Source organism: Pezoporus wallicus, unplaced genomic scaffold, assembly GCF_028554395.1.
Source record: "Pezoporus wallicus isolate ANWC-B61680 ecotype Strahan unplaced genomic scaffold, APGP_CSIRO_Pwel_v1 contig_5441, whole genome shotgun sequence".
Taxonomy (NCBI): Eukaryota; Metazoa; Chordata; class Aves; order Psittaciformes; family Psittacidae; genus Pezoporus; species Pezoporus wallicus.
The window spans coordinates 70,993-215,171 of NW_026640767.1; the positions used below are offsets into that span (position 1 = coordinate 70,993).

Consider the following 144,179-nt stretch of genomic DNA (forward strand, 5'->3'; position numbering starts at 1 on the left):
CAACAAGTTTTTTTTAAGGACTAGAAGCAGGATTTCCGCTTTTAAAACCTGGCCTCTGGAGGAGGTGCTGGTTGCAAACGGTCACCTTACTATTTGGCAGTTTACTGTTGAAGCCAGATCACTGTACAAAAAGAACACAATGGGGCTGGAATATACAACCAGGGGCAGCTTTTGGATTGCACAAGGGTCCAGTGCTGGTCCCAGAAAACTCAACCAAAAACCAACCTAACCTCACCCATTCCCATGCCTCAGGTGTTTGCAGTCCTGTGTGTGCCCCCTCATGTCTAACAGTCCTTATTCAGCATTCCATTTTTCTCTTTTCTCTTCATTAAAAACAATCTGAAGAATAGAAAAACAGTCCATTCTAACAAGCTTTTAAACAACAAATCACGCCTAAGATTTAGTTAAAAACTTTCCCTCTAAACAGTGTGACCTACTTCTGTATGTTTTCCTTTACTCTGAGCAAGACTTTCCTCCCATTTGCACTCTGGAGTCAGGCGTGGTAAGGGTGGCATGCTACGGAAACGTACATGAGCTCTGTCTGATCAGTATACTCCTGATCAGTGTCCTTGCTTCTGCTTTTGTGCATCTCTTCTGTTGTCTCTAGATGCCCGGCTTTGCAGAGCAGGACGTTTCCAGCATCTATTGTTTTATTCAATACAGCACTTTTTGCATACAAAAGGGAAAGATGAAATCCAACTTTTCCACAACTGAATACATCTTGCAAGGGCTAGAGTCAGATGGTGCTATTCAAAGGAGTGATGTTTGAGAAAAAGGTTTTTTTTTGGTTGAGTGTGTTTTCATTCATGGATTATGCCTACTATAAATAAAGTCACAGGATTCACTAACTCATCCTTTCTATTTTCTAGCTACTGGTGGGTGCAACTTACTCCAGCAGCTGTGGGTTCATAAGAAACTGCACATGTTGTCTGGCTTCTCTGTTGAAACTTGGTAAATGCTGTACCTTACCACCAAATGTATTGTTGTACTGCTGAGTTCTTAGATACTGTTCTTGCTGCAGCTTTTGAAAGCAATAAGAGATTTTCCACATACATAGCTGCCATATGTTAAACAATTATTTTAAGCAGTTCCTTTTATATACGAATTGTGGATTTGATGGTTTTGTTGTATGAACCAGAACTGTATAAAAGCTTATGAGAATGTTTGGGAGGTTGATCCACAAGAGGTGATGAGCTCCTTCAGTGCCACACCTTGGAGATTGCTGGTATCCCTGAGAATCAGGCAGTCTTGTATTTATGTTAACAGTATTTTACTCACTCCAGGACTGGAAATACATACCACATGTATGAGGTATTGCATAAGCAAAGCTGCTAAATGCTGAATTTGTTGTTTGTTTTGATAGGGCATTAGTGATTTCAGAATGAAGAAAGGTATCTCGTGTTAGAATTATCACTGACTTCCAGATTTTTGAGAAAACTTTCTGTAGTCAGGATTGTTCCTGGTTTCTGCTTTTACTCCAAAAACCTGTAACAATGTTGGAGCACCTTGGTGCACAAGTTGATTTATTATTTTTGTCTCTGTAACCAATTTAGTTGGATGTTAATAAACCATACTTGCAAAAGGTCATAGAGCACCCTGACTTTTTCCCAAGGGTTGTAAGCATCTTCATCTTTTAAGTCTAGCTGCTGTAGTGATCTGTGCGTTTTACACTTTCCAAAATGGCAGGTATGAAAGAGCTTCCATCTGCCAGAAGCCTTGTTCATCACTCTCACAGTCTGTCCTATAGTTGTGCAATGTTCCAGTTGTTTACCTGCACTCACTATACAGCACTGTCGCATGGCTGTTATACCTGACACTGGGGCAGGGCCAAGGGATAAGCTAATGAAATTCATTTACAGCTAGAAGTTGGTTTTTAAAAGCAGTTTTTAGTAGACAGATGTGCAGCATAAATGTTATGCTTTTATCATGAATGTGGAAACCACAAACCACATGTTCATAAAACAACTTTAAAAAACGTGAAAACAGAGTATTTACTGAATCAATAACTGGAAGGAAATGGTATTCATGTGGTGTTTTCTCCCTTAGAGATGGTGATTCAGGACAACTCTGCCAGTCAGATCTCAACTACGTCGCACCATGTCACCATATGTATGTAAGATGCAATACAGGTGGATTAGGATCTTGAAAAACATGAGAGTACAGTGAGTGTAATTCCTGACCAACCTATAATTCCTGACTGCAGTTCTGCAGCAGTTCCTAAGCTTAGCGTGTACAAAGATTTGGTGTGAGGGAGCATGGAAGTTCCAGGAAGAGCTGGGAAAATTGGATCAATAAATCTGTTACCACACAAAATATATTCAGCTGTTGTACATGGAGGAATAAGGATAGAGACAGAAAGAAAACCAGTTTTTATAGCAGGCAAGAATCAGCTTCTGGTTTTTGAAATCCAGCCATTTTGGTTCTATATTGGGTGAAGAAGTTTGGAACTCGTTCATCATGTCAGTGGGAATCACTTCATTGCTGTTTAATTTCATAGAGATCTAATGTGCTTAAAATGGCACCTGAAATAACCAGTGTTTAGTTCAAGTTCCTGGGAAAACAGCAGTTTACAGAAGCAGTAATATTTTTGTCATACTCATAAAAGGGAGAGGAAGATGGCACAGTGTGTTCCTCATTGATGCTCTAATCACGAGCACCTAGGGCAGCAGGAACTCCTCTCAACAGAGAAATGGGTATGGAGACAATTTCTCTGGATGGGCCCTTGAACTAATGACATGCCAAGTACCAACAATGTGGTCAGTGCTACTGAGACAAAACAGGCTGTTCTGCCCTATAGAAGGGTCAGGTAAGCTTTGCTGGTATAGACCTTGCATTCAATTTGTGTTTAAGGTCAATTGTCTATTCATTTACAGTAACCTTTATTTTAAAGTCATTTTGTTTACTGCAGTGATTCAGACCATCACAGCATGAGGAAAACCACTGACAGCTGAGCAAAGCTTACTCTGCATCGTAACTGACACCTCTTGCCTTCTTTTTCTTCTTTTTCATGCCTGTTACATTCTTTCCTCTTGCAAACATTGCTCCCCGTGCTCAATTTGTTAACTTTTAACTTAGATAGCCTCTTGTGCAGGGGATGCATAAGCATATGTAGGGTTATGCTGAGTTTTATGCTGGCCAGCTACCCAATTCTGCTGTATACTTATGCATTTGTATCTTTGCTTGCTCTGTACCAAAGGAAATATTTGAAATTGCTGTGTGCAAACCCTCATTTGAGGTAAATCAGCATTGCTCTACTGAGCTGAGTATAATGGAGTCTTAAGTTAACTCTGAATTTGACTCTGTGGGCTCATTTATGGAAGTTTTTACAGGATCTTGAAACAATAATAAATTCCTGGGAGACAAAATGTTGTGTAAGAACATCAGCTGATTTTTCTGTCTGTAGTTTCACAGACCTCGGGAATCACTGTCTTTCTCTAAGTGTTAGGCACTATTTGAGGATTTTCTGAGTTGATGTTTCACTTGCTATTTTACTGAGACCAGAGAACCTGAAAATAAGATTATTTTTTTTGCATAGTTAACATTGGTTTTCTTTATTAGAACTTCTTCAATAAAAACTGCTTTCCTAAATTACAGATTTCTTACTTTCTAACTTGTGATGGAAAAAAAAACAGGAAGCCATGATAAAAGGCTGCAGTAAATCTAGTTTGAATTACTGCAGTACATGCCTTGAAAAATCCTTCCCTCCTTCGGTTTTATGAGGGTATGTGTGCAATGTCTAGATTGCTGCCTAGAGCAAGGAAGATTATGTAGATCTATCAATAGATGAGAACCTGTCTAATAGCTGAGAAAGATTTACTGTTTTGTTTACTCGTAGGTTTGTTATTATTTCAGTCACTGACAGACTGAAGATGGAGTGAACTCAAGAGATACTTGTATTCAGTGTTACTTGCACTTCAGCCAATGAAACCAATCTTGTGAAAGCAACTAGAGCTATGTAATAGCTATACAGGTATTTTGGATGAGACAATCAATTTTCTTATGAAGTTCAAAAACACTGCACTAAATTTTTAAGTCCTTTCATGGCAGAAACTTCTACTGAGGAATTTGCTTGAGAAAAAGCACCACAAGCAGGTCAGTTAGAGCAAACTGAGTTCTCTAGTTACCAGAGGATGCCTATTCTTAACTTGTTCCCTTTCATTTTGAAGAGAGAGTAAAACTTCAGCCAAAGTTGATGGAGGATAGGGAACTCACAGATATTATAGTCTCATCTTTTGTGAATAACAGAAACCGGCAAGAGACCTGCAATAGACATTGCAAGAAAGGCTGTAGTAGGAGCTTCACTGTATTTTATCTAGCTGCAGAGCTCCCTAAGCTGATGCTCATGTGAATGCTTTGGTCTTGATACCAGTGGGGATTGTCTGAAATGATGGGGAAGGGAAAGAGAGCAAAGAGTATATGTTGTTGAAATAAGATTCTCAGTATTGAAATGTGCTGTCACAAGGTCCTCGCTAAAAGAATGACTGCAGTTCATGCTTTCCCAGTAGTGGTTGCTCAGTTTTCTTTCATACAAACAGTTCCTTTCCAGACACAGCTGGTCTTCCTTCTCTCTTAGAAACTGCACTCTCACACTGTGGTGTATTGGCAGTGGTGAGGCCTGATGGTAAGAACCAAATAAGCCCCAGCTCAAGCTGACTGCGACCAGTTCTGGAGAAGGAAGCACATTCCTGTGTCCTGGTTGCAAAGAGAGTAGTCCACACAAGGTTACTTGCATCACCCATTATAGATGCTACTCGCTCAAATCAGTGTGTTGTTCAGACAAACACAGGCAGTGTAAGCAGCAAGAATGCCAGTTTCAGCCTACGATAGAGGAAAATAAAACACATTTTTGTCAGAGAACAGGACTGTCTGTCAAGAGACAGAGAACTGACCTTGCTGTCTTCTGGGGCAACACTTGCATATAATAAAAGAAACTCCCATGCAATGAGGAGCCCACACAGTTTTCAGCCACTTGACAGCCCTTGCTCATTGTTTCAAAAAGAACTGTGTTTTCATCCTGCTTCCCATTAGTGGGGAAAAACCAGGTATGCTCTTACCCCAGTGTCTGTAAGACATTGCAAAGAAAACCCTTCAAGCGCTGAAACAGGAGAGCAGCAATAGCAAGCTGAAAATTTAAATGGCTTTAAGAAGAAACCTGGGTCGGAGCAATCCCATGCACAGCTACAGGTTGGGCAGAGAAGAGATTCAGAGCAGCCCTGTGGAGAAGGACTTGGGGGTGTTGGTTGATGAGAAAATGAACATGAGCTGGCAGTGTGTGCTCGCAGCCCAGAAAGCCAACCGTATCCTGGGCTGCATCAAAAGGAGCGTGACCAGCAGGTTGAAGGAGGTGATCCTGCCCCTCTGCTCTGCTCTTGTGAGACCTCACCTGGAGTATTGTGTGCAGTTCTGGTGTCCTCAACATAAAAAGGACATGGAAATGTTGGAACAAGTACAGAGGAGGCCACGAGGATGATCAGGGGACTGGAGCACCTCCTGTATAAAGATAGGTTGAGAAAGTTGGAGCTGTTCAGCCTGGAGAAGAGAAGGCTGCGTGGAGACCTCATAGCAGCCTTCCAGTATCTGAAGGGGGCCTATAAGGATGCTGGCAGGGGGACTCTTCATTAGGGACTGTAGTGACAGGACAAGGGATAACGTGTTAAAACTTAAACAGGGGAAGTTTAGATTGGATATAAGAAGGAAATTCTTTCCTGTTAGGGTGGTGAGGCACTGGAATGGGTTGCCCAGGGAGGTTGTGAATGCTCCATCCCTGGCAGTGTTCAAGACTAGGTTGGATGAGGCTTTGGGTGATACAGTTTAGTGTGAGGTGTCCCTGCCCATGGCAGGGGGGTTGGAACTAGATGATCTTAAGGTCCTTTCCAACCTTAGCGATTCTATGATTCTATTCTATGATTCTATGAAACATGGAGCCTGAACTGTCAGCCCTGTGAGAAATAGGGTGGGTTTTCCCTTTTGTCCTCCCTTGCAGTACGCGTTTCCACAGCAGAATGTGTAGAGAGCCCCTGGAAGCTCCTGCTGCAGAGACCTTGGAAAGCTGCCCAGACTCACCTTGTAGTAGTAATGCAGCCTCGCAGGTTCCTTGGGACCCTCTGGGGCCTCTGGCTTCTTCGCCACTTGTGGTCTTCTCCTCAGTGCATGTGCTACTTTCGTAGGCTGTAGCCTGCTTCAAAGGTCTCTAGACAAAATTCTCAGTCCCTTTGTGGGTACTTAAAAATGCGTTTACTTTGTTCTCCTGGAGAAAGTCCTTTCAAATTGCCCTGGAACAGGAATTGCAGTTGTTCAGTTCTGAAAGAGCCAGAGCTGACAGCAGGTAATGAGAATGGGGGCTGAGGAGTTGCAAATGTACTGGGAAATAAAACAAAGGAGGCACAAAAAACAAAAGGGAGAGACAAAATTTGTTTTATAACATGACAAAGCTATTGCTACAAATGTAGTAGATGAAAATGTGTCTGTCGTTATCCAATGAAATAATAATGTTAACTTCAGAACATGTTGTGAGGTTTGATTACAGCCGTGCTCCAGTTCTGTGTCAGTGTAACACAAACACCATCCAGCTGTCTGCCTCGTGAGGAACAGCAATCACACGCTGCAGGTTCTTTGGAAACTTCTGCCCAAACCATTTGTGCCTGCACTTGGATAGTGAGTGCTTTTGAGGGCATACACACCCATTCCAGAGATGCTAGAGGAATTGTGTGAACCACAATAAACATGGGGAGCTGATTGAAGAAAACTCTTCCGAGAGTCAGCTTTCCTCTCTCCAGGCACCTTCAGTCACAGGCTCTTGCCTGAAGGCCATTTAACTCCTCTTGTTTTGCCAGCTTTGTCCTACACTCTACGTATTCTTTAGATATGCTTTTCTTAGTTCTTCCATTCTCTGTAACTTTAAGGATGTCTGTAAATAAAAAATCAATATGAACTGCACTAACTTTAGGATCATGTTTTTTACTGACCTAAAAATGTGACAGTAGAACAACTATGAGTGGAAGTATCATTTATTAAATCAATATGTATTGTGTAATCATTTACAATCAGTTGTACCTAGCTGCCTGTAGTACTAGGCACTGTGCAATTACACTTTAAACAGTGCCATGTGCTGTATAGTCATATTTTAAAGAACCCTGCTACAGTGCTTACACTCCGAAAGGTATATGTGTGCAGAGACACAGAGGTGAAGTCTCATTTTTTGGAGGCTCAGTGACAGGTATCCTCTGTTTGTAATGTTCCACTGAAAAAAATCCTAATATTTGTTATTTTAATACAGTTTGACTCTGTAGGTCCTGTTCTGATCACCTGCTAATGGTCAGTTCCATCTCTCTTTCAGAAGTGAACAACTGGAATTCCTGTTCCATTCCTTTTGGCTAATTAATGAAGAAGGCCTGCTACTGAATAGCTTGAACAATACAGCAGCCAGCTGGTTTTTGATAAAACATTGATGAGCCCAGATGGTTCATAATAAGCTATTATGGAAAAAGACTTTTGAGACACACAAGAAACGTTATCTATTCCTAAGTCTTTGTTTATCATTACTGTAAAAGAAATAAGTTCTGTGGCTGCCATCTAATCTACAGTTTAAAGTTAGAAGCACTTAGTTCATGCAGCTTCATGCAAACTGTCCTCGGTGCTACTGTTGGAGAAATCACAAGATGACTCTTTAGGGGGCCACAATCGATGAAACATGATCCCAGCCTACCGTTTCTGACTATTTTCTTAAAATCATGGTGAAATCATCAAATAATCACAAGGTTTTCGTAAATGTTTAGAAAGTTATAGTCACCCTACCCTAAACCACATCCATTAGCGGTGAGAGCTTTCACAGTGACAGAAGGGAGCCCTGTGCCACAACATACATGCTACAGGAAGGCAGTTAGGACACTATTTCTCCCCATCAGTACTTAAAGCACCAAGATCTGGCTGAGTTACAGCAAAAAGGCTATGCTGAGTTATACTGAACACATCTGCCTCCTTCTGCATCTCAGTGTGGGATGCTCCAACTGTCCTTCAAAGGGATTAAAAGATCCAGACGTAAACCATTTTTTCCTCATACTGGTCCCTAGAGGTAGCAGAGATGAACCTGACACTATCAGACAGCCTCTAAATAGTGACCAAACTCATCTCACTAGCAAAATCTTCAAGTGGTTAAAGATGTCCCCTTCTTATCACTGCTGCCAAGGGCCGAATGGCTTGGCCCACGTAAACAGATATAGAAATGCAACAGAACAGTGCTCTGGCTGCTATGAACTCACAGGGTCCCCCCTTGCTTCCTGAACCCTCTCTCTGGTCTCCCCTGAGCAGGACACAGCCACTCTTTTCTAAGCCTGTCCCTAGCTGCTGGAAGCGTGGCAGGGCTGATGACAGCCACAGCAGCAGGAGAGTCAGAAAGCTATTGTGTGCAACAGGAAATGTTTTGGAGGACTGAAGGCTACAGGCAAAAACTACAGATCATCCCACCAAAACAGCTGATGAATTTTAATGTGAAACACAAATGAGGCTGGAGAGTTGATCTGAAACAAACAAAAACTGCTGCTCAGATCTTTTGTTCTTGCAGAAAGAAATGGGGCGGGGGGGGAAAGAAGTTCATTCTTTGGCTGGTGATTTGGCTTATGCTGCTGGACACCTTCAAAAAGATTCGCTACCCAAGTATTCTTTTTTTTATAAATAGAAGCCCAAAACAATTTCACACTTTCTTCCCATTTCCTCCACAGAACTGAAGCCAGCAGACCCTTCTCCAGCCAGTGTGAGGATTTAAAAAAGCCTAGCATGCAGCAGCAGGGAGCACTGGACAACCTCCTGACACACCAATATGCAGGCAGAATTTCAGTGAGCACTTTCCAGCCAGGCTGAATGCAGCCCCAAACAACTCAGTGACAGCTACAAGGCATTATGTACCATTAGTACTGCTGTTAATACTTGCCCTGTGAATGCACTTAGAGAAGCTTTTTAGGATAGAGGATGAGACAAAAAAATATTGCCATTAAGAACCCCTCCTTTGCAGCCAATTTTGGACTTACAGCCCTGTGCCAACGGCTAAAAAGATAAGGCCATATTATGCCACGATACAAAACAAAAAAGTACTGCTGATAGGATGAAAGTAACGCTGATAGGATGCAAACCCCTTTTCTGTACCTGGCAGAAATAACCATTCTGCAATGCTGACATCTTGTGGTGGCTCGCTCAATGTTTTCTTACCTTAGTATTACACCTGGGGAACTTCACACATAACTATCGTGCTGTTTTGGGGTTGTTTCTTTTCCATTCAGACTACCATCTTCTGTGTTACTACCCACTTTTGTGCATTACTGATTTCTTAAGTTGTGGCTGTGAAGTTGTCATGTCAATTGTCTCACTTATTTACTTAAATGAAGTAGCCAAATCTTGTCCTATACCAAAAGCAAGTTGTCCAAGAAGTAAAAAGTTTCTGTTTTTCTCCTTCTGCTCGTTCTTCTGCAAGATGGTCTTCTCATGCAACAGTAATGCAGAGAATCTTCTGATGCAGAAGCGACACACTTCATGCTCAGGAGATGGAGTGTGCGGCAGACAGATCCCAACACTCAAATGTGTACTTCTCCAATACGATGTTCTCCCTGCTGTCATCCCATGAAGGCATGAGTTGTGACTGCAATACACCTGAAGGGCATTTCCACAAAGACTGAAGGCTCAAGGTGGGTGTTCAATCCCAAATGTCTCCTATTTGCAGTCACTATTGATAATAGTCTTCAAAGCCTCCAAGTTAATTGCTGCATAGCCCCAAAATTGTTTTCTAACACCCAGACACCTGTGTTCCTGTCTCTTCTAATTAGAGAAGCATCTGAAAACTCTCCTGTATTGGCTTGTATCTCTCAAGTGGATATATTCCTGCCCAAAGCTTTTTCTTGAAAAGATGGAAATATTCCTGGTGTGGGCACCCTTTATTTGGTGTGCATGCAACAGATGGTAACATCCTTAAAATGACTAGCAAGTTTCACTGGTTTTATTTGTGTCCTCCTTCCCCAGTGAATATTTCCATGGCAATGTGGTTCAGTGCAACTTCCTGCCTCGACTTCTCAAAATATGCTTTAGCAGACACTCGCATTTGAAATGAATCACACGTTGCCACTCCCTGGAAAAACACATGACAGCTGATGAAATATGTGCTATTACTGGCCACTGTGGGAGATTATTGCTGGAGCTAGAGATTCTGAAGCTTGGCGCTGCTTCTAAAAAGAGTTCTCTTGAGGATGTGTGGGTGCTTTTCCTCAGGATGAGGCTCCAAGAGTGGAATTTTATATATATAAATATATATATTAGTCAATGAAAGTAAATTATCACAAATGCAGATCTTACTTAGTTCCATTTAGGCTATCTGCAAGCAGGTGCAACCCCAGAAGGGAAATCTACTTATCATTAGTTCACTAAGAATGTCATCTGTGGGAGTCAGAAAGGGGTGATGGATTAAAATCTGCTGAGATTAATTGGAAGTTTTGGATAATGAATATAGTTAAACAGAAGGGAAGAAATGGGTGCTTTTTTGCTGTATTACCTGCTGCCTCTCACCCAGGACTGTTCATTTAAGGACATGCAAATTTCAACATCCATTTGCTCCAAAGCTCAGGTGTTACTCTATTAAGAGGTGGTGATGCGACACTCATGACTGTACTCTGCAGCTTTAAATGCTCTCTTCAAACCATAAGGGAAGTACCTGGCCTCCAGCACAGTTTGCTTGAACAAGATTTCTTTGAGGTCTATTATCTTGATAAACTACTCCTTGGGTTTCTGCAGACTCATCTGTTTTTCACTGGCTCAGTCCTTTCCCATCACAAACAAACAAGTTGTTTCATTCTCATGTTGCATTGCTTTCAGAGGGCTGTGATACAGTGAGGCAGGTCAGTACTTCATGCTGTGGCTCATGAACCTGACCCCATGCTTAACTGATCATATTGCTCATTTTCTGCAGTGCTCCTGTTCAGGGACTCTGGACTGGGGATTTTGGCTTTGAGTCACAAAATCATAGAATGATTTGGGTTGAAAGGGAGCTTAAAGCTCATCCAGTTCCAACCCTCTGCCATGGCAGGGACACCTTCCACTAGAGCAGGTTGCTCCAAGCCCCATTCACAGCCTTGAACACTGCCAGGGATGGGGCAGCCACAGCTTCTCTGGGCACTCTGTGCCAGTGCCTCAGCACCCTCACAGGGAAGAACTTCTGCCTAAGAGCTCATCTCAGTCCCCCCTCTGTCAGTTTAAACCCATTATCCCTTGGCCTACCTCTAAATGCCTGTGTGAAAAGTCCCTCTTCAATTTTCTTTAGGCCCCCTGGAGGCACTGGAAGCTGCTCCAGGCTGAACAAGCCCAGCTCTCTCAGCCTGTCTCCATAGTAGAGGTGCTCCCGTCCTCCGAGTACCTTCATAGCCCTTCTCTGCACTCACTCAAGTAGGTGCATGTTCCTCTTGTGTTGGGGTCCCCAGAGCCTCATGCAGCACTGCCGGTGGGGGGTCTCATGAAAGCTAAGCAGAAGGGGATAACCACCTCCTTTGACCTGCTGGTCACACTGCTGATGGTGCAGCTCAGAATGCAGTGGGCTTTCTGGGCTGCAAGCTCACACTGCCACTGGGAAGCTCCTGTTTGAACCAGGCCAACTTCGCAAAGCCAAGAGTACCAACCCTGAAGCTGCACACCTGCAGCCAGTGCTGTTGCTTCCAGCAGATTCTGCACACAGGCCACTGACCCTCTGCACCTATGCCCATGGGAGAAGTGAGCTAGGTTTGAGAGGACGTCACAAAAATTTCCTTTAGAATTGTGTCACAGAACACGTCAGTCAATTGTAACTAAAGAGAAGCAATTGCCTGTGTTATTTGACGGGAAGCAGCCACGCAAACCCAGCTTTCCATCGCCTTGGGGAGCTGATGGGCATAACCGAGCCCTCCACCTCAGCCCCTGGCAGACCACACCGCCACACCGGGCGGCCCCAGACGGAGACCTCCAGCGGGATGCCCTGCGTGCAGCCACCTCACGGCAGCACATTCAGCCCGCCGAGATGGTAAGGCACACCCGGTGCAGGGATGTAGAAACAGCCACGGGGCCGGACAGCGGCAGCTCTCCTGCCCCGCACCATGTGCTGGGGCGGCGGCCCGGCGCCGCAACATGGCGGCCACGCCTCGGCCAGTGTCCCGGGCGCCGCCACCGCGCCCTCCCGCGCGGCCTGAGCACAGGCGGGGCTCGCACGCCTCACGCCTCCCGCCTCACCGCGCCGCAGCACAGCGCCGGCCGGAGCCTCCTCCGGTGTGCCGCTACACCCGGAGCTTCGCCCCCCGCACCTCGCGTCGCCTCGGGGCGCGGCGCGGTTAGCCTCGGTCGGACTGGGCACGCCCCGCGGGAGGAGCTCGCCGCATCCTCGGGGCCCGGCGGCGGGGATCGCCTGGAGAGCTGTGAGTACGGACCGGGCCCAGCGGTGCGGTGTAGGCCAGCGGGGCTTCGGTCTGCTGTGTGCCCCAGCTGCAACCGAGCAGTTGGGTACTCGGGAGGAGCCGCCGCGGCCGCCTCCCTGCGTGCCGAAGCTCTGCTCTTCTTCCCCGCCAGCTCCTGCGTGCCCTCTGGCAGAACGAGGCGGAACGGCCGCAGTTCTCGCGTGGGGGTTTTGTGTGGGGTTTAAGCATTAAGGGAGTGGTGAGGGGTCCTCACCATAGGACCTGAGCTGCCTCAGCATAGGCCTGGACGAGGTGGTCAGTGCTTTGCTCACAAGGGACAGGGGCAGCTTTGGGCCGAGCCGAAGGTGTGCAGCTCCTGCCACAGGCCTCGCACCTCCACCTCGCAGTAGGCACCCGGGTAAGGCTGCTGCGTCGCCCTTGAGTGCCATGAGCTGCTGTGGGTCTGTGCAGCGTCGAGCGTCTGGAGGCACATGCTGTGAAGCCATCAAGACACAAAAGAGGGCTACCTCCAGCGCTAAAGTGCACTGGATGTGTTCGTAAGGCACCACACGCACTCCAGGACTGAAATTTCTTGTGTGAACGTCCCTGCTACACTTTGTGTATTGGGTTTTGTGGCTGCTTTTTAATTTAAAATCTGTAGAAAGAGGAGGTGAAAATAACCATGAGGTTTTGTAATAAGATACATGTCCTGCTTGTCATCACTTCCATGCTTTAGTTGCCTTTTGGTGTAAACTCTTGAGTTCAGTGGGATTCAAAGGCTGTCACTGTTGCTGCGCAGCAGAGTTAACCCCCAGCAGCTCTTCTGGCACTGTAGCTCCTGCGTGGTCACCTTTGGCTTTCAGGGGCTGTGTATCCTTACTCCTAGGATTGGCAAGGTATGTTTTGGCATTTGGTAGCCTAGTTGTCACCTTCTTCCCAAATTCCCCATGTACAGTACCTGGTGTGCTGGGTAGTGTTACGCTGGGGGGGGGAGGGGGGAGCTTTGTTGTATTTTTTTAAAGGTCAGTGTATGTATACACAGAATGTAAGAAATGTCAGGCAACTGTTGAGAACTTGCTTTTGTGCTGGCAAAGGTAGACACTGATTATTCATAAAATGTTTCTTTGGCTCTCATGTCTCACTATATTGAGTTAGGGAGCTCTGATAAAGAAAAGAAAAGGGATATGATTTGTTTATAAGTAGACAATGAAACTGCTGTAAATATCTTCACTTGATCTCATCCCTTTCATTGACTACCCTCCCTGTAGCCCAGGTCCAGGCTAATTTTAAATTCCTTGGTAGCAAGGAAGGTGCTCCTCCTTCCTCTTCTACTTTCATGCCTAGCTGTCAATCTGCAAGAGTGAAATCACTCTGACAGGCTCTTTCTACCGGCTTTGATACCTTCCTTTTAATTTTACCAGGCCAAGCACAGCTCTAGCAAAATTTCCAGAGGAAGAAGCACCAAAGGCAGAGTTTTCTTAATGCTGTGTCCATAACTGCTCCATGTCCGTTCAGTCGGGACTCCTTACATCCTGGTAGCTGTATTAACTCCCTGATGTCAGCTAATGCACATTCAGTTGCCCTGTGACCTTGTGTTGTGAACTAGTGAAACAAGGTGTTTGGGTGCATTTTAGAGTTTGTGTTAAAGGCACTGTATCCAAGGAGACATAAACAGGAATTTGGATAGAATATTCTTGCTTTGCAGGTATGGCTGCACCAGCAATTATGCTTCCTGCAAAGACATTCCCAGTACAGCAAAGTGTGGGAGACACCAACACTATCATTGTGAGGCAGAAGACAGTCCCATCTCTCCTGCCTGGTGAGTCTCAGCAGTCCTCATAAGCACTGTGGTGTTTCCATGGTCTCCTTTTTGCTAATCAGAAGCACAGTGACTGGGAATGAAGACAAAAAAACATCATGAAACAGAGGTTTGTGGAATGGTGCTAATGGTTCTTCTCATGAGATTTAGTGAGTGTGTACCTCACAGGAACTGGTTTTTGCAATCTGTCTTATCATAAACTCAGAAATTGGTGGGCTTTTTTCTTTTCAGAGGCTATGCCTGTGTGAATCAGGTATGTAGGAGTGGGATCAGAATGAATGAACCATCATGTAAAGAACAGAAATGTTAGAAGAAGGTTCTGCTAGGGAAGAGCAGCTAATACAGGCCATGAGAATTTTCTTAATGGTCCCTTCCATTGCACATTGGTCATCTGGCTGGTGGTGAAATACCATTTCATGCAAAAGAAGTCCCAGGAAAAAAGAAAACTAGTTTCTGGGTCTACTGGGGGATTGATTTGTTTGTGTGGGTTTTTTTTTCTGCTGCAGTGGAGCTGCATTGCTTATTCTGTTAAAGTGTTCTCACTGAGGTTAGTGCCAGGGAAATTCAGGAGGATTAATTTAAGAATGAAAAAAATCAATCTCAGTTCAGAGTTTAGGAAAAGGTCAGAGAGAAGACTGCTGGGAATTTCTTTTCCACAAGAAAGCCAGTGGGAATATTCTCAGTATATATAGCTGGGCCTGTGCTGCATGTTTGTGGCAGCCACAATTACAGTGGAAGTCCCAGAAGACTCTTCAGTGAAATGTTATTTGGCTTTGACATTGTTGAAATCCTTTCCATGCAGGTGTTGTTGAGAAATATCCTTTACTTGCTTATATAGAAAACTAAGTGTAGGCCACAGGGGTTTCATGAGGAGGTAGTTACCTCAACACGAACTGGTAAATACTGTGTGCAGTGCTACCTGAAATGGGATTTGGGAAAAGCTAATGGAAAGTAAATTTCCATCTGCAAAAAGGCTTTTTTTTTTCTCTGTCCTCCCACTGATACTGCAACATGGAGCCTGTGGACCAACCACTAACAGTCTTTATTCAGTGTTCCATTTTCTCTCAATAATCCTGAAATACCAGTTTTTGCTCAAACTCTGTTCTAATTATTCTGGCTTGTGTTTGTAAATGACAAATCTAACATTTCTGTGAAGCAGGTAATTAACTGCAAATGTGTGGATACCCAGCTGAGACATCTTGTGATCTTAGTTAAACTTTCTAGTCAGTGTCAGGTGGGGGATTCGAAGAAATGCTGCCAACTTTAAAACAAAATATTTAATTATGGAAATATGATTAGCTCAAATAACACAGAGTTGAAATTATAAAAAAAGATCAGATTTTTTCAAAAAAAGATAAAAAATTATATTATTAGAATTGTGTGTTTAGCACTTGTGAATAGCGGTTTTTACCATTTCTCCTGCTTGTTTAGCCAGTGTCCCTTATTGAAAAGGTTCCTTGTAGATACAGCAAAGTGCATTGCTTGGGATAAAGAAACCCTTGCACAATAAGAGGTGCAATCATTTCTTAATTCAAGGCATTTAAAAGCTAGAATGAGATAATGTATGTAGCAGTTTAGCAGACACAAATAACAGTTGCAAGTGCCATATGTTCAATTTAGCTGTAGTTATGCTAATGGAAAGCAGAAAATTGGGAAACGCCGAATGTAGAAAGGTTCAGAAAGAACAAAACTAATTGGGACTTTTCAGGAGCAGAGTTCAGAAACAAAACTTAGGTACAAAGATGCCAGCACAAATATTTTTATAGAGAATTGTTATTATCCCACCATGTGTTTACTTGCTGTTAAAAGGATCAAGGTAATTTGTGTGAGTAATACCCCCCAATTATCATATACAGTAAGATAACTTTATGTTAGGTAACAAAAGAAGGATTGTACGGGGAGGCAGAAATCCTCTGCCACTGGCCTGGTGCTCTCCTCATCCCAGCCGGTCTCTGCAGGGTGCTCATTAGCAGATGTGTTTTCTTGGAATTTCAGGTAACCTGTGTAAGTTTTTTTCCTCCCCACCTGATTAATTAATTACATGTGAGTATTTCTTGAAGGAACTTTTCAGGTGTATGATGGAATATTTATGTTCTCACCCATTTGTTTCTTTTTCCTTTGTTGTCTGCATGACCATAAATTTAATGCATTATTATTGTAATGTTTAAGCCTCGCGTTTTGTGTCTGTAGTGCATTATTCTTTGCTTACTCGCTGTTCCTTATTTCAAATTTTAATTCTTTCATCTGTTCCTATGAAGACCTTTTTACTTTGGGATAAGTGGTTTGAACTGTTATGATCCCCAGTTCTAAGTAGAGAAGATGGGGTGAAAATATCAGCTGTTCCTGTATTATTATCTATACTATGAAGAAAATATTAAAGTGATAATATGCATATTTATACCTTCCAGCTGCAGTTATTGAAAAGCAGATGTATTCTTTCAGGCTTCAATTGATTCCCCAAGATGTTTGCAAAAGCAACAAAGAATTTTGTGAGAGAAACTGACAGTGGAGGTGACTTAATCCCTGTCTCCCATTTGAACGCCTCAGACAAGCTGCAACTTATGAGCTTAGTTACGAAGAGAAAGAAGTTCTGGTGCTGGCAGAAGCCTAAGTATCATTTCTTGACAGTCACCCTGAGTGATGTGCTTACTGAAGACAAACCGATCAAACCAGGTAAAGCCATACATGGGCATCAGTACTATTGCAGATAAAAAGAATGCAAAGCCTGATCTTTTTTGTCGGTATTCTCAACCGTGTTACTAGGGGCTCCTTTCAGAGGAATGCTCTGAACTATTCTCCATCCATGGAAATGAGATGACTGAATCTTTTATCACTTGATTAGTCATTTAACTAAACCCAATAATAATAACTGTTAAGAAAAATGGTAATGTTTTGCCTAGATAGACTACTGAAATTATGTGCCAAAGGTTGTAAAGGTGTGCAGTTCCACTGTTTAACAACAGTGCTATCTGTAGGCACAGGAACTAGAATACTGCTGGGGAATTCTAGTCTGTGATGATAGTGTGAAATTATACTGTGCTCCTGATCAAAAAGCACTGGATAAACAGCGTCTTGGTGGTGACAGTAGCCCAGGGAATGTTTGTACAGGCAAGGCCAAGGAAGTTTTATCTGTACTTCCTTTCTTCTTGTACATACTCTTAAAAGCGATTGACCCTTGTACTTCATTCTTCATCCAGCTGCAGTGGTCCTAACCAGGTTTTAGGATTAACAATCTGGAATTCCATACTTCTAGGTGTGGCACAATTCCACACAAGAAAATAGGTAAGTCCCTAAATTGAGATGTAAATTGTAGCTGGCTTGGAAGATTAGCTGGTGCTGAGTCAGTTATAGGTGCCTAAGATTCAGAGTTGTTTTAAGCCAGTTGGATGCTTCTGTTGGTTTTCAGTGAGCTTTGGACAGCCCTGTAATGACATATATCAAGATAATGGTAAGATACTAACCCTGCTATACAAGCAGGTCTGCTTTGCAGTTTTTCTTTGTAGCTGAAATAAGTTTCAGTCATTCTTTATGATTTTCTGTAGTGTCTGAAGTTAGCATTTCGATCACCTTATGTTTTCCTAAAATGTCAAAATATAAAAAGTAGCAGAGTGAAGATGAGGAAAATGTAGAGGAAGCAGGAGTTGCAGAGCTGTAAATTTCATTATTTACCTGCTCAGTAAAGTTTGCCTTCACTAACTTGTCATATTTTCTGTAAGTTGCTGTTTTTCCAATCAATTCGGGACTATTTCAGTATTTCTCTTCACAAGCAGAAATCACTTTTATTGCTTTCCTAGTAATCGTGGAGTCTGACTTTGCAAAATATATGGGGAAGTTTGAAGATTCTGTTCAAGGAAGCATTGAAACTTCATTTGGAAAGATCAGCCTGGGAGCTGGAGGAAGGGGCTATGTGGAAAACCAGTCCTCATTTGGAAACCTAAGGAAGCAGGAGATTGACTTGCAGCAGCTTATGAAAGACGTCAAGGATAGGTATGTTTTTAATATAGGTGCTGTAATGACTGGGAAGTATTACTGAGCTGAAAAAGCTTGGGCTAGCTGTGATCACCAAACAATTGATTCTGCAGTGTTGCCATAGCTTGAGAATTATTTTTAATGTAACCTCTCATTTTTAGGTGATAAATCATACATACAAAAATGAACATTTCCAGATTTGGAAAGCTTCGTGGTCAGAACTTTCCCTTTCTTTTTAAAAACATCTCTCTGCAATTTCGTCTTGTGTATTTGCATGAATTGCCTTGTGGAACAAAAGCCAAATCCTCACTTTGTTGGGGGACTGTACTGAGGTAACAATCTAGGAAAAAAATGGATTGTTTTTTCTATGTTAGTGGGGAAAATGCTATGGAAACTGAATTCAGTACTACTTATGTTGTTGTAGCAGGTTTTATAATTGTGTATGTGTGTGTGAGCCACGGTGCTAGAAAATTGGATTATTTGAAGTTGAGGGAATAGCAAAGGTCATGCAATAGCAAAGGTCAAATAGCCAGCATGGTCCACACATGTTCTACTAGTTGAACAAAATGTAGTTTATAGATCTACATAAGAATTAGAATGAAGAACCAGCCACTGTAGGAGAATATCAAGTTCAAGACCATCTACACAACCTGAAGGTGCACAAGTTCAACGTGCAGAAGACCTGATGAGGTGTGTCTGTGGGTCCTGGTGAATGTAGTTGCTAAGCCATTATCCGTAATATCTGAGAAGTTACGGCAGTCTGGTGAAGCTCCTACTGACTGGCAATGGTTTTGAACTGAAAGAGAGATTTAGATTAGAAGTTAAGAAGAAATTCTTTGCTGTGAGGGTGGTGAGGCTGTGGCACAGGGTGCCCAGAGAAGCTGTGGCTGCCCCATCCCTGGCAGTGTTCAAGGCCAGGTTGGACAGGACTTCGAGCAACCCGATTAGTGGAAGGTGTCCCTGCCCATGGCAGGGGGCTGGAACTGGATGAGTTTCGAGGTCTCTTCCAACCCAAACCATTCTATGATTCTGTGATCTATTGCTCATTGTTATACAGTAGTACAGCTACAGTAGTAGCTGAGGGGAACTATAATCTTAAATTTACAAGACATGCAACACTTTCTCTCTGACTCTGAAATCATATTTATTTAATCCTGCAATAAGACAGTCATGGACCAAAGCCTACTTGGCAATCAGATGACAAGTCAGGGATCTACTCTGTATTGCAGGTCTTGGCTTGTGGGAGATGAGAGTGGTTTGTTTGTTACAGCATTGTACCTTACATCTGTAGCAGGTGCTGTAATGCATTTTAATAGCCTTTGCTGATGCTTTGAAGATAAAGTTGATAGGTTTTTGTTATCAGTGCAGAAGTTGTTAGGAGCATTGTAAATTTGCTTTAGATACACTGATGTTCTAGAAATAATCAATTTTCACAGGAACAAGTGGCTGCTGTTCTTTGTATTGTGAGCATTCACAAGTCAACAGACTTATTCTAATAAGGCACCCTGCTATCTCTGCACTAAATGCTTTATTAAAAGCAGAAAATATTGGGCTGAATGTGCATACCAGGTGTGTAAAATTAGTATGTATCTAGTACCAGAAGAATAGTGTCAGGATTTAGGTAGAGTCCTATAAAAGAACAAATCAGAATAACTTTGATTTAGATCAGTAAGCTTTTATTTAGCTTCCTGCACTGAGTTACCTTTCTGTTCAAACAAATAATCCTCCCATAGCAAATCAGATTTACTTCATCACATTTTGGGGTTATAATCCTGCATGTAACTACATACTTAGAAATAGAGTGTCTTTTTGCATATGTGTAAAATCAGTAGCCCTGCACCGATCTGAACGTAACGGTAGATGAGGTTAATCTGTGTGCCTCCTAGCTGCAAGGAACTAGTTCTTAGTTCATAGAAAGATGCTCATAGCTTATTAAAGCTTATTATGCAAAGTGTATAATTGATACCCAGTCAGTTTGGCTTCTGCCAGGTCACTGGAAATGATGAGGATAGCAGAATGTAAATTTCTTTTCTTCAGCATAATGCCGGAGCTCACTGGAAATTGTGTTAATGCCTTGCAAATGAAATCCCAGATACTCATTCATAAATATTCTGTGATTTATGGTGGATTCTGTCCAAACTTCTGGTTTTTGTATTGTTTATGGAGCTTTGTGTGGCATACAGGAATTCAGCATTCTGGAGTGCTGGTGCCTACAAATTAGTGATTTTTGGATGCAAGGCATCCAAAGATAGATGTTTGCCCATCAGTACTTGTGAGAGGAGAGTCAAGTAGGTATTTTTGTTGTCATCGATTGACAAACATTCCTTATGCTTGTTTGATCAGTTACTGTTCTGTTGATTATTCCTACACATGTAGCGTAATTAAGTTGCATTTCAAATGTTATTCTTGTATTAGGCTGTTTGAATGGAAGTTGCAGATAAATAGCAGAAAATTCTAAACCAATGCAGCTGTGCCTTCTAAACTAAGTCATGTGAGTGTTCAAGGTAGCAAGCTGGAAGTCCTCAGTGGCAGCAAATCTTGCTCCTGTCACTTCTTAGGTGAACCTTCTGAAGGAGAGTCCTACTGATCTTTTAATTAGATTCCAATGCCGCATTGCCTCCTGTTCTGAAAAGGAATAACAGCTGAAGGGTGCAGGATGAAATCCTGCCTGGTTTGCAGAAGCAATGACATTGTAAATGCAGAACACACTTGTTAAAATAATACACAATTTTAAAAATCAAGTTAAATGGTACTTCTAGCTATATAAACTCAGCATATTTTATTTTACATTATTTTTCATACTACAGTGTGGTTGCTAAATTACAGAGTACTGTAATGTACTGATTTCAGGTCAGAGTTGTGTGCCTTTAACTTGGTGAGATTGCTCTCGATTTAAGAGTATATTCCATCTTCTTTTTTAAGGCTTTCATTATTCCCTGCCATAAAATTCTCATAGAGAAGCTGATAAAGTACGGGCTGGATGAGAAAACAGCTGGATTGAAAACTGGCTGAATGGCTGGGCCCAGAGCATGTCGAGCAGTACTACAGTCTAGGTGGAGGCCAGTGACTAATGGTGTACTCCAGGAGACAATACTGGGTCCAGTCCTGTCTTCATTAGTCATCTGGGTGATGGGATTGATGAGTGTACCCTCAGCAAGTTTGCTGGTGGCAAAAAACTGGGAGTCCTTTGTGGACAGTCCAGTCAGAAATTCTGCATCTGAAAGACCCTCAGTCTCTGCTGTAGAGTTTAGAGCAGGCTCCTGCTCTGTCTTCTGACTGTGAGAACCTGCTCTGTTGCCAGATGTTGTCTGTTTTCTCTTGCCTTCCATGGTGTTTCTGCCTTTCTTCCTACATTTCTTCTTCCAGCCTGCAGCAAATTGCATTTGTGCCTGTCTATTTTCCATTGCTTTCCTCATGGTAGAACTAAAAAGTTGAATAAAGGTGAAGAAAGCCTTTGCATTAGAGGAGAGTGGAAGTGTTCAGTCCAATAACATGTGGAGAGACTGTGGTCAAAACTCAAAGAAATTCTTTTCTGTTCATGTTTGACCTGCAGAGCTTCCCATACAGTAAATCACTGACATCAGGAAGGTTATTTAAGCAGAACAAACAGTAAAAAAAAATAATCTTTTAAATGGTCTATATTTACACAAGCTCATATGCTGTGTGTTGATAATGGGACTTAGCAAGCAAGTATCTCATTGTATTTTATATAGTAACTTTTTATGTAGTAACTTTTGAGTACTTCAGCGCAACTCCTCAAGGTGGGAAGGAGTATGGTGATGTAGTACAGGTCATGCAAGATCTGTGAGGGCTTCTGTACAATAAATGGTGAAAGAGATGATGAGAGTGATGATTGTAGAACAGATACAAAAGCTCTGAAAGGTGACCTGTGAAATAAAAAATATGCCATGCAGTTTGTGTGCCTGCATGCATGTATTCTCAGGGATTTAACTGAGCCACCTCTTGTTATTCAGATATGTTCTTGATATTCAGGGTGTAATGCTGGCAAATGAGTTCAGCTCTTGCAACAATGCACTCAGAGATGCAGTGGCTGTTACCCTGCAATACTTTAAGCCCTGCTCAGATTGTCAAACTTTAACCCTGTTGCATTTTGCTCTTGATGACTGTTTTCAGTGATAATTTAGGTAAGCTGGGTATTTGTTTACCTCATGTTGTCTCTAGTTTGAGTTGCTGAGAAGAGCAGAATGTTTTACCTTCCACAGGCTGTGCTGCAGTATAACTTACGATGTGTCCAAACACAATCCTGGAGTCCAAGGGGTTTTATGATAGAAAGTTCAGTGCCAGAAGACTAGAGGAGAGTGTTTAAGTGTGCTGTCCTAAAATAAAAGATATCTGTAGCTGTGCTAGGGGTATGTGTTTTAAAACTCTGAATCTGGTACTCACTAAACCTAGTGGGAAGAGGAGAGCATTTCTGTTGGCTTTACAGTTAAATATATCCCACTGAAGTAATTTGAATCTTGATGCTGAGGCAGTGGCTGTGTCTCTGACACACAGTGCAGCTGGGTAGAGGACTCCAAAGTTACCTGTGATACATAGTGCCTGTGGGAGTGCTACATCAGGGACAGAAGCAGGTAGCTCTGTCCCCTTGTTTTAGTGTCTCTGAGTAGCCTCCAGTGCTGTGACAACTTATGCAGCATTGCCTCAGAAATCTCTGCAGCAGGCCTGTTTACCTGTCTGTGCCTTCTGACTCCTTCACTCTGCCACTCTGCTGTTAGTTCTGCATCTGAATCTCAAAGTCAGGGGCATGAGGGGGTTTGAGCCAGTCCTACCAAGGACATAATAATCTTAGAATGAGCTAGGTAGGAAAAGACCTTTGGGATCGTCAAGTCCAACCATTACCTCAGGGCTGGCAAGTCCACCACTTAATCATATCATTGAGGTTTTTATCTACGCAGTTTTTGAACACTTCCAGGGATAGTGATTTCACCACCTCCCTGGGCAGCCTGTTCCCATACCTGACTACCCTTTCACTGGAGACATTTTCCCTAATATCCAGTCTGAACCTCCCCTGGCGCAGCTTGAGGCCATTTCCTGTTGTCCTACCATTTGTTACGTGGGAGAAGAGACCAGCCACCTTCTCTCTCCCCTCTCCTTTCATGTAGTTGTAGAGAGCAATAAGGTCCCCCCTGAGCCTTCTCTTTTCCAGACTAAAGACCTCAGTTCCCTGATGTAAGAAAAAGTCTCTTGAATTATTTTGGTACTTCATTTTGATGTATAGAATATGATTTCAATCTGCTTCTTATATTAATGCTCCATCAAACCCAGCAAATCTCAATTTAATCTGCATTTTTCAACTTTTGATTATTTTGTTTCTTTTGCTGGAACTTTCAGGAATATCTGGTGAGTTTGTCTTCCTTTAAAGCAGGCAAAAAAATATATGAAAGCAAATGACAAATTGCTTTTGTGCTTCTTCATTGCATTTCTTATCCTGTGGTTTCTTAGGTCAAATGTTAAAATTGCAAGTTCTTACTGCATTAGTTTGTATTTTCAAGATGCTTAGCACACCTCTTCAGAATCATAAGTAATTACTGTGAAGTGTATGATAGGCTTGATGGTCTGTTACGGTGATAACTAATAGCTCTGGGTTGTCAGACACTTTTAAGAGCAGCGGTGTTTGTGATTGCTTGACATTTCTTACTTTTTGCTTAATCCAAAGATGCATTGCCTTCCAAGCTTAAAGCATGGCTCAGCACCAAAAGAGAAAGCATCATATTAATAAGCTCAGGAATGTTTGGGGGGGGGGAGGTTCTGGTGGCTGTTGCATCGCTTCAGAGGTATTTTCTTTCCCTTGGTTAAACAATCAACTTTAACGTTTCCAGACAGTTCATTCCAACTGATTGAACTTTCATATAAGCATTAAGTCTCCAAAGATCAAAAATTGCCTCAGGATATTTTTAATTTAATAAAGACCCAAGCTGACTTCAGACTTATGCAGACTGCATAAATCCAAACCTCTAGAATCTAATAAATCTAAAACTTTTTAATTAAATATGAAGATATCTCTATTTTAGAGCAGTTGATGTCATTTAGAGCAGTTGATGTCATCTACCTGGACTTGTGCAAAGCGTTCGACACTGTCCCACACAACATCCTTGTCTCTAAATTGGAGAGACATCAATTTGATGGATGGACCACTTGGTGGGTAAAGAACTGGCTGGATGGCTGCACACAAAGTTGTGGTCAGTGGCTCAATGTCCAGCTGGAGACCAGTAACGAGTGGTGTCCCTCATGGATCGGTGTTGGGACCGGTCTTGTTCAACATCTTTGTCAGTGACATGGACAGTGGGATTGAGTACGCCCTCAGCAAGTTTGCCGATGACACCAAGCTGTGTGGTTCTGGAATGCCATCCAGAGGGACCTTGACACGCTTGTAAGGTGGGCTGATGCCAACCTCATGAAGTTTAACCATGCCAAGTGCAAGGTGCTACACCTGGGTCGGAGCAATGCCAGGCACAGCTACAGGTTGGGCAGAGAAGAGATTCAGAGCAGCCCTGCAGAAGAAGGACTTGGGGGTGTTGGTTGATGAGAAAATGAACATGAGCCAGCTTCAGTGTGCACTTGCAGCCCAGAAAGCCAACCGTGTCCTGGGCTGCATCAAAAGGAGCGTGACCAGCAGGTCGAAGGAGGTGATCCTGCCCCTCTGCTCTGCTCTTGTGAGACCTCACTTGGAGTACTGTGTACAATTCTGGTGTCCTCAACATAAAAAGGACATGGAACTGTTGGAACAAGTGCAGAGGAGGGCCACGAGGATGATCAGGGGACTGGAGCACCTCCTGTATGAAGATAGGCTGAGAAAGTTGGAGCTGTTCAGCCTGGAGAAGAGAAGGCTGCGTGGAGACCTCACAGCAGCCTTCCAGTATCTGAAGGGGGCCTATAGGGATGCTGGGGAGGGACTCTTCGTTAGGGACTGTAGTGGTAGGACAAGGGGTAACGGGTTAAAACTTAAAACAGGGGAAGTTTAGGCTGGATGTAAGAAGGAAATTCTTTCCTGTTAGGGTGGTGAGGCACTGGAATGGGTTGCCCAAGGAAGTTGTGAATGCTCCATCCCTGGCAGTGTTCAAAGCCAGGTTGGACGAGGCCTTGGGTGATATGATTTAGCGTAAGGTGTCCCTGCCCATGGCAGGGGGGTTGGAACTAGATGATCTTCAGGTCCTTTCCAACCCTAATTATTCTCTGATTCTGTGATTTAAACAAGGCCGAGTCAGACATGGCTTCATCACTTTTTTGGTTAATTGCCCTTTAGTTCCATGAATAAATGCCATTTACAGTAATAGGGAGGTGAAAAGGCTGAATAACTTGAGCCAGGGGTAGCAATCTTTCAATCTTTCAACTGTCTTGCTCAAATTACCTGTTTGTAGAAAATCTGACATCTCATCTGAGGACCTCCACTGGATATTTTGTAGAAGTATACTGTAAGTGACACATTTTAGTCAGTTAGATACAGTTAAGAAGTTGCTTTGACTGTTACCAGAGAGCCTTTTAACACCCAGAAGCCAAGGTAGTGAATTTTGTCATTTTTGCTTAGAAAATAATCCTTTCTCATTGTTTCTGGGAGTTCACTTTCTCAAATGGAGCAGAAGAACCTTACTTAGGAAGATCCCCTGCAGCATCTAAACGCACACGGAATTATGATGTGTGGTAGGGTTGACATGTTAAGTTGGAGGCAAGAGCTAAAAAGTTGAGGTCCCTCCAAGAGCTAATTTTTCTTTTGACTGTGACAGTCCCAGTCATTAACTGCAAATTGTGATGTTACACTGGGGAATAACACAGAAGTTTATAGCAGGTGGGTTTGGGGTTTCTTTTTCCAGTCATCTTTTCCAGTTACAAAATCCATGAAATCTCTTCTGGTTTCTCGTCCAGCTCTCTGAAGTACTTGGTCAGTGCTGATCCCACTCAGCCAGCTCAGGGTCTAAGTCAACATTGAAACAGATCCATGGCAAGGTGTGAGCGTTGGCACTGAGGTAATTAGTCTCTTAGTGTGCTGTTCATCCCTCAAGGGGGAATTCTGGCGACTTGGAATTTGGTGGCAGCGTGTCAGGACACTCCTTTGCCTGTGCAAGGGCCTTTAGATGCCAAACCAGCAGTTCCTAGTGGTGGGCACCCCAAGCTGTCCTAGTCCAGGTGAGTCTGGACATCAGCTCTTGGACGTGAAGGAGCCCATGTCACCTCCCCTGCTGAGGAGCACTTGATGGCACACCTGTGACAGGTAGAAGGATGTACAAAGACAGGGGTGATGGGACTGACTGGTGACAAGGACATAAATGAGACTGAGTTTGGCCACATGGCTGGGAAGTGGTAATAATAAACTGTGAGAAGGAGGGGCGATGAAGGCTGGGAGCCATGAACAGCTGGTGTCATCTGAGGATAAAAGAAGAGAAATTACACGAGGTGGGGCTGGTGAGCTGGCTGCGACACAAAGCTGAGATGAATGAGGGGTGAGGAATGGGACTCAGCCTGGTCAGGTAAGAGAGGGAAAACCGAGAACTATTGTAAAGGAAAATAGGGCTTGATTACAAAAACTAATTGGACTGGGAGATTGCTTGCTCTTTATCTCCCAACTTCAAGTAGCTTGACTGCAACTTCGCTCTTTCTAAGCAGAGCTTTGTGGTGTGTGGGTAATACTATTATATTGTGTGCTTATGTATTACACTATTGTAAGTATTTTCATTATGTGTGTGCATGCATAATGAATCCAGTAGTGTGCTAGGCTGCAGGGAGTTCATAATACAGACCATGGGCACAGGTCTTTTGTTTGTGTTCCCCAGTAGCCTTTTTTGGTAGAAATAATTCTTTGGAGTAAAGACTGCAGGGTGGGAGCCATTGACTTACTGATGCTGTTTGTGCTAACGTGAGACTGAAGGGAATGGTTAGCCAGCATACCCTGCCATGACATTGTTAATGTCAGTGTGAGTTCACTATACCAGAGGATTCAGTCCAGTGTTTATGAGCCTGGCTGGTTGTTTTCATAGCACACAGGAAGCTTAAACTTACCAGACTTACTGTAGTTCTCCCTTTCTTTTTTTGCTTAAAAAGTAGCCAGGCAGCTGCCATTTTTGTTCAGAGTGAGGAATCAAGAATTCAGTACATGTGTTAGGACTTCCTGAGGAATACAGATATCTACCGCTACCGAATAACAAAGGAGGACATAACTGATTTTGAGGAGGCTGCTCATACAGCAACCATTGTTATTTTTACAATAAAAGCTTCTTCAAGCAATTAAGCAAATGTTTTGTTCTCAGTTCAGTATTTGTGTTGTTAATGGCATCTTTTCATTTTCAGAACAATAAATCTAAACAGTAGTTTACTGCAACAAGTAATGGAAAGGAAACGTGAAGTGCTGTGCATCTTGAGAGAAAAGATAATAACAACTCAGAAGTGTACAATAACTGAACACATCCAGACAGAAGAAAAAATCAGTGGTGTGGTAGGATGCAGCACAAAAATAGTAAAGGTAAGATTCTGCCAGGAACAGAACATTTGCTGGTTATCTGAGATGAAATTATGCTTTCTCCAAATAGACTCCAGAGTATTTTTCATGCTTCCATAATATCTTGAACTCAGTGCACTGCTTATTTGTGATACTTCAGAAAAGTAGCATGTTTTCCCATTGCAGTGGCCAAAGATGAGCCTGGAATGTGGTTTCCGTCAATACCGTCAAATTGTGATTCAGTTTCTATGTAGATTCCTGCCTAGAGCAGAACATGAACCAAACATACAACAGTTCAGTGAAAGCTGAAGAGTAAAAAGCAGTACTGAAGCAAATTTATTTGCTAACCCAAGTAATCATTCATCAAAAATGTTTGCTGTGTCTACTGAGTTTTAATATTTATAGAGAAGCTATTCATTTTTGATATGGAAACAGAGATTAACTGGATTATAAGGGTATCTGAAAAATTGCCTATGAACTGAAAAGGAATTACCAAAATCAAAACATATGCTCATTCGTAGTAAGTTTAAGTTGCAGATTAATCACTTCTGTATACAGGGTGTCTCTAGTAGCAGAGATCTGGGAGCTGCAGTTCAACAACCCTCTGTGCAAGTGCCATCTTCCTGGTACCAGCCTCCAGTGGGGCAAAAGGGGTGCCAGGATAAAAGAGGGCAGGGTGGGATACTGAAGTCCATTTTCTAGTGACAGTGTGGCAAAAACTGCACCTGGAACTCAACTTTGTAATAGGAGAGGATAGCTAAGAGTTTGAGAGCTGCTCTTGGCATTGTGCTTCTTTCGCTGCTCATGTAGTTCCTTTCACAGATGTCAAATCTAACATGTGCTTTAGTTAGACATCATGGAGAGTGGCACACATTCTTTCCCTGTATTTTTTTTTCCCTTTATTAATTCTGTGTTTAAGCTACATAATAACTGGCAAGATAAACAGTGAATAAATTTGTCCTCTAGGTTTCAGTGAGTGAAAGTGGAAGTATGATGAAAGATTCTAGTGTGATCCTTGAAATTCCTCCTGCAACCACTATTGCCTACGGTGTAATTGAACTGTTTATAAAGCACAGTGGCCAGTTTGGTAAGTATAAAGCTCATTTTCTAGGTACACAGTTCAACAGAGCTGTCTGTTGGGCAATGATTTCTACATTTCCCTGTGCCTGAAGGTGATGATGTTGTGTGGCCTCCATTGCCTTGACAGATATTTGTGCTGTGAAATGCTGCTTTCTAAGTTAGCAATGCCTTTTCACCTGTTTGAATAAATCATAAACTTGGAATAACTTAGGTTTCAGGGGACCACAGGAGGTCACCATCTAGCTCAAGCCCCAGCTCAAGGCGGAGCCAACTTCTGAAGTGTGATCTAAGTTCAGAGTTAGATCAGATCTCGTATCCTTGTCTATTCAAGTTTTGATTATCTCTAGAGACAGAGATTCCACCACCCCTCTGGGCAGCCTGTTCTCATGTTTGACACCATCATAGCAAACTTTTTCCCCCCCTTAATACTGATGAGACTTTCTCTTGCTTTAATTTGTGTCTGTTGCCTTTTGTCCTATCATCGTGCAGCAGTCTGTCCTCTTTTCATGCTTCCATCGGGTAGTAGTAGATAGCAGTAAGGTTCTCCCTTAGCAGTATTTTCTCCAGGCTGGACAAATCCTGTCTGTCAGCCTCTTTTCACACATGATGGTCTCCAGCACCTTGGTAGCTGTTTGCTGCATTGCTCCAGTATGTTAATGTCTTGTACTGGGGAGTCAAAAACTGAATGCTACACTCTGAATGCAGTCTCCCAAATTGAAACATCACTGTCATCGATCCTCTGGCTATGCTCTTGCCAGCACAGCCCAGTATGCAGCAAACTTCAATAGCTACAAGGGCACACTGCTCAACCTCTTGAATTTGCTGTCCATGTCTTCTTCTGCAGTTCTGCTTCTAGCTACCTGGCCCTCAGCCCATGCTGTTGCCTTCCCCTGTTGGCAGGGAGAGTGAACTGAATATAAATCAATGGTCAGCCAGGAATGTTGAGACGACAGCCATGCTAAGAAAAGAATTATTCATAAACTGTAGGACTGGAATTTAATCTTTTCTATTTTACACTTTCATATATATTCATATATATTCTCAGAATGGTTACAGAAATGTCCTTGTCGTGTTTTCTGATCACACTTCACTTATTTCAGTAAGTAATGGAATTTACTTACTTACTTATTTCAGTAAGTAATTCTCAGGTGTCAAGTCAAAACAATGTTAAAGTTGGCTTTAGGGGGAGTAGTAACTCTGCTTTGTAGAATCGCTTGGGGTTTTCTTTCTTGTCTGTCCTCAGTTAAACTCCCTGACCTAAAGAAGGTTTCAGGGGATGTTATGCAAGAAGGAAGGAAATCAGATGGACTGTGTAAAGATGGAAGTTGAAAAGGACTGATGTGGAGAGAAACAAGAGATATGTTGAAGAAATACTTGAATTGCAGTTGAAATTTCAATCCAGGATGCACTTTATTTGCATAAGGAATGTAGAAGGTACTCTCCATCATTCTCCTTCAACTGACTTCTGATATTAAGGAGTCTGTAGGTTCCAGAATATAAGTAAATACCATGTAACCTCTAAAAAAATTCTCTGAAATGTGGAATTGCTCAAACATAGACTGAGCACAGAGACAGAGCAGAGGGCATTGACTTCATGGTCATAATAAGAGTGTAATTCAGAGTAATCAGGTGCAATTAAGGCTATCTGACTACACAGGTGTGTAGCTGATAACCTGTTTATGTCATTCCTAGGTAGAAATCTAGAATCCTTCTTTTTCCTTTTTCATGTTTAATGTATGTCTTTTAAGCTTCAAAACCAGCCCAGCATTGTTTTATGTCAAGCAACCTGTGGCTTTTAAAGATTAAAAAAGATTTAATGTGCTGTCTTCTCTTGCCTGGGCATCATTGAGAACTTGGAGGAACTAACAACGAAATTAGGGATTTTAAGTACGGTGGGGCTAAACTTTCAACTTCTTAATGTCTGAGCAGTGATCAGCATCTGTTTATGGACATAAAAATAGCCTTTGAAGTTGAATCCAGAGACTAATGTAGTCCTTTCACATGAGACTGAAAGTGACCAGTTGCACGTCGTAGCATAATGTGATTCTCTTCTCAGATAATTACAGAATAAGGTGTATTAAGGTGTTTTTCTGCTTCCTTTCCTTTGCCACTGACAGCATGTGGGTTATCCTGTAAGAAAAAGTGGTATATAAAAATTTAAGGCTAATGTGAGTGGACATTTTTCTAAAGACATGAAAAAGAAATAAAAAGAGGTCTAATCCTTTTCTGACCCCTTTATGGTAATTTTTTCCTGTAATCATTCTGTTTGATTTCTACAGCTAATTTTCCACTACATGTAAAAGTCGTTCCTGTTACAGGCTTTGCAGTTTTATGTCTCTAAAGTCTTCCTAGAAGTCCTTTTTTTCTTGCTTTACAAAACAGAAGGTACGGCGGTACCCCCTGATTTGCTTTGTTCTGTTCATCGCTATAAATGCAACTTGCTTCCTCTTAAATGACTACAAATTAAACAGTCCTAATCTTTTCAGCTTCTCCAAGCAAAGGAGTCTCTTTGCCTTTGATTGTTTTCATTGATCATCTCTGGTTTTCATCCATTTTTGTTAATGTTTCTGAATAACTAACAAGATCTAACCGTGCTGCTGGAGGTTGGTCATCAAGGGGTATAATAGAATTCAAGAGAGAAGACATCACAGTAGTGTGTATATTTTTTTTTGTCTGCTTATTTTCCATTCTCTTTTTTCTAAGAGTATGACAAAATTAATGAGCTAGAAAATTAATTAACAGCCCTACTAGTACAAAACATTCACATTTTCTTCTGAATTGAGTCCTATCAGAGATTTAACAGGGTCTGTATCTTCTAAAACTTTTCATGATGCTGTGTATTGATTTCCCTTACTAGCATCAATCTGCCTTAGGAGGGCAGGTAGTTTATTAGCACTATCTCCTCCCTTCAGGGGTCGTGTGAAAGCCTTGTTATTATCAATGGAAGTAACATGAGTTTGTTCACCATACAGTGCCTTAGCTGCTGTCTGGGGTCTCATTGCTTTGGGAAGTTGTTTAAGTTGTGTTAATTGCTTTCTGCTCCTCTAGCTCACTCTTCTCTGTGAATGGTTATGCAGACTAAAGGCCTCTGTCATCTTTCTTTCTCTGTGGTGGAGATTTCTTTGTGTACTCTCCCTTTGAAAAGCTTTTTGCTGATGGAGTGCTCTCCATGCTTTCTCTTCTGCTTTGAATGTCCTTAATTTGGTGAGACAGACTCTTGCAACTGCAGGAAGGTTATATTTAGGTTTTGTGCCTGCTACGTGTGAGCACTGTGTTTGATTAGTTACTTTTTTCCCTCACCAGCGCTGTCAGGTGTTACTCTAAAATTGTTTCTCTTGTTAACCTCTCTGCAATTTCCTCAGACCTGCTACAGAGGAACAGGGGAACAGTTACAGGTCTTGCATTTGAGATGATAAAAGGTGATCAAAATATGTGTAGGGCTTTGGTTGTATTCTGCGTCTTTGTGGCACAATGTTGAACACATGAGCACAGAACTCAATATTCCAGATTTCTCAGCATAACTTTCACAAAGGCTTCCTGTGTACCTGAGTTGTCCCTTGGCCTCATCAGGTTGGCATTGGGGTGGAAGGAAATGGGGAGTCCTGTTTGGGTCAGGTAGGCCAGGATGACATGAAGACAAGGCAGGAAGGGTAATCCAGCCGGGTGAAGCTCCTGCAAAGCAACAGTATATTTCAGAGTGAACGTGCCTGGGGGAAGTCTTTTAAAATCTCCGTAAAGCCCCCTATTTTCCACTCATCTGGAGAATTTGAGGGTGGACCTGTAGCTTGGCTGAGAAAGGGGAATCTGTAAGCCTCATGACCAGAAGCAGCTCTGTGAGGGACTCTCAGAGTTCATATAAAACTCAGAAAGTGCTTTCACATCTCCATCATGAGTGGCCCCTTTAGCCAGCATTACAGCACATCTCTTACTTGGCAGAAACATGAATACCTGAATCCCTTGTATGCAACATTCAGGTTTACAGTGTCAGTGAGAAGTTTTCATGTTACTTGCTGTCTGCAGTACCTTAATTCCCATGAGCTGGAGTCACATTTTGGAGCTGCATCACAAGATCTGTCTGTGCACACTATACCAAACATCGGGCCTGCAGTAATGCTCAGTAATTCACGTTCATAGCAGCCACTGGCATTTTTTCCATCTAGAAGAGATGAGCCATGGAGAAATCATGTACAGGAACACTAGATAATGCAAGCTAGCACCTCACTCGGGAATTACTTATGCATTTTATTAATTTTATTGTTTCAATTGAATTTCTAATTACAGAATTCTGTCTGCTGGATGAACAGCAAGGAGGTTTTGAAAAAGAAAGCACAGAAGGGTCAACTTGTCCCCATTCAGCGCTATTCAGAGATGCTTTGTTTCTCTATCAGCCAGATGCTGTTGATAATGAGATGTACTCTGGGGCAAAAAACCTCATTCCCAGTGATGCTTCTTTAAGTGTCTTGAAACAAGGTATTACCAGAAATGCTTTACGTTATTATATCACAGTGAGTTAAGCGACATGATAGGAGGAAATAATCTGGTACAATAGTGGGTAAGAAATTGTGTTAGTTCGTTTCAATAGCCCTTATCGAGAACTCTTAAGGGAATACACTGAAAGAATGGAAGAATTTACTGCTGCAGTAGGTATATGGAGTGGACTGTTCCCTAGGAACATCCTGAATCCCTTTGTCATAAATATGATCTTACCAAATCAGGTGTTAATGGCAGTTCTCGTACATTCCAGATGAACTCTGTAAGATCAGTGATGATTTATGATTTCATTCAGAAAGGGCCACTGAAAATACTCCATCATTTGGAAAATGCTCTCAGTTAAAGGTTATTTTAAGTCTCAAAAATCACAAAGGCATCTCCCCCCTTCACTTCGCCTCATTGTTTTCTGAGATGCTTTATAGAGATCTTTGGTATGAACTACAGCTGATGAAATGAAAATGTGATTTAAATGGCAATTGGCAAACTGGTATAATGGGACAGGCACAACTTGTTTATTGTAGGCATGAGGGAGGAAGGGGCAAGTTTGTCACCAGAGGACTGACAAAAGGGGAAACAAATCAAGGCCTCAGCACACTTTACTGTTCTTCAGTTCTTGGCAGAGTTCTTACAGCTGGTTTTAACGACAAACATCACTTCTGTTATCTCTGCATTTCACCCTTTGGCTGTTTAGTGGACCAGCTGTGACCAAAATAGGTATTTGTTGTCCTGAAATAAACTCTCTCATTCTCTCATGGAGAATGGAAAGGAATAACTGTGTCTGCATGTGTATATAAAAAACAGTTATCTGTGAAAGAATGCACTGTTTGGTTTGGTTTAGCTTTGACATATGCTTGCACCTTTCCTGCTTACAAGGCTTGGAGGTTTCTTTTCATTCATTAACCTGAGCTGTCTCCTGGAAAAAAACCCTAAAAATATTGTTTCTACTCAAGGTATTTAAAGTAGGTTTCCTCTTCTGTTCTTTGTATGTACGATTGCATCAGGTCCAGCAAATATCTGCCTAAGGCTGGGTTGGTTTTTCCAGTAAAGTAATTTTTGGATACAAAAGGCATCTTTAAAGAGTGCGTGTTTCTTGACCGGAGTGGCACGAAGGGAGGTTTCTTTGAAACAAGGTTAACAATGCCTGTGTGTCCATGTTTTTAGAATGCAGAAAAACACATCCCAGCCTTCTAGTGGGCATTATGCACTTGAAAACTTATTTTTTTTCAGCAAAGCGGTAATTTGATGTCACAGAACATTTTCAGTGTCATAGTTGAGCTGTGGGGAAAGAAGTGAATTCTTTTGTGCTGCTGTTGTATCTATTGTCATGGATTCAGTATTGCAATCAACAAGAGATTTTTGTCCTGATTTTTGTAATAATGACAGGGTCAGGAGTGAAGAGTTGTAATTCTTTGATGTACCTGATGAAATACAAGGACAGTAACAACTGAGGATTGCAATAGGAACTTTTAGTTCTGTGGGTGAACTTGTACCTTTGACTTTTAAATTCATATTAACCCACAGATTTAAGAAGTGAAGAGCAGAAGTTTTCATTCTGCCTTATAAATAGACTTTACTGGAGACGAACTTTCAAGTGAAAAACTTAATATATGGTTAGTTCAGTTAACATTAAGATACTGAATTCTAAAATCTTGATCCTTCGTAGCTGTTCTTCTTTCTTGATGCTTCCTTGGCTTGGTTGGGAAATAGAATTGGCTGTGTTCCAGCCTTGCCTTATAACTTGTGCTGATGGAAATCAGGATGTCAGGATGTGGTGATAAATGAGCTTATGAAACACACAGCAGAAATGCTAACTGTTTTCACTGGCACTTGTGCAGAAGTACTTAGTTTTACTTTTTTACTTCTTTCTTGGGAAAGATCTGTCACGGCTGAAGGCTCAGTTCCAGCCCTTTGTGAAGCTGCCGGAAGACAAGCGAAGAGCTTTATATAAAACCCTTTGTGAGCTCTTGCTCTGTGAAGAAATGGTGACTGCCCTGGAGGACGTGGTAAGACAAAGAAGCTTCCACTTGTTCCCTAAAAGCAGTTTCCGAATAGAGCTGGCATTCTCCTTTGCTGGAACTTTTCCCTCTAGAAGTTTACTTACTCTTTTGCTTCCAGGTAGATGATATCTGCATGGGAGACAAGCCAGACCTGAAGGAGTTAATACCTGCACAACAACGAGACCTCCTGGACTTGTTAGAGCTCATAGGGTGCAGGTTGCAGAAGGAGCTGTTGTTGCAGAAGTGCCAGCCTCAGGATGAAGAACTCTTCTCAGCTGCTCACCTTCTCATCAGTGCTGTCTCTGGTATGTTGTGAATGAAGAGAAGGGCCATTTTTTAATCATAGCTTCCTTTTAGAAGCTCCCTCTGTGTTAAAGCATTTATGGCTTCTTTCGAACAGCTGATGAGCTGAGTGGCTGTCATTTGTTCCCTTTGCTTTTTATGAGTTTGGTGTACCATGCTTAGCATTCTCGGCTGGCACTTAAATTCAGCCCTCAATCATTGACAGATTTTGCTTGTAAAATACACATTCCTCCAGGATGGCTTAACTCTGTTTTCCTCTGAGTGCGGGCACTTCCAGTTTGGCAGCTAATTCCTGTTCCTACAGCGTACGGAGCTGTTCCCACCTAAATGCTGAGAAACACAAATCAGGAGTTGTCTTCTGTGTCACAGCGTATATTGGTGAGGTGCAAACTGTATTTAGCAGAAGTGCATTTAACGTGAGACACTGCAATTAGAGGGTTGTTTTGCAGCTCCTGGAACAGGAGATTAAACACAAATGTCAAACAAATGCCATCCTCACAAGCTCATTGGCACCACAGTGTTAATTAAAAGCTACCTGCAAAGTCCAGGACAGACTTTCCTGGCTTTTTCTCCTCTCTCTCATATATAAAGAATTTCCTGACATTAAGATAACGAAGGGAAGTCCAGTGTGGTATTAGTTAGACGTGGTAGTGTGCAGCAAAATGTCAGTGTGCATCCATTTATGCACTGAACCCGGGTAGAAAAGCTTAACTCATTTGTGGAGACAGAAAAGAAATAGAAAACAGAAACCTGCTGATGTGGTAACGCTTGTCAGATGCTATTAACAGAAGGGGGCAGTTAATTGAGCGTGTTGCATTATCACCTGGCTTTGGACATAATGTCTGATGCTGAAGTCCAGGCATTGTTAATGTGGCTGGATCAAGAACCAAAGCTAGTTTATGCCTGTTGCTCCTAGTAGGATTTACAGCCTCTGAGTTGAAGGGCACCGCAGGGATCATTTAGTCTGTCTCCCTGCCCCAGCACAGTGTCAGCTGTGTAATTCCTTCTCAGATGTGTTTTTGCTGAAGTCAGCATCTCGTACAGGTTTTGAGAGCAGAGGTTCTTGTTTTATTCAAGGCCTAAATAATTCATCCAGCCTGCAGGCTCAGAGTGAACACTGGGAGATGCTTATGGATGAGACAAGAATGATGGGGAGGAAATCCCCTTTCCTACAAGCTGCCCTTTCTCAAGGGCAGAGATAGTCAGTGTGGGCTTGTACCTACCCATCCCCCATCCCCCATCCCATGTTATTCCGCAGTCTCGGAAGCTGGCAGGAAAGGGCTGGATCAGCTTTTTCCAAGCATCCAGCAGAGCAGTTATGACAACTGTCCTCAGCACTGAATCGCTTTGCTCTCCAGCATCCATTTCACAAGGTGCTGTATGTGCAGATGGGCCCCAAAAACACAACTCACCTGTCTTTGCTCAGCAGGAAAACTCCATCTCGGAGCTCAGTGTTAAGAAAACCCTTTCCAGCAGCCAGCCTGGTGCAGTGTTCGCTGGAGACAGTCCTCCTCTTGTATTGTTTCCTCCACAGAGCTGCCTGGTTGTACTCTTGTCCTGCTGCGTGCCTGCTGTGATCTTCAGGTGGTTCCAGCGTTGTGTTGTTTGGTGAGTAATCAAACTGTGACTCTGTAGCATGTGGGCCCCAGCAGCAGTAATGACTCTGTCCTCTGCCTTTATCATGTTTGTAGCCCAATAAAGAAGATGTTAAGCTCCAGTGCAGATTTCGGCTGTAAGCATTGCTTTGGCAAGGCCAGTCTGACAGTGGCAAGCGATGCAGGTTTTTTTACTGCAGATGGAATCCCAAACCTCTGAAACATTTCTGTATTTGGGAGATTTCATGGGCTGTGAGCAAAAGAAAATTGTAACTTAAGCTCAGCTTTCAATATACTAATAGTCTCACTAGCCTGCTTTAAAGTCTTGGTGACAGTAATCACCTGCCCTTGGAAATCAGTTTTCCTTCTGTAGCACCAGTGCTTGGCCATGGCAAATTCTGACGTTCCTAAATTCTGAGGCCATTCATTGCAACTGCTGAAAGAACAGCACAGGGGTTTTCTTTAGGCTTTTTAAGCTCACTAACAAAAATAATAGTAAACACCAGTAAATATGCAAGTGCAGGAGTGCTGCTGTTTGCTCAGAGCGAGAGCTCAGTGTGATCTTCAGTGATGGGGGGGGGGGGGGGAAATGTTTGCGTCTTTAAGGAAATCAAGGCCAGGTTGGACAGGGCTTGGGGCAACCTGGTCCAGTGGAAGGTGTCCCTGCCCATGGCAAGTGTTTGGAACTGCATGAGCTTTAAGGTCCCTTCCAGACCATTCTGTGATTTCTGGGACTTGCAGTGAGGTTGAACTGTAGAAATGGCACTGTAGAAGAGATGTTTCTCCTTAAAGGGTGCCATAGAGCTTTGGTTCCGGATGAGTACATTGTACTTGTCAAGGCTAACACTAAAGGGAATCTTGCCCTTTTCCTGCTGCCTTGTAAGCTCTCCGGTGAGCTGTGTAATGGCAGGAGCGGCCCTGCTTGGAAAACGTTTTTGACATCTCTGTGTTTTGCTCTCTCTCATAAACACAGCCAAACATCGCTGCAGCTGATGGCACTGTGGTGCTGAGCAGTCCTTTGGTGGCGACTCTCACGGACAGAGGAAGATTTGATGTGGTGCAAAGGCTGTTTACTTCATCAAACATTCATTTGGAAATGACAGAGTCTTCTGTGAAAGCTGTAACTATGAAAGAACCTAGATTCTTCCCACTGGTTCTTTATGTTGCATTGTATGGGTTTTCTGCTTTAGGTGGGAATATGTAGGAGTTTCGCTGCATTATTGCTCCAGCCTGTTCTTCTGTAGCTCTGCAGTGTAGTGTTGGTGTGTTTGAGCTAGGAGTAGAGCCACTGGGTTGAGTGCATAGGACAATCTGGGCAGGGGTTATGGTGGCCAGGCTGGGCTCTGCAGGCCCGGGGTGAGCACTCTGCACTGCCTCAGGCGCGCTGCTGCTGCTCCGCAGCTTCACTGAGACCTGTGGCTGCAGTGGGAAATGCAGAAATAAGGGGTGGAGGATCAGAAAAGACAAGCCTGGAACAGGAATTGAATGTAGCTGTTCTGGTCGAGTCACATCTGTGGGGCTTTAGAACCTGATTGTTTGCGTTTATATGCATGGGAGAAGACTGTGCGGTACAAACTGCTTTGTGTAAGCAAGCAAACCAGCAGGCTGTGGAAGGCTGGGGTCTGCAATGCAGCAGCTGCTTTGCTCACTTAGGACTTGATGTAGGGAATGCCTTTACTCCGGAGCAAGCAGAGTGGAGGGCTCTCAAAGAGGTACTTGATTAAGGTTTCGGTAATTCGGTGTAGTTTGGCTTTACGGATGTGAATTGCACTGCAGGAAATAAACCTTTTTCCAAAAGGAAGAGCACTTTGGGGCTTTGTGCCTCTGTTCAGCATTTTGGTTTTCCAGGAAGTTTTTACTCACCTCAGCAAGTTTCTGCTGTTTAAGTTGTCTCCTGAACGTTCTCTTTGAGGCACCGCGGTGCCTTTCAGTGTGCGCAAATGCCACAGAAATGATCATTTTACCCGTGTGACGTTTTAAGTGCAGATGTTTTGATTGTTTGACTAAAAGCAAAGTGTTGGTACAGCCGCCCAGAGCTGTTGGGCTTGGAGCTGTTTTGCCCTTTTTTCACTGTAATTTTTTTGTAATGATGTGGATGGGACAAATGCAGTTGAGACCACTGTAAATATTGGCTTGGGAAGGTGATGTTCCAGGTAAGTGGAATGTCAGTGCTTCCAGGCAAGACTGAGACAGCTGACAGACAAGCAGGCAGCTGTGCGTGCGTGGAGGTGACCAGTAACCAACCCCTGCAGCTGAGCTGGAGGCTTAAGTCCTGCCGTCAGCTTTCTGCTCGATTCCCACATGCTCTGGAGCAGATTGTCTAAGCCTGACCCATCAGTTCAGCTTTCCCTGGGGAAGTGACTTTGCAAAAAAGCCCTACAGTCCCTTTCCATACCCTGAGAGTGCCTCATCCCTGGCATGCTGGGCTGCTGCACGTCCTGTGTCTCATCTGGTCAGTGGAGCTGATGGTGTTGCCCAAACCTTGCACTGGTGTCTCTATCTGGAAGCAGCTTTCAGGAGCATGGAAGCACATTACTCTGCTTCCAGGAGGATGTGTTTGTGTGAATGTCTTTTGCTAATCACTGTTCAAAAGTTGCCTCTGTAACTAATTTATCAACATATTATGTCAAAACAATAGAATAACTTACAACCTCATGCACGTAATTTTGTTGTTCTTTTGGGGATTTCAGTCATGCCTTTGGCCTTGAATGGAGGTGGCAGATGCATCTGTGGGCATCCACGTAGTGCTTTGATCTTCCTTAAAGAGCTTGATGTCCACTGTACAACATAACTGCTTTCAGGGTGTGCATGCTGTGGTGTGTGGGTAACAGAGGGGACTTGTGTGAAGATAAAAAAAAGAAACCCAAACCCAAACACTAGGTATTCTATAGAAACTTCATTGAAAGAGGTTGTGTTTGTTTCCTGCTGCTTTGCTTTCAGATGCAGATTAGTCTCTTGCTTCAGCTAAATCCATGGAACAGGTTGAGGCTGAGGGGTACAAAGGTTGCTGACAAAGCAGAGGTGAGAGGGGCTGGTGTTGGTTCTGGGGCTGGGGAGTCCTCACAGCTGCAGCCAAGGAGGCTGCTGTGGTCTGTCACAGGGTAGTAGAGCTGCTGCAGCCCTCAGATAGACGGGAGCTTGGGGAGATGTTGTATGAGCCAGTTTTCATCAGTAAAGGAGGAGATGCAGATAAAAGGCAGATGTGTGCAGGCTGCCTCTTGATGGCTTATTTGGCTGTAATTCAGGTTACGACAAAAACCAGTCATCAGAAAAAAGCCAATTATGGGATTTTTTTTCAATATTAAATCTTTATTATATACAAAAATATTTGTTGGGAGTTAACAGACTCTCATCATTTGTACATTAACATTTTTATGTTTGGCTGTGTTACTTGTGAAAATATTAGCTGTGAAAAAGACGGGGGGGTTAGAAAATAAATCCCAATTTAAAAATGCCCTATGCAGTAGCTGTCTCTGGCACATGAGGTCAGAATGCAAACGCGTGCCCATGGCCTGCTCCACACTGTGGACTCAAAACACACCTAGGTGCTACATCAGTGTCAGGTTTACATTAGAAAGTTTAGCTAATAGCTAAGGGTTTATTTTCTGTAGGATGTTTTCTATCCAGCAAAGCAGTTTTTAAAGTTTAACAAGTGTCTAATCCAGTTTAATGTCCTGCAGAAAGAGAACACAACACAAGAGCTTCCACCAGGCAAAGCCAGGTGGGAGAAGAGGCATGGTAAGGAAAAGCTTGGTGACAGACTGCTAATAGCCATGGAAATCCAAGCACTTCACTGGGATTTTACAGCTGTTGGCCCAGTATGGAGCAGGAGAGATGTCCTTGGACCACAGGGCACAAATGCGACACACAGGCAAGCTGTGGCGTGGCAGAAGGGAGGGGAAGGAATGCCAACTGGCATTTTCAAAGGGGGAAGAGTACATTTCAGCAGTTATTTCCATCTGTAGTTGTGTACAGAACCTAAACCACAGCAATCAGCCCAAACACAATCCATTTTTTTGCAGGCTGCAATGCAACTGTGCACTTCTGCACCCCCGCCCACCCCAGCACTGCATGAAGCATTTTGCTCTATGCTCAGTATCATATAAGAGGTCAAATAATGGAGAAGTAATTTGGGTTTCTGGAAGTAATTTTACTGTATTCCAAGTAAATGTTGGCTACTTATGGAGTAAAAATTGGATGAGGTCAAAGCTGGACAAGCTCATGATACTACAAGGACAAGGCTAAATGGGAGGATGTGTTGCCAAGACACCGTTAGCCTGGCATGTCTGTCAGTAACCACAGCCAACCACTGCCCTAGCAGCAGTGGGATCTCCATACCAAGTAGCATGATAAAAGGGTTCCGAGACCAAAATTCACCTATGCTTCAAGCGTAATTTATTCTGTAAAATAAGAACATTGCTGCAAACGTGCTGGGAAAAAAAAAAACAAATTACATGTGGATGTGAAACTGCTGAACAGCCTTCACTGGGCTGGAGTTTGTTTCTAAGCCCCTACAGGTAAATTCCAGCTGTGGCACCAACTGCAAATGAGTTGAGAGGTCAGCAGCTTAGAATGTGATAGTCTGAGGAGAAGCACCCCACCGTGGAGGATTAAGGTTAATTTGCAGATGCTCCCTGAAGTACTGGTGGTACTTACCCCTACATTTTATGTACGTATGTTTTTGTGCACGTGCATATAAACACAGCTGCAATGTTTGGAAACCAAAGCTGCCTCTGAAAATTGGTTTAGCTGTGCTTTCACTCTACTTATTACTTAACTTACTGTTAATTCTTAACTTACTTAATAGAGTAAGTTACTTAGCAATAAGTTATACCAGTCTTACATATCGGTGTTCGTTTTGACTATTTCCTCTACAAGACACACATTGAGAATCCCAGACTGTTCCCAGCAGTGAGCTGTTAAATACACAGAAAAGCAAGAAGACTAGGCCTGTAAGAGAAACCTAGGAAGAAAATCAGTTGGTGACTGTCAGCTGGAGGGGTATTTAAGGCAAGAGGCTGAGCAAGCTACCAGCCCCTCGCTCTAACAACCACTACCTCAGCATCAACGACTGCCTCAGCACAGGTGGTATCATAAGTTTGGCAATAACAATAACTGCACTACCTCTTGGGAATCTGGGTGAGGCAAGAAACCCTGCATGAAACAAAGGGCCTGTACATCTCTACATGGTAGGTGCAGACAACCTCCGCCTGTAGTTGGGCTGAGAGCTGCACCTAAAGGCGCAGCGAGCGGCAGGGAGTCTGCCGTGGTAGGCATGATGGATGTACCAAGAAACAGCAGCTGCCTCAAAGCTTGTCTCAGTGAAGCTGCAAGCTCCTGCATAAGAACAGACAGTAACCCACATCTCCCCCTTTCTGGAGTGGTGCTTTCTATGTGATCACTCTCCACTGGTCCTTAAGCACAGTGGAGAGGCAAGCTTGGCTCTAAGGGGAACCTAGCCAGGAGTGGTCTGCATTTCAAAGAGAAAAAAAACTTACTCTGAATCACCTGCCTCAAAATAAAACCAAACCAAACCCAGATGACTTCCTGAATACTGAGGCAATCTATACAGCAAGTATTTAGGTAAGATTTCAAAAGATGCAATGAATTAGAATTGTAACAGAAGCTCAAGAACAAAGGGTCATATTTTGAGCCTATCCAAGATGTGACAGTTTAATATAAATACAGGTTCAGAAGTGATGAGCTGATCTGCCATCCTGCCTCACAAAGCTTTTGTACATCCAAGTACACAGAGCTGCCCCGATGGGAGAACATGGCACAAATTAAGGATACTGCATGGGTTACAAATCTGATTTCCCTTGCCTCTGTTGGGGTCTGTGGTTCTGCTCCGATTTTACCTTCGTTTGCTGTTTGCAGAACTTCTCCAAAGACAAGACCCTTAGAAATCTGTGCAAGATGCCACATGCCATTATAGCTATCCCACTAAACTTCAACTGCATCTTGCCACATGATGTAGAACCTAAAGCAGACCTGTAAGTGTAACTTTTAGAGACGGCAAGGAAATCACTTGGGTACACATGCACCGAAGTATTTACATCGAAGCTGGGACTGGTGCACACTTGAGGGAATTTTTGATGCATTTAAGGAAATAACTTACGGGTCTTGGCATACCAACTGTACTTTTATGTGAAACTCTTCGTTTACAGGGCAACTACAGCATTTCTTCTATCAGTCTATATGTACAGAATTTTACAGCACCTCATGCACTGTCCAAAACAGATAGAAATTACAGGTAAATATAGAATTTTTAGATTGAAATATCTGTATATTTAGAAAAATATACATTAGTAAACACAATAAACCAGGTAGAGAAGTGTACCTGTTCTAAAGTCTCACATGCAGGTAACATTTCTGGGTTAAGTCGTGGTAGCTTTGTAATGTGGTAACAGACATGAGCATTTTTTGTTTTACCATCCACATACATACATATACACAGACAACTATTTGATAATTTACTTCTCTAAACTACTGAAATATTTATCTTGTGATACATACCACATATCTTAAATGTTTCGCAGCATCTTCACCTCGCTCAGACACACCTATTGTTATCATTAACAGTCAACCTAAAAAGGTCTCCTGCTTCGCATCTGGAAAATGAATGCTTAGTGCGGAATGATATACATGAAATTATTTTAACTCCTCCAAAACACTTCAGACAGCTCTTACATGAAATAATTGTCCTTTGCTCAAAGTCAGCCTTTCAGTATCTTTCTCTCCTAACTGCACAATGCACAGATCTCTAACACCTGCTCTAGCGTACCCTGACTGTTGTGTAGATGCCTGAAACGGCACCAGCATTCTAAGAACCTCCAAGAATGCTCTGTTTTAAATTAATTCTCATTCTAGTCATCCCACCAGGTAGTGACAAAGGAAGCAGAATACCTGATGAAAATCTGATCTTGCTGAAAACCAAACCAAACCACAACCTACCACCACAAAAAAACCAACCCTTTCCCCCCCCCAACATTATAAACTGCCAATGTGAACTCCCACTTTTCAAGGTTTAATGGATACATGCAAGGAATGTGATGTTTAGGTGAGGATTTTCCCCTTACAACCTGCATGTGGACATCCAGTTAAAACCTGCAGACACTTTGATATGATCTTTGCCTGCAACCTAAGCAAGCCATCTTCTCCTATTGCTTCAGAATGGTACTTCCCAATAGCATCTACACTACCACCACCAAATGGTCAGCCACTAGGCTCCGCTCTGCTAACTGCTGGATTTTGAAACACTGGGAACCTGCAGCAAAAGCTAAAGCTTTAGTTTTTAACAAATACATGGCTGGTTGGAGATGGCTGACTAGGGAGGCTCTTGTGACAATATTCTCCCTGGGATGGAAACAGAAGGAGCAGAGGGGTTTTCCTAACTAAACCTTGGTGCCCATGTTTCATGTGTTTCATCTGGTTAAGTAAATTTATGGAAAAAAGGGATGAAAATAAGTGATAGTTGCAATACAAAGTACTACGGTGTGGAAACAGAGGAATCTTATCATTCTGTTCATTAGGGAAGAGTGAGCTCAGCCCACTTTTGGCATCACATATAGAGTATTTTCTAACTCGTAACGTAAAAGGCATCGTATCTGTCCAGACAGCACATCCTATTTACAGCATACGTAGCTCTCCTATTCCACAGTAAATAAACACAGTTTAGTCACGTCTAGCATATAGTGCCAAGAGCAAATCATTAGTCATGCAATGGCTTTGCTATCGTTGCTGCTACATACAACACTCAATCCATTTCTCAAAGCAGCCTCTGAGTGATAGGATCACAGAACATGTCTCCTGGGAAAGGAAAAGTCTCATGCTGGTGCCACATTTAAAAGCTTTGCCAAACTTAAACAAAACCAGAGGAAAACACATCCTGAAAAATGTAACAATAAAACAAAGTTTTCCTCAGAGAATTTCATCCCCTCTGAAAGACCAAGATCTCAGTACCAGGAGCCACAAGGATTACCTGTGCTATAAACAGCTTCAACTAATGTTTTCCACACACACAGATCTCAAGCCCTCCTTGCCCTTTTTACCCCGCAGCAACCAACTTCATAGGCTTTGCAAAAATCACCTGTAGTATACGGGTGTTTGTCTGGAGGGGTGTTTGAGATTGACACTTTTCCAATACTGCATCTACTCCATTTTTCTTTTCCTTGTGCACATAAGTCTTTAAAAGCCCCAGGAAGCAACACTGGTTTACAATGTCTAAGCCTCTTTTCCTTCAGAAATAGTTCTGATGAAGTTGCCTTTCAATAGCATTCCATGTCACACTTTGGTGTTGAGAAAGAAGTCAGAAGCCAGGTGCCTGTCACCAGATGGAAGAGAAATTAAAACAGATAGATGACTTCAGTTCAGACACCTAATCTGGTAAGTGATGGTGAATGTTACTATATACAACAGCTGACATTACAATATAAAACAGGGTCACAAAAAGAGCTAGTCTTAGCAATGAGCTACATTTTCATTTTGTTCTTATTAAGCAGAAATTTACATCAGCGTAAGTTTTGATCAATGAACTTGAGCCTAATGTGAATTGTATCAATGAGCCTACTAAGGGAAGAACTGTCATTAACAAAAGGAAGTATGTTGTAAAACAAAAAGGTACAAACAACATCATTGCTTTTTAGCAGTAAGCTTCCAATTCACAAACTAGCTCGTTAAAAATGCAATTAAAACCAATGCAACAAAAAGCACAGAAACTCTACTACATCACGCTCCTAAAAATACAGCAGTTCATCACATACAAATATTCCAAAATATAGAACCCAGCTGGCTAGCACAGAAAATTAAGCCAAAGATCACCATACAAATATCAAACAATGTCCTAAGAAAAGAAAATGCCCCCCTTTTTTTTAAGCAGTGTGTTTTCACAATGTGAATAAATACTCCTAAATGTTAAGCTTCACTCTACAAGGCTCCACATTACCAGGTTCTCTCCCAGGCTACTTCCCCATTATTCCAATTGCATGGAGTTACCCTGTGTACCAGCTTTCTAGTATCAGTCCTTCAGCCACAACAGGCTAACAGGCTGGCTCTCCAAAACGGCCTCATAAGCAGCATGCAAGGTATTGCTTTACGTTATTTGAAGAGACGCGTGTAAGGGAACCTACACAACAGTTGTCAAAATCAAGAGACAGAAAGAATTTGTGAAACATCAAGAATGCACCAACATTAAGCGGAAAGAAGCTGGAGCAATGGAGCTGTGTGTTTGTCGCTGCTTTTAATACTTAAAATTCTGCTCCCATGAAGTTATTATTTTATAAGAAAAAAAAAAACCAAAGAAATTATAGAGTTCTTTCCTAATAAGAGCTATAGACTTTTGACTGGTTGAACACTGACGTTAACAAGGTTTACAAAATATTATTTCAAGTATCCTTTTTTTAATCACAGTGAAAATGTAAGACCAAGATGTAAGTGTTGAAGTGAACGACTGAAAGTTTCTTAGATGAAAAAGGCAAAGGTACGAAATCAAAACATAGAAAAAATGCTTAAACGCATTTCCTTCATGTGATATGAATAGAAAGGTTACCTGTAAAAAGTTAGAAAAATTAAAATAAATTACATATTTAAGTACACTTTCCCTTCAGCATTTCTATAAAAATTCAGAACAGTGTACTTTGGAATATACACAGAGTAAAAATGCACAGGTGCCGTAGTCATCGCCGGTATCTACACATCGCATCAGCGTCTTGCTGCAGCTGAATTTGTTACTTGAGCTCCTCCTGGGAAACCTCAATATACCCAACTAATTGGGACCCACTGCGGTTCCAGCCTCAGCCTCTCGATAGCAGTCTGCAGCTTCTCGAAGGCTTTGTCTAGGTTGTCATTTACAATGGTCAGATCAAAATAGTGGTTGTATGCTCTCTGGATCCGTGCACTTTCATCCACTGTTTTCTTCAAATCAGTGTCCTGGTGAAGAGATCAGAGAATTCAACCAGGTTGGAAAAGACCTCCATGATCATCAAGCAGGTTTTACAGGTTACTGAGAACATAAACCTTGGTGAATCCTTATAAACATGCAAGAAGTATCCTTTCATTACCTACAACTGACTACTTAAAGAATATATTTAAAAATAGTTAAGTAAGTCTTCATTTACAGTAAATCCACACAGAACTTCAGCTAAAACATATTGAAAGGGTTGAAAAAGTTACGAGCTGTGCCAATAATGTTAAATATGACAACCAAATGTTTGCAAATCTGGCAATTCTTAAGCACGTCAACAGACACACATGAATGATGCACATCAGTTTGTATCTGCAACTGACATTCAATCAGAATGAAAGTGATGCTTTAGGAATGACTGAGTCCATCAGTTATGTAGATATATTTGTGCATTTTATTTCCAAGGAAAGCACAAAAAAAGTCAAAAATTTAAATTAGTGGGAAGTTAAAAGACATTGAAAGATACATTTCTAGTAGAAAAAAACTCTAGAATACCTACAGCTTTTAGAGGCTACATTTCAGCCTTGCTCACCTGATGTCAGATCCTGATTTGTGAACTACTGCTGCATTGTTTAAGTTCTGACATGAGCTACACACGGACTTTATATCCCTACATTACAAAGCCTTCATGAAGTACTGTCACTGAGCACTTTTTTATGTTCCATTAGTCCTACATTAGAAAATTCCTCTGCACTTCTGCACAAAAGCCATTTTTTTCCTAAGCTGTTCTGAGATTTGTCCCCTTGACAGTATTTCTTTTAAAATGTTCATGTCCTGATACAGTTGTAAACAGAAAAGGCAAAATGAAAAAGTAAGCTTCTGAACAGCCTCTCCTTCCCAGTAAATGAAGGAGATGAGCAAACGTATCACCGCAACAGCCACAATTTTTGCAATAGAATGGTTTAGGATGCTAGAAATAATGTAGACAGACCCACTAGCAAGCAGAACATAATACTTAATATAATAACATAAACTTAACATAATAATACAAATGACATTTGTTTTTCACTTGTTCAGGAAGCACACAAAGATGAAATGGAAAATCCTACTCTTTATCTACATGAGTACAGATACAATCTAGAATGCATAAAGATACATAAATGTACATTTAAAATGTAACTATACTCTTTATTCATAAGGACAAGAGAGGCAAGTATGTGCCTTAGGGAATCAAATATTAGAAAGTGTAGGGAATTATTTTTATACTTGTCTGGACAGTTTTAACCTTGCCTTCTTAACACAGAATCACAGGATGGTTTGGGTTGGAAGAGACCTTCAAGCTCATCCAGTTCTAACCCCCTGCCACAGGCAGGGACACCTTCCACTACAGCAGGTTGCTCCAAGCCCCATCCAACCTGGCCTCAAACACTGTCAGGGACGGGGCAGCCACAGCTTCTCTGGGCACCCTGTGCCAGCGTCTCATCACCCTCACAGTAAAGAGCTTCTTCTTAATGTCTAATTTAAACCTATCCTCTGTCAGTTTAAAACCATTCCCCCTTGTCCTGTCGCTACACGCCCTCTCCAGATCTCTTGTAGGCCCCTTTTAGGTACTAGAAGCTGCTCTAAGGTCTCCCCAGAGCCTTCTCTTCTCCAGACTGAACCATGCCAACTCTCTCAGCCTGTCTCCATAGCAGAGGTGCTCCAGCCCTCTATCATCATCCTTGTAGATGCATTGCAAAATTCAGGGTTCACATGGAGCAGGGAGGAAAGGCAGAGCATCCACATAGATACTAGAATCTGTAATAGCCAGAATTCACAACTAGGAGTGACAATCTCTGATGTGGTTAAGAGAATGTGATCTCACAGGTTTGAAAAGAAGGAAAGAAGAAATTAAGGGGAAAAAAAAAAAAAAGGAAGTAAGACTAAAAATCCCATATTCATTTAGTGGAAATTAAACCACCAGCCTGTTTTTTATTGCTCTGAATGCCTTGTCAGCATTATACAAGATATTGTTACTAAGCTGCAGCAGTATTGTGAGCTGCCAGCTAACCATGGCTTTTCTCAGTTCAGGAAGCGGTACTCCTCCTTAACTGCTCAGTCTGGCTTTTTTGCTTTGGTCCTGCAGCTGGTAAATTCATGTCCATATAGAGTATTTATAATTTGCTGCACCAAGGAAGCATGTCTCATTTCTCTCCACTACACACAGTGTCTCAGAAAAGGAGAGAAGATCTAAGGAATAAAATGTGCCAGTTCACTTTACATAACAAATCCAAGGAACTCAAAGGGAAGAGAAGCTGTTCAACAGTTCCTGTTCCAGCAGCTCCCAGGCATTCTCAGTGCAGCATGTGCTGCTGCAGCAGTGGAAACAAGGCCTAGTTGCATTCTGTTGTTTGTTGGTTTTTTTTGTGGGTGTTTGTTTTCTTTACGTAGGCTGCAGTATCTTTCCTAAGGATTACAGACTGCATTTTTAAAGCACACCTACATTACAAGACAAACCCAAAGAAAACTTCTTTTGGGAGAAAGATGTGGAAAGTAAAGGAAAGTCATTTACATAAAAGAACAACTCCCACCATCAAATATCTCCCATTTGCTGCAAATAATCAAAGGTGACACTTCACAAAGAACACATTATGAGTAATTTTTGTAATCAACGCTTTTCTGTAAGGGGTCTATTTTTAAGAAATAAGCAATCTGCCTTACACATAGTACTTGATTAACTTCTACTAAGTAATCAGCAAAAGCCTTGCCTTACTTTTCTTAAAGACATTCATTGCAGAACAAATTCTACCTAAAATGAAAGGTAAAATCCAAAAATAATAATATCAGAACATCTTGTTCAGAGCAAACTAAATGTGAAGTAATCTGCTTACAGTGAGAAGTTTGGTTGTAATTCCAGCATCTACCACAGCCTTGTGCATAGCACGCAGAGTCTCCAACTCCGGAGCAGCAATAAACACCACATAGGGCATGAATTCAGAAGTCCTCAGTATTTTCAGGGCCTAGAAGCAAAGAAGAATTAAAAAAAACCCCGAAGTTTGAGAATGACTCACCACACATCACCGTTACTTAAGGGGCACTGCAGAACTAGTCTGTTACAATAGGCAGAAACACATAAGTGAAGATTCCTATTTCTATTTCAGAAACTCCTACACTGCTTTTTGAAACGCTCAACATCATTCTTTCCTTGGCTAAAAAGATTATTTATGACTCTGTAAGCCTCCCATTCTAAGCAGAATCCTTGTTGGCTTTTTTCCACCTAACTCATTCCAACTAAGTGCCACAAACGCAAGAATCCAGTTGATACTGTAATCTTCAAACCACATAAGAAGACTTCAAATTTAAAGGCACACCACTTCAACACTACAATCCTACACTTGCAGTGTAGCGTTATGAATGATATACCTGTGGATTCACGTCCAAGATGCAGGTCCTTCCTGTCTGAACAACTTCAAGGATGGAATCAATTTTTGTGCCATAAAGATTTCCTTCATATTCTCCATGCTCTAAATATCTGCCAGCTTTAATATCCATCTCCATTTCAGCTCGTGACACGAATCTGTACGCTTGCCCATCTTTTTCATCATCCCTGGGCTTTCGTGAGGTAACTAAACAACAAATTTAAAATACAAATTGAATGTTTTATTTTTGCATTTGGAATACAAATATGAGGCTGGATTGCCTGTTAGGGAAAGTAAAATACATATTAACATACAACTATAATTGTTCCATATACAATTAATTATTCTGATGTAAGTTTCAAAACAGCACAGCCCCTCCTGTTCCCTTTATTTCTATTTTTTTCCTATATGTTGCTTACCATTTGCCTATTTCCTTTGTATTACTCCTTCACACCATATACAATACTCATTAATGTCATCTTCTGAATTATTCACTTAATATAATATTAAAGTGACTCAGAATCAGATGAAAGTTTAACTGTCAAATGCCAAATATACTTCTGAAAATAACTGAGCACACATCAAAATCTGCACTGTCCTGCCCCTCCAAGCCTCAGCACATAACTTCGCTCACTGTATTTGCCCTGTTACTCAGGGCAGAATTACCTGAGCTAGCTATAAAGAAAATTAACTTAAATATCAGAAGAAACACAGCCACTGCAGCAGAAAATGAATGGAGACGAGCTAATGTTGCTTTCTGGGACAACTTACCCTTTGAAGGAAGGTGAATTCACTGCAGAGATTAAAGCCAATTTTTAAGTAAAACATTAGCAGCTCTCTTGGGTATTGGCCATACTGTGCAGTGCACGTGTTATTTAAGCAAGAAAGTGAAAAGAAAGTAAATAAAATAGAAGTATCAGGTTATTACCAACTTCACTGTCCTAACACCATGTTATTTATCCGTTCTTTGCATTTAATCAGACTTGAACTCTAAAATATATTAAGTGCTCCAGTGAGTGGTTCCCTTTGTAATACTTGTATCACCACTGGGTGACAACCATCACTTGGTGCAACTTGGTGATACAAGTGGAAAGCATTCGCCCCCTTCCAGTAATTCCTATCAGCTTTGTTATTATTGAAAACTTGGTTGAAATGATCTTCTGAAGCTGCTAGTAGTAAAGCAATAAACAAATTACTAGAACATCTAGGCTTTAGCCAATATTCTACACAAAGATTAATACTGGAATGGTTAATACAATTAAAAAATAATAGCAGTATGAGACAAATTTTGAAGAATGAGCTTTACCAGTTTATAGCATACAACAGTATATGTATGTTTAGATGTAACACATATATATGGGGGGAGGAAGACAGAGAGAGGAGATACATACAGTGAAGACTCCATATACAATAAACTGTGTACTGCATGTGCATGATTAGATTGTCAGATTGCTAAATTGGAATTTAATGCCCTTAAAGGGTGCTCAAGAGCTCCAAGTAAAAGCATTTTAACACTGTGTTGCATTACTTATATATATTTAAATATCTATATAGTATTTTAGGGAAAACAATAATTCTGAAGGCTTTTTAAAAAGGGAATAAGGAATTTTATAGGTAGTAAAAAGTTTCTTCCTATTTTGCCAGTATGAAATAGTAAGATTCCCAGAGGAGGATTTCTTATACAAAATTAACACTTAGAAGTCAAACTTCTTGTCAGTTACACATAGCAATTCTAAGTGCCAGTTTTGGCATTAGAGAGATTCAGTAAACAAGACAGACCAGCTCTCTCATGTTCCACAATATATCTTTCAGACCTCTCCCTCCTCCCCGTTATCAGATCTACTTGTTGCCCACTGAGAACTGAAGGGAAAAGAGTGGGTTTGAAATGCTGAAAAGCAGCTGGAAGGAGAATAATAATGAGGCTTGGGTGGATGTCTCTGGACAGCAAACAGGAGGGGGCATTAAAGAAATAAAGATCTTGCGGATCAGCAAAGTAACCTTCTGGAAAGAAGGCAAGAAAACAATGCTTCAGGAAGAGAGGAGGGGTTTTTCTGAAGTTGATAGGGACAGAAAGAAAATAAGAAAGACCATGTGCTTGAGGCTAGATGTATTAAGACATAACAGTATCATACAAATCTTGGAGACCACACACACTTCAGTTTTATTGGAAGTGTTGCTTTTCCCTACATTTCTGATACTAAAGAAACAATTTATAATGCCAAGGATGCTTCTACAGATGGAAAACTCCATGGCACACCTGAGAAACTCCACTGGCTGTTCATTACAGAAGAGTGTTAGGAACTTCTAGAATCCTCTCAGTAACTGATGGTGACCAGCACTGAAGAAACCTAGCAGACTGAAACACTGCACATACAAAGTTGTTTTATTGCACCATCAGTAACATTTAACTGGTAGTGACAAATATTTTCACTGTCATCATATGTTAGCTCTGTTGCCTGAGAAGATGAAGAACCTTTTGTTTTCCCATGCTACATAACTTTCATATTCTGACAAAATTCCTCCTACCCTGAATCACTGGGATAAACATCAGGTATTTTCCAGATAATCAGACTCATAGTACAATACTACAATAGGAGTGCTGGCAACTTACATGGCACTGTGGTTCCAAACCTAGTAGGATTCAGTACTATAAACCTGTTCTTCAAACTTCTTCGTCCCACTCCTTGGGCCCCAATTAAGACCAACGTTTTCCTCTGAAAAGGAGGCATTTTGGCTACTTCTTCATAGATCTGGATTTCATGACGATCAAATTCTACATTGAGAAATGTACAAAACCAATTAACACCCAGACAGTACTGTAAGAAAAAAAATTAAGCAGTCATGCTATATATAAACAAACCATATGTGAATATAAATAGTACTCCAAGGGCATTAATTCTGACGCAAGCTTTCTTACTTTAAATTGGCATGGGAATAAAATAGTTACCCCTTCATGGACAGCGTAAGTCACATTATTACCTTTACTTCCAGTGAGAAAATCTGAGATTGAGCACAGTGGGAAAACTGATCAACAATTGGTGAGCCTTCAGAGCATCACAGAATTCTTAAGGTTGGAAGGTATCTCTGGATGGCATCTGGTCCAACCCTCTCCTCAAGCAGGGCTACCTGGAAATCATGCTCAGGACCATGTCCAGGCAAGCTGTCCGTTATCATCAAAGAGGGAGACACAACAACCTCTCTGGGAAAACGCAGTCATAATCCCAGTGGAAAAAGTGTTTCTTGATGTTCACAGGGAACATCCTGTGTTCCTGGTTGTTGCCTCTGGTCTTGTCACTGGACTTCTCTGAAAAGAGCCTAGCTATGTGCTCTTTGCACCCTCACTTCAGGTATTTATACCCACTGATGAGATCCCTCTGAGCCTTCTCCAGGCTGAACAGACTCAGCTCTTCCAGCATCTCATAGGAAAGATGCTCCAGTCCCCTCATCATCTTCGTACATCCATATTTCTCTTGCACTGAGGAGGAGCCCAGTTCACGTGAGGTGTGGCCTCATCAATGTTGGGTAGAGGGGAAGGATCACATCCCTCAACCTACTGGCAGCAAAGCTTTCACTTCTTTTCCTCTTTGTAAAAAACATTTCTTCTCTGACCCTCACCTACCAAAAGGTATACTCAGCACCATCATATCCTCACTGATCATTACTGCTTTTAAACCATAAAAACTATCTATCAAACAAATTTATAATCAATTCCTTTACTGCAATTCTTTCAGCTTTGGATCTTCTAGACTCCGCAAGTTCAGAAGGCTAAAGTACTCTGATGTATATGTAATATTAAGAGATACCTGCATTTCTTGTAGTGAGATACATCATCTTTTTCTTTTTTTTGCTGCTTATTGTTCCACAGAAAGGCCCTAAAAATAAAAAAATGAGACAAACTTATAATTCTAGCTGAGTGTCTTCTTCCAACACTTATTTACATGAACATATGCAGGATTAGATTAATTAAATGTACAAGGACTAGTTTAGATTTTTATATATTCTAGGGCAGAAGATCACATATATTTTCATTCACATCAAATGGTATCGTAAGAACTGAAGACAGAAGACATTTTCTTAGAAAGCTTTGTAAAAAACAGCAGAAAAATCCATTAAACATGTTTAATTTATTAACTTTCAGTTTATGCTACAAAAACACAATAAAGAGCTTTTAAAAAAAAAAAATAATAAAATGGCCTTTCCCACCTAACTTAGCATTTCATCAGCAGGTGGCAAAATTGGTTCGTGTGCCTATGAAGACTAAGCATAGGCTTCAGCCTTTGTCTTTCAGTCAAAGCCAAAATACAATAATTTTGCAACATTCTGTGTATTCTCACACAGCAGTTTTCTAGTCTCTATGAAAGCAGGAGAAGCATAACAGATGGAGCAAAATCTACCCCTGAAATTCATTAAATCTTACCTGAATTATCCCAGTCCCTCCTCACAAAGGCCTTTCTCTTCTCTTCCAGGAACTGGCTGGGAATAAGCCCTGCACTTCCTCCTTCTTTGACATGACTAGCCTGGGGGAAAACAAGAAAAAACACAGGTAAGCTGGGAGAAGCATTTTTCTCATTGACATAATGATGTCTGACTTTCACACTGCCAATGTTTCCCAAAGATGGTATCGATACATTTACTACTGACACTTCGAAATTCAAACTCAGATTTGGGTATTCTGTCTTACAGTAACAGTGTCCTCCCATTGAGTATTAAAATTCAGTAAACAAATAAAACAGATACATTTCATTACTGGTTCCCATTAAGTTAGTAAGCTCCTATAGCCGTAAACCTTTGGCATCAAAATGGAATTCTCCAGATATTGAACTCTCAAGTGACAAACCCCAAGACTTTCTAGTACACTGCAGACTTATTTTGTACTCGAGCTGCTCCAAACAGGAGCAGTGCAGCTTATTAACAGTCATTTCACAAACAGTCAATGTCATTAATACATACCTAATCATGCCTTAAGCTTTTTGCACTAACTAGAGATTTAAAATCTTAGTAACTGAAGTATTCCTAGTAATGAATGTTTGGCTAAGATTCTGTACAAAGTAATTTCATGGCTAGCTCAATTCTCAGCAAGCTTAACACGTACAAACACACAATTATGAAATGTACACTTTTCTTCTCCATAACTGGTCAGCCTGTCTCTTGCTATCAGGAACCATTTCCTTTTACCTATGACTGACTGGTATTTTACAGTTAGCAAGTTTTCAGTAACAGTCTGGCATTTCTAGAAAACACAAGGAAAAACTGTTTTTTTCTCTCCAATGGCACGATCTGCATAGCAGGACTTGCAACACACTATACTGGTTTAACGCATTTCATGTTTGCTACCCATAGAGTATTTATTTCTCATCGGCACCCACCAGTTACAACTGGAGGACTTGAAAAGCAATACAGAACACAGCATGTAAGCTAAATGTCAAACTACTACAGAGTTAATTGAAACTAATGAACTTGGCAGTAAGAAATTTTTTGTCTTCCCTCACACTTCTTAGTCTTTCTGTTGTTACCGTCACTGACAAGCAACAGAATTCAGCAACAGTTGTTGATGTATATTCAGATATTTTTGTGGCTCTTAAAGAAGTCATACATCTCTTGCTCTCAAGTAATGTTTGGCTTGTTATCTAGCAAAGGGTGAGCAATTAAGGGGCAGAAAGGGAAATGAGTAACGCTAAACTTTTTGCCTAGACTGCCACTGCCACTTGCAATTTTGAGTATCTTGGTTGAGAAGAGTGTCCTAAAGGTTCACTAATCCCACTTTCAATGGCACTGATGATGTTCAATTGTATGTATAGTGTTTTGGAAAAATGAAAACCAGCATAAATACTGGATTACATGTCTACTGAAGGACTGAATGAGGAAATACAACCTTAAAGCAGGATGAACTGTTAATATTTGAAATAGTGCCAAACATTTTGATTATGAACATGCATGTTACAGCTCACATACAAGGACCACCACTGCAGAAATAAAAGACAGAGCTTCTTCAAACAGCTATTCTCACCCCTCTTCAAATCCGCAGGGTTAACTTCCCTCTCTCTCCTCAACTCTGAGCACTCAGGAAGGGGTTCACTTCTTCCATAGTCGCTGTCAGGGAAGGCTTACTACAATTAACATAGTCAACCTAAGACTTTCAGCTAGAAATTATCCACTTAAAACCGACTGTGGAATGTCTAGGTTTATGATACAAGAACAAAGACAAATAAATAGCAGTAATAGCAAAATGAGTGTTACAATTTATACCATTCAATTTTCTCTAGTGTTTCAACTGTTAATATCTTGGTATTAGCTTGAAATTAGATTGCAATGTAAATATTTTTTCTTATATCTAGTTTTAAAGGGAAGCAAATCACCATTTAAAGAGTTTACTATTACAGCAACTACTGAAGCTTTTAGGGGGTTCTTATTTTACTTTTTAATCTTTTTACCAACCTGCCACCAATTTGGATCTTCCCGGTTTACAATCTGAAGAATTTCTCCTTTAGAAAATTTCAAACCTGCTTCTTTGCATGGGATGAGGTTGTCATTATATGGATTATAATCAAAATGACACTTCACAAAAACCTGAAATGGGGAAAAATTTACAAAGCTTAAACATTATAAAATGCATTCTTATTTGTTAAACTGAAATAATGTCTTTACCTACAGTTAGACATGATCAAAGTTGCATTTGGCAAGTAAAATACAATCTGTGGAAAAAAAAGGCATATACCAGCTGAGAGAGTACAATAATCAGCAGTGCAAGCCTTGGATGAAAGAGCTTCATGATAAAAATAAAACCCCCAACTGCTCTATTTGGACAGTGTATTATGAAACACTCATTTCTGCGTCTCAGTATATGCAATTCAATTAGTACTCTGACTTTAAATTACTTAAAAATATTTTAAAAACTCTCAGAATGTGAGCATTGCATTCAAGGTTCGTGGAATCTTAAGAATTAATTTGGCCATTAAATCAGTGTTTTAAATCAAGCAAGATATGTGACTGCTTAAGACTCAAATTTGATGCAGATGAAGAAATAATCAAGATGCACCAATAGACTGGAAACATCTTTTGACTTTTTTCTACCAGGCTGGGGAACAAAGGAAGCAGCGCACCTGCCTCAAATACAGCACATTCCCTCAGCATCTACTCAGCGCTGGCATAGTCTGTTACAGTCACAAGCATTAGACCCACTACTTGAAGGAGTGTCTTATATGGTATTTCAGAGGCTTAGAGGACTTGTTTTAGAGGTACAAGTTACCTCTGCAGTGGAGAAATCAACACCCTACAGCAACAACAGCAGGATAAGGAATTGCCACCATCCAAACTCCTACTTAAGTTGGGGAGTTCAAACTCAGCTGTTGGATTCCATATGTTCCTGAATACTACGAAAGAGATTACTTGAACACTGATCATGTTATAAACACATGCAGTTCACTGCATGTTTAGTGTGAGTGTGGACTGGATGATCAGGTAGTGAGGTGGACTGCGAACTGGCTGAAGGAGAGAAGCCAGAGAGTTGTAGTCTATGGGGCTGAGTCTAGTTGGAGGCCTGTAACTAGTGGAGTGCCTCAAGGGTCAGTACTGGGACCGGTATTATTTAATATATTCATCAATGATTTAGATGAGGGAATTGAGTGTACTATCAGCAAGTTTGCTGATGACACTAAGCTGGGAGGAGTGGCTGACACGCCAGAAGGCTGTGCTGCCATCCAGCAAGACCTGGATAGGCTGGAGAGTTGGGCAGGGAGTAACTTGATGAAATATAACAAGGGAAAGTGTAGAGTCCTGCATCTGGGCAGGAACAACCCCAGGTTCCAGTATAGGTTGGGGAATGACCTGTTAGAGAGCAGTGTAGGGGAGAGGGACCTGGGGGTCCTAGTGGACGACAGGATGACCATGAGCCAACACTGTGCCCTTGTGGCTAAGAAGGCCAATGGCATCCTGGGGTGTATTAGAAGGGCAGTGGTTAGTAGGTCAAGAGAGGTCCTCCTTCCCCTCTACTCTGCCCTGGTGAGACCGCATCTGGAGTATTGTGTCCAGTTCTGGGCCCCTCAGTTCAAGAAGGACAGGGAGCTGCTGGAGAGAGTCCAGCGCAGGGCAACTAAGATGATTAAGGGAGTGGAGCATCTCCCTTATGAGGAAAGACTGAGGGAGCTGGGTCTCTATAGTTTGGAGAAGAGGAGACTGAGGGGTGACCTTATCAGTGTCTATAAATATATAAAGGGGGAGTGTCACGAGGACGGAGCCAGGCTCTACTCAGTGGCAAACAATGATAGGACAAGGGGTAATGGGTACAAACTGGAACACAAGAGGTTCCACTTAAACTTGAGAAGAAACTTCTTCTCAGTGAGGGTGACGGAACACTGGAACAGGCTGCCCAGGGAGGTTGTGGAGTCTCCTTCCCTGGAGACATTCAAAACCCGCCTGGACGCATTCCTGTGTAACATTATCTAGGTGTTCCTGCTCCGGCAGGGGGATTGGACTAGATGATCTTTCGAGGTCCCTTCCAATCTCTAACATACTGTGATACTGTGATACTGTGGCTAGATCAGCAGAGGTCACTGGATGTCAAAGAAACACGATTTATATGTCGTATATAAATGCTTATCAATTTTAGATACTAATAAAGTTTTTTTATGCAGGGATATTAGGTGTGGTATCAGTCTACAGAGTAAACCCACTTCCACAATGTGTGTGTGTGTGTGTGTGTGTGTGTGTGTGTGTGTGTGTGTGTGTGTGTGTGTGTGTGTGTGTGTGTGTGTGTGTGTGTGTGTGTGTGTGTGTGTGTGTGTGTGTGTGTGTGTGTGTGTGTGTGTGTGTGTGTGTGTGTGTGTGTGTGTGTGTGTGTGTGTGTGTGTGTGTGTGTGTGTGTGTGTGTGTGTGTGTGTGTGTGTGTGTGTGTGTGTGTGTGTGTGTGTGTGTGTGTGTGTGTGTGTGTGTGTGTGTGTAATTAAAGGTGAATACAGGTATATATAGTTTAGACTTCTTGCCAGCATTAAATACATAAAATAATTAAAAGATCTTAAAATAATCTTTTGACAGGAACTTAGAAATGTGCTACTGACCTGTTGAGGAATAACAGTGTCTCTGTAGCTGGGGAGAATCTTCAGAGTGACACTGCCACTAATATTTTTCAGCAGTTCCTGCAATTCTTTTGGATTGTTTCCAACCTCATGGCCATTCACCTCTTTAATAATGTCACCTACATGCAGAAGACCTTGTCGATCTATCATTCCACCATGTAGAATTCGTGCTATTACCAGATCATTGTTCTCAACTCTAAATGTAACACCCTGAAAGAGGTATGTGACAGCTAGTTTACCACCATTTAAATTTCATTTCATTTTACCATTATCTCAAGCAAAACCATGTGATTTTTCTATCTACCTCAATACAACCAGACAGTAATAGTTACTACAGTGTAAGAGTTCCTAATACACAGATAAGCATCAGGTGACACAAAAGGGCTTTCAGACAAGCTTTTCATATGACTGAACTTTTATTTATTATGTGCAATCCTGTCATTTTGTACCAGGACCAAAAGGGACATTGTGTTAGTCAGTCATCCTAGCAAGTCATTCAGCCTTGTGACTGCTTGTTCGCCATCCCATAATTTCTTTAAAAGAACGAATATAGTCTTGTATCAACTTCTCGATAATGATCTTATCACCCACTAAATTACATAACATAATAATGGAAACAATTAAAACATAATGCAAGAAATCAGGCACATGAAAACATTTTCACTCAGACTTTCAAGACACACATATCTTCAGTGACTTACCAATGGTTCTCCTGCTCTTTTGTGAATTCCAAGGATACGAATAGCATCTACTGGAACAATCTGGTTGTTCACTGAAGAATTATTGACTTCTGGGCTAGAAGGAGGGGAATCGTAACATTTTGAAGCCACAATATCATGTGCTTCTAAGAGTGACTGCAAAGGAACAGAAAAAAAAAAACTTTTTTTCAAACCATGATATAACCATTTCCAAAAGGGTTTAGTGCTGAATAACCACTGAATCTGCGCTTTTGGGATCAGACCATAAAACTCTCAGTTCACATGGAATGGAGCAAAAATTGACGTACAAGTACTCACACAGACTGATAAGCCTATTATCTTGGTAAATATGCTCTCTTTTGGAAATGCAAATGCTTCTTAAGGAAGCATAGAAGAAATGCCATGAATCTGTGAGGAATATGTGATCTTGCAGAGAAGATTGAAAAAGGAGTACCTAAAATAGCTTTCCACCTAATGAGACAGTATCTGAGCAAATGGTTAAAGTAAACAAACAACCCTCTGCAAAAAAAAAAATGAAGATAACTCATCATTAGATACTTGTACTTAATGTAATAAAATTTTCCTCCACAGTAATTTGGATAATTACAGGTATGCAAGGATTTCTAGCAATCTGCAGAATGAGTGATTTCTGCTTGCATAAAGCCAAGGCAGAATTCTAGCACCAAATGAATCCAAGTTGACAGAATTCACTTTCTGGAAGACAAGAACTCAGACCATGTAGTTAATGGTGTTTTCCCCAGTCCCTGTACATAAATACAAAGCAAAAGGAGGAGATCCAAATAAAAATAATCATCTTTGGAAGACAAAGCAATTTATACTTAATTTTTTCATAAGAGATACTTTAAAATTTAAAGAAAAGATTTATAAGACAATACATACAAATAAAGCAATATCAGACAGTTCCTGTCTAGAAGAGGAAAAGAGATTCCTATAGCCACCATCTATGATAGTTGTAGATAGATTTCTATAGCGCAGAACTCTCACTGACAGATGCAGAAAGAGGAAAAGAAGCAAGTGGAAGAGATGTCTACTAGGCTTCAAACAACATAGTTTTGTCTCAGACAGTGACCTGATAAGATACAGTCTTAAGTCGTATCACTGACTGGTATGAAATAAGTAGCTAAAATGAGAAGACACGATTAGGGACTATCACAGATAGTGACATGCACATGCCAGGGGAAGACAGCAAACTACTAGAAAGCAGAGCAGGTGAGCAGGCAAAATTTAGGCAAATTAATAACTTTGCTATGCAGTCTGCTCTATCCTTCTGTAAGCCACTTCCAACTTAAAAGTTGTGCAACCATATTAGTTTAGTGCTAACCTCAACATGCAAGTCCTCAAAACATCACAAACCTGAACAGTCATTGTCATCTGCCCATCACACAATGACCCTGCTGATACTTGAACTTGAGGTTAGAAGGAGAATTCACTGATTCTGCCCCTGCCATTAAGACTGTAAAGACAGCTGCTTATTGTGGCAGCTCTGATACTGTGGACAAACCAAATCAAATTAAACACGAAAAACAATCATTTATTTAAATCAAGCAGCTGTCAGATGGTAGCAATTTCTAATTCTTCATTATCCAAGACACATCCAATCCAGAAACCGTTAAGAACAGATCTCTATTTGCCAATGTTTGCAATAAGCATTTTTTATCTTTCTACATTCCCAACATGAAACCAACTAACATCAAGCACACATTTTAACACAGTGCCACTGACAAAAACAGGTAGATACACCAGTATGATACTACCAGTATTCTCTTTTAATCACATGCTAGAACAAGTTGTTCCCAAACTTTCTGGCCACAAACCAATAGATTTCTTGTGGAACCTTACACCTAACCATGCCTGTACAGCTCCCTGCCCTAGTGGTCATATAATTTATGGATTATAATCTGATCCACAGTCAAAACAGGCTACTAAACTAACAGTCTCTGTCATCCTGTTAAAATTAACATGCTCTGTAAGATTCTTCAGTTCTTAAATCTAATCCTATTCCATATGCTGATCCAACTGATTCACTCAGTTTTATGGACAAGCATGAATTCCTTCAATTACTACTTAACAATCTCTCAACCACAAAATCTTTACCCTGCTCTTTACACGATGGCTGAGTCACAGAAAGACTATCAAGGACCCTACACTGCTGCCCACGATTATAAAATGGTTTAAGTAAAATAGTTCATTGGTTTCCTTAAAGCAAGACATAGGTAAATTTTTACCATCCCATACCTAACTCTCAGTTCTGAAACTCAAGGATACCATACCAGTTTTACGAGACTTATTTCTAGCCTACCAGGTCACAGCATAGAGTCCTGAAGGACACTGAAACAAAGCCACCTGGCAACAAGGGCTATGCGTTTCTAGCTGCTGCTGGACTGCCCTCCAATGTTTTACGTCACTCAGTACTTATTTCAGGAATACGGCTGAGTGATCTGAGAAATGCAGTTGCATAAGCTTCACTTGTTTCTTTCTTATGGTATTGGTAAAAGTGATATCCTGTGCTCCTGCAGCTCCAGAGCTCCTCTGGAATCTGACCTTTCTCATACTGGTGCTGGAACGCTTATAAAACCACTGCTGAAGTCTGCAAAACAACATGGACTGAATAATGAACAACCATAAAACAGTTCAAAGTTTCTTCCATGCTGCACATGTAAACAGGATCAGCTGACTATCCAAAACTGAGTAACTGCAGAAAGATTGTCATGGACAAAATAGCAATATTGCCAGGACAGGACATTTAGAAGAACTCTCTGCATATCACAAGGCACACTGCACAACAGACATACAGTCCTGTGGCAGACAGCATGGCTCCTTTGTGCAAGATACTGTCAGAAAGTCATTTATAAACTTAAAACCTGTCAACTTCTTTACAATAGTTTTCTGTTGCTGTACTTATTTGACAGGTAAAAAAATAATTAAGAAGTAACAATTCTATGATTCTGTGAATTCAAATTCAGTAAAGAAAGAACCATTAAACATCCAAAGCTCTCTACAGCGCTGAAGCCAAGCTCAAATTCAGAATCTGTTTTCCCTAAAAAGATTCTCAGCTCCATCTCTACATGATCTGAAGCACTGTCTGTCTATATCATAATTATTTCCCCAACAGAAATTGTTCTGTGATCCATCAGAACAAATAAATTACAAATTGGGGGCTGGGGTGGGGGGAATACACAAGAGCAGAACAACTCTATGGTCTTGAACTCAGGACTCCTTTCCTAACACTTCCTGCCTCAGAGGTACTTAAAATATTTCTATTCCTCCTTTATGCACTAAACATGGGCTTGTCTTATTTGATAACACTGTTTAAATATCAGAATTTACTAAATAAACTGGAGGCCCCTAATGTACATGTGAAAAGATGACATTTTTAAAGGTTTTTCTGAAAAAGTGAGGAAATCATTTAAGATCTTAAGAGAAACCTGGGGGACTGGTAAGGAGGCATGAATATGTGCAGAAAATAACCCTGTAAATTAAGATCTGTCCAGGAGGCAACTTAAAATCACTTTGCTAAATGGAACTTTTTAAAAGGTATGATTAGCCATTATAAAGCTTACTATTAGCAGAAAATATTGGCTTCTTTTTCAGATGAAGTAGATACAGCAGCCTCTACTGTTCAGGATGAATGGCTTGTATAATTCTTGGGAAGGTGAAAGTAACTGAACAAGTTCTTTCATAAGCAGCAGAAATTACTCCTCTGCAGGTTTAACCGCTCAAACAGTGCTCCTCCCTCTTCTCTCAAGGCAATGGCTTTTGCCACTCTTCTCTCCTGCTCTCCAGCTACTGGCTGGTAAGACTTGCTATACCCCTTCTATGCACTGCATGTGTCAGTGGGCTCTTAATACATATTGGCATGAAGACCAGACATAAATACTGTGAAACTCATAAGAACTTATCATCTTCCAACATTTTGACCTCTGAGAAGTTCAGTTAAAACTAAAAAGGATAAGAAGTGGAAGGGAAGAAAAAGGAATGAAACGAGAAATGAGTCATGGGAGGAGCAGTCAGTCAAACACAACAGTATAACCATACATGCCCTGCACTCCAGAAGCCAGTCCCTCTCCAACGTTCCATGATTCAGTATTTTCAGCACTAAATTATATCTTCAGATAAGCTGTTGCACTCATTACTTGTATACCACATTTCATACATGTATGCTGAGGTGTGTTACAACTGTTAAGGTGACACTGTGATAAAGTGGTACCATTCATTTGGAAAATACAGAATTAGCCTCTAAACCAGTTACACAATAGTGTCTGTGAAATTTCAAAAGACGTCAAGGTGGCTTCTTTATACAGTTACTGAACTGGAGAAAGGATGCAAGCTACACTTTCTATAATTACAAGTGACACTGTATTTTTTCTTTCTTCCTTACAGCTCCCTCTTGCAGAATTTGGAACATGCCTCCTTGCACCAAATGAGGCAGAAAGGATTAATTCTTGACTATTTAGTTCATTTTCTATTTCCTTTTCCGAGACAGACATACAGCCTCCTCAAGCCTTAGAAAGAATATTGTATCCACATTTTGGTCTGCAAATTGTCCTAGAAGCTCTTCCAGAGTGGTCATAACTATGGTATCAGTTAAATAAAAACACTTCATCACAACACTGCTACTTCGACCTGAGTTATCTTTGCTGCCTGCCTCCAGGTGGAGAACAAAAGCACAAAAGTACATCCTAACTTTAGGCTTCAGAACTGAATCACCTAAGATCTAGTTTCAAAAAGCAAGCAGATAGCTGCTTTTTGCCTGTACACAGTGGCCAAAACTGCTCACTGTTTCTGCAAGTGAGACTAAAGGCCTCACAACAGGCACTTAGAAAATAATAATTAAAAAGAACCCCAAAACCAAAGTTAAAGCTGCTTCAGACCTTTTTTTAATGAATTCTAATTCTGACAGAGTGGTTACATTAGTTCTCCAGGGCAGCATATAACCATCAAATAGGCTTTTTCTTTTGCAACCAATTCTTTCTGTTCCATCCAGATTTTGCAGCAAATTAAGTAGGAAGCTCTAGAAATAGCTTATTTTTCTTACATATCCATGACTTACCCAACAGGATACTGAAAGAAGCAGCATGCAATCTTGTTAATAGCATGCAATAATCATGACATGAATTTTTAAACTGGTTTCCAAGGAAGAGTCAACAAACTGTGAACCAGGAAGTCTGATGTTGATACTAAACAAATGAGAAGTTGTTTCATAAAAACAGAATGATTGTACAAAAGGTATCATGGGGAAGCACCAACATGCTTTAAAAAGGAAAGTCATGCTTCTCACATCTAGTTAAGTTCCTTGAAAGAGTCACCAAGCATAGCAACAAGGCAGTTATGGTTGATAATACAGATCAATTTCCAAAAGGCCTTTGATAGACTCCTTTATCAAAGTCTTAAGGAAGCAAAGCTACTACTGGATAAGCAGTAAGGCTCTCAAGTGGGTAAAAGACAGAAAAATTAGGGCCAGGAACAGAGTATTATCAGTTTTCAAAATTCATGTCACCAGGGGATTTCCCACAGGCATTTGGGCTCAGTTCTACACCTGCCAATTCACTGACATGTCAGGTAAGTGATCTAGGAAATGAGGATGAGAAGTGAAATGACAGGGTTTGCTAAGGCTGCTAAACTATTCAAGGAGTGAAACAACTGACTGTAACCTGCAGGAGCACTTCATGAACAACAGAGTGAGAACAAGGCAAATGAAATTCAACACAGGCTGCAAGGGAAAACACCATCCTAATTTAACCTATTAAATGACAGACTCAGAAGTGGCATCTCAGAGGCGTAAACAGTACAAAACAAAACCAAAAAAGCAATACATCTCTATGCTTACTGAGCCTAAAGGTACCTCTGCTTTCCTGAGAGGGTGGTCAAACACTGGAAAAGGCTTCCCAGACAGGTGGTTGATGCCCCATACCTGTCAGTGTTTAACATGCATCTAGACAGTGCCCTTAATAATATCCTTTAATTTTTGGTCAGCCCTGAAATGGTCAGGCAGTCGGATAATCATTGTAGGTCACTTCCAACTTGAACTACGCTATTCTATTCACTAGCTGTTAAAGGGCAAACAAACTACTAGGAATTTTTAGGCAATGAGTAGGATATGCAATGGAAATTACTATACCACTTCATAAATCCATGCTGCTGTAAATGACTTCGGAAAACTTTATACAGCTTTGCTTCCCTTCTTTTTATTTACTTGAGACAGGCACACATATACAACAAGGCCTCTGAAATCACGAATAACACAAAAAAGCTGATTAGGAAAAACATCATTTACTTTCTACACAGGAACAAGGGGCTATGAAATAAAACTGAGAGTAAACAGTCTCAAAAACAAAGCAGCCGCTCAGATGGGTGATGTTGTGAATACCAGATTTTCACAGAGGTTAAAAAAACAACTGAACAAGCTGATGGAATAGACGCCACAGGTAGATAATGCTATTCCTCACTCAGAAGTCTGAGCAACAAATCACTAAACTCTCACAAAACATTTTGGAAGGTATCACTGCTGGCTTATCCTAGATGCTCACTAGATGCCTACGGCTGGGGACAAAGATGGAAAACAGAAGAGAGATTTGTTAAATGGGCCTTTAAGATGCAATTAGGAAACACTATCAAAAGATCAGAACAGAATTGTAAAGCTAATGCAGCATGTATGCAATTCCAAGTATGCTCTTTATAAATCAAGCAACAAAAAACATGCAAGAAACAGCAGAAATACTGGGACTTCTGCTCACCAGCTACTTTGTAACTTTCAAATTAAATGTATAAGTAGCTTAAGCCTGAAGTAATGGAGCAACCGACACCAGCAGCATGTTGTGCATTTCATATTGTGCCTCCTTGTTAATACAACCACTGAACAGGAATGAATGCTGGGTTTGCCTCAGTATTGACCACTCAGCCTAATTAAAATTCTTATTTGATCTCAGTCTCCAGTCTCCACCACAAAGATTCTTTGCACAGTTGGTTTCTGGTCTTTGCCATCTCTCTCCAGAGATCATTGTTACAGTGTCCTTCAAAGTCAGTCTACTCCAGCAAGTTCTTTTTCAATTTACCCTCTGACTTGTCAGCTTTAGTTCATTTAGTGCTATGATTCTATCTAACACAATGAATCTTTGTCAGATCTGTCAGTGCACCAGTTGGCCCTCAATTGCAATCTTTTTGCATTGTAACTATGAATTTCTTCAGACTCATCCTCCCCCTTTCCAGTGCCAATTTCTGCTAAGGATCAAAGACTTGATTAGCAGGATTATTCACCAGTTAGTCTCCAAAGGGTCTTTGAACCACTAGCTATGATGCCCTTCTGGGCAAATATGAGCACAAGGGAGACCAAGGCACTGCTCTTCAAAACAGGTAAAGGAACTATCAGCACTCAGAAGAGCTATCACCTCAGAAGCTGAGCTCTTAAAAATATTCTCTCTTCCAACAGGCCACAACACAGCTTGACAGTATTTTCAGTGTCTATGTTAAACAGTAGTGCATCTCACTGTTATGTTTGTATAATGCATAACTAAAAATTTAGGAAAAAAATGTGTATTTAAACCCATATACAAATAAATGAATAAATCTATGATTCTATACCTGTTTGCCAGAAGAAGCACATTTATACCCTGGCAAAAGGTCTGCTTATGTTCTTCTGCAGTATACCTACAGCTAAATACTAAAGTCAGCTGAAGCCTGCCTAGAAAGTCCAGAATCTACCAAGGATTTACAAACCCTGATCTTCAAGGGACAGTATGGAAGCTGGTAGCTATGGCAGCTATGGAGAAACATCTGCTTCTGACAAGCATAAATCAAAACTTCACTGAATCAGAGCAACATTGAGAGGGATGCAGAGTCTCAAGCTGCAGTGCAGATCACATCATAGAAGAATCACGCTCATTCACTCTGCAAACTGTACATCTCACACATTGAGTATAAATGCCAGCAGCTGAACTGAAATGCAGAACGGTCATTACCAGGAACTGAGCCCACCTGGAAATGCTAAGGATGAAGCCTTGAGGGAATTGTTATGGGAACACCAGTCATACAGGAAGTAAATGTTTCTCCAAGATTTGTAACAGAAACTCCAGTGGAATTTAAAACAATGGGTGAAGATATTCTAGAAGTAACATCAAAGAATAAAATCATGCTCATTCTTAACCCCACATGGCTTCTGCTTTGCCTTTCATTTGGAGTAAAATCACATATATTAAAGCTTGCTACAGTTCAGGTTTTGTCTCATTATTATTCTTAGATTTATATGTGGACACAGAGACAGTAAGTTGGAAATATACAGTAAAAAGGTGTCACCTGAAAATGAGGCTCCTTGAGTATTCCAACCAATTCCGCGATATTTTCATCTTTATTTACTAAGGGACTGATGTCTTCAAGAATTTCATTCACCAGCTCCAGGTTGTTGTCACTGACAGCCTCAAGTTTAGAATCTTCCAGTCGCTCATGAGCCTGTAAGATTAAATATATGAGACTACGTTGTAAATAAGTTCAAAGTAGTTCAAATTTTTACACCTTTACAATAACTTCTCAGTGCAACTTTTAGCAGAGAAGCCAGAAAATTCACATATATATCTGTGTATTTTATTTTTATAACTGCCAAAGGATTTTGCATGTTTAATTATGTGACCCAACAAACTTTTAAGCAGCAACTGTTAGGGATGCTTGTATGTCCTGATTTCCTATCACCTCTATGCTATATACACCAAACTGAACAGTACAGCACCTCAGATCTCTTCTGCTTCAGAACCCAGTACAAGTACACCTTCTAGAATGAGGACAAAAAAGGAACTATGGGATCTGCTCAGGAAAAAAACAGAGTCCATGAGAGCAGCATTTACCCCAGTGTCTTCTCATTCAAACATCTTCAAAACAGCCAATTCTAAAGGGAAGTGCGCATAGACAGAGGAAATGCTAAAGAAAAGTCTATAGCAAAAGTGGCTAACAATATCCTGGGCTGTGATAAGAATGCTATTATCAGAAGGTTGAGCTCTGCTCGGCACTCTTGAGGCCACACTAAAGTACTGTGTACAGTTCTAGACATACTGCAGAGAGTCCAGTGAAGGGGCACAAAATGGTAAAAGGACTGGAGCACCTCACATTTGAGAAAGGCTGAGAGAGCTGGGCCTGTGTAGCCTGCAGAAGAGCAGGCTCAGGTGGGATCTCATCAATGTGTAAATAACTGTGGGGAGGGTGCAGTGAGGATAGAGCCAGTCTCTTTTCAGTGGTACCCAGTGACAGGACAAGATTCTATTGAGCCACTGCAACTATACCCTAGGTCACTGTAGGCAAACCTCCAGTGCTGCCAGTGAATCAACAGCAGCTTCCATGCTGATATTCACTGTCACGGCACTGGAAAACAGAACCAGCTGACAACCTTTTCCATGAAGATGCAGCGGGCGCAAACTGAAACACAGGAAACTCTGGATGAGCATCAGGAAACGCTTTCTCCACAGTGAGGGTCACTGAGCATTGACACAGGTTGTCCAGAGAGGTTAGAGTCTCCCTCCTTGGAGATACCCAAAAGCTATCTGGCCATGGTCCCAAACAACCATCTCCAGGGGACCCTGCTTGAGCAAGGGAGTGGGAGCAGATGCTATCCAGAGGGCCCTTCCAACCTCAACCATTCTGGGATTCTGTGATAGCTTTCAATCTCTTTCTAGAGCTACTGCTGCAGACATAATCCTTTCCTACACACTGCAGATACTTCAATTCATTGAAAGGTAGGAGCTTTGAGAAACAAGAGAAATATCTCATAAAGCTTATTTATTGTGTTGTATCATAAAATTTACAGTGCTGTGATCATAAAATTCGGGAACAAGAGGAGGCCAAAAATAACTAAGATTCTCAATGCACTCAATTAAGAGTACAACACCGTAACAAGAAGTTCAAAAAAGAACAATTCCTTTGGCATGTGAAAACACAAAAAATAACAATATATGTGGGATTCATGTACCTATACTTTCCATATCTATAATCTGAAGGTATGTGCACACATGTATTTCTTCTTAGTGCATTAAAACACGTTAAAATAAAATTTTGCTAAAACCAGAAACCTTTTTTTCCTGAAATCATCTGAGTATTAAATTCTACTTCATGTCTACAAAATGGTATTTCTGCAGGACTGATGATCAAAACACTTGGAGGCTAACTTAACATAGAGACATTTCCAACATTCCCCAACACCAACACGCACAAACCAAATGACCATGATTACAAAGTCATGGGAAGCTTGGCACCTACACACATTCTCCTTAATAAGGGAATGCTATTTTGCACATAATACATACAGTAAACAATACCCTTCTATGAAAGTTAACTTCTTTTATAGCAAGCCAAAACACAAACCTATTGAATTTTAAACATACTCCAACTGCAAAACCTTTGTAAGATCAGAGAATATGGGTCATCTTTTTTCTCACTCACTTTCTTTAAAATACTACCACTAACAGAGTATAATCTAAATTCAAATATCCTCACCCTCCATTCCAAAATCAAGGCCATGTATATGCTGGGGAACTGAAAGCTTTAAAAATGAACAAACTCTGATTCTGGGATACGCTGGAGTAGCAGGTTATGGAATGGTATGAATAATTAAGAAAAAAGGAAAAAAAAAAAGAAGAAAGAATACCTAACAGTGCCATTATTTTTCATTTCAGAAATAGTGATACGGAATTGAGTCTTTTGATGCATTCAATATTTATTATACTTGCCAAATGTTCAAACAGTAAGGCTTTTGCCTCCAACAATCTGACATCCTAAAAACTGGACTAAATGTTTATAGATTACTCCTAAGATGTTTCCTTGGTCCGGGATAGGCACCCACCTGGCATGCTGCAGACTATGCTACACTACTAAAAGCAAGTGTGACTGCGGAAAAGAAGATAAAAGTTTTGAGGTCAAAAGAATAATTAACATTCCAGAAGAGAATTTTGAGAAGACAGTTCAGTACCAAAACTGAGTAAAAGTCATGCATGTTCCAAATTCAACAACTGTTTTCAAAAGAGCATAACAATTCTAAAGGCTAGTTTAAGATCAGACATAAACCTCAGCATAGAAAAGACATGGACCTGTTGGAGCAGGTTCAGAGAAGGGCCACAAAGATGACCAGGGGGCTGGAGCACCTTCTCCCATGGAGACAGGCTGAGAGAGTTGGGCTTGTTCAGCCTGGAGAAGAAAAGGCTCCAGGGAGATCTTAGAGCAGCTTGCAGGCTGAAAGGGGCTTAGAAGAAAGATGGGGACAAACTTTTCAGTAGGGCCTGTAGTGAATAGGGCATGGAGTAACTGTTTTATACTGAAAAGAGGGTAGATTTAGACTAGATACAAGGAAGATATTTCTTTACAATGAGGGTGGTGAAACATGGGAACAGGTTGCCCAGAGAGGTCGTAGATCCATGGAAACATTCAAGGCCAGGTTGGATGGGGCTCTGAGCAACCTACCTAGTAGTGGAAGGTGTTCCTGCTTACTGCAGGGGACTTGGACTAGATGATTTCTAGAGGTCCATTTCCAACCCAAACTATTCTATGATTCTATAAATGCCAGTAAGTGACAGGCAAATCATACATTTTACAGTGATCACGATTTCCCCTACCACCTCATGAAAAGTAGAATGGTACAGTGAAAGAATCCTATCCCAAAAAAATCTGTAATTTCTACCATGATGCCTTTACTCCAGACAGAAAAAGGTGTGAAATGAACTTAAGACAGTTTTAAAAGATTAGCCAAACTTTGCATTGCAAAGTATTATAAACTTACTACTATGCTTATTGCTTGGCTCTATATCTTTAAGGACTAAAAAGAAAAAAATAAGCTTGTATGGCTCACGGCACATTTCGCCAAGTTTCTTTTTGTCCTTTTTGGAATACTTTACATAATGATTAGTCATAATAACTCACTAGTAAAGGAAAATAAAAAACATTTGCATTTCTGGCCTGGTCCAAAATGAATCTGTTTAAATGAGCTGACCATCTCAGTGTCCTGAGAATTGCCTATTCTGTTAAAACTAGCTCTTCTAATAGGAAAACAAGATTTACAAATTTTTAGTGACAAATGGATGTATATGAAAGATAAACATTTCATGAAATGTGCTGTCATGTTGATCTTGTCCTTATTTAGCTCCACTGGTTGGGACTGAGATTCTGGGTACGATTCCAAAATAATTACAAAAGAAAATATGAGTGTGGTCATGCCACATGAACACAATTAAAACCTTTCAGCATTCTAGATCAAGCAAGTTCATAGTTAAGAACCTATTTCCATTACAAGCACTTTTTTACATCTGCTAGTCATTAAATTCCATATAATTGTATTTGGCCATTACAACAAAAATTATTGATATAAAAAAACAAATGCTTTGCAATTAACTTTTTCTTCATGATAAATACTAAATTAAGGATGCTCTATGCAGCAGATACCGAAGATGGAAACAACTCTAAGAAAGAAAATACTTTAATTTACTCTGGCCAATTTAGTATACAAATCTTTCCCTCTGCAGTCATCACACTAGCAGATGAGACACTTCCATTATTTCTAAGTTTATTACTATGCAATGTCTTCCACTTACAACCAATTTTTTTTAAGCTAAATAGAACTAAATTGTTATATGAATTCTTGTGAGATTTTTCCTTTCCAGAGCTTTATACTGAGTAAAATCGCTGCACAACAATCCTTTAGCTTTACAGAGTATTTCATGCCTGCCTAGAGGGCATTGCTTTCAGATGTCTACTCATATTAACGAGACAGCTATATTTAAGTGAACTGGTTTTTCCTCATGAAAGGATCTTATTTAATGAAGATTAAGAATGTAAGTTCTGAGCAATAGTGACTGCATCTCCTACTGGTAAGATCAGCTTCTGTAATTTGAATTATAGAATCCAAAGATTTTCTGTAAATATCTGTCATGGTGACAATATCACCTTACATACTCATAATTATGACTGCCATCTATAAATACAAGATTTTCATAATGCAATACAAAATCTAAGGATAGCTGATGTCTCAGGGAGCTGACAAGGTACCAGTATTACTTTCTCAGATCCAGGATAGGGCATGGAAAGATTATTTCACTGGGCTGATCAGAAAAGTCATTTTGAGCCAAAAACAAAAAGGAAACTTGCTTATGCCATGGAAGAAAGTTATTGGTCTCAATTTTCATCTTTGGAAAAAATGCTAAGTCAGTAAGTGTATGGGTTTTGCACACAACAGTGGTCACAAGACTATATTAAAACCAACTGCTTCTAATTTCAACTATTTTGACATTTTCGTCATAAATAACATTACCACGTTATTTCTGGAGTCTCTGAATTTTTCTTTTCTCGAGAATCTTCCATCTAAAAATACATTAGCGTGCACAGAAATTGCATTATACCGTATCTTCACCTTCAAGTTTTTTAATAAGATGCACCATACATAAAGGCCATTGTTAATATGTATGAGTATGCCAATCCATACTCAGTGTTCAACACAGTAATTTAAGAGTTAAAATATTTCCAGATTCTACTCAAAGCAGCAAGTTTAAATACCTTAGCAAGTGATCTTACAATAGGGTTTTCCATAATGCCTTTAAGAAAAATCAGGTCTATTTCTTCAGCACCTGTGGATGTTGGCAGATCAGTAAGGTTATCCAGGACCTGCTGCATGGCTGTTGACAAAACAAAAACAAAAAGTAAGTACTGACCAAAGTAGACTTGCATACATAACAAAAACTCTGGGAACCACCACAACATTAACTTTAGATATGTTAAGCAACCAACTATGTCTACTGAGAACAAGTGGACAGACTGGAAAAAGAACCTTTTTTTGGTTTGAAAGATGGGAATAAAGGATCTATCCAAATTTTTAGAACCATGATCAACTTTAATCCAGGCCCAGCACATTCCTTTCAAGTCTTGCTACTACTTCAAGATTTAAAAAACCCAAACAAGCATAAAAGGTAAGGTATGCCTAATCTTTCCAATATAATACAAACAACTCATTCATGATTCTTTATTTCATCTCTCTTTCAGAGGAAGTTTTCAGCCCTTATACATACACCAACCAACTCCAAATTTTACAATGCTTGTATAAGAAGATATCACTTTTTAAAATGAACACGTAGTTCCATTTTTTTTTAACCAAAAATTTGCTTTCAAGACAGCTCTTACCTTGGGGACACTTCTGTCCATCCCCAGCAGTCCTTTACAACCAGTTCTGACATACTACACTCCAGCACTAAGTGTAGACGGATGTTGTTAGCATATGCTAACAACAACCTGGCACCACAACGTACTGCAATGGGAAGTTTATCCTACAATGCAAAATATATCATGCCTGTCCAGTACCCTCAGTGGAGGATTTCCTGGCTATCTACAGCTTCACAGAGAGAGATGCAGCAGCTTGGATGAGAGCGAACAATGCTGACGAGTAGTCAGATAATCCCACCATCCTAGCTGTCTTGTCCTGTGAAGTCACTGAGTGATGAGAATTTGTTATAACTCTGTGCTTCAATTCTCTCATTTAAAATAGAGTTGAACAAAGCAAATCTTTCATTAGACATCAGGATCAGTATATTCACTTATTACAGAGTTCTTATGCATTTGGGCTCGTGTGCAGCAGCCCTTACCTGAGATTACATCAGCTAGGCGCAAGCTTGCAGAGGTGGATGTGTGCCAGTTTAGGCTGCACAAAAGGAGGCACCATTGACGAGTTATGATATCCTTTCACAAGGTAAATGGTCATTCTTTCAATTTTCCAGTGTTTGACTATACATTCTTACCTTGTAGTGTTACCTTAGTAGTGAAAAATCAATACTGTTCTTGTTTTTAACTGTATTCCTTTAAACTCATGCCGAGTTACAAATCCATGCTCAGACACATACACAGGCATACTAAAAAATCCCTTCTGTTGAAATCTCCTAACAAGCTAAAAGCATTAGAACAAGCCTTGTGTACTGCCATGCTCCTCATGCTGCATAGCAGCATATATCAAGTGAATTAGAAAGCCTATATGCCCCTTCTCCCACACAGGAATTTACCCTTAACTTTCCTCATTCCTTTATAATGAAAGCTATTATGAAACACTGCAGAGTAACAGAACAAACAGCATTTCTCAACACCTACTTTCTCATTTCAATTCTTCCTAGAAATTCCATCCCAAGAAAAAAATTTCTGGCCATTCTTTCCATGTTTTCAAAACCTGACTTTTGAACAATCAAATCCTCTTGTGCGCCGCATTTTAACCACAGCAGGGTATGTCAAATGACTGCATTTTTAAAAAAAACTGGTTTAACCATACGTCTCACTTTCAAGAAGTGAATCTTCTGTGGAACCATGAGTAGGAGGGAAAATGACACTTTACGCTTTCAGATTTTGAAGCAATATTTTTTCTATTTTATAGCAGATAAAAGTGTTTTTAGCAATCACACGTTACATAAAGTCACCAAATCAACCTGTAAATAGACCACATCTTCCTCTGACTAGGTATGTCCTGTACCTTGACTAGATCAGCTGCAGAGGCAACTGCCTTCTTTTATGTTTTCTCAATTCCCAGTTACAGATTCATGACCCTTAATGCAGGCATGAAAGCAATAGTATTTGCAGAAGTAGACATATTTCTACCCAATGGTGCTGCATAAATACTGCAAGTGTTATAATAATAAGCTTTTTTTACATTTTAACAGTTATGTAAATTGTTTTTAAGGGACATCAGGTTAGCACTTCGGTTCTCATAAATAATCTGACTAAAAATATAAAGCTTCCTTCAGGTCAAAGCATGCATCTCAACTACCGGTTGCAATTCCAGCACTTGATGCCAACAGAGGCGTGCATAGAAGACATTCCTTATATATCTCCATGTTAATAAGCTGTTTCTTATGCAACCCTTTCAGGAGTCTGCCTATCTTAGAATGATCTAATGAAAAAAATAAAACACTTACTTAAACTTCAGCATCAAGGAGAAACTGCAAGGAGCAACATTACAACATCAAGCTTCACAAGAACTACTTTCAAGCTTCCTGCAACTAGACAGGGTATTTCCAAATTCACAAATTCTAGCATAAAAACTGCTTGAGTACATTTTAGCATTCTTGGAAAGCAGCGAACATCTTTATCAACATGCAGAGTTAAAAAAATTCACAAAGGCAGACTTGCACCCTAGGTGATCAGCTGCCTTCAGAAACAGCTTCCTATTGCTGTGCATCTGATGGTTGCCTTCTCCCATGGCACAGCCATCACGGCAAGAGTCTTCTTAGCTATAAATAGCATAGACCCAATATTAGAAAGAAAACCAAAAAGGCACATGTAAGTTAGGATAAGGTACCTTTACTAGCCCTGGATTCTTTATGTTTGAACACAGCGTGGATCTCTGTACTGCCCCAGTGTAGCCAGTTCCCCATCTTAAAGGGAAGAGGTTTCTAAGTAGCTGAATAAATAAAAAATAATACATATTGTTAAGTACCCCTTTATTTTAACCAATTACAAGAGAAAACTTTAAGAAACTTCAACAAAGCAGTATATGGTAACTAGAAACTAGAGCAACATTTACATGCTTCATGGTGTTTCACTGCTTTACATTCACCTAGCAGAAAAATTCAGAACATGCCCAACTGTTATTTTTCAAAAAGTGATCAAGAGCATCTCCCAACAGGTGTTATGTCAGCTGCTTTATTTCAGAAGAACAGACAGTAATACTTGAGTACTTCCTGTAGTACTTTAATGTCAATATTTTACATTTATTATGCAAGCCATGGGCCAGCTTCAAGCATAATTTCTGTTTAATGTGAAATGCTACTATTTGCTCCCATGTGAAAACAGCTCTGAAACTCTAAGCAACATATTGACCTACATACACCTTAGATATTCATATGTGCACTTTCAAACAATACGATTTATTCAAAGACCATTTAAAGCCGGGGGGCAAACACTTTGGTAAATGTATTACAGACCCTATTTTTGTTTATCCAATCAGCTTTTGGTTACTCATTTGTATTAAAAAAAAAAAAAAAGAAAAAAGAAAAAGAAAGGAAAAGAAGGCTCAGGGGAGACCCTAGCACCATGTTCCAGTATTTAAAGTGTGACTGCAAAGATGGAAACTCTCTTTTTCCAAAGAGTCACATGGAAAAGACAAGGAGAGCAGTGGGTAAAAGCTGCTCCAAGAAGATTCCAACTGGACAGAAGAGGAAAATTTTTCACAAGCCAAATCAGCCATTGGAAAGATCTCCCCAGGGAAGTGGTGGATTCCCCAATGTTGGACACTTTCAAGATTCAGCTGAGAGGGTGCTGGGCCATCTTGTCTTAGACTGTGCTTTTGCCAAGAAAAGTTGGACCAGCTGATCCTTGAGGTCCCTTCCAACCTGGTATTCTGTGGTCTGATGAAAAAAAGCAGGAGATACATTGTTTCCAGGCTTAATTCTAATTACCTTTCAGAATAACATAGATACACATGGATTTTCAAGTAGCAATTTTTAAAACAATTTCACTTTTTTCTTTCCTGGGGCAAACCCACCTAGCTCTTTTAGAAAGCTATCTTATATTCGAACAGCAGGAATAAAAGCTGAAGATGTTAAATGCTCACTTAGGAAAGTTTTACTTAAAAGATAAGGTTCTATCAAACAAGAAAAAGATGGAACTAAGGAGTCTGGAGACTGCCCAATCTAAATACTTCATCAAATATTGCCTTTTGAGCCTCCCATCTCCTCTCTGGCAAATCTGCTCTGGAAATGTTGATAGAGGTTATGGGGGTAGGGAGAAAGGGAGTGGGGGAAGACCTGTATAACTTAGATTTAATTGAGGCAATACAAGAACTAAGGACTAGAGTGAATAAACTGCATAAACCACGTTGTCAGGAATGCTCCTTATTGTTGAATACCTTAGTGCCCAATAAAAAGCAAATATGTGCTTCTCCTTCAGTAGAAAATTAATTGGCTCTCTTTTGCCTCTCTCATCCCATCTTTCAGAGAAAACTGGTAAGAACATACTAATTTCAAAGAGCTCTACTGCGCACCTCCTTCTCTTTCAGAAGTCACACTTTTTTCGATATTCAAAGACCCATCTGGGTAAAATTTTAAATTATCGTCACAACACAAAAGGATCTGCTTTTGTGAGGACAGTAAGAGATGGGCATGGTTGACTATGGCAGTTAACAAAACCATCTAAGAACATACACATGACAAGAAACATACACCGACTACAGCCTCCAGACAGAACAGGAGGAACTGAGCAGCAGGCTCTCAGTTGAGGCAAGGCGTTGAAATAAAGGGATTCTTAGGAAAAAGTGACAACAGAAACGAGTCTGAGCTGGGACTCGTAACAGAAAATGAGATTACAACAAGCCACACTCCACTCCAGCCCCTGGCTTTGGTGACAGGGATTGTACATGCAGGTAGAATTAATTTCCACAGTCAGTTTTCAAAGAACATCTCCATAACCATAGGAAGCTTAAAGCCTCAAGCAAGAGTCAGTAGGAGCAGCCTGGTCTGCTGTGTACATGCATTGAACAATTTAATCCAACTATGCTTATGACCCCATACTCAGAGGAACTAGCTTGTCATTTGAATCCCATATCAAAAAGCAAAAGTGGGGGAAAACATGCCAATTGATCTCTGTGGCAAACAGCACGCATTCTGAGGCATAAGAATGCAGAAATTCCACTTCCTAATGCAAATTGACTAACCAGAATTAATATCTCCCAATTCACATACAGTTCTTCAGACAGTCAAAGGATGCTTCAAAGGTTTAATCTACATACTGTATCTTACAATAGTAAATTCATATCAACTAGAAGTAAAAGATACTATGATAAGTCTTCTTGTATTTGTAAGAAAAAGACAGGTTTTCATAAAGCTCTCAACTATGACTCTTCTATCAAATTTGAATTTATTCTTTCAGTGCCTAATTCTTGTCTACATTAACTCTATGTAAAGGAAGGAGGAAGCATACATTTAAATAAATTTTCCAGATTTGCAGACAGAAGACAAATGTGTCACTCATTGGGGAGAAGCAGAGCTTTCTAGAGTGAATGCCTGGCACAGGTTTTTTTTAGCTCAATTTCATTTTATTAGTCTCCAAGCTTACAAACTAAAAGGAATGAAAAGAAAATCATGTATATTTAAATAAACATATGCATATTTATTTCCACATGGCCTACTCATCTGGATAGGAAGGTATAGAATCATAGAATGGTTAGGGTTAGAAAGGACCTTTAGATCATCTAGTTCCAACCCCCCTGCCACGGGCAGGGACACCTCACACTAAACCATATCACTCAAGTCTTTGTCCAACCTGGTCTTGAACACTGCCAGGGACAAAGAATTCACAACCTCCCTTGGCAACCCATTCCAGTGCCTCACCACCCTAACAGGAAAGAATTTCCTTCTTATATCCAATCTAAACTTCCCCTGTTTAAGTTTTAACCCATTACCCCTTGTCCTACCACTACAGTCCCTAATGAAGAGTCCCCCCCCAGTATCCCTATAGGCCCCCTTCAGATACTGGAAGGCTGCTATGAGGTCTCCACACAGCCTTCTCTTCTCCAGGCTGAACAGCTCCAACTTTCTCAGCCTATCTTCATATGGGAGGTGCTCCAGTCCCCTGGCCCTCCTCTGGACTTGTTCCAACAGTTCCATGTCCTTTTTATGTTGAGGACACCAGAACTGCACACAATACTCCAAGTGAGGTCTCACAAGAGCAGAGCAGAGGGGCAGGATCACCTCCTTCGACCTGCTGGTCACGCTCCTTTGGATGCAGCCCAGGATACGGTTGGCTTTCTGGGATGCATGTGCACACTACCAGCTCATGTTCATTTTCTTACCAACCAACACCCCCAAGTCCTTCTCTGCAGGGCTGCTCTGAATCTCTTCTCTGCCCAACCTGTAGCTGTGCCTGGGATTGCTCCGACCCAGGTGTAGGACCTTGCACTTGGCATGGTTAAACTTCATGAGGTTGGCATCAGCCCACCTCACAAGCGTGTCAAGGTCCCTCTGGATGGCATTCCTTCCCTCCAGGGTATCAACCGAACCACACAGCTTGGTGTCATCAGCAAACTTGCTGAGGATGCACTCAATCCCACTGTCCATGTCACTGACAATGATGTTGAACAAGACCGGTCCCAACACTGATCCCTGAGGGACACCACCCGTTACTGGTCTCCAGCCAGACATTCAGTCATTGTCCACAACTTTGTGTGCGGCCATCCAGCCAGTTCTTTTACCCACCGAGTGGTCCATCCATCAAATTGATGTCTCTCCAATTTAGAGACAAGGATGTTGTGTGGGACAGTGTTGAACGCTTTACACAAGTCCAGGTAGATGACATCAACTGCTCTACCCCTGTCCATCAGTTCTGTAGCCCCATCATAGAAGGCCACCAAATTGGTCAGGCAGGATTTCCCCTTAGTGAAGCCATGCTGGCTTTCACCAAGCACCTCGTTGATTTTCATGTGCCTTAGCATGCCTTCCAGGAGAATCTGCTCCAAGATTTTGCCAGGCACAGAAGTGGGACTGACTGCTCTGTAGTTCCCTGGGTCATCCATTTTCCCCTTCTTGAAAATGGGGGTTATATTTCCCTTTTTCCAGTCGTCAGGAACTTCACCTGACTGTCATGATTTCTCAAATATGATGGCCAGTGGCTTAGCAACTTCATTTGCCAGCTACTTCAGGACCTGCAGATGGATTTCATGAGGTCCCATGGACTTGTGCACGTTCAGGTTTTTAAGATGGTCTCAAACCAGATCCTCTCCTACAGTGGACCCAAGGTCTTCATTCTCACAGTCCCTGCATCTGCCTTCCAAGACTTGGGTGGTTTGGTCAGAGCCTTTGCCAGTGAAGACCGAGGCAAAAAAGTCATTCAGAACCTCAGCCTTCTCCAAATCCTGTGTAGTCAGTTGTCCCGAGAGCTTCCTGAGGGGGCCTACGTTGTCCCTAGTCTGTTTTTTATTTGCTACGTACCTGTAGAATCCCTTCCTGTTATCCTTAACATCCCTAGCCAAGTTTAATTCTACCTGGGCCTTAGCTTTCCTAACCTGGTCCCTAGCTTCCTGGACAACATCCCCCAGGCCTCTTGTCCTTGCTTCCACATTTTGTAGGTCTCTTTTTTTCATTTGTATTTTCCTCAGTAGCTCTTTATCCATCCAAGGAGCTATCTCAGCCCTCCTGCTGCACTTCCTTCTAGTTGGGATGCAACACTCCTGAGCTTGTAGCAGGTGATCCTCGAACATCAACCAAGAGTCTTGGGCCCCCCTGCTCTCTAGGGCTATATCCCATGGAACCTTACTAAGCAGGTTCCTGAAGAGGCCAGACTCTGCTCTCTTGAAATCCAGGGCAGTGAGCTTGCTGCACGCTCTTCTCACTGTCCTGAGGATCTCAAATTCAAGTATCGCGTGATCGCTGCATCCAAGGCTGCCCTGGAACATCACATTTCCAACCAGCCCTTCCCTGTTGGTGAGCACGAGGTCAAGCATGGCACCTCTCCTTGTCGGCTCCTCTATTACTTGCAGAAGGAAGTTGTCTTCTACACAATCAAGGAACCTCCTGGATTGCTTGTGCCGGGCCGTACTGTCCTTCCAACAGATGTCAGGGTGGTTGAAGTCACCCATGAGAACAAGGGCCTGCGAGCGTGAGGCTTTTCCTATCTGTCTATGGAGTGCTTCATCGACAGGTTCTCCTTGATCAGGCGGTCTGTAACAGATCCCCACAGTAATGTCTCACATAGCTATTTTTCCTTTAACCCTGACCCACCAACTCTCTGCTAACTGATCACCTGTCCCCAGACAGAGTTCCATACTCTCCAGCCTATCCCTAACATAAAGAGCAACTAACTCCCCCTCCCCGCCTGCCAGGCCTGTCTTTTTTAAAAAGCCTGTAACCTTCCATTCCAACACTCCAGTCATAGGAGCCATCCCACCATGTTTCTGCAATGCCTGTTATATCATACCCCCATAGACGTGCACACATCTCTAATTCCTCTTGTTTGTTCCCCATGCTACAGGCACTTGTATAGAGGCATCTGAGCCGAGCTCCAAATGAAGCTGGCTCATTGGCTGGAGCGGCTGGAATATCTCTACATTGCTCCAAGCATTTATTATAGATGCTGGCAACAGACTGGGTGTGTTGGGATGGAATGATGCTCCCCTCCCCCAACACATCTAGTTTAAAGCCTCCTTGACCAGTCTGGCGAGCCTCCTACCAAAACTGCTCTCAGACCAGGTCTACCAGCCCCCACTAGACCTGGCCTACAAACCTGGGTCCTGTGCTCAAGACACCCAAACCCCTGACTATGACACCACCCTTTTGACCATTTATTAACCTGGTTAATCCTCCTAGCTTTTTTTAGGTCCTCCCCTGTATCCTGGAGAATTGATGAAAAGACAATCTGAGCTCCAGAGCCCCTATAACCACCTCTCCCAGGGCTCTGTAGTCTTTCTTTATGTTCCCCAGTCTACTATCTATCTATATCCCTAGCACCCACATGTATCACTAGAAATGGGTAATAGTCCGTGGAACTAACTAGAGCAGGCAGCCTCTCTGCCACATTGCTGATCCGTGCTCCTGGTAGGCAACACACCTCCCTTGAGACCGGGTCAGGCCAACAGACAAGTGCTTCTGTCCCTTTCAAAGTAGAGTCCCCTACTACTACAACCCACCGCTTTTTCCTGGCAGCACCAGTACAGATCTTCTTTACCAGTGCCTCAGCCGGCTGTTTCCGGTTGCAAGTGAGTTTCCTCATTAGCCTCCTGCAGGACAGCAAAGCGGTTCTGCGTGGGGGCAACAGATTTAGGAGGAAGCCCCTTGCTTTTAATTGTCCTTTTCCTCATTTTTTTGTTGGTTTTATCTGTCACTAATTCCCAGCTTCCTGGGTTAAGGGCCCCCTTCTTTCCTCCATGAGCTAGAGGGGAAGCTCGAGGCCCCTGCACAGTTTGGGCCGGGAGCAAGCATTCCTGCTTCCTCTCAGCTTCCCTAACATCTCGCAGTCTATTAACAGCATCCCACAGCTCAGCCACCTGCTGCAGGAGGACCTCCACCAGGGAGCACCGAGTGCAGCCCTGCCCATTGTACACCTTTCCCTCACAAGACCAGTGCAGGCACGCTCTACACTCTGAGCTCTGCACTGAAGCCTCCCTTCTAGTCAGCTCTGCCACCGCCGGGGCAGCCAGAGCAGAGCTCCCAGACCGGGCACCAGTCATACGACGACTGTTCACCATTCGCCTGCCCGCGTGAACTGCCGCGCAAACTGCCTCGACCCGCTCTGTTCACCGCACTCCTAAATTTAATAAATAACCTCAAGGACTACTGGTGAGGCTTGTGCTTCACTCGAAGTTTAGAAACTTAGATTAAAATCTCATCACATATGCAAACTTTGGAAACAATTTCTTCTGTGATCTAGAACCTTTTCAAGAGGGATATACTCAAAAGGAAAGTTTCACAAGACACCCAGTATGCATAGACAAAAGATTAATTTGTAACTCATACAGCCCTAAGCCAATGACAACTGCATCAATTTCTTCTACTTGTACTCATGTGATTTGTGGGGTTTCAGGGTTTTTTTGGTTGGTGGGGTTTTTGTTGTTGTTGTTTTTTATTTTTTTTAATTGATTTCTGATTTAATATAAGGTGAAAAAGATGAAATTATTTTGTATTGGCCACTTCTCTCCCCAGTTACAAATTACATTTTTGGCAGTCCAGGCCTGAGAAAAGGAGTACCTATGAACAAGTTAACATTTTGAGCTAGAACAAAGAAGTTCATTCAATAACAGACTATTTACCAAGAATATATGAAACACTGACAAAGCCCTCTGTTACTACTCTTAGAGTAAGTTTCAAAAACCAGGTTATAAGATAAAAGTCTCTGGGAAAGCATTATGCAGTGAGCACATATAACATTATGTTTGCATTTTCACAGCCAACAACTGTATTTACTGAGCAGAGATCACATTTAGAAATACCTCCATTGAAACACTGTACAAGTGATGTACAATTGTAGTTTAGCTCCTCTGCTCCTCTACATCAGGCTACAAATCAGTTACATAACCCCATACAAGGTATGCCTATGTTGCTTATCGTAGAATGACACAATGCTACTTGGGCTCTTAAGCACCCCAAGAGTTTGCATCTACATCAGACAGAGGTTTTATCCAGGTTATTTGACAACTGCCAAGCAGGAAGTGTTAAGCCAATGGAGCTACAGCCCTATTGCTAGCCACCTTAACTCAAGTATTTCTGGGTGGCAGCCCACTGAAACATCATGGAGACACAATTCCTAACCAGACCCCTTCCTTGTTAAGTAAAAAAAATGGATTTCCTGTCAAAAGACTAAGACTGGTTAATGAAGGAAGCTGTTGTCTACAGCATGCATATTTTATTGACTGCAGAAGCAGAGAAATTAATAGCATATACTGCAGTGAATTAGTGAAGGAAGGAGGAAAAGATAAGAATGAATGCTCCTCTGGATATTCAAATTCTACTCACTGAATTTTTGCATGTTGAAAAGAAGTAATGTAAATGCTTAGAAATGTTAACTAATTTTTTTACTTCATTTTCTCAGTCTCCCAGCAAGCCAAGACTGAGCTATTTTAGCATAACTATAAATAGAAGCTCAAGCAGTCCCTACCCTTATCAAACCTAGCTCAACTACATCTCACATGCCCATTTTTCATGATTCTTAAGGTCACAAAACCTATGGGGAAGAGCGACCAACCCCTCCCCATCCCAAGCACTGTAGCCATACTTCTTTCAGGCTGTGAAGTTTGTCTAAAAAAAGATGAAGCACAAATTTTCTGATGAACAGATGGACCTCACAGCTGCATCTTTTGGAAAGGAAAGCATTATTTTAAAATTAATTCAGCAAAGATAAAAAGGGAACAAAGCATCACAGCTCCAAAACCAGCGTTATTAAAAGGTTAAGTCTTATTTGAATATACATATCATGACCAACACTAAGATACTGATAAGAGATACACTAAAATTATTACTGAGGAAATTGTGATAGGCTTCTCTTTATTAAAGGATTGTAAAGAAAAAGACTGTAAAGTACAAAGGCAATTGACTGAATTTGATGTTCACTAACCAAGCTTCAAAAATAAACCTATATATGTGTTAAATATTACCAAGTTTTCTGACTTTAATTAAAGACAGATGCAAGCTTCAGGCACAGATGATGATTAACTGATGAAGCGTACACATGCACACAGACAAGTATGCTGAATATGCCTTTCCTGACAGTTTAAAATTCTCTGCAGCAAAGAAATGGTAGGACCTACATGGCGATTTCTCTACTGTAGTCTGAGCTACCTACTGAATTTGCTTCTTCATTATGGTATTTGTGCCACACTGGAAGAGGGAGAGCTTAAGATGCTTTATGAAATAAAGGGTCATGTGTGCAATTATTTAAAAAGAGAATTCACTTTCCCATTTTTCTGTTTAAACAGTTTTCATTCCCCACTAAAAAAAGTAGCATTTCTTACTGAATCACAGCATATGCAACTGTTTGAGGGTAATCGGTTAAAACAAATGATTACTAAAAAGTAAACATTTTCCTCCCATAAATACATTCAGGAAAATAACTGGATCAAGTTATGAAAGCTTAACTTAAGTGGGCAGGGTCCCCACAATGTCTCTAATACTACTTCATGCTCTAAGAAGGGATAGCTATGACAGAATACCACACTGCTCAGGGCTTTACCCAGCAGTCTTGAAAACCTCTCAGCAAGGAGACGTACACAACTTCTCTTGGCAAACGCTTCCACTGCCTTCTAATGATTAAAAAGGTTTTCCTTATCTACAGCCTGCATTTCTCTTGATTCCATTCATGTCATCTGTCTCTCATCCTCAATGGAACAGGTCACTCACAGAAATCATTGAGTCACCATCCCTGGAGATACTCAAAACCCAAGGGACACAGGCCTTGACAACCTGCTCCAGCTGATCCTGTTTGAGCAGGGAGGTCGGGCAAGATGATCTTAAGAAGCCCCCTCCAACCTCAGCGATTCTGTGATTCTGTAATTATTTCCCAGCATTTTTCATTCAGATATAAAGCTTTGCTCACTATTACCGTTTGTGAACTTTGCTCTTTCACACCATGTAATAAATACTGGAAACTCACAATGACACTATACTAAAAGACAGAAATCTCCACTCTTTTGGTAATACAAAAGGCCCTAGTTTAAACCCATAAACACCATCAGTTCTGTTATGGATGCCTGCACTTCTGCAGGGCAACTAAGGCAACACTGAAAACCACCGTGGCCGTTTTGAGCAAAACAACAGATTTATGCCTCCAAATAATTACTTTCTGAATTGATTTTAAGTTGCTAATATGCTGGTTTACAGCTTCTAAATACTATTCATCAGAAACTTAATAACTACAGTAAATCTTTGCTGAACATTTGAACATCACCACTGCTGGCTGCCAACAGATAAATTTACTTCTAAAGTTTTTGGAAACTTTATACATTGCCCTGAATATATGAAACCCTTGCTATAGCTATTTGGATTAATCTTCCAAAAAGGTAGTACTAAGGAGACAAATTTTGAAACCAGTTCCATTTGCCCTCTAAATTGTATATTGCAGTTATTATAAGGCACAGCTTAAAGGAAAACGCTACTTTTCCTCCTGCTGTTACAAATGTTCGTATATTGCCACTTGGAAGGAAAGAAGTATTTGAGCAGATCTTTGAGAAAACTTCAAAGCATCAGCATTTCTATTCACCTGCCAAGCTGCACAAATATGAAGACCAAATATTACAGAAAATGAAGAAATTATTAAAGAGCATTTAAGTAATCTCTTGGAGGCAGTGGAGGTCAGTGAAAATAGGAGACATTCTAGACTTCTGAAAGCCTCTACCTATAGCCCAGACAAGTAGGGCTGCACGTGTAAATGCATCCATTGTAGGAAAAAAATGAAGTGTTCCAAGAGGAGATAAATTAAAAACAGTATTGTGCCTCAGATTACAAGCAGCAGATGTGTCTGAAATAAAATACAGAAGGAATTTAACGCAAAATCTTCAACCACCACACAACACAAACCAAAGTGTGTAAAAGCAAGTTAATTAAAAACTTTTTTAAAAGGCCAGATTATTTCTTTTTCTAGTGTTCTTACTTTTCAGCTACAGATGTTAGGGAAGTATGTATTGATGTCACACAGAGACTACTGTACTTTAGATGAATACTAGCATATGCCCCAGATGAAATTTCAATTTTGATGAACAAAGACTGTACTCCCTCAGTTCTTCAACTACTTTAGTACTTCAGCTACTAGAGGATATTTTAAAAATGATTTTTAAATGAAGGCAACATGCCTTCAGTGGATATGCAGTCTAATATACTACTTTGTACCTGAGGCTTCAGTACAAATTCAACAAATTTCAGCATGTATCCTCCACTGCACTCAACTGTCCTGGGTTCAGCAGTAGCAGTCATTTTTCTCCTTCTTAGTAGCTGGTGCAGTGCTGTGTTTTTGACTCTCAGCCTGAAAACAGCGTTGATAACACTGATGGTTTTAGCTGTTGCTCTGTAATGTTTACTCTGACCAAGGACTTTCTAAGTCTCATGCTCCATCAGGGAGGAGGGGAAGCCAGGAGGAAGCAGAGACAGGACACCTGACCCAAACTAGCCAAAGAGGTATTCCATACCACGGCACATCATGCCCAGTATATAAACTGGGGGCAGCTACCCAGAAGGGCTAGATCACTGCTCGGGTCAGGATGGGTATTGGTTGGCGGGTGGTGAGCAGCTGTATTCTCTTCCCTTGTTATTTCCCTTATCATTATTATTACTGGTGGTAGCAGTAGAGGTTTGTGTTATACCTTAGTTACCGGACTGTTCTTATCTCAACCTGTGGAGTTACTGTTCTTTAGATTCTCCTCCCCATCCCTCTGGGAGTGGGGGGAGGAAGGGAGAGAGTGAGCGAGCAGCTACGTGGTTCTTGTTGCCGGCTGGGCTTAAACCACGACACCAACTTATAGCACAGGCTGAACTTAATGGACCAAATCTATCATCTTCCCTGGTATTTTGCAAGAAACAGCTGCATGAAGAAACGTGTATTTTCTGCAGTCACAGAGGCAATTAATGCTAGTATTTATGATGTCCAAAATGCCAGCAGAACAGATGCAACAAAGTACGTGCAGCTTTTGAAGTATGCCTTTTTCTGTATCTTAATTTTTCAGCTCTAACATGCATCCTTCCAATGAAACAAAGCTTTGTACTTCTGTATTTTTGTCACAGGACTCAATATTATTTATCTGTTTCAGGGTGACAGCCTGAAGACAACCTAACTGACTGACAAAATACTAACAACATCAAGTAAAGATCACAGTCATATACAGACAGAAGCAAGTTATGTGTAACAAAAAATAATTCAGTTTATTGCACCGCATTTCTTGGTGGAAAAGCTGAGGTGAAGTCCTGCAGAACCATCAATGCAGTTTTATCCCACTGATAACTTCATCCTAAGGCCAACTGGAAATCGTTGAAGAGATCTCCATAAATCGGATCCCTTCTTGACACAAGCACTAAATTTAGACCTGAATGAGAAACAGCAAACACCTTCCCAAAGGGACAGGAGAATTCCACTTTCAGTGTTACATGCTTCCATCTTGTTACTGGTCTTCAATCAACACTGACATAGAGATGAAAGTGACATAGCAGACAAACATAAAACTTCTGAGTTGTATGAGGTCCCCCACTTCTAAGAACAGGCACCCCAGCAGCAACAAAGAATCGAGAAGTTCAAGTTCTGCTATGAACATGTTTCTTCAGCCATTTGCACTTCCATCCAGGCACACTGTCCAGGCATATTTTCAAAGAAGAAAGCTAAAATGTACAAGGATTGTAAGGTATTCTACTGTCAGTGCAATGGCTCAGAACAATACTTAGCTATTTTGTAATGTGGCTTGGGTCCATCTGCAAACAAGACAAAGTGCTTCTAACACAAAATTGGATACTTTGCTGCACAGCAAATTAACAACACTGCATCTCCAGAAACCCGTGATGAATCTGATCACTAGCAAGAGATATTGCTGGTTCCACTGGAGTTTCCATCTCAGGGGTGCTTGCATCCTTCCATCTGAAAGCACCTGATCACTCAAAAGAACAGCAGTAGGAAATCATTAAAAAGAAAAATTCCACACTTCAGATAACTGTGTGTTTCCTTAATCTTGATTAATAAGAAATTTCATTTTAAACAATTCTTTCTGCTCCCTGTTCTTAACCCAGGTTTTTTTACATCTAGCAAACAATGCTCAGTTTTCATTGTTCTAACCTAAAGAGGGCAATCTGCTGCCCTACAGAGAGCAATCTCTCCTCCTCTATATTGACTGGGAAAGCAGCAAGACTAGCATAATTCCCCCGTACCTCTCCCAGTCTGGACCTTTTTCAATATGTATGGTCAGATTTGTGCAAAGTGCATCAGACAAGACTCTCACGAGGGCCTTGCACAACACCATTAATACTTCCCTTTCCACTGATAAAGACAGATCAGAAGATCTATTCTGACTTTTCTCACAGTTACATTATACTGTCAGCTCAATCTACTGGTCTGTCATGAAAGAATACAAAAGATCATTTTGAACCTCCATCTCCTCCAAACCTTAAATTTGTAGCTGAACAAACTGTCCTCTTCCTTAAGTGCAGAATATTACATGTATATTTCACCCCACTGCTATTACTCTAGGCTTCAAATCAGGTTTTGGCACTTTGGTTTTTATCCTCTTCTGCTTCAGTGAAGATGCTCAGACAATGAATTTCACGAGAAACCACCTTTCATTCAGCTATTACTTATGCTTTTAATACTACCTCCTTCTATAGGTTTAAGTGTAGGAGACACTAAGGAATTCTAACAGTTAAGAATTTTATGATGAAGAGTTCTGATATTGAATGAAGGCTGTATTAAAACTTTCTCAGACCTTTTTCATAACACAGCACTTTCAAAATCTGATTGCCCTGTTATGATGCAGTCACTTCAAAAATACACCTATATGCCCTTTATATATCACACCCATATATTAACGTTTCATACATGCCCTGTTTCATATTTCCATTATTGTTAAGTATTTGTTGAATTATCTCTTCCAACCTAAAACACTGGAGTATGTAAATTAGATCTGCATCAATGTAGACATTAAAATATTTTTATTTGGGTTCTATTATAGATGTCAACAAGCATTGGAAAATGGCTCAATAAATTCATATGCAGAAAACAAATGCAAGACAGCTTTTTGGAGTGCAAAATAAAGCACTTTAGGAAATATTTATACTATCTTAACATATTCTTTAATAAAAAATGAAAGTTAATCTAATTTAAAATAGCAAATATATTTGATTATTATATGATTATTATATATAGACTTTTTTTCTAGGAGGAAAAAGACCCACCATGTAAAACTTCCCTAGGGATGTTTTCAGTTCAGAGACTACTTAATCTACTGAAACTTCTCCTCTGTATCGCACTTTGCAGATAAAAAGTTTAAGATGGGAGTGAAACTGGAAAAATTATAGAATTTAAATTAAATCTATCTCTGGTCCAGGACCTCAGTTTTCACTTCTACAGCATCACCTAGCACCTTTTCCAGAAGTTTCATCTGTAGTTCATTGCTTAACTCTAATGCTGCCACTTTCACTAAAATAAAGCCTCTCATGGAAGCACCAGTATCTACCCAAACACAGGTACTAGGAAGCTGTAAAACCAAGTTGCTAAATTAACAAGGTTACAGTTCAGGGTGACTTGCAACAGGGAAAGAAGTTTTCTTTACTACCTTTGTCATATGATGCAGTTCTTGTTTATTCTACGCACACAAGGTGAAGCCTTAACTACGAAGAAAATTTACCAAAACACACTCAGAATTTAGTAGTGATGCAGTGAACAGAAAATGGCTTTTCCAAATCTGTTTGCAGAACAACACTGCTCATGTTTTTAAATGGTGAAAAATACCACATAAAACCTTTGTACTTTAAGATAGAGATGGCAAAACATGATGGCATGTTAAATGCTTATTTGACCTGCAAGAATACCCAAAATGCATCTCAGTCACTCCCCTAGTTAAAGAGACTCTATCCGAAACTTTTCATTTAATGCAGTCAAGATTTACGTCTTTATCCTCAACAGTTACCTTCCTTTAGTCCTTTGAAGGGTATTTTTAAGAACCCTGGAAAAAGATCACCTTGACACTCCTATTTTGAAGGGAAATGCAAAACTCCATGGACTAAGTCACACTGCACTTAGCCATATGTTTCCCCTCCCAGACTACTTCCCAGCAATATGCTGTCAGGACTTATTTAGGAATACAAATGTTTAGTTAAAAGTGGGAAACTTAATTTCAGTTTAAGAATATGCGAGTACAAGAAGAGGGGAAAGTTACTTTTAATGGTCTTGGAACAGCTTGCATTAAGACCTATATGCTTTTAAGGAAATTACCATTTCAAATACTCACTTTGAAGGTTCACCACCTTCACTTCCAATTCTGTTTCCAACTCACTGCTGTGAACACTGAATGACAGTGTTCTATGTTTTATATGGTGGACACAGGCACAGAAACTGCATCTTCAAAACAGTATTTTACACTTCTACCTGTGCTGCATATTGACAAGTTTGAAATTTTCTACTCTATTTCCTTAGGATACCAAGTTGGATTCATTAAGTTTTGCTTAAGAAGTTCTGAATTCTCAATCATGTACTCTGTCACCCTAGCTGAAGCAAAACCATAGAACTTTTAAGTAAAGGCTGACAGTGCATAGTTACAAGTTTTCTGATTACACGGTAAGTTTTAAATACCTTTCCACTCAACTCTTCCTTTGGAATGGGGGATACTAGATCAAGGACCTAACTGAAACTTCAGAGTAGTGGAAGGGGTGAGTAAAAGACAAAGGAATAGAGGTCATGCTCAGAAATATAATGATCAACTTCATACATATATAAAAATTTTGCTTCGATCCCACTTACGGTGAAACAATAAAAGCCACAGACTCTCTTGGTTTTGACCCAAGTTGTTTGTTCTTTCCCCCACTGCTTAGGGGTCTCAGAGAAAAGGGTGGGAGGAGAAAAGAAACTGTTAGTATAAGCAGTACCTGACTGAGCCAAGAACCTCGTTGGATTTTGAGAACAGAACCACTAAGATCTATGCCATTTTCAAGGCCCAGTTACTTGGGGATCAGTAGAATTGGTTACTAATGCCATCAACAAAAAAAAAGTGGAGAGGACTCTGAAAGGAGACTGTTAAAGTATTCCCATGTACAATGAGATATGGCAAGTTAAGGACCATGACTCATTTCCATCCCCAGCTTTGGAATTCCACTGCAATAGATAAAATAAATCCATGTTTCAGCTTTTCCACAAGGTTTTATGAAGTCTGGGTCCTGAGCTGAAAAAGTAATTGCTTTGCCAACCATTTCAGCATGGCAGTTGAGAGGACTGTTTCATCACACTGAATGAGTTCTCAGAGCAGTGAGTCCCATCCATAGTAGTTTCTGCTTATTATACTCCGCATTAAATTTCTCTTTACCAGAAAAAGTATTGGCCTGAGAGATATATAAAAAGAGAGCAATGTACCCTCCTATGGGTAAATTTGTTCTTTGGACACAATTAGCTTTAAGGTTGTGGAATAATTCAACATGAACTCAGGTTCCCAAGTGAACTTAAAAGGGCAATGATGTCTTTTTTCATAATGCTAAGATACCAAACCTTTTGTGGGTGTTACAAGGTCAAAAAACCCACCCCAAAAACAGTCATTCATGACACCCAGAAGTACTGGCAACAAAGAAAACAAGTACTATCTCAGCACATGGGACACATAGCACGCATAAAGTAGTAAGAATCAAATAGATGGAGTAGTCATTGTCTCAAGCAACCTCGGAACTGAAGTTAAATGGCCATATTCTTCTGCATAATTTTGAAAGGTCTGAAACAAAACATAGTCTAAGAACGCATTTTCAGAAAATGTATATTCCTCTTCATATAGAGGAAATCAATTTGTTGTTATTTTTCTGTATTTCTTTCATTTTCTACTACACAGTTCCCAGAGACAAGGCCAAAAACCTAAATGAAATCTTGATTCTGCTTCAACTTTTCAGATACCCTATCTGTTATTGTGGCCCTCAGCATACTTGCACACATTTCACTTGTCGTATGGTGCAAGAGCAAGTCCTATACTCGGGATAGAATTTGGTTGGCTGTCTCTACTCAAAAAGCAAACTGTATTTTTAAATAGCCCAGGCTTGCACTTCTCTCTCTAAACAAACAGATCCTGATAGATCAGCTACAAGCATCCTACATGACAGCTACATGCATGTGCAAAGCTGCAAGGTAGAATGCTGGGCTTCAGCTTGCTTTTTAGTCCAGCTGGCAGGGGGATATATTTGAGGAAACAGATAGAAGGCAAAGCACATGCAAGTAGACTGCCATAGCACCAATCTCTGGAGAGATCCAACAGCATGCTAAGAAAAGTACAAACCCAGCAGCCTGTATGTAGCCAGGCAAGTGCTCGGTGGATTGCCAGTCCATCTACTAGCATTAGTCTCCACGTAGAGAAGCATCAGAACTTCATCTTGAAACTTCCTTCACAATATTCAACTTGGAAGAGTCATTAGCAATAGTAATACCATACTGCTTGGAAAGGTGTCTTTATTATCATTAATATAATATCCTTTCCATAAATCAAGTTTCCTGATGGCACTATTTCTCTACTGAAACTTGCCATGGTAGCAAATAAGCAGTGACAATTGATCCCGCAAGAAGGAATTTGTGTTCAATGACTGAAGCAGCTGAAATATGAAAGCAGCTTTCTCAGTTTCAGAAACACTGGCAGAGTTTCTGTTTTTCTAAACACAGTGTCGGGATTTAAATACTGCACCACTTCTCAGCAGAAGTTTACAGACCCAGACAAGCCAACTTTCACACAAAAGAAATCAACACTTGCTTTTTAATACCAGAGAGACTGATTTGAATGGGCTGCTGCCAGTAGTTCAAAAAGAAGCCAAGTCTCTGTATTTAAAAATTCTGTCTTTCAAATTAATTATCATCCCCCTGTCCTGAACAATGGACATCAAGGGCTATGAAGGAAAAAGATACAATCAAGCATGCATCATGTTGGCTCAACATAGGATTAAGTTATGACTGAAAGGGTAGAGAATTAAATAATCAAATTATTTTCGTGTTTTTTTTTTAATATCGATTCCAAGTACTTGAAATTCACAATGCAATTATGTAAATTTCACATGTGCTCAAATCAGTGATTTTCCTGTGCTTAATAAATGAATTGTTAGCATACTGAGCAAGTTTAAGCACAGTACACCAAGCAGCATTGTAATTTCCTGGTCTCCTTTGCCTGTTACACTTTCCTTGCTCTGACAATACCTGTAAACTCATACTCTGGCTCCATATAACACCTCTTGACCTGTATTATGCATTCATACTTGACTACAAGACGGGGAAGAAGCGCAGGAAGCAAGTGAACGTGCAGATAGCCAAACTTAAGATTGGGTGTGTTAACTATGATTTAGAAGCAGCAATTCAGATTTTCACCATTAGTCATAAACTGACCTTTGTACCAATGGATTTGACACCTTGTTAGACTTGTAAGGTGTCAGTCATCTTTGTTCCTACAGGTAGTGAGTACAAATAAAATTAAGCACTACCAAAACCACCTACTGCCTCTAGACAAAAGCAGGGTTCAATTACCCATATACTATTGCTGTGCATGACAAATGTCAAATGAGAGTCCCAAGACAGTTATTTGATCTTAGAAGCAAAAGTAGACACTGGCCCATATTCAGTAGCATAACACACAGAAAGAGTCTAAACTTAAGTACAAATGGATAAATATTTTCATCCGTTCTGAAGACAATACTGACAAACAGCAGGGAATTGTCAAGCCCTTCCCTTAAAGGATTTTAGTGTGGCACAAACAATTTACAGATAAAGGACTGTCTGTCAGCTTTCCTAACCCTTCTTCAACCAAGTCCATCACTCCGCAAACAGTTCTGATCTTTTCAAATACCTGAAACCTAAACAAGTATCTTTTGTGAGAAAGGAACTTCCATAAAAAGTCTTATGAGCACGTGTCAGATCTCTCTTGATTTAAAGTATCAGGAAAACTATATGAAGTTCAAGTCTTAAAAAAAATACATAAATAAATCAGTAAAGTAGTTAGTTTTACCAGTCTTGCTCTTCAGTTATGAGGCTAAGAACGGGGGATACAGGTTTTTCTGTATGATAGATACAGAAAAACAATGCAAAGACTGACAAGAAGAGAAACGCATAGTACAGCACAGATTTTCTAGTTCAGCAGAGCTGCAAGACTCTACCATAAATCTGAAGTGCGGAAATAACACTGCAACTGCATCTAGGACATTCTTGTTTTCCCTAAAAATTTCTGCTTGAGTCTACAGCACTAACAGCAAAGCCAATCCAGCACACAGTGTCTGAGGAAGATAAATAGATTACATCGAAGACACACACTCCAGTAAGAGCATCCCAAACAAGCTTACAGACACAGCATTTCTGAGACCTTGTTCAAAGATGCCTCTGTAAAAGAACTATCTGATTTCAATCCCTTGAAGGTTTTTGTTGGATTACATTTTTGGGAGGGGAGGAAATGCATATTTTGCTGAGTTGAATCACCCCCTGAGATGCAGAAATTCAAGATCATCTCACTGTCAGATTATCTCTCATGAGTTTTTTGCAGTCATCTGTTTTGCACATTTCCAGATTATAACAGCCAGCATAACGCATGTGCATACATACCCCAACATCAGCGTTTACAACATTTAGTCAAAACTTAAACCTTACCATACACAGAAAAGCTGGTCATCTCTCCAACACAGAAACAAGAGTGAAATTTTCTCTGAGGCCCAAAAGTCCTGAACGCCCATTTAATAGCAAATTATTTAGAAATTTATTTAATAAAAGGCAAGTAGGCAATATATTATGGTAAAGGTAGAAAAAATAGGTCCAGGAAAAGGAGTGGCTCAAAAATGAGAAAATGTATAATGGCTTACAGCATGTTCGAGCTGATGGCCCAGGAATCACATCTGGTCTATCATTTCTGCTCACTGCTCCACTTGTCTTAATGTACGTACCATGGCACTTCTACCTGGAAGATGACAATATGCTTATAACTCCTTCCTTGAAGAAAAAGTGTGTGGGGGTGGTGTGTCCCCAAAGGTAAGTTCAACTTCCCACTCACTGTGCTCCTTTTTCAGCCTACTGCCTTAAAAAATAGTTCATTAGACAGTAATATGGAGAAATGGGATTTGCTAAAACATTACTGAAATATTTAAGTACATGTTCAGCTGCAAACAGGTAAGTAATCCCAGTGACTTCAAAGTTAATACAACTGTTAAAGTTCTTTTGGGGAATTAGGCCAGAGAAAAAGAGCAAAAAGGAAGGAAATGACCTACTTGAATGAAAGACTCATTCCGAGGTTTGTATGTTCAGATCCCCTCTGAAGAGGCTGACAAAAGGTGTTTGCATATATTTACTTAAGTACAAACTGTGAAATGTCACATAGTATAACTCTCAATTAACCTGTTCAGTTCACAAAGGATATTCATACTCACATACACTCAAGATTTTTTCCACTATCCTTCCATTCACTGCCTATTTCTGCTCATGCAAAAAAAAGTACTCCTCCTGTTTCCTAAGTACATCTAAATGCTTAAAAGAGTAAAGACCAAAACCAAAATGGTGGCTTAGCTGCATTAACAGGATGTGTAGTTTGATTAAAAACAATCTGTGCTATAGACATTTAGAAATCTTTCCAACATGTTTAAATTATATTTTAAAATATAGCCAGGATCTAGAGTCCTGATGACTCCACTTCTTTTGCCTTTCTTTGTCATATTAACTCAGTCAGAAGCTGCCAATGAACTCTAAAATTAAACTATGTCAGAAAAGCTTTAGCAGGATTCTAATTTTGGTCACAGATAACCAAATGCAGTAATTCTAGGTAATATTAGCTGAGATTTATGATGCATTCAACATCTTCAGATGCACAAGAGTATTTTTGGGCATCACTTGAACAGACAATATTCAGTGTGCAGCTGGTAAATTTTACTCCTCTTTTTTCTCCTATTTCTATACAAGAAATAGGAGGGCTGCAGCAATAGAAAGAATAAGTTTAGTTTAACCTCACTATCAAGACACCAGAATATAAAACCATGACTGTTTTTGAGAAAGGAACTTAGATATACTATCATCACTTCTCTGAGCAAGACATACCAATAGTTAGAGAAGACCTGCCCTCCTGGTGCAGCTTGGGATAAGAAAAGCTGGTAATTTTTTTCTGGACTCTGCTGTTGCATTATTTCTAAACTGCAAATCAAGTTCTTGGTAATGAAACTGCTCTTAGTTCTATATACTTCTCAACTTAACGTCGAGCCTGAGAACTTCTACATTCCACTTATTTGAAACTAGGGGTTTGCCACTGACCATACTTCTTGTTCACTGCTTCTTTAACGCCTCTTCAACTGACTGATGAAATGATCAGACACAAGAACCTTGACTTTTACTAGCAAGTGTGAAAAGATGACACATTGAAAAGCAAAGAAGAAAGAGCTCTTTACATCTTTTGGGGTCCTTTTCATCACATTTCCAGCAGGTAGCAGAATCCATTTCTGTAGCACTGTATCTGTATTCTGTATGGCAATCACTGCTTGGATTAGGCAGAGTGGAGAAATGACCAACCAAAGAACAATCTGTGGGTATCCCTGACAGTCTGACATGCTTTCAAAACTACATACATGGTTAATTATTAATGTGCTGCAAACTTGCCATCAGTTCTATTACCAAAACAAGAATTAGTACTGGCTCAATCTTCACAGTAGGCTATCATGATACAAATATGACATCTCAGTTATCAAGCACTTCAGAGAAAAGCCATATGAATTATTTAAAGAAACTAAAGAGTAATACAATCCAAGGATAAGAGTTTCCCACGTTTAATCAAACAGATCCCCAGTGCACAGTAGCAATTTATATATGAATACCAGTCCATGAAGAAATTTAGACTAGTTTTGAAACGACAGCATCCTGAATATCAAAAGCATACAATACAAATTACATAAACAACCCACAAACCTCATTTGGTTCAAAAAGTCTTCAAGTTAAACATTAGTTGGATTCTGGGAGATTGCCTGGGGAAAATACCATATACATTTGCTTTGGTTTTATACTTCCCTAGACAGCTTACGGATGCTGGGTTGTTTTGCTTACAGACAAGCATGCTGGTTTTTTTTAAGGTATATGTGTGTATATATATATATACACACACATACAGTACTAAGCTTTCTTAAGAAAGTCCTCTTTTGATGTATGTAGACATAGATGTATACAGTCACATGCACACATACAAGCATTTTTTAAAGAGCATTTAATGAACTGACAGCTCCACCCCATTGCTGAGAACAACTCCATTCAGTTTCAGGTAGTATCTCAACAAAGAGCAAGACCACAGTGAACAGGAGAAAGGTCCTGATGCAGAGTCTTTCTTCAGGGAAGCGAAGAGTAAAATCTTCCTTTTACATGCAGCCATACCCAGAGCTACCTGTGCCTGGGATTTTAGATCATCCTCTTGCATTCATACTGGTTCCCTAATGACTTGCAAAAACAGAAAAAGAAAAGGGTGGCAAATGTGTTATGTTTCTTCTCTACCAGGAGATGAACTTTCTGCAGACCTTCAGACGGGTGTCTTTAGCATTATCAGTCATTCTGCTGTCTTAGTTTTCAATCCTGTCTACAAAGAGACTGAATCTCTTTGGAAGCTGTTAATGTGCAGGTTGAGGGCAATTACATAAGATGTTATTTTAGTCATGAGCAATACATTAAATTTTGGGTTCTGCTACTTCTGCAGATTAGCACAATGAAAACCTTCACGTTTTTGGTTAATGATGTCTAGGTGTTTGGGAACCATGATATGCTGATTTATCCCTTTCTACCTGAATTTAAGGCTATCTAGACACTAAATTTCCTGGTCCCAGCTCCTTCCCCAGAGACATGCATGTCTTCAACTACAGTCCTGCATTCAACACTAACAGGAAGTCATGTCCTGAAACCTCAAAACGCCAAGGATTTCCTTCTGCCTATTTCAAAACAGCACTATATTCCCAAACAATGAGGTTCACTTACAATTGCATCTTTGTATATTTCTCTGATCTAATGCTTAAATGCATAGCTAGTTCTTACAGAATGTAAAATCCAAATAGGAACAGGCCCTTTATATAAAAGCATTTGCATTTTGGAATTAGTGTCCCACTGTGGTTCACAATCATCTATCCGGAGAATTGCCCTTCCTGCTAAGTCCATGAATTAAAATGGGAAAAACATTTTCTTGACTATAGTATCTCCCAAGACTAACTCTGCTCCTGTGCTTATTTCATCCTGACTAGCAGTCCCAAGAATTTTTTAAGAGGCAAAATGTAGGAACTTGTTTTATTTATGCAACTTAGTGACAAACTACTTGAAAGGTTTGTAAACCCAGAACTTTGGAAATACAGATTTAACAAAAACATTGCTCTAGCTAGACTTACTTAAATGTCACAACTGAAAGATTTAGTGTGCTTAGTTTCTGCTTATTAAATAAATATTTCCAGTATTTCTCTACAACTGAAACTAAGTGTATATAAAATAAGCTCCAGGAGTAGAGCAGATATGTACCTGGAGAAAATAAAGTTACAGGTAAAAAAGAAAGCGAAATTAACCTTTAAATTGCAAATATTCTTAGATATCCCAGTCGAGTAATAAGGAAGAATAAAAAGTATTAAAAGTTACCTGAATTTTTAAGTAATCACAGAAAAATAAAACTCAATGTATTAATTCACCCTGAAGGAAATAAACGGAGTAATCTAATTCAAACTAGTCTATGGCTGTCCAGAGAGATTACCTTCTGGAATTACAGTAATTATATTTGTAAAGTAAAATCACTTATGCCTGGGGTGGGGAGGCCCAAGAGATGGTCTTCTTTTTTTTTTCTTTTTTTTTTTTTTTAATGTGTAAAAGCTTCATAGGGGCATTCGTACTGAGAAAATTATTTTGTGTACAAAAGCACACAGTCTGTGTAACGATCTTTTTCAGTGGTGGTAAACAGTTATGTGTAACTAGTAAGACTGTGGAACACCAGCCATCAAGTATGAACGCACATATAGTTCCACTTTTCCATATAATGCCTATATATTCTTAGCTAAGTAGAACAGTGTTTTGGAACTTCTTGCAAAAGCATTTATTGCCTAATTTGTAGCTAGGCTAGTTCTTAAAACTCCAAAGAAAATATTTCTGAATTTTCTGAAAGTTTCTCTGTAGTTTTTTGCCAATAGCTTACAAATGGGATTACTTTCAAAAAATAAATCAGTATATTCTTGTGAGCCCTAACTTATTTAACAGTCCACATAAAGTGTTTTAATTGAATCTCCAGTTAATAAGCAAGACCTAAAGCATCATTCTGACAGACAGTCTCACCGCAATATCAAACTGTCTTAAAACAGTTTTGGTGGCTTTATGGAGAAATAAGATATGTAGTCAAATAAGACCTAACCTTACATCTTGTCTTCAAAAATAATTTTACCAGGAGCCAGAAGCTCAAGTTTCAAACAGTTAAATAGAAACAAAGTGACTCAATAACAGAAGCTTGGAATCAGGTGTGAAGCATTCAATTCTCTTGGAAATTTCAAATTACTTATGATAACACATGTTGAGACCTTCCATTTTATTAGGAGTTCAGCTGCTGAACAGTCTGCCTTTCTCTTCCATTTCCTATTCATCAGCACCAATGAAGCATTTCCTTCTGAAGAACCCTGTTCAACAGTTTTACTGTTGCTGCTTACAGCCTTCCTGCACTGTAATAGCATGGAATCTGACCTAAGACTGAGAACTGTATAGAACTATGCATTTCATTCTGCTGCTGTGTAGTTGGTCTGTGCTGTTTCCAGAGCTATTTGCCAAGATTTGGCAGTTTAATGTGCACCCTTCAGTTCATAGCTAATAAATTCTGTTCAGCAGTAAACCTGCATGCTTCCAGGTGACAGCACAAAAAATCCCAGCAAACAGCCTGCAGTGGCTTCTCCAAGCAGTAGGCTACTGGATGGGAGACTGTCCAAGATTTCTACATGTATCAATTTTTGGCTATAGTGGATTTTTTTTTAATATATTTATCTACTTGTTAAGTAGCACCGGCTTATTTATCACAGTACTCAGCTAAGCAAGCGGGCTCCCATTCAAAAATAGCTGGCTCCTGTCACTCAACCAGAGCAGTAACTGCGGCTCCACGAGCGCTTCTCCGACGTAGATGTCTTAGTGATACCACGAGAGGGAGCGTTCGAGCTACGTTTCGATCGAGAAACAGGAGGGGCTCTGCTGCACGCTTTCGTACTTGACACTCAGAACTTCGAAATGATAAAAAAACAGCTTTCTACACCTTTAAACAGCACCCAAGGCGTCTTAACCTTCTCGCCAATGCATACATCCGTTTACTCTCCCATCCCAATATCAAGAATTCTAACAATGTTTTGATCCCTAGGACCTACATCTTGCCAGCCAGAAGTGGGGACGGGAGAACACATGCACGGATGGATGAATTTTTTTCCTACCTAATTATGTGTCAAGAGACAATTAACTGCCAGCTCTTCAGTGCTCTCCTACCCCTTTCCTAACGTTTCTTTTAGTGTTCTTATTATCCGTCCTCAGAACTGCCCAAACAGCAATGGTAACATGAAATCACATGATCCCTGTGGGCAGCAGGGCAAGAATGAGGATGCTCAACCACCAGTCAAGCAACTCAAACACAGTCATTACATGACCAGCAAATGTTACAGAAGTGTTAACACCCAGTAACACTGATATACCAGCTTATCTTGCTTCCCAAAGAACAGTGACTCAAAGGTAGTTTGTCCATTTTATCACTCTTGAGCCAAGATACCTATGAGATTATCACAGAGCTAATGAGGGACAACTCCTCTCACACAGGTTCATGCCAAGGTTAAATTTTATCTCTGCAGCAAGTGGGCCACCCCAGAAAAAGCTACGAAAGAATGAAACAAAAATCAAAGAGCTAGCCCAAATATTATTAGCGTTTTTCTTCACTTGAACAGTACTTTAAATATCACACACAGCAATGTACAAAAGGAGTTAGTCGTCAGATAGAAAATCACGTATGATAAATGCAAATGACACCAGGCAACATGCTTCTGGAAGTTGCTCAAATATTACATAGATTAAATCTGTATAAAAGAGCTTCAGTGATAAGAATCGACCAAATCAAGCACTGCTCATCCCATTCTGCTACCGCTTACCAAACCTAGTGTAAGCAGCAAAACTGTACTACTTCTGGGAAGGATAACTGAGTATCTGTATGTTTTGCGTCCACATGACTGCCTTACAGTCATATACTCTATGAACATTACATTTTACTTAACAATTTCTCCCTACCCACATGTTCTTTACCAATGAATGCACAAACTGAACTTTCAATTTTTAATTACACTCCTGCACTTCTACCGACCCCAAAAATGCAAGTGAAGCTGTAAGTAGAATGGCTATTGTAAATTTAGTATCATTCAAGCAATTTCTGTCCAGCAACACTGTGTTTTGCTACAGCACAATTGTTCACAATATAGAAAGCCAGAATTGCTTGGAAAGGCAGAATAAACTTTTCACTAATTTTATTCACTAGACGGCAGTTTGCCTTCCCAGTTTCAGAACTTCTGCTGTATAAGCAGTTTCATTTTGCCAAAAAGACTTCTCTAAACTCAAGCAGTGGGTCAGGGAAGGCATGGGGTGGAATTTTAATAAGAAGATATGTAAAGGCTGACTTACCAAGTGGCCCCCAAAACTTCTCACATGACAGTTGGATGCATGTCTCCAAACACAGTATTGGTAACTAATGAATGAAGGAATCAAGTAATTTTTTTAAATGTATCAAGGAAATGTAGTAACACAAGTCAGAATGGCTCATATATTTTCCTATCATTCCCCTACAGATTTACTTGAGTGCTCCCCTACATTGTTATTAGTCTTAAGAAAAAGCTTTACTCTACCTTTTTACTGTCAAGCCTATTTACCTTATCTATTTACCCTTATCTACTTTCCTCCGTCCTGTATTTAGATATTTAAAATTTTATCACTTTAACTTTTCATTAATGCACATTTGACCAGTGGGTGGAGATAAGGCTTTAAACAAAAAACTAAAACCAAACTATTTGAATAGCCGCTGTTACTACAGAAATACTATTTGAATGCAATCATTACCTCAGCAAAGAGGCTTAAATGAGCTATCCTAAAATAAAAATATAAAACCATTTTTCTTACCTCCTAATTTTCATTTACTTGAATAGTGTCTTGACAAAACATTTGGAATCAAAAAGTAAAGGCTTAAGCTTATTTAAACTCAACAGTTGTGTCTCCACCTACTGGAAAACTGTATTTAACTGAAAAAGTAATCTGATCCTTTGAGATTTGGGTAAGCAAGAGCTGCAAGAGCCATGTTTCTGTGCAAGATGCAAAGAATTTGATTTCCCCTTCCCTCAAACTCCATAAAAAAAATTTTGCATAAACCACTGATGTTCCCCATAATCAGCATGGATTTCACAAGGTTTCTACTCTCAAACAGAGAGCACAAAACTAGGCAATACTCTTAACATATCCAAGTAATTTCTTAAGTAACAGTTGTTGTCAGTAAATCTGAAATGTCATCTAATTTCAATGCTGCTAGTTTTCCTCCATGCTTTCATGAGATATGGATATCAACATCAGAATAAATTCTTTAAATAACTGAAGTGTAAACCCCACAGAATGACTGCATATTAAGAATACTTCATATTAGCAACACTTTTTTTTTAAGCCAGAAACCTTGAAAATAATTAAACTTGAGGTTAGAGTAGAGAACCTTTCATTTACAATTTTTTTTAATTATTTAATACAGGTTATGAAATTGCTTAGCACCATTATCATTTTACAGACCAATTACACAAAGTAGGATTGTAGATGTTTTGATAGGAAAACCAGTTCTCCTAACCTCTCTTTTTCTCTTTTGTCTTCATTAATCTAGTAAGAATGGCATCAGCCATAACTAAGTAATTCAGGCTTGCTTTATTCTGAAAAAAAAGCAATTTTTAAGCCACAGGATAGCTCATTAACATCACAATGCTTTGTCTGTCCTGCTGCAAAAGACAACGTGTAGTATGACCTGAGATCCAACTGCAGATGGTTATTATGATCGAGTAATCAAACAGAATAATATCTTAGATCAGTTTTAAGCTCTGAAACGAGATCATCTACTAAATAATCTATCCTGTGAATAAAAAAATTACTTTGGCACCTTCTTATGAATGAAGCCAAACCAGTATCTGTGACGAGCACATCCGTATTATTTCAGCCTGCCTCTCACATATCAGCCTGAACTAAACTCACTTTTCTCTAAGACCCTTTATGAGCTTCTTCTACTGGGGAGGACAGAAAAACCACTATCCTTCTCACACGTGTTCTTACCCCTGCCATCACATTCTACTTCATATTTCCACACAAATAACTCCAATAGTGTCTGCACCACTCCAGTTGCAGTATGTTTCTAAAAAGTCAAGCTTTTTACCAAATGCAAGGCCAAACCGATTCCAGTTTGCCTCAGCACTGGATACACAGAACAGTTACTGTGCACGTTCTACTGGTACACGAACTTACTTGGCTTGTTAAGAAGAGTTTCTTCCTACACCTCAACTCCTCTATTGGCTCTATTTTTTTCAAAAGAACAAATATGAACATCTCATTCAAGGCCAGCCCCCCCAAAAAGACAGCGAGAAACAAAAAACAGCAAAAAATCAAGCTCAGGTGTATGCAGTGTTGAGAACCCAATCTGTCCATCCTACAGTACTCCCTCTGCAGCAAATATTCTTTCCTCGTCTAGTAGTGTGGTCACTCAGTCAATTCCCTCAAACCAGGATGAGTCAATTTTCATCCATTTTTACCTTAACCACAGAACACAACAGGACATTTTATTTAAACTTGTGTGAGTTTTTTACCTTTCCAAATCTTAGGATAGTATAATTCATTCTACATCTGGATGGAGACTGCAACACCTAAAGTACTACCACAGCCATTATCGTAATCCCAAATGCATACCTGTTTCTTAAGTAAAAAGAGATTCTTCCCCCTTTACTACAGCATATGAAAAGATTTGCTCACCTGCAGATCCTGCATGGAGGATCAAAGGGCACTCACCAGAGCCCGGGACAGTCACATCATGTCAGAACTTTAAATCACTTCTGACTATAGCAGAAAGTATGGTTTCAAAGCAGGATGCTAAAGTTTTATAGAACTGCATTCAAAATATAAGTAATTTCTACAAATAAATGCATGTAGAAAACCAGAATGATTCAGGGACTGAGTCACTGTACGAAGAGACTTGTGCTAAAGAATTTTCTGCTTGTCATTATGGTACTATAAAGTTTTCCCAGATAACTGACCTTTGTTTCTGCATGTACAAATACCCATCCCAAGGACCTAATATCAGGCTGGAGCTTGATTCTGACTGAAGCAGCAGAGTGTTTCGGGGCAATACCCAGAGCACATCCTTAGCAGCTCAGAATAAAGCCTGCCCAATTATTTGGTAATTATTTGGTTTTCCTGCTTTTACAGATTAAACTAAAAATGCCAAAAGTAGTAAACTACATTGCCTAGATTTATGTTCCTTCCTAACTTCCTGAGGTTTGCAGGCACAGAAATTCAGAAAAAAAAAAGATCAGATTAAAATTTTATGCCTCAAATGAAAAACATCCTAAATCAGGGGTCTTCCAGACACTCATCCTCTCTATTAGCCTTCATTAAGACTCCTTCAGATTAGCCAGACGTGTTTTCATTACTTCCTTTCTTATTTAAAAAAAACACTAAACATATGTGATTAAGCCATGATTTAAGTTAATAGCTTCCATTATTTGTTTAAAGAGAAGAAAAAAAAAAGCAATGAGAGGTCGTTCAAGAAAGGTCCAATTGCACATATGTTGCAACAGCTTTTCAATCATTTTAGAGACTTTTAGTATGCACAGTTAGCCTACTAATATAGCAGCAGAACAGACACCACTCCACATAGCTGGTACAGTATATTTGTCAATAATTTCCATATTAAGTAGTTCTTGACAGCAGTGATCCATAGCATCCAAAACACATGCAGGCACCCAGAATTCAAAGCAGCTGAATATACATACTTTTTGTGAGATGATGAAGGCTCCATAAAAAAACACCACAACAAAAAAAAAACAAAGCCCAAACTACGAAGAGAGTACTGAAGATGAGGAAATAAAAAAACCTAACAATGGTACCAGCATTATGACACCATGCCTCAGAACTGCAGATTTTTCACAGCAATATGGAACTCAGGTAATCTGTATACTGCAATACTTCAAGAACAAAATATGGAGAGCAAGATCTTCAATTCCAAACATTTCAAGGGAGGGAAAAGGAAATGAAAGATTGCTCTGAAGAGTCCTTTAAAAATCACATCAAAACGAGCTCAAACAAGACTCCCATTATCAGTGTTTTATTTAAATGAGAATTTTCTCTATGGCATTTTCGAGAAGAATTTTGTGACAGATGTTGCATGGTCCAATCACATGTTGAAGTGTTAAAAGCCAACCACCTCATCAGAAATAAAAGGAAACATCATGATGCTAGTGTCAACTCAACCAGTTTAACAGACACTATGTGTTCAGAAGCAGCATGCTAAGATTTCAAAGCCTCCTCTAGTCCGACATCTATTTATAGCTGCCCAGCCTCTCCACAATTTCTCACAGCCTCTCCTCTCAAAGCCAAGTCAGGGAAGTTTAATAGATATAATCCTGGGCCTTGTGCCGCAAGATGGTTAGAGGATCTGCAACTCTCCTCGTGCAATCCCATGTGCAGTAAGACCAGGAGAAATGGCAAAAAGCATGGTTTAACATACACAGGACCATAATACATGGGACAAACCCTATTTCTCCGCTTTAGGAACAAACTCATTTTTCCTCTACCAGTATGCTGGTGGTAATGAACCACATCAGCATCACCGACTAAGCAAATGACACCTGCCTCCTCCCTTCTCACCACAGAGCAACAGCCTAAGACAACTGCCTTGAAAACCAAGACAGAAGCTATCCAAGTCAGCTTTGACCCCTCAACAGCAGCAATGTCATCCATGCACCTTCCCACTTACATTATAATGCTACTACTGTACATTAAACCTTTTCAAAGAAACTAGGAGGCTGCTGGCTTCTTTTCAGTGCAATTTTTGGTTAACGTGTGGTATCTACCACCCAGCCATGCATATGCACGTCTTTCTATAAGCACTGATCCAGACAGGCTCTATTTCACGAGCATCTCCAGCAGCAGCTCCAACATTGCAGAAAGGGTGCAGGTATTTCCGTGCATAGGGAGCACCATGCCACAGGCTGAACTCTGCCACAAGCTTTGTACATCCTTTGTGCCTCTTTTACCACCTACACCCGCTTGCCTGTAGTACTAGGACAGAGACCACGGAGATGACAGCACTACTGGAAACTCCTGCCCACGGGATTTCAACCACATTTTCTCCCCTTTCCCCAGTCAGTGGGAGTCGGAAGGGGAGGGATGACTTCCTCGGGAGGAAAATAAGCAAGGAGAGGCCGGGGCAGAGATCAAGAGAGGAGGAATTACCCCAAAGGGAGAGCAGATAATCCCTGAGAGGCGAGGCTGCAGAGGGGCATAACAGGAGAGGGAGAGACAGGAACAGCGAACCGGGGGGGGGGGGGGATAATCCATGAGAGAAGGGGGGGGGATAATCCCCTTGGAAGAGGGGGGGGAGGCGGAGAATCCCGGAGAAGGAGGGGCGGGAAACCTGATAATCTCCAGGAGAGAAAATACCGGGAAGGGGGTGGGGGAAGGAGGGTGGGCGGGTAGATAATCCGGAGCGGCAGATGAGGAGCTAGTCTCACGGGGACGCATCCGGAGGCGGGAGGAGGAGGGTTAATCCTCACTCTGGGGGCAAAAAAAAACCCTCTTCCCCGACTCCGGCGCTGCCATGTTCGCTCCCCTGCAGGCCCGCCCGGCACCGGTACCTGCATGCAGCCGGGCAGGAGGGCGGCTCTTCCCCCTCACGCCACACGCACGCGGGGAGCCTCAGCTCCAGCCGCCGGGGCAGCGCGCCCCGCTCCTGCCCCGGGGCAAGGGACCGCTGCGGGACCCCGCCTCCCACCTCCATTTCCCCGCCGGCTGGACGAGAAGAAGAAGAGGGAGAGAGAAGCGGGCGGATGAACCCTCCCCCCCGGCACACGCGACCAACTCACCGGCTGGCACCGGCTCCCGCTGCCCGCCCGTCCGTCCGTCCGTGCCCTCCTCAGCGGCCGCCGCTCAGCCCCATCTACGAGCCCGGGCGCGCGAGCCGCCGGTTGGCGGAAGGGAGAAGCGCGAGCCAGAAGCGCCCCCGGCTCCGCTCCCGCCGGTCTGCGCCCGCCTCGGCGCGCGCCGCCGGCGTGGCTGTAGCACGCGCTCCTGCTCCTCCTCCCTCTCCTCCTCCTCCTCCTACCGGCGCGCGCGCCCGCGCGGGCGGGCGAATGCGCGCGAGCACCGCCTCCCGCAGCAAACGGCGGGGCGCCTGAGGGGGCGCGCGCGGCCCCCGCCCGTCCGGTCCGTTCCCTCCCGCGCCTCACCCCGCCTCCGCTTGACCGGCGGCGGGGCCCGCCTCCCGCGGCGTGTGTGTGTGTGCGGAGCGGGGCTGTGAGAGAGCGCGGGAGGGAGCGCCTACGTGTGTGGATGTGACTGCGTGTGAGGGAGCGCCGAAGGTGCTGGTGTGCCCGGCAGCGAGCCGCGATGTGGGAGCAGGGCGCCCGGTCGTTTGCGTGGAACGAGTGTATGCGAGGGCAACCACGCTGGGGATGGATGGAGAGCGCTGTGGTGTGAGAGGGAGAGCGTGTGGTAGCGGGAGAGTGTCCCCAGGCTGCGGGCCGCACGCGATCCCTGACTGGGTTGAGTGTCCGGGCGGGTGTGGGCGCTCCTCAGTCGGAGCCGTTTCACTTGGCACTGCGTGATCAGGCACCAAAGCGTGAAGAACGCTGGCAAAGGATAAGTCAAATATTTCAAAGGGGAAGAGGGATGGAAAATTTCCCTTGGTACTAATAACACACAAGACCACTCAGGTGGAAACAACATCAAAAAACTGATATTCCTGCACTTCTGGTTGCTGTTTAAACATTCCATTTGTTTTGAGCGGTGACAATAAACTAGCTTTCTGTGTTTGCTTCTGGTTCATTTTGTGGAGACCCTCACCTTTGGATACTCTTGGACTTAACTGAAATTTAAGTTGCAAACAGCAAGTCAGCCATGCCTGCACAATTCTCGCTGAAGCTGGATTAAAATCTGCCCTGGAAAACGGAATGTTCATATCCAAAGCAATACTTCATTCCTCAGCTTGTTTTCATTGACTTTTTCCTTCTCTTACAGACTTCTCGAATGTTTAAATCCAAGTGTACACTTCAGTAGTAATCCATTTAATTATGCTGTTTTAAGAATACATGATAGCCTGCTGTGACATGTGGTATCCCCTAATAATAATCTGCCTCCAATTCTCCCTCGTTGTTTTTGGGAGCCACTGGGGAGGAGAGAAAGCCAAAATTATGTGGGGGTGGAGTCTGAACAGAAAAATCCACTAGGTATTGATTTTTATTCTAACAGGTTCAGATTGTGCTTTCTACCAAGTAACAAATAAGCTGATTTTCATGCGACCCAAGATACCAAAAAGAAGCGGCGCATATATGATGGGCATAATTAAAGAAATGGTGGAACAGCAGCCAGCAGGTGAGAAATCCTTCCTCAGATTGACCAATAGAGATGCATTGAGTAATAAGATCTTGCTCCCCTCATCTTAGGAAACCAGCATGCAAAATTCCTTTAGGAATTATTTTTACTCACTCTTGAAATTACAGTGGCTACCCTGTGCTGAAAGCTTCATGAGCACTTGGAATTATGCACCCCTGAGTCCAAATAGCTTACAGGCCTCCTGGGATTTCTCAGTAAAAAAGTCCAAATTGAGCCTAATTTGCTTCACAAGAAGTTACCTTTTCCTTATTAAACTGAAAGTAAACTGCATGCATCATAAGGGGTTCAAAGCTAAGTAATGACTTACCACCCTTTCAGTGTTCGAACCCCTGCAGCTACAATGGAAAAACTGACAGGCACAGAAAATCCTCATTCCCTGAAAAATCCCTCCAGATCTTTCTCTCTCCTTTGCCCCCTGTTTATTTTTTGTGATGTCCTAATGGAAAACCTTTTGAACCAGAGCCACAAAACACATAACTGTCAGCTTGTCCTGTATTTCACAACTCAACATCTTGTTGACTTCTTCCCTAACAGTCCTGTGTTTGAGGAGGCTGAACATTATTCTATTAAGGATAAAGTGCTGCAGCAATTTATGCTGGCATCTTTCATGCTGTCCTGACGTTACCTTCGTGGTCAATGAAAGAAAATTGCTCCATGGCAAAACTTAGAGGTTGTTATTATAGTTCACCTCAAAGCTTGAATCCAAACCTGTGAAACACAAGAACCTGTTTGCAGCTGTAACAGAAATATCTAAACACAAAATACTTCAACTGCTCCACAGCCTTTTGAGCGTCTTCCATTCTGGCCTCTGCAGCTGCTATTTGGCTATTAAAGCCCTTTAGGGAATGTATCCCAAATGTTCACAAACCATTTTTGCCCACTACTTAATCCATTTGACCCATTAGGGTCAAGGAAGAAACAGAGATGTATCGTTTTAGAAAAGAATTTAGAAATTGATGTTTACCCTCTGGCAGGAATTATCATACCCTTTTGGCTTTTTACTACTTGCATTCACATTTATCCAAGGATGGTCATTAGGACCTTGATGGCGCAGTTCAATCTGATAGCTTTGCATCATTCCTGCAGTGCAAACCACTGTAAATCACTCTTATCCATTTAATGGCAATTACTGCACTTCAGCCAAGCCTCACCCTGTTCCCAGTTTAAGTCAGAGAAGACCTGGCCAGGGCTAACTTACGCCCCAGCAGTTTCTGGCTGGTGATCATGGTCAGCCAGGCGTGAATTAGAACAGTGCCAAAGCCAAGTTGCTTTATGCCAGGGATTATCAAAAGCCGCAGGATACAGGGAGCATAGAGACTGTATGGTAGGTCAGCCACAGCCCTCATACTTTTGGGCTGATGATTAGCATTCACTTGAACTGGAGTTTATGACTCCACAGAGCTTTGAACTCTGCCTTTGATGATACAGCTCTCACTTAAGCAAAGGGTTTCTTTTGCTGTGCTCGTCTCTGTAAAACTTCAGAGGCTAGGGTTGCTAATATTGAGATAAGTTCTCTGCTGGTGCTACAAGTAACATGGTAGAGGTCTTTCTCCAGGGTCTTTTGGTTTTGCTACAGCTCTTACCTGATGTAGAGGGGTTAGAGGAGCAGACCCCAGTATACAAAACATGGGAAGGAGTATGATGTGGTTTTCAGCCCCCTTACAGTTCTGACCATGCAAATGGAAAACAAAACCTGTAATAATCACCAGCATTGTTGCATTCACTTATTTCTGGAGAAATTAATCTACTGGCTGGTGTCAGCTATGCCAAATTTTTGTTTTATGCTCTACAGAATTCTGGGTCTGAATTCTGAATTTTCTGTCACTGTTCTGATGACTATTTTAATGATAAAATGAACAGATGTCCCCATAGAAAAGTTTCTATTTAATTGTTGTGGGGAACTGAGATTGAGCACTTAAAGTGAAAGACTTTAAGACTACATTTTTTTAAATGAAGTTTTAAGCTGATTACTGGCATGCTCTGCAAGACCAGCATTCTGTGTTCTTAAGTTTATTGATGTCTAACTTGGATAATCAGTTGTTATGATCAGTCTTCAGGCAGCCGGAACTCTGCACTACTACTCTATTTGATAACCCCTAAAATATGCTGCCTTCATCACCTCATAAATTACATTCAATAGATTATCAGCTTCTTTACTGTGCTTATCACCATTTGGGAATGTTGTGATGGTAACTTGTTTATGTATCCACTAGCATACCATCCAAGATCATCATCTTCAAAACAGTGAGGGTTTCTGTGGAGTTATTTGTGACAAAGAAATGAGATAGGACTTTGGGTTGGGGTTTCTTTGGTATAAAGTATGCTTTCATATTTGTACACAAAATGTCATTTAAGATTTTCAAAACGATCTAGCAAAGATAGCAAAATCTGTAAGAAATTTCATGATTTTCCAAATTATCCCAGAAGAGCTCATTAAAAGATCACATGGATGATAACAAATATCGAAGGTCAATTAAAAACAGTTTTTTGGGGCAGGACATCTGCGCATGATCAAAACCACAGTAATTGGGAGAATGTTGATTTACAAGTAGAGGCAATATGAAAGAGTGAAAGGATGCAGTACCTACAGAGTTAAAAGGTTCTGTATGTCTAATTCCTATGCTATTTTCATCACTGAGGTCTGTTTGCATGTGGAATTCAACTCCACAGGAGGAGATAATCAAGACAAATAGTATGGCTTTATTTTTAAAAGGGGTGGATAATTTCATGGCAGCTTACAACATTGGTAACTGGGCAAGCTAAGATAATAAGGCTAATCAAATCTCATGCTTCACAGCACTAGTTCCCTGCGGGGTCAGGAAAAATCTTTCCACCGTATACAACACTATACAATTAGCAAGGTTATTATTATTGGGGAGCAGTAGTACAGCCTTCTAAAGCAATGAGCTTTTACCATTATCAGAGAACAGAAACTGTACTTGACCAGATAGACGAAAGAGTATTATTTTCTTATGCCACTTCTGATCCTCTTCCCTGCCAGAGTTTTAGAATTACAATACTTGGGGTTGTTTAAAAAAAAACCAACAACCTCCTGAACATGATTAGCCAAGTGCATTACTGTCTGAAATCTATCAAAAACTCTTACACCTGTGAATGGCAACCTAGCTCAAAATAGCTGCCAGTGACTGGATGCAGGAATGGTATTGATTAAGCTGCTGCAGATTGCAAGTGCACATTGCGCTTTGGTTAGGTCAGTAATGCTACAGAATGTGCTTCTCAGTAGTGTTTAGGCAGAAAGACATAGTCCCAGCTGATGATCAGCTCTTAGCTAGGAGCTGAAATGGTATGTGTTTGGAATATTTAGTTTGGGAAGTACTATTCATTTTCTTTAATTGCCTGAACATATTGTTGTAGGTGTTCTGTGTGTATACTTGCATTTTATTTTCCATCAATGTATGCATCAGAGAAATTATATTAGCTCAAATTGAAAATATTTAGCTACATTTTTCTGCAAAATTCATGTTCGTATGTGAATGTGATACTCTTTATGAGTTGGTGGGTTTTTTCCTTATGAGGCAGAGTAAGCACAAAAGCAGAACGACATCCTTTGAAAACCTATATTGTGAAAAGAACTCTCTATGAGCTATACATCAAACACAAAGAGCAGGCATTGCCTTGACCCCTATCTCAAAGGTATTTATTTTAAACATACTAATTATTTTCAGGTGACCTATGCTTTTCCACAGTGCCCAGCCTATGTGCATTCTCAACTCTTAGCTCATGTATTGTTCAGAGCAGAAAAAAAATCCAAAAGACAACCTTAACTCCATCTTGAAATTGTGTTAGATGACAAGAAAATCTAAAAACATGAGAGGAGTGCACAAAAAGATAATTTCAAGATTTCTTCACAGGTGCGGAAGTGCTAATCTTTCTTGTATAAAGAATATTCAACCCCTTTCTCAAGCTAGACTGCATGGCCATGAGCTACAGAAGGTTCAGCTAAACACAGCTGAATGAAAATAAAAACTTTTGTCAACTCCTCAGGATTCAGTAACAAGCTCAGTAAAGGATCTGCTGCCTTCAGTATCCTCCTGAATGCAGAGTTAGGCACAAAAAATCCATACAGCTGAACAATGAAAATGGGGTCTGCTACTGAATAGGGTAGGTGATTTAGTCACAACAGACACAGCAATGTTTTAGGTACTCAGTGCCTTCTTTCCACTGTTCTTCACCAACAAGGTCTCTCAGGCCTTTGTGCAAGGAAGAGGAGACATAGCAGCAGTGGATGAAAATCATGACAGGGATTACTTGTGAGAACTCAGCTCATACAAATCCATGGGACCAGTGGGCTGCATCTGAGAGGGCTTGGGAATATCCTTACAAGGTTGCTCTCAAACTTTGAAAACTCATAGAGATCAAAGGAGGTCCCTGACAACTGAAGAAAGGCAAATAATGCCCCCATCTTTGGAAAAGGCCCACAGGATGATTTGGGAAACTACAGGAGGGACAACCTCACTTAGGTTCCTAGGAAAACCCTGCAGCAAGTGCTCTTGGAACACATTTCTAGGCTTATGAAGAAGGTGGCTGGAAAAAGGCAGCATGGATTTACAAAGAATGAGTCATGCCTTACCAACCTGAATGTGTTTCTATGGCAAAATGACAGGATTTGTGGATTCCAGGTTAGAGATAAGGATAGAAGTTCTTTACTGTGAGGGTGGTGAGGCACTGGAACAGGTTGCCCAAAGAAGTGGTAAATGCTTCATCCCTGTCAGTGTTCAAGGCCAGGTTGGACAGAGCCTTGAGCTACATGGTCTAGTGTGAAGCATCCCTACCCATAGCCAGGGGCTTGGAACTAGGTGATCTTGAGGTCCTTTCCAACCTAAACCATTCTGTGATTCTATGATTAAACTGAAGTAAATTCAGCAAAGGTCCACCAAGATGGTTGGGAGCTGGAGCGCTTGGCTGGGGAGAAGAGGCTGAGGGAACTGTGCTTCTTCAGTCTGGAGCAGAGATGTCTTTGAGGGGAGGTAACAGCAGCATGGCAGTGCCTACAAGGAGGTTATTGGGAAGATGGAGCCAACCTCCTCAGTAGCACATGACTGAAGGAAGAGGAACAAAAGACATAGATGGAATTGAGAGAAATTCAGGCTGCAGATATAGAAAACCTTTTTCATCATTAGGAAGCAGTGGAAGAATTTGCCAAGAGAAGTTGTACAGTCTCTATCCTGGAAGGTTCTCAAGATTCAGCTGAGTTAAGCCCTGAGGAATATGGTGTGCTGTCATAGCTGTCTTTTCTTGGACCAGGAGGCTAGACTTAGAGACCTCCTGTGGTCCCTTCCTATCTGACTTAAGTGATTCAATAACTCAAAAGAGTTCACATTTTCTATACAGTACAGGAGAAAAAGGAACTATATCTACAGGGAGAGAAGACAGGTCTGGCAAATATGGTTTATCCAATGAAATGATGAGTCTTCAATTATACTGGGAGCATGGACCAGAATCCAAACTACAACTGCCCAACTGTGCTGTAATAAGTTGGCAGTAGGTCCATACTCCCCCTTGTTTGCTCTCCTTTTGGCCTCAGCAACTGTGCACTCTTGGCTGCACAGTTTTAGGAGGAAGGTTTAAATGTTTGAAGTCATTTTGGCCCCCAGAAAATTTCTTTTTTTTTTCTCCCTTCCATAGGCTCCTTCCCAAAGAAGAAGGTCCCCAGAGTGAAGGAGAAGCCATGGCAAAATTCCAAAAATAACGCTTGCCAGATCTCTTGACAAGGAACTCATATCTGAAAATAATTTCTTGAAAGTAAATACAGAAATTCCCATATTTCACTATCTTGTCTTTAGTGCAGACACACAAAAATAAAATTCCAGAAAAACAGAATACTGACATTCCCATTTTCCCTAAGGTTTCCTTTGCATTGTTAAAATGATGTCATTTACGCCCACTTCAGGATTTTTTTACATTACATGATGGCTGTAAAGGGACCCTAGTTTAAACAAAAATCAAGCCCCAAGAGGTCTTCATCACATTCAATGAGATCACAGTACCAATGCAGAGAATTTTAATTAAAAACTTCAAATAAACTCAAGGGAATCAAATTATTTGTGAAACTAAGCGTATCAGAAAATGGCTCAGCGGCCTACTTGGGTAGACTCAGTTCATTTCCTAACAGTGTTCTCCACCTTACAAGAAGCATTGCCAGAGAGACTCTCATCCTCATGCTTTGAGGCAAAATAAATACACAGCTAAAGTCAGGAAGAACCATCCCTTACAAGAGAGAAATGAGCAGTATTAGCAGCCTTGGACTGTTAAGGCCTCTGTCCTAAGCTGCTGTTGTAGCCCTGGCTACAGTTGACAGCTCCTTCCCCAACTCTTTGCTGCAAATCTTTTTGAGACAAAGTACATTGCTGTTCATGTCTCCAGCTCAATGGGATGCCAGCAAAAAAAATCGTGTCTCCAGTGAAAATCTAGTAGAAGATAATCATTGTCAGTAGCAAAAATTGCTGCCTGTTCCTTGCTATCTGCCATGGCAAATTCATTTAAAGAAAGCCACAAGTCAGTCTGGCAAAGATGACAGCAGCATCAGAACTCACTTTCCTGCCTGAATGAGGAAATAAAGAAGAAATAGTGAAGACAAAATATGAAGTGGTTTAAAAAAGGTACATGGATTGGAAAGGAGAACAAAGGGAAGAATAAATGCTGAGTAGGTATTTTGCTTCTTTAGAAAGGACTCATTTTACTTACAACCCCATTTAGAAATCAAATATTTTAGACAAATATGGCATCATGGGAAGAGTAGTTAAGGAATTATTCCACCAGTATCGATCTTACATAACTTCTAATTCCTTTTCTTCTCTAATTTTCAAATGCTTTTAAGACTGTAATATGTAATTTTAAGATTTGAGCCCATTTATCCTAAAAGTATTTGAAAGAAATCCAATTATGGCCACTACAGCAAACCAGACTTTAAAAAAATAGTTAACTGTGGGCACATATAACCCAATGTCTCCATTTAAAGTCTGATTACTTATACTACACAGTCTAAACAGACCCTAAACCTGTACTCTTTATTCCTGCAGTTAATTTCTGTTGCAAAATTGCTTATCATTTGAGAAATGTTGGCTTGTAGGACTAATGATATCCTTTTGTTCTGAGTTTTAGGTCCAGTCAAAACACTGCTTTTACTGTGGAGTGCATTTTGGAAAGCCAGGGAAAATTGGGCCTCCTGAACCTCTTTATACAATTGCTTCTGGGGCAAGGGGATGTTTACAATACAGATGTATGGAGCTGTACAATACAAATCTGTCTGCAAGAGCCACAGACAAAGCTCACATTTCCATTGCCTCAGACAAATTCCTGGCAGAGGAGGCAACTGAGAACAAAGCTGACTAAACATGGGACAGCACCTGCCAAAGGGGAGGTACAGTCTAGTTACTTTATTTTTCACAACACAAAGGCTGTTGGCAGGGCTGAATTATTGCTTATTGGTTAAACTCTATTCTGCAGGATGCTGGTTTTGCACATTACCTAGGAGATGTGGCAGAATGTCCATCATCATCAGTCTGAGAACCTTCAGGGTATCACAGGTATGGTACATCCTGCCTTGAGACAGGGACAGGAACTGTTTGACTGTTGAGGTCCTTTGCCTTCCTAGTTTTCTGTCATTTACAGAGAATCATTTATAAACCAAATGGAAAGTATACTTATCCAGGGGTTTTCATTGCACTGGATTAATAAAATATCATCTATGGTCTTTTACACAAAGTAATTGTATATTTTAAAGAAGCTCCAATATATGAGGGAACTATCCTATTTTTACAGCCCTTAGCAACTGTATACCCTTTTCCTCAGGTTGTTTTTCAGACTTGTTTATTTATATTTAAGCTCCATAAGGCAAGGATTATCTTCATTCTGTGTGTGAACAGTGCCTAACATGTTAAAACTCTATTTATTATTGGTCCCCAGGTACTTCTATGAATAAAACTACTAAAAATAGTAAATTATGTTTCTTAGTTTTCAGCACCACAAAAAACGTAGAGGCCGACATGGTTTAGTGGTAGACTTGACAGACCTGGTTTAAAGGTTGGACTTGATCTTAAAGGTCTTTTCCAACCTAGTTGATTCTATAATTCTGCTATTCTACGATACAGGGTCCTCTTTTTTGTTTTGACTTTAGATATAAGCATACCCTCTCCTAGGAGTTCTGTTGGGGTTTTATACCTTTCAAAAGCTGTGTGCATACCACAAGACTTCCTTGCAAGTGCTTAAAGGTTTTCTTAAAAATCAAAAGTGAATTTTAGGACTTTTTGAGAAGAAAAATTTAGAAGCAGCATTGTCTGAAATCCACAGCTGAGTTAGCTCTATCAGACATGTCAGACTGTCAGTGACTTTTAATAGTACCTCCTTCCCACCTGACTTTTCATTTCTCATTAAGGGGAAAAAAAATCAAATACATCTTCAATGAGAATTAGAGGTTGGCAGCAGTATTTTCTCAGGCTGTTCCCAAGACTACTCAAAGCAAAGCTAGATAATAGTGGTAGCTACCTACAACCTGGTAGTGTATTGAATTTCAGCCTAACAGAGACCAAGTTACTTTATAAACTCATATGCATGTTATGCAGACAAACTGTTTGCAAACTGTTACCAGTCAAACACTGGAATCTGGAGGGAGGAAGGGAGAAGGCAAGAGGACATGCCATTGCCACTTAACAGTGCACAACTGTTCCAGAAAAAATAATAAGTAAAAAAATAAGTAAAAGACAGGAAGAAAGTATTCAGCTGTAGGTTGGATTTATGAAAGCGGCGCACAATAGTTGGCCAGTTTATAAGGCCATGTGATTTCTTCTAATCACAGCCAGGGATCAGGTTTCTGAATTTGTATCTTATCTAAATTTCTATCTGTGCCTGAAGAATGCAAGACACAGCTCAAAGGCAGGGCAAAAGTGACCTACAGCAAGGTGAGGTGTAATTTCTCTGTAGATGCAAAGGTATACATAGCCACATGCTGCTTTCATATTGTGTGATTTCAAAAGCATTTCATACCCACTGGCTCTGTTGGAGAGGCTACAGTTGTTTCTGGTTGTCTACATTGGCTGGTTGTCTCTCAGGCTGTTAGAGCTGGGCACAACTGGTCTTCTCCCAACAAAAGATACAATACAGCCCATGAAGCACCAGGTGCAGGCTCTAGGGCTAGACTTTCAGTTCATTGCTGCTTCTGGGGGACATGCATCCACTCTCAAATCACCAGTACCACTGCTCATGAGAGCTCATATTTCCAGGTGTACCCCACGCCACTACTGTCAAGGCCAGTGGTTGAGGTTGTATGACAGCTAATAGGCTTGTTCCTTAAGCTAGAAATTGATCAGGATCCTTCATATGCAAAGCTGCTGATGTCAAAATCAGTCTTAAAATGCCAAACACCAAATGTTGTTTAAAACCTTAAATAAGTTCTTAGAAGTACAGATCCAAGTTTCCCTTTCTTTCCCCAGCAGTGAAGGCTGACCTCCACCTCCTATGGCAAACAGCCCTTTGCAGGGGAGCTGTGTGTTTCACAGCAACAGCCTCTAGAGTATGACCTATATTAGAAAGAAAGGCATGTTAAATCGTTATAGGGGATATGGCATAAATTATTCCTTCCAGGGTTAGAGAAGTGTTGCGCCAAAAGCCAGTGTAGAGTTGGCAATTCCTATGGGGGTTCCATCCTGTTGCTGGGATGTGCAGCTGTCTGCTCTCTTCCCCTCACAGAAATAGAAGGGAGCATATGGTTTCATATATCTGTCTTCTGTGGCATGACCCTTTTTCATCTGCATAAGGGAAAAGGAGTGTTAAAAAAATCTTACCTTTTTAGTGGTGTGTTAATCACCAAGTGCAAATTTGCAATCATCTAAACCAAACACTTGAGTCTGATTTTTATTTAACAGAAATCTTGGCCCAACAGATATGATTTGTGATTATCACATTTCCAGTGTACTAGATTAAAATGACAGCTTTAAAAAATCATCATAGAGTGCACTAGAAGCCCTCTCCTTTTATGACAATCTGGTTTTCCCTAAATAGGAATATGAATTCGTTGGAACATATTTCATTAAAATGGATGTTTATTGATAAATATTAGAGAACCACTGTAATATAGGAGTAGCATGCAATAAGGTTATTAATTGACCATTAGTATAGTTCTTGGATAGCTGAAATTATGTAATCTTGACCTTCTTAAAGCACATGAGGTCCATTTTAATAGACCATTAAAACATGACATGTCTTACTGCGATATCTTACAGAGTGAAACGAGTTGCATTTTACTGATAACATATTGGCTGCTTTTATTCTGGAAGAATGGATGAAAACACTGTGTTCCATACATGTTGGGAGAACCAGAAAATTGTGGCATTTCTCCCCAGTGACACAGGACTTTATGGGAAGATGTGAGTCATACTGAATAGGAATCTGTTGCCTAAACTGAGCCATTTTTTGACACTGCAGACAGCCTGTGTGGTGTACAGCTCTCTCTCCAGAAGGTGCCAGCCTCTTCTAGATCTCTCTTCCTCTTCACTGTCATCTCTGTGTAGGTATCTTACATAGTTTATATCATCTGAAGGACTTCAAATGCCTACTTGTTGGCACCTGAATGACTACCAGTGCAACCTCTACCTCCCATAATAAACCTGATAGACCAGTACATAAGTATTTCAGCCATGAACTATGGATAGACATATGGATAGACAGGTGGATAGGTAAACTCTCTGCAGCACAGTTTCCAAGACTTTTCATTACCAAAGTGTGTTGAGGTGTTTTGGTTCTTCCAAGGTGATAGGAAATAGGTTGCAGAGCTCTCTCAGTGCAGTTATCTCATCTGAGACAGCTGATGAACTTCTCACTAAGAGCTTTTATCATCTCAAATATTAGTTCCTGCAAGGCCTTCTCCATGACATCTTTGGCTCTTCCTCAGAAGAGGATGAGCTAAGGAAAACTGCCAGCTCTTCATGAAGCTTCTCAAGTATCTGTGTCCCCTCTGTGGATATCTAACAAGGACAGGAGTTTCAACACAATATGTTGAGATTTCCTCCTCTTGTCACAATTCAGGCAGTGTTATCAGAGCTCAGAATGAATGGCCACTACTGCTGCAGTTACTGTAAACAAAGGGGAAAAAAAGCTCTTAAACCAGAACAGATTAGTTTAGAAATATTCTAAATTTACCTGCTACTCTAGTGGTCTCAGTACACTTTTTCTTCTTTTAGTATATAAACTTTTACAGCAGAGAGTTGTCTATATTTGTGCCTAGTACTTTATCAGATCTTAATAAACACATAATAATAAAAGATCCCAAACTTTTATGCTGCAGTAACTTACAAATATGTCAATGCTCTTGAGTTTCCTAGTGCATTAAAAAAAAAAAAGATTACACTAGTTCCTGAAAAATAGTGTGAAATAAATAAGCTATGACAGTATAAAGAAATGTTGGAGAGAATAGAATCAAGTTAGTAAAAGAGCTTCTCTGTTTATTCAGAACACAGTTTGATGCGCTAGCTGTTAAACATTAACGTATTATCTTGATGGATTTTGTACCCACACACTGTAACATCACAGATGAAAAAGCTTTAAAAATGGTGCATTGTAATATGTGCTCTATTTATTAAAAATGTATGGGCAAAATAGATTGTAGTTTTCATCCTCTTCACATTCTTGTTATTGTTCTCATGCTGAAAATCACAAATTCTGTTTTGAAGCTGAAAATGAATTGCAGTTCTCATCAAATGTGGGTGTTTACAGATGTTATTAATTGAGAAAATAGTACACTGTTCTCAAACAGAGAATGCTTCATTTATATTCTGGAGAGCTGAAAGATAACCTAGAAGGAAAGAAGAGCACTTAGCAGCTTTTGAGACATTAAGAACATGGTACATGAAGAACATTATGTCTCTTCTACCTTTTCTTATTACTAACCTGAAATAGTTTTCACTGTCCTTCAAATTTCACTAATAACTTTGGCAGCCAAAACAAGAACTAGTCCTTCTGAGATTTTAATAACTCTTATGAAGTCTTGAAAACAGGCAATGTCCAAGGTAGATTATGGAATGGGCAGCATCCAAAAGCATCTACATCTCGTGTCCCCCTTTTAGTGTTGCTGGTGGCCTAAGCAGCTTTCCTGAGTTTCAGTAGGAGATTCAAACTCCATTCTTTTTATGGGATCAGGAAATTCATTTCCAGTGGAAATGTTTCATGCAAAATACAACTGTTCCTGTTAAAAAATAAAATCTTCCCTATTTAAAAAGTATTTTACTCCAGATTTTTTTTGTTTGAACTGCTTTGTATCAATGAAATCAGAATCAGCACTTTTAAGTTATGATAGAAAACTGAAGACATGATTGGCCTATAATTATCTTGCTCATTCCGAAATAATTTGAATCTTAATAGCATGCAATTGACTCTTCTCTTTCAGGAATCAAAATACAAGCTATTAAGACAGATGTTCCATTAAAGCAAGTATGCATGTAGATTTTGGCAGTTAATAGAGAAATGGGGAAAATACAGGATGAACAATGTCTATATTTAATTTTCAAATTAACTTGTTAAAGTTTTTCAAAACATTTTTGTTGGTTTAATATGAAAATACAGAACGCCTCTTGTGGTCAAAACATTATCTTTTTATTCCCTAGTGTGGTATCCTAAACTAGCACATTTGAGTAGTAACAGTATTTATCCTCTATACATTTCACTAGCACCAAATAGTGTTGCTATGATGAACATATATACCAGGATGTCCCTTACATTTTTTCTGTGTTTTTTATTATATCTTACTGCTTTCTGAAAAACAAATATAAAGGCAAAAAGTACCCTATATAAAAGTAGCCAAATAAGGAAAAAAAACCAATTCTGTGCACCAAGATGTATAGCTCCTATCTGCACTGCTTGACAGTGAAAACCACTTTCCAACATTGTGGTGTCTAATAAATATGTTTCACAGCTCAGTAGCAAAGTATATTCCCACTTTGGATGCAACATTGCGATTCCGCAGGATGTTGGTTCATTGTGAGTTTGTCCAGTTGGCAAGTTAATTAATGTCAATCAACAAGAAGAGTTATATATATCCTTATATACCACACTTTTCCTTTTGCTACTTCAGCCATAATAGTATGATGGTTTTGACCTTGGCATGATCATTAGGTTAGCTTGAATTGTGTCTTGCTGAAATTGATCATTTAAACAGTTAACCCTTGCTTAACATGGAGGCTTGTTACTGAAGGGCATCTCAAAGTACAGTCTTTTGTGGCTCAGCAGGGGCTTGCAGGTAGATAGTAGCTGCTTTTGTGCTGGAAAATGCTTGAAAAATCACAAAACAAAATGCTTAAACAAAGAATCCACTGTAGTCACATCATATTTCCTACGGAATTCTTTGACAGTGTTTCCAAAACGGGAGGGTCTGATGACGGCTTGGCTTCGCGAGCGAAGATTTGAGAAGGGCTTTACCCACTCTTACCACAAGCACGATGACTAAGGGCATGTGGGATAGGCAAATCTGGTTGGAAAAAATGGCTGCTTAGGCAATCAGGAAGTTTCTGATCAGGACTGTCATCTCCTGCAGCAATCTCGAGCAACCCATGCCCTGATCAGCCTGCATGCGAGGTTGGATCTGCATCCTGACTTTTTGGGTTTTAAGCAGGAGGTGTCAGAAAAGTTACCACAGGGATAACTGGCTTGTGGTGGGCTCTGATGAACCTTGTCAGGAAATGGCCCTACTGGGTTTGCAAAATCCTGGAATAAATGTAATCGCACCAAATTAAAGTGTTCTTAGATGAGATGGGAGCAGCTCAGTGCTTGCAGGACTGGACAGGATGAAGCACTGCAATTGTGTTTGTGTAGCAGCACTGGAAATGTCTTTTACTTGTATTCCATAGTTTGCAAAGACCCTGATTCATAAAAATATCTGCAGACATGTAATAGCAGCTCTTATGCTGTGCCCCTGCTAGGCTAGATGCCAGCTGGCAGCTCTAGGACTGCACCTTTGAGCTCAGCCAAACTAGGCTTAAATTCAGCTTGGGTGAAAGTGACCATATGAGTCTTCTCATGACCTGTTGGAGAAACTAGATCAACAGCAGTTTTAAGTGAGCTTTTCTATCTGGGCTCTTTCAGCTGAGACTTTCCTCCCAACAAGCTGATTTCATCTTGGTGCCTCTCTCTTATTTTAATGGAAAATACTGAGTGCTGCTCATGTCCCTGTATAGCAGCTAGAGGCACTTGGGCACGGGAAAGACTTGTGCGTGACCAGAGCTTTTCCTGTCAGCCAGTCCCAGGTGCCTGCGTGCTCTCTGTTCACTGCTGCAAATCCTTTCTGAGCAAGCCCCCTGCCTCCACACCGAGTTTAGGAGCTCAGGTATTTGCCACAGAGTACAGCCTCCCACTCTCTGGTCCGAATTCAGGAAAGACAAGCATTTCAATGCTTCAATCTAATTGTCCACATTATTTATTGGCTCCCACGTCTTTCCATTGATTCTGTGTCAGAATCTAATTTAACAGTAGTGGAGTGACAGGGAACAGAGGACACCCAGGGGTTTATGGCACTTACGTTGTTTTCCTAAAATATCCTGAATCATGCTGGTATTTGTTTTCTCTCTGAGGAATGGGAGAATATCAGGAATCAGAACTAAACACTTTGACGTATGATGTCAGAGAGAGTTTTGCCAACAGTTTCTGTGCAGCACGATTAAACGGTAGCTGGCCAGCTGCTAACAAGATAAAAACAGGTCCATGTGTTAATACATTTTCATGATGTCCAGATGTGTACATTTACAAGCCCAGGAAAGGGCAGCCTTGTTAATCTGAATTACAGTTGTCTTCTCTAAATTGACAGAAGTGCTACTCTTGCTGCTACTCTTCAATATGAGGTGGGTCCTGTCACCTGGCAGGAGGACATCTCTTCCCTATATCCCACTGTTTGAAATATTTATGTAGCATAGTAAGTAGGGAAGAGCTTTGTCAGTAGAAAAACCTAATAAACACACAAGTCTAAAGATGCAAATTCTAGGGGAAAGCCTGGCTTTCCCATGAGGAGAGCTTCACAGATCAGCTAAGTCAAATTATTAGAAATCTGAATGAAGAGTTTTTCTCACTAAACTAGAGAGTACGCTGGTCCTGCAAGCCAGCCAGCATCTGATGGGGCATCAGATGCATAACCCTCCCACTGAAAAAAACATCAGATTCTTTCATATCCTGACGTTAAAAGTCCTTCATTTGTATATAGAATCATATAATGGCTAGGGTTGGAAAGGACCTGAAGATCATAGACTGTTGTATCACTTTTTTAGTGCCTTATAGGAAGATGGGTCATTATGAGAAACTTGAACCTGAAGAAGGCTTGACACTGGCATGGGGAGGACAGTAATCATGAACATGGGTGACGAGATGGGAGGAGAAGGCAGAAGAGATGACTAGAGTATTGGTTTTGCCTGCAACTGACAGCCTCAGGAAAACTAATTAGAGTAGAGGAAGCTGATGAATTCCATATAAGAAAATTGAGTTTGAATATTAATAGACTCTGCTCTGTTATTGCCCAGGTTTAATTCCATTAAATTTGAAGGGGCTTAAAGTTTGAGAAAACACATTTTCTCATTCTTGTGACATGATGAATAATGCAAGGATTAGGAGAAACTACTTTTTGTAAGGGTGTGGACCCATGTGTAGCTGAGGGTTAGCACATAGCTAGTGCACAACTGAAGTCCTACTAAAATAATTTCTTTTTTGAGGGTTTCCATGGAACTTAAATGGTGAGCTGGGCTCTGTTTCTGCATAAGCTTGGCAGCGTCACTCAGTATTTGCCATCAGACAAGGAAAAAGCGTTGCACAGTGTATTTTTCATTTGTTTTGCTGTTATTCTGTTTTAAGAATAATGATTTGCCATTGCTTGGCTCTGTGATTCATTTGATTGTTTTCCCTTATTTCAAGACGAATTGTAGTTTTTAATCTGTTTGCTGTCATGTCTCATTTCACTGAAGCACACATACTGCTCTTACTGCCATGCAAATAGGTGCTATATAAATGAAATGTATTAGTATGATCATCAAAGTGAAAGAACCCAGAGTCATCTCTTACGCAGTGTGGTCTTTGCCAGACTCACAGTCCATCTCTTCACTTCTGCTAGCAGTGCTCTGGGGAGGTGGCATTCTGAGCCATATCAGCTGAGAAGCACCACGAGTACCAGAGTCAACAGAAGTAATGAGTCAGATTTATCCCCATTACAGAGAGTTACACCTTACATTCCTCAGGCAAAAACCAGTCATAAGAATACAGCTGTGAGTTCTGAGCTCGTCATACCTCAGAGGAATGGGGATAGCAGATTAGCACTTGGGTGGAAAGCCTCCTAGGAGCACCTATAGCTGCAGTCTGACAACCATATTCCCATGTCTCTCTCCTGCCCTTACCTTCTGGATGCTCTCCTGCTTCAGCTGCCTCCCAGAGGGGTAAAAGCTTCAAGTGCAGAGGCGCAGAAGCATCCTCCCCATCTGCCTTTGCCCAGCTTTCCTTCAGTCAGGCAGTGTGTAGAGAAGCTTGTGTAGGGAAATTGGATGCAATTCTGGGGAGGCTGTAGCTTGAGGGGCTATAGGTCCTCCTAGTCCTACCAACAATATATGCCGTAATGTGGATAGTATATGCACATCAGTATATACACATAGTATACACATATCATATATTACATAGTATATAGTATGTATTGTGAGGGTTCTTGTTTGGGTGATTGAATTGTAAACTGAACTCCTGGAGATACGAATGTGACAGCCAGCCATGTCTTGCTTTGCTCAGAAGGATGAGGATATCTGACATGTTCACTCCACAATGACATCTGCTTGAAGATAAGAAACCTCAAGAAATGTATTTTGGAGTGCTGTTGGCATGGTGTGTTGCGGGGTAGGAGGAAGATATCTGACTTACATTCTATTAAGTTGTTCTGCTTTAAAACAGATATATGTTGTGTTAAATTAGACCAAAAAATTAAATATGTTTCCTATATGCCTGGGTAAAAGGAGCTGATCTACATCGGTTCCTAACACATGGTAATTCACTGTATTCTCTGGACTCCTGAGAGAGGCTAGTTAGCCTGCATTCGTCACATCTTGCTGCTGCCACTTTCTGTGGTGGCATGTAATGTACCTACGGGCTCTAGATTTCCTAATCACTTGTGTTCCTACGGCAAGCCAAGACTAGTCATATTTTACAATGTTCCTGAGGGAATAAATATATTTAGCCTGTTGAAAATCAATGCTCTCTGGCTTCTTGAGGGTTTTCTTATCATTTACCCCAGCCACCAGCTGGGGTATATTATGATCTACTTCAATTGGACTTCTGCTGAGCCTCCTAAGGATGCCTAGATGCAGGCTCTACACGAGCGAGTTAGCCCATGCATACCAGGAGTATCTCAGAGTGGGAAGAAAAGCCTGGCTGGGTGTAGGGCACAAGGAGAAGGAAACTGCCAGACTGCAGCAGCCCTTCATGATAGGGATGTGTTATTTTAATGTTTAGGACAGGCTACATGGAAGATTTTAAAGCCCAGTATATATTTCATGGGACAGGGGAGCGTGAAAAGAAGGACAATTACAACATACGGCTCTTTAACACTGACCCATAGACACACATCGTATCACAGTTTTTCATTTCCTTCTAGGACTCCAAGCGCTGCTGGTGCCACCAACAGGCAGGGAGAAAACTGAGTCCTGTCTGTGTTGTTATGTCAGCTGCAATGGCAACCAATAGCATGTTTGCAGAGTGAATGCAATGTGGAGGACTTCTCACCTGAGTGTACTGGAGGCTGACAAGAAGTGTGTGGTGGAGATAAATCAGGTGACAAATGCCTTCATATACCTTTATGGTAGTGCAGAGGGGCTGCATGAACATGTTTGATGGGGGCCTGAAGCAAGCTCTGCATGCCAGGCACTGCAGTGTGGACACAACCGTGGGAAGCCAATTCATATGGTGAATTTGAGCCCTAATGCTTACTGCACCAGGAAGCATGGCTGAGTGACTCCCCACCGAGCTGCTCTCCCCACTGAGGCTGAGGGACACTGATGCTGGGAGCTGGGTAAGAAACAACCCAGCTTTTCTGGGCTTACTAACCATATCAGTACTGATTCAGTTCTCGTTCCTAACACCTCTGCAGCTCGAAGATACCAGATTACCAACATTGAGATCCACCTCAGCTATAAACCTCTGCTCTTCTGATGCATTTCTGTTCTGACATCTGCTGAATCCCTGAAGACACATTGTGTGATGAGCTGCAGCAGAAATAATAGTATATTTTTAGTAGTGAGAGCCTTTTTTACCTGGCTGTCAAGCCATCAAAAACACCTTTGGGGGTCAGAAGTGAAAGCTGCCGACTGACTTCTTTGACAACCTTATTCTTAGTTAATGTGTCCTACTATCCCCCAGTGTCAGCCTTGTCCCAGTTATTACAAAGTGATCCTCTTTAATCCAGTTTTTCATAACCACCCTCAGGGGGTGTTTTAACTCCAGTGGTTAACAGGTATCAGCTCCACAGCACCTGCTGCACCTTCCGCCTTCCCTGTCTCCGTGCTCTGCCTCCCGGCAATCAGAGGGCTGTGGCTTTTTGCTGGCAATCTCTGCTCAGCAAGGAAAAGGCATCCCAGGAATGCCAAGATGCCTGTCTTGCTAGTGTGCGGCTTGATTCATGCCAGGAGCATTCTGCAAATTGACTGAATTTCATTGATCTGCTGGAGGAAACAGCAGGCTTCCCTCATCCTAAGAAACTTTTCCCTTAGAAGGAATTTTCTATGAACAATACCACTACCCTTTTTGATGGGACCTTTAAACACATCCAGACAACATTAGATGCAAGGTAAAAAAACTATCAGAGAACAAAACCAATGGCTTCGGCTGCATTGCTGATCTAGGCAAACTGCTGCTGACTCATTGCCAGCTCATGTGGAACACAATCATAAAAATATACAATTTTAGCTGTTTCTTGGTTGGGTACAAAAAGTGGAGTTTCACACATCCACCGAGGCGTGGTGTACGATGTCAAGGGACGGATCAGTGCAGCTCCCAGCTGCTGAGCACATGCAAGGCATTTGTGCTGGCCTAAAGTAACATTTCATGTCTCAGAAAAGCCGTCTTACATGCCGCAGGAATTGCCTGGGGACTCGCTTTCGAGGTTGTACTGTTGGGTGTTTTATAAAAGCTGGTATTTTTCATTTTGGTTATCGAGGCATTGAAACAAACACCAACAAGAGATATTGAGATAGTCTCAGAAACAGCCCACGAGAAGGAAAGCTGAGCAAGGAGGATTTGTGGTAGAAGTTATCTGATACCAGCAATGCAAATGCCCATGCAAATGGCTGTGCTGCTTCAGAGCTCAGTCTCCGAAGCCAAGTGGCTTGAATTGGATAGATCCGTATGGACTGTGAAGGCAAAGCTTGGGCTTGCCTCTGCTCTTGGGTTTTCCTGCCAGGAAACCAGGATGCCTCCTACAGACTGGATGCAAAGGATGAGATAAAATTGCAGGCTACTATAGACAAGCAGGGAATGTGTGAGGTGAAGTGCAGCCATAGCCCCAGATGAACATGCCAGTGTGGGTGCACCTTCTGACTACATCAACCACTGTGAAACATGGGACTTGCTGAAAAGAAAACAAGGTTTAGGCAGGGGAAACAGATAATTAGCTTAGCTCTGGACTGAACAACAGGGAAGGAAGGCCCTTCTCTGTCATTTCATGGATAATCCTGCCTCTTGATGAAAGTGGTTATTTGACAGTGTGAAATCCCTTCCAAAATTTCTATTCATAACAAGTTATCAACAGCATGGCTGAAGATCCTTTCTTACCAGCAGATTTGGAGGAAAAAGGGAAAGATTTATCTGAAGTTGTTAAACTTTTACTTACCAGTGAATTTTAAATACAGCTTCAAACCCGCCATATTCTGACTTCTATGACAACTTGCTCAAGAACAAGGATATCCATCATTAAACAGATGCTCTAAAAAAATCCCTCTGCAGAACTTCAGCTACTTCAGCTGAGCAGTTCAGACTATCTATATCTCAGTAACATCTGGCATATGTGATAGTTGCTCAGCTTTGGTTTGTAAATATGTTTGCTCTTACCACCATTTGTTAATATAATTTTTCTTGTATGAGTGGATTATTTTCCACTGTGTGGCACACTTAAGAATTTCCCATTTGTAACAACTTAATTTGGCAGTTTTATCAAAATATATGCAATTAATAAAACCTAATAGGTAACTGGTATTAAATTGCATTGAGTGTTGGTATGTTCTAGATTTAAGTAACCCTGAGTAGAAGGTATTGATTTTACTGAGCTGTGAATGCTCAGCACTTCTGAGACTTGGGTCCATAAAGTGGTGTTGTTTTTGTAACTGTCCAAACTGATAGCCTCAATGCCTAAGAATTGTTCTTTCCTCTCCTGAAAATAACGATCACATTCCTATTGTGACCCTTACACTCCCTGAAGATTTGTTTGCCAAAGACCAGGGCAAATGACTACAATCTCTAGTGTATCAACCTTTAAAAATAGCACAACACCACCAGCCTGTACATACTCTGTCTTCATCTCATCAGAGACTGAACCTTCCTGGCAACTGGAGAAAAAGCCATTAATACTCATAGCCTTTTATTAGCCAGGCCAGATTTGTTTTAATTTTCCTTTGGCAATAGCAGTAGCTCCTTAAGACTGCACAAGCAGCTACACCTGAGCAGAATCCAAAGAGGACACCTTGCTTCCCCCGTTAACTCTTGCACAGTGGCTGGGAATGAGCTCCTGGTATTTCAGGGCAGGTGAATCCTCCTGACAGTCACACAGCTAAAACCGACTGAAATTCACAATGCAACCATTATTTTAGCCAACATAACTGTAAGTGTGAAGATTTACCTAACCTGCGCTGCACATTATTGCTGAAAATCTTCCAGTGCTTTTCCAAGGCAGGCACTCCTGTTTGATTCTGCTCACGAGAGAAGACAAAATGCAACCTTAAACCTCACAAAACAAATGTAAAAGTTATTGGTTGTACGAAATCAAGCATTTGTAGGGAAACCAATAATATCATGAGGTAATAATTTGCTGTGATTAAGCCCATTTCTACACAATTGATTTTTGCAGTCTGAAATGTCTCCCCCATGGAACATGATTTTTATGCTGGTTGTCAAAGCTGTGAGTTTGCAGAATCATTCGGGCCCTCCATCTTGGAGTCAGTTTACCTGACTTGTTGGGTAACGATGACTCCTTGGCAATTCCCTTCCCTGGCAGAGCTACCTTTAACCAGTCATTCCCCCCACCAACAACACCTATTTCTGTATTCTGTTCTCATCTCAATTCTAGTGAGAATCGTGCTTTGCAAACTAAATAGAGGGGAAAATGCAGTACTATCTGCTTTTGCTTCTATTTTGATCATAGTCCAACCATGCATCTTAAAAACTTTAAGCTTTTCATTTTGTTTGAAGCCAGCACATTAAGGTTCATTTATATTTATAAAAATATATACGTAGAAGTTGTCTTTGAGAGCAACTAATTGTTATTCTTTGACAGAGCTGTCACTAGAGGGTCCATTTTGAGCTCATTCATTGAAAGCCGTGGCAGCAACAGCAGCCAGCCTTAGCTCAGCTCTGCCTCCAGAGATTTGCAGAGAAGCTATTTGGAGTTTATCACACACTTTTGCAAAACACTACAGCCTCGGCAAGCTGTCATAAAGAGCCTCTCATTCCAACTGGGCTCGTTTACAAGTGGTATTTTATTACACTCTGCTCTGTTTTACCCTGCACCTTGCAAAATCTTTCTTCACCTCTTTTACTCTGCTGATAGATTAAAAAATTCCAAAATACGACTCTGAAAAATGCTTGGTATTTTTAATGCATTTATAATTCAAGAGCTATCCAGCTTCACTCAGACCAGAGCTCTTTGATGCTAAGCTGTTCCACGTCCTGAACCCCGCTGGCCACAGCCTGCAGCCAAAAGCCTTACCCTGAGCAGAGCTGCTTCCTAAAGCCACTCTGCAGGCCCACACTAATTCCCACCCATGACTCTGCCATTTCCTGGTGATCAGCCACTTCCAGATGCTCTTTTTAAGAGAATTTTTAACTTGAGCACCAAAAGCCACTGGTGTGTGAAAAGCAGTGCACCTTTCATCTCATGAGGAGGGCACCAGAGAAAATAAAGTTCCACGAGGCCAGTTTCACTCCTGTACCTTGCCCTTGTGCACGCTGGCTCAGACAAAAGTTCCCAGGGAGCTCTGCTGGGAGCAGGCGCAGCGGCTCCATGCCACCCTTTCCTCAGCATGGTGTGGCAAGGGATTGAGGGTAAGAAGCTTGAATTTGGGATTGTATCAGACTTGTCATTTTAAGTACACTAATCTGCATCAGAAGAAACCGAGGTGAGCCCTCCCCACCAGCTCCTGGCACTCCAAGCAGCAGTGCTGCCAAATCTCACAATTTTATTTCAGGGCACATAAACATTTGGTGATTTTCCCAAAGTCTCAGCTCCTCGAGTCAAATGATTATGTGCAGACATCAGCTTGTAAAGGTGAAGAGCCAAGTTCTTGCCACCACTCTTCCCTTTCCAGCAGAGCTAGAATGTCACCAGAAGGGAAGTAAAATGCCCCATTTGGCAGGTAAATGGTAGTGGATGATACGGTCTTGCAAGCCAGGTGCACACCGCCAGCACATCAACCAGGCTTGGAGTCACATTCGCCAGGAGCAAGAATAGAAATGAAGGAGCCAGGTTTGTGCAGCTGCCCGGCCCCCTGGGGATGCTCCGATTTTAGTTCCATGTTTGATGCAAACCCATCACACAACACTGTGTTTTCCTACTGGGAGGGAAAAGCAGCTGCCACCTTGAAGTTGCTATGTTGCGTGACTGCCTGCTAGCTAAGCTTCCCTCCCTTCCAGCCCTTATGGTTAACTCCTGCTCTGTTTTCCTGTGTCAACCCTCAGAGGCAGTGTATCCTCACATACTTTTCTAGTCAAGAAGGAACTGACTTCTTCCTATGCATCCATTTCATTGTCATTCATTCATTAATTCTGTATAAGACTTAAAAATCATTGGCTTGCATGGGATTCTTGTCCCTCTTTAGTGGCAGTAATTCAGATGATTTCCCTCTTCTACTTCTTGTTCATCCACATTAGTGGGTGACAGCCTGTAACAAATGCAGTCGTACCTAGCAGAGAGTATTTATTAGCCTAAATTCCAGTTGTTTCATAAGGTAATTAATAACAAATGTTTCTGTCATTTCTTAAGATCATAATTCTGAGAAACATTTTTTTTTTAACCATGTAAGCAATGATGATTTGCAGCTTTGCACATAGGTGACTGAAACCAACTCCTCTTTGTTATGCAGACGGTTCTGCTTATTGTAAAATGAAGTTTTCTCCAAATCTCGTCTATAAAGCAGAGTCAACCCACATTCATTTATTTTTCCTTGAAGACTTTCTCATACTTAAAATAGTAACTCCTTTTAAACCCATGTGTTTGAATCTCTGATGTCTGTTGATATTGCAGCAATTTCATGGTTGCCAGCAGTAAGTTTTCTGGGTAGCCACACCAAGAGTTTCACCTCATCAGAGGACCTCAGTTTCCTTCTCCAGCCCATCCTGGTCCTTCAAACTTTCGTGTTCTCTCACCAAGATACACTTTGTGTCCACACAGCTTGAAGAACCTAACAGGTACGTCTGCTCTCTCAAATTGCTTTTCTGACGCAAGAAAAATAAAGTTAAGAATATCATATCTGATTTAGAACACATTGAATACCCTCTGAAATGTACCATCTCATCCAGGAGCCCTGCTGCTGAGCACTGCCAGAAGCTCAGCCATAATTACAGTTAGTGCTAGCATTAACTGGAAGTTTTGTGTTTCCTCTCCTTCCCTCCCCTGTTAGCAATTTCTGCCTAATGAGAAGTGTAATTGATGGGATTGCTTGCACTTGTGAGAGGAAGGGCAGCGTTCCGCATTGCTGCATGAAGCCCTGTCCACCCAGATGTGTGTTTCTGGATCCCTTTCCTCATGCCTGTACCAGACTCTGGGGTGCAGTGCAGTGGATTGGTACACATCCTCTTCTGCTACCCATGTTGCCATAAAACCTATGGGTGCAACTTTCTTCTGAGGGGTTGTACAAACCCTTAGTGGGGAGGTGGTGATGTTAGGCAACCCAGGACCCCTCTGGGGACTCTGTGTCACAAGCGAAGGCTGACAGGGGTCTGGGCTGAGGAAGGCAGGCACAGGACCCTCCATCTGTTTCATGTGGAGTATTGAAGGGCTCCTCATACAACAGCTTTTGATCCCTACCCACTTTGGACGAGAGCCAGAAGCCATGACGTAGAGATGAAAGCTTCTGTATCCCAAAAGCAATCTGTATCCTCTAAGCCATTCAAGTCCCTCTAAAGCTCTGACTGTTTGCTAGCTGAAGAGTTTTAGGTTGGTTATGTAGCAAGGATAAGAGTGGAAACACTCCTGCAGAGAACACTTGTACTCTTTCTATTTTGGATGCTCAGTATTTTCTTTTCAAAGTATTTAGTTATTTGTTTGGTTATTTGTGCTGTACCACTGCCCTTTGATCCATGCCCACTCTATAGTAAGGGGATGTGCCTGGCTTAACTTCTAAAAATGTGCTACCTTGCGTGCCTGTTTTGTTAGTTCAAACAAAAGAGTCTTATTAGTATGGACTGTTCTATTTAAATTACGTGTTTATGCTGCTTGAATGTATTGACTGCCATTAGCTTTAATTCTTACACTGAAATAAGCAGTAAAATAAAGCTGAAAAACATCCAGTTCTGCCAGGGTCACATTTTTCAGCTGAGCTGCTGAGGGGATATTAAAGATGATCTGGCTTTTTTTGATAAATTGTGATTTCTCTTTCTCCCAAAGTCAACAGAGGAGGATTATTGTGTGTTTGTTTCTTCAGCCTCCTTCTAAAACTTGGTGTGTTTTTACAGTCTTTGGTACAGGGGGTCTAAGTCTGCAAAGCACTTATGCACGTACAAAAAAAAAAGCCAACCCTCAGCAACTCCTGAAAGCAGTTGATTAAAATCAGAGTGATTTAAGAGGCACAGAATATTCTGATCTGCCTGATTTTAATCAGCCTGTTTCAGGAGGTGGCCCTGATGCTCTGGGTTTTTTTTTTTTCAAATCCTTGATCCCCATACTACGTGAATTTGCTATTACAGCAGGGTAAGTAAAGCACTATCTCTGCTGAGATCGATGAGAGTTTTGCTACTGACTTCAGTGGAGTCATGATTCACCAGTGATATAGCTGGCGTTTATCTACTTTTGATTTGACGGCTGTAGCATTCCCCATTTCTCATACACATGTGGCACAGATATTTACATGTATTTGCCATCTGTGGGTACCATTGGCTTTCACCAGATAACCCTGGTGCAAGCATGAAGTTTAACACATAAGTGTCTGCCGTTTGATTCTGGAGCAGATGAGTCTTTGTGAAGAGATTTGGTGATCTCTGTGAAGGCCCTTAAAATCACTGTGCAGGATTTGAGCAAAACAAAACAGCTCACAGATCTGGACTTACACAGTGATTTGAGTTTGTGGAGCAAAAGGTACCCAGGAGCTGTTACCAAAATTTCATTTTTCCTTATCCCAGAAATATTTACATAAAATCACACTCCTTAGCACTCTCACCACCAGATTACAGTGTTGAAAAGATGCCTCTTCCAGTGCATGCCTAGGAACGTGCCAATTCACTGCTTGCTGGAGAAAGGAGCCACCCTTGCTGTTAGCGATCATTCTCTGATCTGGGCTACTTCTCAGATGAACCAGGCTGGGGCTGCATGCTATGTAGCTGGTAGAACTGCTCTAATTCCCTGAGATGATAGTTCAGAGAGTTTAAAGCAATAATCCTGCAGTAGAAAGTGTGGAAAGTCTACAAAGATAAATAATTTAATTTACACTTTATCTGTACAAGAATCGGAAGTAGAATTAAATTCATTAATAGGGACATTTGGCTACATTCACAGCAATATGCAAACCCATTAAAAGCTCCAAGTTAAAGTCTAAATAGAAACTTGAAGGTGGCTCTTCATTTAATTTAAAAGCATATATTTTTTAACTAAGACACTAACTGTACTGTGGGCGTTATGCTTCTACTGCTGAATAATTTCTGAGTCTCAGAGCCCTCAGCACTTCAAAAAAGGTGATCAGCACCTCAAAGAGCATGGACCTAACTCTAGCAAGCAAGAGGATTTTCATCATTTGAAGTTAAAGAAAAATGAATTTCCAGTAAACATTAAGCATGCTAATGAAATTCATTCAAGTGGCAGTGGATTTATGCTCTATTTATTATTTTAACTCAAGAAATTGCAATTACCTAAAGATAAAGGGAGATTCATACACACGAGTTTGAGTTGTGAAAATGAAAAAAAAAGATGAACCTTAAGAACTCTATAAATCTATTTGAGATTTCCTTTAGCTTTCGATTCCTATTGAGGAAAGTATTTTAATGAGGATATAAAACTGTAAGTATGTCATATCTGAAGTATTAATTGAGTTTATTGACATACTCTAGCAGCAGCAGCAGAGTGCAAGCAAGGACTTTGAAACAAAGGCAATGAGCCAGCCGTTACTGAATGGCAGCTTACATGCAATTGAATATATAATCAATCATATAGAATATTTTGTCCTTATTGTCCTTAATAGGGAAGTGTGTGTGTGTGTTAGCTCATGTTTGTGTGTGTGCATGTGTATATTTTCAGCTTGAGACTGAGACTCTGGAACCTGGTCCACAGTTAGAGAAGTGTGGATGTGGCTGTGGTCCTGATTCAGCTCTTGCTATTATTTATTTGTCAAGAATCACAGTACACAGAGAGGTCGTTCAGTTCAAGCTGCACCTATGGAAATGGTCAGAAATGGTTGGTGGGGAGATCGCAGCTGCCTGTGCTCCAGTGGCCAAAGGGCAGTTTCTCCAGACAGACACCCACATTACCGAATTTGCACTCATCTGCACTGTGTACCAAGGTCAGAGGCTGCTTTAGACAACGTTTGCTTGAACTGTTTGTTCAGGATTTGTTACGTTTGTCCAATCAAATAAGCACATTAGCTAGTGCCCCAATCACTAGTAGGGGCATGAAGTCAATGGAATAAGGTACACCACTAAAAGTGCTGTTCAAAAGGGCACATTCAGCACCCAGAAGAAAGAACTCTGAAAAACATGGCATGATATCTCTGAACATTGCCGGTGGTGCTTCTCATGTACTAAACACAGGCAGGATCAAAACAAATGACTGGAAATATCAAACTATTTATAAACATAAACACTACTAACCAGTAGACTTACAGCTCAGTCAAAGAGGAATCACAGTTTTCACACAATTCCAAGTCTCACGTAAAATACCAGCTGCTTCTGGCTTCAGAGTAAATATGTGCTTTTATTATCAGGCACCGGACATTCACAGGATGAATCCTGGGTGAATTTTAAAATCGAGAATGAAAGTGAAAATCTTTCTGATTTGAAGAAAGGTAAACTGAGCAATTCCTGGGAAGATTGCAATTTTCTGCTCCTGAAAAGAAGCGCCTGGGTATTGTCTTAATTGTCTGTTTCCAGCAGATAACCAGAAATGAACGCTACAAAGCTCTGTTTGTGTCACCAATGCAGATCACCAATCTTTTCCATAGAACTGGGTGTTGCTGAGATTACTCAGAAAACTACTTTTATTTCAGGTCTCCTTGAAACATCGTGTTAAAAACTTCCAGGCCTATATCACAAGATAGCCGAGAAGGAATGAATGGTAGCAATTTCCAAGTTCATTTGATTTTTAACTCAGAACTGTAATGATTACTTCAATCCTTTCATATTCCTGTCCTGAGAGATAGAAAATATTTCTGTGTAAACAGGTAGGATGAGAAATAGATAGCATTTAAATCTTGTTTTAAAGATCTCATGAATTTTACCTCATGGCCACCATGGGTTTGAAACCATTGTCTTGTCCTGGCACAACGGAAGGAACAAGTGAATGAAATTGCATTTCTATAGAATAGGGAGATAGAGACCTGCAAAGGAAAAATGTTAGCAGCTCCCTGCTGATGTGACTCCATCAGAGCTAATGAAGCAGCAAATGTGGCCATTTTTCCTGACAAAAATGGTTAATTCCTGTAGAAAAATTCCTATCACAAAAAAAAGATAATGCCATATTTTTAAAAGACAGGGGCATCCCACTTCACATCAGTAAAATTAGTGTTAGAAATTGTATTTTTGATACTGTGAAAGTTCCGTATCCAACCAGAAGATAACTACAATTAAACAGGATAGAATTACGTTTTGATCCTAATTACCAGTAGAATCAGCAATGTATTAATGCAAGACCTGCGTGTGGCAAAAACTGAAGCCCTGATGACCTGAGATTAATAGTCATGTATTTAGATTGCTGTCAGTTCCCAGGATTTAAGAAAGCCCTGAGATTTAATAAGGTGGTTGGAGCAATTCTAAACAGCTGCTGTTAGAAACACCGGACTGAACTTGAACTGTCAACCGTTTCTAAAAGTAATGTACATATATAAACAGGGTTATCAGGCGACCATGAAATGTCTTTTGTCATCAGCTAGGGAGACCTTCAGGAACTATAGGCTCTTGAAGTAACAAAACTCTTGGAGGCTGGGTCAGAGGAAGGGCTTGGAAAGCCCTGCAGCTTCCGCAGTGCGGGCTGAAGAGAGATGTCTATACTCCTGGCTGCGTCTGCTGTAAACATTGTTTGGGTTCTTTCTCAGCTGGAATGGTTCTTTGGAGGTGCCTGTGTTAACAAGAGAGTTGTAGGAAATCCAAGCTGCTTCCTTCATAGGAAAAACTTCAGCCATGCATCTTCATGGGGAAGGAGTGACATTACTGCTTGTACAGTATCAGATATAAAGCTTCATACAGAGAACATTTCTGCTCCAACTGGCTCACGTGTCAATGTAGTCATAATGGGAAAAAAAAACCTGAAAGAAATACTAGTGTCCTGGTTTCAGCTGGGATAGAGTTGATTTTCTTCCTCATAGTTGGTACAGTGCTGTTTTGGATTTAGTATGACAATAATGTTGATAACACACCGATGTTTTAGTTGTTGCTAAGTAGTGTTTATACTCAGTCAAGGACTCATGCCCCACCAGTGAGTTTGCTGGAGAGGCACAAGAACTTGGGAGGGGACAAAGCCAGGGCAGCTGACCTTAACTGACCCAAGGGATATTCCATACCATAGGATGTCAGGCTCAGTATATAAACTAGGGGGGAAAAGCTGGCTGAGGGCCGCTGCTTGGGAACCGCTGGCTGGGCATCGGTGAGCATTGTGCATCACTTGTTTTGTATTTTAATTCTAATGTTGTTGTTACTATTATTATTACTATTATTATAATTAGTATCTTCTTCTTCTATATCATTAATCTCGCCTTATCTCAGTCCACAAGTTTTCTCAGTTTTACTTTTCAAATTCTATTCCTTATCCCACTGGGGAGAGAGTGGGTAGCTTTGTAGTGCTTACTTGCCATTTGGGGATAAACCATGGGAATTAGGAGAAGTATGTGGAGGAAAAATACACTTGGATTTCTTTTACTGAAGTACTGTACTACAAGCTTCAGTATCGAACTGTTCCCTCTGACTTTGAGTGGGAAGGGATGAAAGCCTGACATAAGCTTGGGCAGCGGCAGGGACCATAATTCCTCCATAGCACTGTCCCTCCATCAGCTGGATACAAAATAAGATCCCCTGAGATATTTCAGTGTGCCTGGAGTAATCAGTGAGGCAGGAGAGACAGATCAGGAGACCAACTCCTGTCTGTAGCACTGTCCTCAGCTGACCCCAGGGATTTCTGACTGGAAATCAGAGCTACAGCTAATGCTGCTTGACATAGAATTAACTCTCTCAGGGCCTCCTCCTTGCTTCTGCACAGCTGCCATGGAAAAAACAAAATATCAGAGCTGGATGGCGTGCTCCCCACAGGATCGTGCTGCGAGGAGGCCTAGAAAGATGGAGGAGAAGCGTGAAAGTGGAGACCCTTAAAAGATCCATCTTGCAGCCCCATAGGATACAGCCTGAGAGAGAGGCTATAGTTTAAACTTGTGTAAATATCATATATCTCCTGTATCTTGCCCACAGGAATAACAAGGGTCTGCAGCAAAAAGCAGCAAGAGTTCTGTATTGTCTTTCATGCTGGTGTATTTGGATAGGAACTAGAAAATAAACTTTGAATTTCATCGCCTTTTCAGGCTTCAAACATATATATAGTACTGCTTTCCCTCTTTCGGAATTGCAAGCTGAAGAAAGTGTTTCATCTGTTATAACCAACTTAGCACCACTCAAGAGCATAACAATTGTTTCCTCCTCAATCATTTTAACATCGTACATTTTAGGTGCAAGTCATTGGTTTGTAGATTGGCTAATTTAACATGCACATATGTCTCCAGTGGAAAATGGTAACACTAACTTTTACATCTAGAATAATATGAAATTGCTCTGAACCAAGATGTGAGAGAGACTCATGGTGTGGAGCCCCTAGGATTTCCTCACATCACCTCTGCAGCATCACCTAACCCAGGTACCTCCCAGGGAGGCAGCAACCACATCACAGGAGGAAACCCAACCTCACAGCCTTCCTAGGTATGATAGCCTCCTTCCAGGCGAGAACAGCTGGTCCTACAGTGTCTGTCATCAAGAAGAGTGCAGGCAGCCAGGCATTTCTTGAGGTCAATGGGGAGTATAGCATTTCAGACCGGGAAAAGGAGCCCTTCCCAGAACCGGGGCAGGCAGAGAGATGTCGAGGAACTTCAGGCAGCAGAACCTTTAGCTGGATGCTTTCTCCCCTTTGCAGAGAGATGGATGTTTTCTGCCCTGTGAACAAGCCAAGAGCTATTTACCAGGAGCTCAGTACAGTGCTGGACCTCCAGTTAACAAGAGCGTTGTCAAGCCTAGATGAACCCAGAGCTGCCTCAGCAGTTGCAAGAGGTTAACCTTTGCCCATGGATCTCCAGCTCAAACCTGTTAAAATCTGCAATCAGTAGTGTGACAGCACAAATTCTTCCAATGATGCAGAATGAAGAACTTCCAAGGGATGTTGAGCATGGGTTAGACATTGCCCTGGAAGCAGCCCTGGAGCTCCCTTCACATGCGGCTTTATCTTATCTTCCTGAAAAAGAGGTTTTACGAGTCATACGAAGGAGTGAATTCAGCATGTAATTCCAGAGCAGTATTCAGCTCTTCTCTTGCCATATACACCAACAGTGTTTTTAGTGCACATCGTCACATAGTGATTAATGGCAACATGGCATTTACTCCAGGGATCACAGCCAACTTAAACATGAAAACCCACGTTGACTCAGATGGACAGAGAAGCACATAAACTTTATTTATTTTGTCAGCCAAATAAGCAAACTGTAAAACTAAGAATACAAAAATCTGCTCTGATGTTTGCTTTATGCAGGGATAAAGTGATTTAACAAAATTACCAGCCATGATTTTTTCTGAATAGGGTTGCACATGCTGGCCTGTTACCACTGCTGTAGCTAAGCTGCACTCGGCACAGTACCAAATGCAAGAAAGAGCAAAGAGAGAGGGACTTCCAACTGTCTCTTTATTCCATTCTTGTGGTGTCCTCAAGGGATACCATAAAGATACCGGCCCCAAGAATGACCTCAGTTATGGTCAAACCTAAGGGGCTGTTGCAACAGCAAGGGGTCACTGCCCTGCAGTAGCATTTACATTGTGTTGCCTCCTCCTCGCCTGGCTGGTTCATGGCAAGGGCTGTCACCCGGGGGCCTGCTGGGATGGAAAGGCTCCTCAGAAGACCAGTTAAGTTGCTTTATGGCCCTTTCTGTTACACTGGAGTTTCAGAAGTGCTATATATATTATGAGACTAACATTCTGGTCCCATATTTGTGTTCCATATATATTTCACCTTTCAGAGCCGTTGGAGACTCTCTTAGATGACAGACTGGCTCTCCAGATATTAAAGGCTTAGTGCCACTGATGCAAATAAATGAAAAGGACAAAGGTTTGTGCTATAAATGTGAAATACACAGTGCAATTGAATTAGGTTATTTTTACATCTTAGATTAAAATTGCCCTTTCCCCTTAAATCTTTCAAGTCAGTGGTTCTCTGGGGGTAGTTCTGTGTTATCTGATACACCCTTTCGTGGCTTTCTCAATGGTGTTCCTCAAAAGGATTTTCTCCTAACATTTTGTCTTCTTTAATACAGTTTTCTTTTTCTCTCAAAATTGTTTCAAGAGAAGCAGATAAATCTCTTTTAAGAAGTGGTGCTTTTTTTAGAGAAAGATTGCTTTCTGTCAGAATCGTTCTATGTAGCATGACATTATAATTCAGTTTTGCTAGCCAGCTACAAAAAGAAGTATTTGTGAACAGGGTTGAAAGGACAAGAAAACAGAAACCAGAAGTCTAATGCCATTCAAATGTACTACTCTGTAATATTTTTGTGATCATTTTCCCCTACTATGTTGGACTAGATGGGAGTTTCAGAAGCAATAAAATATATATAAATATTGAAATATTTATATATTTAATATTTAAATCTTAGTTAAAATCCTTTTGATGGAACATAAGATCCTCCATTTATTTAGTTTACATGAGTTAACATAAGCATATCAAAGGAGCAACATTTATTCATGCTGGGAGGGAGGGGGGAGGCTTTGTTTTCATCATCAGAGATACTTTTAAATAGCTGTCCATTTATGGCTGAATTTTAGGATATCAGACATCCAAGGGAGTTAAAGGCAAATATAAAACCCTTTACATGATTCAGGCACACCCTTGCCTTGATCTGTGCAAATATTTGTCTATCTTGGGAAATTTTTCTCTTTTAAATCAAGTGCGTGTGGAAAAATAAGACTAACCGGATTATCACACTGTGCTACATTTCTTTACACAAACACTGCCATCATTTTTAGGATAATAGGAAATTATAATGAACTCTTTTATAATATAAACCCCACATTCTGTGCAAATGGCAGTATTAACAGGAAGCTACATTTCTTACTAATACATCATTGAATTCTCAGCTATTTGCATGTAGCAAGGGTATTCGAATGATAGTATTTTAAAAATAGACTCACATAACATTTTTTAGTGTAATCAACCATGGATGAGGCCCATCTGTCATATCTAGTCTGTATGACTAATTGTTAGTGGTCTCTAATTGAAATTGAGATTTATTAAATAAACAGAGATGCCAGTATAAATGCAGTAATTCAATATGTGGAGGGGGGAGGGCAGGATATGAAACTGGACAGTAGCTTCTGAGCATTGTTTATGTTTATACATATACAGATTAATATTTTCCTGTCTACTACTGGGCCAATCCTTCTGCGAGGCACATCAGAGCAGGCTGGCAGATGCCTAAATCACTGCAAACATTCTCCTCCTCATTTTTCCACACTTCAAAGAGGGTTGTGAATGGAAGATGGGCTTAGGCTTTTTTCTAGGAGCCCCTAGGGAAAAAAAAAAGGTTCCTTGTTATGATTATAAAATATGGTAAGCTTCAAAACACGACCTGTGGTTTTATATACACCATAACAGTGGCCAAGGCTAGCAGAGTATCAAAGAATATGTATGCAGACAGCTGACAGATCTGTGTTACAGACCTAGGATGAAATCTTAGCCATACTGATGGCAAAACTCCCATTAAGTTCAAGAGTCAGGGTTTCACGCCTTGGAAGTGAAATGTATTTCCGTGATGCATCCTCAGCTGGCATCAGGCAAGTTCATCGAGGAAGGAGGTTGCTCAACCCCTGCGAAGTTGAGTTCCTCATCCCTAGAAAGCAAAGCAGCATTTTTATGCTCTATGGGAAAGTGTTTTCAGTATGACTATATAGCTAATTTTTCTTCAGTGGAATAAAGAAGCACTGAACATACACAGATGTCATCAACCAGATGCATGTAGAAGCTAGAAGCAGAAAACTCACCAGTGAGCTCCACATTGCTTTATTTTTGCTCTATGTCATCACTTATTTTAGAAACATCATACTTTCTCCATACTTTCAATATGGAGGTGTTTTGTCTTTCTGTTTGGAAAATAAGGCTAAGCATCAGATTTAATCCGAAAGATGCAAGATCATGCCCTCTGTGAAGCCTATAATTCTTTAATGACTGCAGCATCGGCATGCAGGGTATGTGCATGGGCAAGAAGTGGGGCATATTTTTTAGCAGCTAGTAGCTTGATCCTGCAGCCTCCTGAGAAGCTTTAAATTGCAAGCACTATCCTGAGAACTGAGGGCACTCAGTGCCCTGCAGGGACTGCCAAGGATTTCACAGAACTGGCACTTTCATAAGAGTGCAGCTCTGTGTGTTTTCAGAGATGAATTTT

General features: G+C 40.9%; 2 protein-coding genes across 7 annotated transcripts; one reads left to right on the forward strand and one right to left on the reverse strand.

Moving 5' to 3' along the window:
• Positions 1-12,334: 12,334 nt before the first annotated feature.
• Positions 12,335-39,749, forward strand: GSDME (gasdermin E). 5 transcript variants are annotated; one of them, XM_057420429.1, is made up of 12 exons: positions 12,335-12,413; positions 14,098-14,211; positions 16,087-16,206; positions 16,654-16,884; positions 18,006-18,198; positions 27,481-27,652; positions 28,595-28,715; positions 32,990-33,178; positions 35,075-35,202; positions 35,315-35,501; positions 37,034-37,107; positions 38,068-39,749. In XM_057420429.1, the coding sequence occupies exons 4-12, from the start codon at positions 16,674-16,676 to the stop codon at positions 38,296-38,298; spliced, it is 1,506 nt and encodes a 501-aa protein (XP_057276412.1). In that variant the 5' UTR covers positions 12,335-12,413; positions 14,098-14,211; positions 16,087-16,206; positions 16,654-16,673; the 3' UTR covers positions 38,299-39,749. The 5 variants fall into 5 exon arrangements, with proteins under 5 accessions (XP_057276412.1, XP_057276416.1, XP_057276415.1 ...); XM_057420433.1 differs by having other exon boundaries at positions 16,097-16,206; XM_057420431.1 differs by having other exon boundaries at positions 12,400-12,417.
• Positions 39,750-45,011: 5,262 nt separating this feature from the next.
• On the reverse strand, positions 45,012-108,520 carry PALS2 (protein associated with LIN7 2, MAGUK p55 family member). 2 transcript variants are annotated; one of them, XM_057420427.1, is made up of 12 exons: positions 108,402-108,520; positions 73,696-73,814; positions 68,473-68,625; positions 60,166-60,318; positions 59,447-59,674; positions 56,829-56,960; positions 54,811-54,910; positions 54,197-54,265; positions 53,005-53,166; positions 50,398-50,600; positions 49,866-49,994; positions 45,012-47,021 (listed from the first exon to the last, which is right to left on the reverse strand). In XM_057420427.1, the coding sequence occupies exons 2-12, from the start codon at positions 73,810-73,812 to the stop codon at positions 46,845-46,847; spliced, it is 1,623 nt and encodes a 540-aa protein (XP_057276410.1). In that variant the 5' UTR covers positions 73,813-73,814; positions 108,402-108,520; the 3' UTR covers positions 45,012-46,844. The 2 variants fall into 2 exon arrangements, with proteins under 2 accessions (XP_057276410.1, XP_057276411.1); XM_057420428.1 differs by having other exon boundaries at positions 73,696-73,817; positions 108,402-108,518.
• Between the last annotated feature and the right edge of the window lie 35,659 nt (positions 108,521-144,179).

Coding starts and splice junctions, on each gene's coding strand:
- GSDME (XM_057420429.1), top strand. CDS start 16,674: ATGTTTGCAAAAGCAACAAAGAATTTTGTGAGAGAAACTGACAGTGGA. Junction 18,199..27,480: donor ATGAAAGACGTCAAGGATAG/GTATGTTTTTAA, acceptor TTTCATTTTCAG/AACAATAAATCTAAACAGTA. Junction 28,716..32,989: donor AAAGCACAGTGGCCAGTTTG/GTAAGTATAAAG, acceptor TTCTAATTACAG/AATTCTGTCTGCTGGATGAA.
- PALS2 (XM_057420427.1), bottom strand. CDS start 73,812: ATGCAGCAGGTCCTGGATAACCTTACTGATCTGCCAACATCCACAGGT. Junction 68,626..73,695: donor TTGTAAGATCACTTGCTAAG/GTATTTAAACTT, acceptor TTAATCTTACAG/GCTCATGAGCGACTGGAAGA. Junction 59,675..60,165: donor AAAGAGCAGGAGAACCATTG/GTAAGTCACTGA, acceptor TACCTCTTTCAG/GGTGTTACATTTAGAGTTGA.